Raw genomic sequence first — 142,117 nt, 5'->3', positions numbered from 1 at the left:
GTAGGTAAGGGCTGCTTGTGAGCTGCTGTTTGGCTGCCTCCACGTAAATGGGAGGGCACTGCTGAAGCAGGAGGGAGGAAAGTGTGTCGTGGGTCTGTGATGACTCCAAGTGGCACACAAGTGTAGCAGCTGAAAGGTGAATTTGAGAACATACACTTGGAGAAACCAAAGTTTGTGGTTGACTTGTAAAAATCTTTCTCCAAAGGAATTATCTTAGGAATGTTGTTGTTTTCTCTCTGTAGCTGATGTCAGTGGCCTTCCGCTGAAGCGCAGCCTCGTAGAAAGGCTGGGGAAGAAGATCGAGGTTGACAGAGCACCAAGGAGAGGTAAATGGTCATCGGTGTTTGCTGCACAGATTCTCTAGGCTTTCTGCTTATTCTTTCTCAGGAGCGTTGTTGTTGGGAACACGTATATTCTGTAATATTATGACAAATCTGGAAACTTGAGCTCTCGTTGTAATTTCTTGTAATCCTTATGCTTCTCCTTTCTTGATGATGACAGAGAAGGGTGCCAAGCCAGCAGGGGAGATCTGGAAGAAGAGACGACTGGAAGAAGAGAAGCAAAAAGTAGAAGAGGTTCATACTGAGAAGAGATCTAAGGATAAGCGCAAGAAGAAGAGAATTTTCCCTCCACCTGAGCCTGGTAACGTGAAACTGGAAGAGCCACCGCGTAAAATCAAGCGATTGGAAGAAATGCATATTAAAAGCTTAGAAGAAATCAAGCAGGAGAAAGCCCTGTGGATGCAGCAGATCGCAAAGCCAGCAGGTAACGAGGTGTTTCACTGTCTGCTCTGCTGAAGTGCTTCCCCTGTCAAGCAAATGGAGTTTGCTTAGAATTGCCTGGGCTGTTTCTTACCAAATGCAAAGGCAGGAAGTGCCAGGATGTCCATCCATGTGTTTTTCCATTGAATCCGTGGTGTCTGCCTGCTTCATTCTGGAGAATTCATTCGCTGTGAGGTTTTGTAATTCAGTTTCTCCTGTACTTTCTTTCTGCCATGTTTTTGGTGTGGCATGTTCTGTGTGTTGACGCCAAGGTTATCTTCATCTTTGGCGTGTTGCTTGTTTTAATATGTAAATGTGTTTGTAAAGCATGGATTGAGTTTTTAACATGGGGGCCAACCTCTGTCAGAAAGGTCAGGGGGGTGAGTTATTCATTGGGGAGGTGAGAGAGGCTTTGTGAAGAGACAGCATGTGAAGGAGGGAAGAGCTTGGATACTGTATGGACTGCGAGATGTCGCCTCTCTCGTGTTCTTTGTTATTGAATGTGAGGAAATAAGCACATGGAGGAAACGCTGGCACTCAGGTTTCTTTCTATGCTTGCTGTTGACCAAGTGATTTTCTTTTTCCTTGTTTTAAAGCACCTGGAAGAGAAGAGGAAAAGACTGTGGAATGGAGCAGGGCTGCTCCCAAAGCTGTCTCTGCACCCGCAGAGGTGAGTCCCTTCTGTAGATGGACACAGTGACACAATTTCTTCACATGTTCTCATGTCTCACTGCTCACCATGTGCCACCATCATGAGTGCATTCCTACCTTCCTGCCTTTGGTGAAGAGCTGCAGCCATGTTTCACAATCCTGGTACTTTCAATGGCTTTCCCAGACAGCTTTGCACTCCTCAAACTCAGAATTGATCTGATTGTATCTGGCAGTGAGGCAGTAACCCTGCTGGCACCAGGTACAACTTGTGAGGTTAAGGTGGGAGCACTGGATACAAAAAGGTCACGATGGCTTCGTGTTCAATGAAATCAGACTGTGGGTGGATGTTGTGTAGGGGAACAGGAATGACTTTCTGTTGCTCAAATAGAATGTGGTATGTAACAGCTCTAGCACTGTGCTGATTTAAACGAGCACTGAAGAAGAGGAGCCTCCAGCTAAAAAAGCAGCTTTGGTAAGGAGGGGAAGAAGTGTCAGTGCTGTCCTGGTCAGGCTGATACTGAGATACAACTCCTGTAGAAAGTGTGGAGAACTGAAATGTTCTGCAGGTTTCCTTTCAAAGCAGTCGCTTTGTGCAGGATGCTGGATGAATGGCAGTGTGTGCACAATGCTCTGCAGCCCTGTGATTCCTCTGTAGTGTGAAGGAATTTGTCCATTAATGCTGCATTGTTAAAAAGACCTGAGGTGCTCTGCAGCCTTCACGTGGTTGTTAACATCCTTCAGGAGCCCCTTAGCCCCCGTGTTGGGTTCAGGATCAGCAGTGCTGAAGGAGAAGCACTGCAGAGGAAGGATCTCCTGAGCAATCATTGACTTTGTCTTCCTTCTTCCCAGACTGCTGCTCCAGCCCTGCCGGAGGTCAGCCTGCTCACCAAGGCTGTAGAAGATGACACTGAAAAGTTCATCTCGGAAATCTCAGGAGGGGAAATGGAAGCAGAAATTGACTTGGACCTGGAGAAGGATGAGGATGATTTCCTTCGTGAACTTTCTGAGATGACTGACTGTTGAACTGCATAGTAGTTATTATAGTATGTTAAAAAAAAAAACAAAAAACACAAACAAACAAACAAAAAACCAAAAAAACAACAAAACAACAACAACAAAAAAAAAAACCTTTAATTTAATAAAAACCTTTTCTTTTTGGTTGGATGCCCCAGGGTGATACTTTACTAAAGGAGGCTTCACAATAATGAGTCATAAAGCACAGCTGAACTGGTAAAAGATTGGCAGACTGCATTCCATTGTCCTGAGTTTTCCTGCTGGTCAGAGTTGAGGCCCTGTGCATCCATTCCCTGATCCTGGTTGGCTCCTTTCAGCAGCAAGAGGACAAAGCAGTTCTGTGACAGCCCAGAAGGACGTCCATCTGTGTGCTGCAGTGCCTGGCAATTGATCTCCTGATTCAGTGACGCTCTGAAGGCTTCAACCTCAAGCTCCTTCCTTCCTCCTCCCTTGACCATGCTCAGCGTTGGGTGCAGCTGGAAGCTTCTTCGGTGCTCCCATTTCTCGGGCAGTCCCCATGTCTAGCCTGGAGTTCTGCCAGCTCTTGAGTATTTTTGGTGTATGCGTTTGTTTATGACTTGAATCCTTTAAGGCAACTTAATGACAATGTGGGGGTGGGAGGGAGCAGAATTATTCTTTTGTTTTGGACCAAATGTGCCACCAAGGCGGGGGGTGCTCCCTGCCTTCCAGTTATCAGCAGTGATGCATCAGCAGTGTGAGAAGCGGGAGCTGCATGCCACTGCTGCGTTATTCCCTCCTTTCCCTTTTGCTGGATTTCCAGTGCTGTTTGCTGGCAGAGCGCGATGCTGTGCTGATGATTTCTGGAAGCCAACACGTGTGCACTTCGCTTGTCTCAGTTCAGAGTGCAGCCATCCCAGCCCTGCTGTGGGCACAGTGCAGCCCTGGCCCTGCTGGAGGACGCCGTGGTGACTCTGTGCTTCAGCAGGGTATTGAGTGGTTTTCTGCTGACTCTGGGTGGGACTGTGCCCATGTCGTGTCTGCCACTGTTACTGTAAATATTTTATCTTTTCCTTTTGTATTTGCCTTCTATTTAAGATATTGTATGAACGTAGTCAGGCTCCTCTGTTTGTGCCGGCGGCTCTCAGCTGTGTTTTTAAATAAACCTGGCACAGGACAGCAGTGCTGTACGTCTGCCTGCAGCTCTTGGAGGGAGCAGGAGGGGAGCCAGGAGTGCTGCTCCAGCAACATCCTGGTGCTGCTGCCACCAGGGTTACTGCTGTGCTGCTGTTATGAGCTCCATGGAATAGATGAGCTCCAGCACGGCCTCCTCACACTTATTTGGCTCTGAAGCCTTCAGTTGCTATTGGCCGTGGCACATTCCATGCAGTGTGAATCTCTCTAACAGACATAACTGAATCAGTGGAATTGTGGGGGCTGGGAGGGAGGACACAGTGCTGCTGAGAGCAGGGCCAGGCAGCCCAGCATGCTCAGCACCACAGCCAGGTGAGGCTGGCAGTTCAGTTACAGGTGTGTGTGCAGCTGGTCACCACTCAGCCTCCCCCATTGCAGCTCCCCGTGTCCCACAGTTCCCCCATCCCCGTTCTCCCGCTGTCCCATTGTCACCCTGCCACACCACTGCTGTGTGCACTAAACCTTTATTGCCCCCCGAAGAGGTCCTCATTGTACACCACCTGCGCCCGCTTGTCGCGGTGTGAGCCCTTGGCACTGTTCTTTACGGCTGTTGGGGCACAGGATGGGGGCAGGGACTCAGCACTGCTGGCATCCCCACATCGTCCCTGTGCCCCCCCAGTGCCCCCCAGCTCACCCAGGGATCCCCAGAGCCTGGTCAGCTGATTCCATCTTCTTGTAGGTGACAAAGGCACAGCTGTGGGGGGGTGAGGTCAGCACAGCTTCCACCCCATTCAGCACCACCCCACAACAGATGCACCCATACATCACTGACTCACCCACAGCTTTGCCCACGCCCCCTGCCCCTCTGCCCATCCTGCTCTCGCCTCCCCCGCTCCTCAGGCTCCGGCTCCTGCTCCCAGTCCAAGCGGCTGTCGCGCTCTCCCCTCTCAGGGGGGTCCCCACGTCCCCCACCAGCTTCAGGGTCCCGCAGGTGCTTGCTGGTGCAGACGAAGCTGGTTTGAAAAAATTGCGGGGGCGGAGGGGAGGTGAGCAAAATAAACACAGAGTGAGGGCACAAATATGGGGGAGAGAACAAAATAAAGGGATAGGAACCACAAATAATGAGGTGGGGGCAATAAAGAACTGGGGGGGGGGGGGATGGCACTCACCTCTCATCGCGGTCGCATCCCGTTCTCTGCCATCCACGATGTTGTGGGAAGCTGTGGAGGAACTGCTCAAATGTATTCTCTCTAAGAGAGGGGAGCAGGTATCTCCTAAATGCATATGCGAGCTGGTAAAATGGGCTCATATGAATGACACCTTCAGGAGGTGGCACTGATGTTCACTGTAGCCGAATGTCGAGAAATAGTCGACCATATGTGGGACTTTGTTATCTCCAAAAATAAGGAATACAAAATAAATACACTGAAGAATATGCAAGCCGAGCGGCAGATTGCTGCTGCTGTGGTACAAGCTCTATCCGGACCTAGTGCTCAGTCAAGGTCAGAACTTGACTCCCTGTTACCAGGAGTTTCGTACTCCGTTTGCTCATCAGCCTCACAAGTCAGGGCTGCCGCAGAAGCCCCGAATAATCCCCCGTCCTCGACCTCTTCAACGTCTCTGGCAGATCCGGTTTTGGCTGGTGAGGAAGGTGCGGTGGGGGGGGGCTGAGGGGTGTGCAGAGCAGCAAGAAGCTCCTGAGAGTGAAAGCGACTCGGATAATGGTGGGAATGAGAAAGCATTGGAGGAACATAATAAAACATTAACTGAGGAGCTGCAGGACTTAGAACTGCGTACGAAGGAGGCATCAGTCTCTTCGAGCGTTTCACCGATGTCTTTACAGCCCCTGTCTATGCGATTCCCCCCCACACGTAGCGATCCTCCACCTTTGCGTTGGTCTGGAGTCATTAGAGACATGATATTGGAGGGACCGTGTCAAGCTGTGTTTCAGCTCGCTTGCCCGCTGATAGACGATCAGCAGGGAGCTGCTCGGTGGGAAGTGCATCATTGGAAATTGTTACAGCAGGCTGGTAAGACTGTGACTGATTATGGGAAACGATCTGAAGCTTCTAAGCAAATCATTCAATGGATTTTCACTGAGGATACTCATATGACACTAGACACTTCTAATCTTGTGCGGTTGTTACTAACACCACCAGAATACGTTGTTGGTCTCATCTCAAGGCAGAAAATAGCATCCAGCCTTTATAGTAACTGTGTTTGTGTGTTTCTTTCCTAGTGGAATTGCTTTGTAACTTGCGGTGTTATAAATAATATTAGTAATGGTTTGACATAGTGTGTGATTTTCAGTGTTACCAATGCAGTCTCAAGAATTAGAATTTTAGGCATTATCCATAGATCAAATGTGTGTTAAAGAAAGGATTTGATGTAATCAGTGCTGTAATCTATGGGAATAGCTCTTTTAGTATGTTAGTACTGCTCACTCATGATGTTATTAGCCTATTAATTAGCTTTTCTTAATTTGCAAAGACAAAACCTGGAAAGGAATCCCAGGCAAAGGGATGACCCTGTATCGTAGAATGGATACGTCTCTTACACCCAACTAATTGGGATTTTAAAAATATGACCATGCATCACTTGAGACAAAAGTGCATACTAATAGAACTAAATTTGATAGTTTATTCTGTTTTCCAGGCAGCTGTTCCACTTGGGCTCTGTATCACGCACTGGCCATGCGGATATGGTGTACAACTGGAAGAAATCCTTCAGACCCTGAATGCAGGAGAGAATCTGTGATGGGTGAGAGAGGAAAGGTGCACTTTGAAGCAGGGAAGGCCCTGCTGGCACAGCCTGTCGCAACCACCACCAACACGGTTTGCTGTTTCTCAAGGGTCAATAAGTAATAATGCCCCTAGTGATACTCCAGCACATTTGTCCTCTAAAACTGGTTCTATCTGACATGCAACTTCATAAAGTTCAATTATCAATTATTAGCTCAAAGGCATGGTTATGAGCATCCTAAAAGCATTTGTTGCACAATAGTTAGTGGCCATTAAAAATCAATATATCAGAGTATATGAAAGTTGAAGACTTTTCCTAACTAGTTACATGTGAACACAATGGGACCCTCATGGATTTATTTCCAGGTTGCAGAAACTTAGGTTGCAGAGCAAACGTGTTTGTTCTTTTTAGTAGGTTTAACAGTAATGTTGTTATGCTGTGTTTGACTTGTCTCTTTTTTCACATCTAGAGTATTGTCAATCGAGGCCTTGATTGAGTTATAATGGTTATGTTATTAATATAAGTAGTGTTGTTATTCTATAGGCAGTAGCTTGCTAATTAATAAAAAAGGGGGGGTCGCCGCGCTCCGACCCCGCAGAGCTCCACTCCATGCGGTACTTGGAAATAGGGATGACGGATTCCGGCCCCGAGCAGCCCTGGTTCTTTGAAGTGGGGTACGTGGATGGCGAAATCTTCGTGCACTACAACAGCTCTGGTCGGAGGTACGTGCCCTGCACCGAGTGGATGAAGGCACCTGGAGCTGTGGATCCCGAGTACTGGGACAGGAACACCCAGAGAGCACTGAGCAATGAGCAGAATAGCCGCGTGAGCCTGGTCAATGCGGCACGGCGCCACAACCAGAGCGGCGGTGAGCACAGCTGGCACCCCGGCTCCATGCTGTGGGATGGGGCTCCATGGTGCATTGCCGCCCGCACCCCCCAGGGCTGGTCCTGCCCGGCGGCACCGTCCCGGGGCTGCCCGTCACAGCCCCACCGAGCTCGACCCTGGGGGACCCCAACCCCATCCCCAGTACAGTGGGTCCCCTGGAGCTGGAGGGGCCCATCAACCCCTGCCTGGCTGTGTTTCAGGGTCTCACACATGGCAGCGGATGTTGGGCTGTGACATCCTCGAGGACGGCACCACCCGGGGCTATCATCAGTATGGCTATGATGGGAGAGACTTCATTGCCTTCGACAAAGACACGATGATGTTTACTGCAGCGGTTCCAGAGGCAGTTCCTACCAAGAGAGCGTGGGAGGAACCTGGTTATGCTGAGAGACGGAAACATTACCTGGAGCAAACCTGTGTGCAGTGGCTGCAGAGACATGTAGAGAATGGGAAGGCAGAGCTGGGGAGGACAGGTGAGGGGGGGCCTGAGGTGTGAGACTGCAGGTGGGGCGGGGGCTCAGCGTGGGGAGCTCAGCCCGGCCCTCACTGCCGCCCACCTTCAGAGCAACCCGAGGTGTGAGTGTGGGGGAAGAAGGCCGACGGGATCCTGACCTTGTCCTGCCACGCTCACGGCTTCTACCCACAGCCTATCGCCGTCAGTTGGATGAAGGACAGCATGGTGCTGGGCCAGGACACCCACTCAGGGGGCATCGTGCCCAACAGCTACGGCACCTACCACACCTTGGTCACCATCGACGCGGTGCCTGGGGACGGGGACAAGTACCAGTGCTGCGTGGAGCACGCCAGCCTGCCCCAACCCAGCCTCTACTCATAGGGTGAGTGAGGGGATGTGGGGCTGGGGGGCTCTGGGCTGCCCCTTCCCCTGCTGACCGCCCTGCCTTCCCCCAGAGCGGTCACAGTCCAGCCTGGTGCCCAACGTGGTGGGGGTGGTTGTCGCCGTTGTGGCCATTGCCATCATGGCTGGCGTTGGATTCATCATCTACAGACGCCATGCAGGTAAAAGTGGAGGGGTGTAGGAGGACAGTGGGGGCGGTGGGGGGATTTGAGGCTCCCTCAGGAGCCCTCAGCCTGGCTGTGATGTGAACCTGTGCTGATGCATCTCTCTGTCTGCAGGGAAGAAGGAGAAAGGCTACAACATGGCGCCCAGTGAGTGATGAGGGCAGCGCTGTCCCCCACCTCTGCCCAGTGCCAGGGCAGCATTGAGGTCCCCGATTTCTCCCAGGGTTCCCCTTCCTGGTGCTCAAAGCTGCTCCATGCCCCACAGCATGAACAGGGCTGGGGCTCATGGCTGTGAGAGTCCTTCCTTGTTTTCTGGCTCCAAGCTTGCTTCCTGAGGTGTTTCTTGTGAGAAGACTCTCAATGATTTATTGAAGTGGCAAGTAATGGGTGCTACCGTGTGACAATCAATATCACTTTTTGGGTATCTGAATATTTGAAAGCACCTTCCTTCAGAGCTGTTTGCCTCCAGAAGAGTGCTCAGGACTGTTTATGAGCGGAAGATCTGGCCCGGGACTAAATAGCTCCAGCTTGGTGTGGGAAATCTGGGTAATGAAGCCATCGTGCCCTGTGAAAAACAGGATGCGGATGGGTATCCCTGCTCCCTCTTATCTGCTGGCAAGGCTCAGAAGATGGGAACAAAGGAATTTCTGCTAAGATCCCAGAGCCAGAAGCTTCCATTCCAAGGAGTGCTGACTCAACTACTTTGGATTCGAGCTGTCACTCCAAAGAGAGCTGACTTGACCACTTTGGACATATAAATAAGTTGGTGCTACCATTGGAAATTGTCATCGTGGTCACCATTAACAGAACAACGCCTGACGACCCACCACGACTGAAGACCAATGACTGAACTACAAACCTCGATGGATCCATGGTGGTGAATATCTCCCTCTTGCTTCCTACAGAGACTCCTTGCTTCTATTTCATATTTTTACTGCATTCCCTTCCCCATCACCCTACACCATAATAGCGTCCGTCCTCCCCTTCCCCATCTCCCTGATAAAGTCTTGTAATAAACTGGTCGGACCAATGTTTGAACCGTTGTTTCTTAATCCCGCACCAGGTATACGTATATCAAAGAACCTTGCCTCCCTCCTACAAACTGGGCTGAGACAATGGCTCTTCTTACCTTACAGGCCAGGAAGGTGGAACCAGCAACTCGAGCACAGCTGCGGTGTGGGGCTGGGGGTTGGAAGGGGTCCCTGTGCTCCTTGTGCTCCTTGTGGTGCTGCACCCGGGCTGGGCTGGGACTCTGCAGGGAGCTGAGGGTTGGGATGTGAACGTGGCCCTATGGGACACCATCTCTTCTTCTTCACACAGGAAGTAACCAAACCGTCTGAGTGCTGTGCTTCAGCCTGCAAGGGGCCAACTGGCCACACGAGCATTTGGGGTCGGTGATGAACACAGCCCCATCCCCTCTACCTCTCACATCTCCCTCTGCTTCCTATGCTGTTATGCTTTTCCTGTGCTGCTTCTTGTGAAATAAAGTGTTGGGCTGTTCTGTGCTCAGCTTGCCTGCATTCTGCTCTGTGCCGTGCTCAGGGTTGGGGTGGATGAGGGGACCTCCCCTCATCCCTCCTCCCCCCACCCCACACTCTTTGCCCATTGCTCCATTTCACACTGCTGCTCTCCTCCTCCCCTTTGCACTCCCTGTGCTATCTGCACCGCTTTGGCATGAAGACATGACTGGAAAGTTCATCCAGTATTGGGCTGAGCTGTGCTTCCCCCCCATAACCCACAGTGCTGCCACAGCCACATTCTGAGGGCAGACACCCAGCTTCCATAACCAACCATGCACTGAGGCTGAGCTGCCCACACCCCACATCCCAACCTGCTCCTCTACAAAACATCTCCGCTTTATTCCATACAAATCCCAGAGCATCCCACTCTTCCCATCCTGCAGCGGGGAGCGGAGACAGCCACAGCTCCCCATGTCCCATCGCATCCCACTCCAGCTGCCCTGTGGTCCTCAGTGCTGCAGCAGCCGGCTGTAGGATCCACTGCGGGTCCTCAGTTCGGTGGGTGTCCCCATCTCAGCCATGGTGTCATGCTCCAGCACCACAACATGGTCTGCCTTCTCCAGCATCTGGGGTTGATGGCGGATGAGCAGCATTGACTGGTCCCCCCTGTTGGGTATTGGGTAGGTTTGTGGCGTGGCATTAAGCTGGTACATTCGGTGTTACACGCTGTGTGTGAGTCCCGTCTGATACCATGTGCGGAGGCACGGTACTTTCACACAGCAGCCTTGATTTGTCGCCGGATCGGGAGGCGACAGCCTTCATGTCAGAAATGTGGACAAATGCTTCTGTTGTCTGAACCGTCTCTTGGCCCTCAGCACAATGGTGCGCTGCCTTTCCAACCCTTCACAGCACTGCTAGGTGCCAAGTGCTGTGCTTTAAGTCTGTTGTACGATGAGTGGCAGCAGAGACTTTCCAAGTGAAATGCTTCATGCTGTAGATAAACAACAACAACAAATACAGCTGGGTTAATGTGGTTGTCTTCCTGTGGCATATTAGTTGAAGCAAAAAAGAAAATCCCCATCCCTTCTTGCTGGTGCTCTTGGCCACCCCCAGGAAGGGCTGAAAAGCTCTTCCAGGTCCTTTCCTTTGAGCCTTTGATGCAGAGGGTCCCCACAGATTCCATTCCAATATCTCCCTAAGCCTCCCTGTTTCCTACAGCTGTAGGCACTGATCCTAAAACAGCTGGGCTCTGTTTCCAGCCTGTGGGACCCCAGGAGTTCCTCACACCATTTTCTGCAAAGCCAGAGCTGCCCACAGTCCCCCACAGCCACTTTTCCCACTACATACGTCAGGGTGCGGATGCAGTGCGCTGAGTCCCGGATATCCCACACTTTGATGTACGACGTGGACACGGTGAACACCAACCCCGTGTGGCTGCATGACTTGATGGAAACAACATTATTTGGGTGACCCTTGAGGGAAGCAATTTCCTGACCCATCACCAAGTTCCACATCTTACAGCTCCGGTCTGTAGGAAGAAGAACGTGCCTGAGAGAGTTGGGCTGGGGAGTTCCTCCGTGGCGTGGAGGCACCGACTCCTTCCCAAGCGCTGCCTCCCACCACCCACAGCTCCACTCCAGGGCAATGGAGCCAGCCTGCTCCAGCACCTGGACATCAGAAGGCAGGGACAGGGGAGCAGCCCAGAAGGAGCCATCCCTGCCATGCACCCCAATTCCCCACGCCAGCCTGGGGAGATCTATGAGACTAGCGCATAAAAAGCCAGCAGCCCCCACACCTGTTCTGTCCAACAAATACCTTTTTAGGCAGTGAAAAGCAGTTCATCGGTGGCATCCAGGCAGAGCACAGGCTTGGTGTGTCCTTCTGCCACAGAGACGCACTGCAGTGGGGCTGTCCTGGAATTCTGCTGCCACCCACTGGATTAATGATGCCCCCTGCATGCGAAAGAAAGAAGGTGGGGTAGGTATGTGGAAAGGCACAGCACTGTAAGGTCCTACAGGCATGGGAAAGCACGAGCTGCCTCACCCCCAAGCATCTTCCACTTCCTGGTAGGGCAATGGGCCCCTCCATCTGAACTCAGGCATATCTGAGCAATCATCTTCATAGAAAACCTTGGCATCTCCCCACTAGCAGCCCCTGCCTAACGGCTCTGCCCAGGTGACACAGACTGTGAGACGTGATGCTCACGGCCTCTGCTCTGAGCCAGGAAACTCAGCTCATTGGACCTCAGCTCAGTTGAGGACAAACTGCACTTTCTCCATTCTGAAGCTCTGCCAGGAACGCTTCATTAGGCCAATTCCATGGCAGTTCCTTCAAGCTGCCAGCCAGCCTGTGGTTGGCAAAGTTTGGAAACGGAGCTGTACTCCTTTTAAAACCAACAGGATGACAGGGGGCAGCACTGGCATTTGCACCCAGCAGCCTGTCCCCGATGCTGGCTCAGAGGATCCATCCTCACCAAACCTTCTTCCAAGGGACGCCCTGCAGGCACCTCATCCCTCCGGCCACAGCATCTGCCAATCACTTCCACATCAGAGTGTTCAGAACACTGAGGTCCAGCAGCCCCACTGCTGCAGTCCTGAGCTATGTGGACACCAGCAGCTCTTTCCTGCTGGCATTCCAAGCGCTGCCTGGGGCTCTGAGCTATGCTAAATCTTTTCCTATGAGTAGGCAAAACAAGGCAGGAGGCTGGAGAAGGGCACGCCCAGGGTTGCATGAGGTCTGCATTAGTCAGGAGGGTGAAGGTAAGCTCATTAATTCGGGTTTCGAAGTCACCCGCGTGCGATCTCCTTCTCAATTAGCAGCTTTGCTCACACATTCAGCAGCTCTCCTCTGACCCCTAGTGTTGCTACTGGTCTCGAAGTGACACCAAGACCAAAGGGAAATCCCGGCTCCCCAGGGTGAGATGCGATCAGAGCAAACAGCTCAAGGTGACAAAGCACACACGCGTCTGGCGCCGTGTATCCAGTGGTTGCTGAGAGCAGAGCACCCATCAGCACCAGAGGTGCTCCTAAAGGGCAATGAGAAGGTTGTCCAAACTCAGGAGCACATTCACCCCAAGGCTGAGCTCTGCACAGCAGTGACTTGGCTTCTGGGGCAGAGAACTCTGCTCACACAGGACCCAGCACTGCAGAGATACAGCCAAGAGTGGGGAACGCCTGCACGTATTTCCCTGGAAGATGCTTGCAAGAAAAACACACTGACAGTGCCCAGTGTTGCTCACCCCAGCATTACAGTCCTGCTGGAGAGCCAGGGATGCGACAGGACATGCTGACAAGAAATGACACAGAGTGTGTGATGAGGACCTCAATCTGCTTATTATGTGGATGATGCGGAGAGGTCTGGCTGACGGAGCTTCTCACTGTGTGAGTCGGTCAGCATTAGAGAAAGCCAGCATGGAGTACTGTGAGCTTTTGCAGGGGACGAAGAGGCGCAGAAGCTGCTACCCACCTTTGGTGCTCTTAGAAAGTTAACTGAGAGAATTGGAAGCTGACCAAATGGACACCAATAGGTCAGGTCCTGATCAGACCCGACGGAGGGCCATGGCTCCCAGACCCTATGCCACTCCTTGTCAAGGGCAGGAAACACGTCTGTGTTGGGACCCCAAGTGGGCCCTGCTGGCTGCCGGCACGTTGGGTTAAGCCGGCACCAAACGACGAGCCATCCTGTGCACCGTGAGGATCCGAACATCTCAGCACCAGTTTTGGTCAACAACTCCTTGGTTATTGTCTCCAGTGCAGCCAGTGATTTGACGTCAGCACTGGGCAGCGGCTGCTGGTAACGGCACATGAGACTGCGTTGCTCCCAATGTGCCTGAAGGTCCGAACTGGGAATCCAGCCTTCATGCCGGACTGATAGTTCGTGAGCAGGGGAGACCTTGTTCCTGGATAGTCCCCCAGTGGTGGACATTCAGAACGATTCTGCACAGCCAATATGTTTTTGTCTTCTTATTTGGTTATGGAGTGTGACATTATAATGCACACTGGACAGAACTGGATTGCCACGAAGATTCTGTACAATAGTGTTACATTGAACTTGGAGAAGTTGTAACTCCATTGTGTACTGTGCTGTTATCTTGAACTTGAATGCACTGTTCTCTTCAAGTTCTCTTTAAGTGTTGCCATACAGCATTTCACAATTTTTAGGCAGATTGCTGTTGTGTGCTTTCAGGTTTGTAGTCACTGCAGCTGCATCTCTTTGGTATGTTATTATGACAGTTTCATTGTTTTTCGCATATGTTTAATGATTGATTCATTTGCGGAATAGCCTTAAATGTGCAAATCACCTTTGGGGTAACAGGGAGTATGCAGGGGAACCTTTACAGGGGCTGCAGATAATAAAGAGGGGGGAGATGTTGGGTATTGGGCAGGTGGTGCCTGCGTGCACCAGGGCTGGAGTCATGGAGGTCATGGGTATCTGATAGGGGTGGTCACCTGTACCTCTATATAGGGTTTGTGGTGCGGCATTAAACTGGTACTTTCAGCGTTACACACTGTGTGTTCTGGTTAGCATTTGGGCTGCTGTGCTAACAGATGTGTCTGGGGTTATCTTGTTTTAAAATGGAAGGGCTCGTAAGGAGCAGAGGGATGTGAGGTATTTCTAGTCCGCTTCATGCTCCCGATTCTAGAACCCTTCCAATTGTGAGGAAACAGAAGTGCTGAGCTGTGTGCGTGTTCCACTATGCAGAGTCCAGTGACAGTTGGTGCCTGGCGTCTGTGCTGAGCAGCACCGAGGTTGTTAGAAGCATAGGAATCTGCCAGAGAGGAATCTGATGTGAAGGTACTAAAGGTAAAAGGCAGCATTTCTATCAGTATTGGAGGAGGGTAGGAAACTTTGTCCTTAAGTGCTGTTTTTGTTCCCTTTGTCATGCAGTCAATCCAGCAACTAACTTGAGAACCCGACTTCTCCTCTCTTTAGTTTAGATTTGGGGAAATTCCCTGAAAAAAAATAAAATAAAAAAAAATTTCCTCGAAAATTCACTAGTGTCTGTGTGAGTAAAAGGTTCCAACCTTTATTGACTATCGGAAATGCTTAGCTCAGAAATGTGCAGCACTTTAATGAAAGAGTTCTGAATCACTTGAATTTGATCTTCTGTCTGGCCTGGTTGCAGGTTTTACTGCATTTGGTACCTTAAAAAAAAAAGCAACAAAACAAATCTAAAATACCAAAATATTTGATTTTTACATCAGAAAAGAAAAAAAAAAAAATGAACCAACCCAAACCCTTGTTGTGGCTGAGCAGATCGTGCTGCAGCTCCATGCAGTGCTGAGTTACAGTATACAGGCACATGTGTGTGGATTTGTGTATTGATACGCACTGTCATGCTTTTGCTGTACAGGTAATAAAGACGGAGGATGGTTTTTGTGGATTCTTCAAAGGTGAAGAATCCTTGAAGACCAGAAATTCCAACTTACAGAATTTGACATAGGCAAAGTGAGGAGGAAAATTCTTCCTAACCTGTTATAATTAATTAATTCACGGATTCAGTGTTGGTTCGGCCTACAGGAGAAGTGAACTGCAAAGCTTTGAAGATCACTGTATTTGCTGAGGTTGTCCAGGTGGTTGAGCTTGAAGACCTGCAGCGGTCAGACAAATGTGTTGGGGTTACTCACTGCTGTCACTCGTGGTGTTGAAGGAGGGGCTCCATTGGAGGGCTTGCAGCCGTGCAGCCCAGGGACTCCGTGCTGAGTCAGGGTGATGTTACTAGAGTTTGACCAGTGTTGAGGAGGGCAATGTTTTGAAACAACTGCTCCTGAGAGACTGATTGAATGAAGAGAACAAAGCTGGGAAGACGGGTGGGCATTCCTCATTCTTTTCTGCTTTTTGGTGTTTTGCTTAGGGTTCCTTTTCAAAAGATTTCACTGATCAAGACTGTAGAAGACTTTCAGTCCAAGAAAGCACGAGCCAGCTCTTTGAGAAGCACAGTAAGAGCTGCACAGAGATCCTCGAGACCAGAACTGCTTCTGTGCGCTCGTCCAGCATGTCAATTAAAGGAAATGATTGCTATTTCTACTTCTATTCCACTTGTAAAAAGGTCTGCTTGGGTTTTTTCCTTCATTTTTTCTTTCTTTCAGTTCTGAAGTTAAGAGGAATGGGTAGAATAAGTAGAAGTATTACTGGTCTTCAGCAAACTTCATAACTAATTGCATTGTACAATAGAGCAACTCGCTAAAAATGAGCTCAAAGCATGGCCAGTTCTCAGGCTGTACTATTTCATTTTCCTCTCTTGGTTTCCATTGGGTTACAGGGAGACAACTGTCCCTTCAGGCACTGTGAAGCCGCTTTGGGCAATGAAACCATCTGCACGCTGTGGAAGGAGGGCCGCTGCTTCAGGAATGTCTGCAGGTTCAGGCACATGGAGATCAGTGTGAGTGTTGGCTCCTCAGAGTTTATCACCAAACCCACTTCTCATTTCTTTAGGTGGGCTGAATGTGCTTTTGCAGATTAGGATCATTTGCTTTGAAATGATGATGGTTCCTACGGTTAAGAATAGGGGAGGAAGCAGAGGGAAGAGAGCTCAATGGCATTGGTATATCATAGCAGAATATTCTTGTAGTTGATACCAACAGTGTTCTATCAACAGATACTAAAGAACCACATCAATCAGACAAGCATTCTGCAAGGTGTGTTAGTTTAACCCCTTCTAAACTGGTGTCCTCACCCACAGAATGCTAGGAAAGCTCAGTGAGCCTGGTGCTCCCAGCCTGCGCACTCTTCAGAGTGGTGTTTGAGTGCTGCTTTGTGGCAGTCTGCTCACTGGCACCATCTGGAGCTCAGTCTCCCTTTGCAGATCTTAGGTCCACGTTACCATCAGCTCTTCTTCCTTTCTGTCTTCAGAAAAAACGCAGCATGATTTCCTGCTACTGGGAGAACCAGCCAGCAGGCTGCCAGAAATCCAACTGTGCCTTCCATCACACCAAGGGACGTTACCTCAATGGGGTTTTCTTTCCACCAAGCCAAAGTGAGTTTGTCTTTTTTAGGTACGAAAGATTAACTCTATTACTCACAGGTGGGTATAGTGTCATAAAGAATGCCAGGTAACGTTCACTTGTGAGCTGATAGATAGGTTCAGAGCTGAACTTTGTGTGCTTCTGATACCTCAGTTTTATCTTGCATGCTCAGCTTCTCTCTGCTCCTGTGGCCTTTGCCTTGCAGGTTGTTCTCCTGCATTTAAGCTTTTACTGGGTGTCAGGGAGATGAATGTTGTGTAGGGGGGGATTTCTTTGTTCACAGAGAAGCCATTTGGATGGGCAAGTGGAGACTCAGCATTTATCTGTGTGGGTTTTCAGCCTTGCCTGCCATCTTTGTGCAGTGGATAATCTGATTGAATTCCTACCGCATAACTGAAAAGACTGATTTTTTCTTTGCTTGTACAGACCAGCTTTCTAAGGAGGGAGAAGAAACAAAAACACCTGTCCAGCAACCAGCTGAAGAAAACCATCTTGGATTGCAGATAATTTCCACTACAAAATCTGATGCTGATACAAAACAAGGTATTCCAGGATTAATCAGAAGCACTTGCCAATTAACTCCAAAGCAATTTATTGTACAAACACAACAGAACATAGGGTTGCTGAATGGAATCAGCTTTTTCCATGATCTTGTTCCTACCTTGTAACTTCATGTGCCTTTCAGATTAGGAAGGTAAACTCCTTTGTTTACATCATTAGAGCAAGACGAGGCCACAGCATGGAGTTTAAGTGCCTGTATGTGCATCTTTTCAACCAGTGGTGAAAGCCACATTTGCTGATAGAGGAATCTAATGTCATATGGATGGGATAAAGTAAGGGATAAAGCCTACTTTTAATATCCAGAAGGATGAAAGGAGGGCAGCAGACAGACATCAGGTCCATGGTGCTCTTAGCTGTGGGGAGAGCTGACAGGGTTTGTTCTGCATGCTTCTGAGCAGGAGGCAGTTTGCAGAGCTGTGGTCCTCAGCGTGTGCCTCTGTCCCTCAGTCTCATTTACTGCTCTGTGTTCCCAGATGACAGTTTGAATGCTGGAATAAAAACACTTGGATCAGAAGGACCTTCAGGAGCTCCTGCTCATCGGCTCAAATCTCAGATTGTTCGTGTGCCTAAGAAGGAGAATGTGCGGACACTGGTCAGCACTGTGATGCTGCCTGCAAAGCAGGGTAATGATGAGTACCTTTGCTTCCATTTGGTGGCTCCTAAGTGGAATGGAGAAATTACAATTGGGACTTACCCTGAGTGCATTACAGTTGCAATATTATTTTGTGTCAGGGCTGTCAAAGTGGTGTCTTTTGGTTGTATTTGTTTTGGGTGGGAAATGGGCTCACAAGACAGTAATTCTGTTGGTTTCTGTCAAATAAGCACTTTGTTTTTCTTTGTTTTAGGGGAGGTGCCTGTCAGTCAACTGAATACTGCTGATAAACCTGGAAAACGGAAATCCTCTGTAGGTAAGGGCTGCTTGTGAGCTGCTGTTTGGCTGCCTCCACGTAAATGGGAGGGCACTGCTGAAGCAGGAGGGAGGAAAGTGTGTCGTGGGTCTGTGATGACTCCAAGTGGCACACAAGTGTAGCAGCTGAAAGGTGAATTTGAGAACATACACTTGGAGAAACCAAAGTTTGTGGTTGACTTGTAAAAATCTTTCTCCAAAGGAATTATCTTAGGAATGTTGTTGTTTTCTCTCTGTAGCTGATGTCAGTGGCCTTCCGCTGAAGCGCAGCCTCGTAGAAAGGCTGGGGAAGAAGATCGAGGTTGACAGAGCACCAAGGAGAGGTAAATGGTCATCGGTGTTTGCTGCACAGATTCTCTAGGCTTTCTGCTTATTCTTTCTCAGGAGCGTTGTTGTTGGGAACACGTATATTCTGTAATATTATGACAAATCTGGAAACTTGAGCTCTCGTTGGAATTTCTTGTAATCCTTATGCTTCTCCTTTCTTGATGATGACAGAGAAGGGTGCCAAGCCAGCAGGGGAGATCTGGAAGAAGAGACGACTGGAAGAAGAGAAGCAAAAAGTAGAAGAGGTTCTTACTGAGAAGAGATCTAAGGATAAGCGCAAGAAGAAGAGAATTTTCCCTCCACCTGAGCCTGGTAACGTGAAACTGGAAGAGCCACCGCGTAAAATCAAGCGATTGGAAGAAATGCATATTAAAAGCTTGGAAGAAATCAAGCAGGAGAAAGCCCTGCGGATGCAGCAGATCGCAAAGCCAGCAGGTAACGAGGTGTTTCACTGTCTGCTCTGCTGAAGTGATTCCCCTGTCAAGCAAATGGAGTTTGCTTAGAATTGCCTGGGCTGTTTCTTACCAAATGCAAAGGCAGGAAGTGCCAGGATGTCCATCCATGTGTTTTTCCATTGAATCCGTGGTGTCTGCCTGCTTCATTCTGGAGAATTCATTCGCTGTGAGGTTTTGTAATTCAGTTTCTCCTGTACTTTCTTTCTGCCATGTTTTTGGTGTGGCATGTTCTGTGTGTTGACGCCAAGGTTATCTTCATCTTTGGCGTGTTGCTTGTTTTAATATGTAAATGTGTTTGTAAAGCATGGATTGAGTTTTTAACATGGGGGCCAACCTCTGTCAGAAAGGTCAGGGGGGTGAGTTATTCATTGGGCAGGTGAGAGAGGCTTCGTGAAGAGACAGCATGTGAAGGAGGGAAGAGCTTGGATACTGTATGGACTGCGAGATGTCGCCTCTCTCGTGTTCTTTGTTATTGAATGTGAGGAAATAAGCACATGGAGGAAACGCTGGCACTCAGGTTTCTTTCTATGCTTGCTGTTGACCAAGTGATTTTCTTTTTCCTTGTTTTAAAGCACCTGGAAGAGAAGAGGAAAAGACTGTGGAATGGAGCAGGGCTGCTCCCAAAGCTGTCTCTGCACCCGCAGAGGTGAGTCCCTTCTGTAGATGGACACAGTGACACAATTTCTTCACATGTTCTCATGTCTCACTGCTCACCATGTGCCACCATCATGAGTGCATTCCTACCTTCCTGCCTTTGGTGAAGAGCTGCAGCCATGTTTCACAATCCTGATACTTTCAATGGCTTTCCCAGACAGCTTTGCACTCCTCAAACTCAGAATTGATCTGATTGTATCTGGCAGTGAGGCAGTAACCCTGCTGGCACCAGGTACAACTTGTGAGGTTAAGGTGGGAGCACTGGATACAAAAAGGTCACGATGGCTTCGTGTTCAATGAAACCAGACTGTGGGTGGATGTTGTGTAGGGGAACAGGAATGACTTTCTGTTGCTCAAATAGAATGTGGTATGTAACAGCTCTAGCACTGTGCTGATTTAAACGAGCACTGAAGAAGAGGAGCCTCCAGCTAAAAAAGCAGCTTTGGTAAGGAGGGGAAGAAGTGTCAGTGCTGTCCTGGTCAGGCTGATACTGAGATACAACTCCTGTAGAAAGTGTGGAGAACTGAAATGTTCTGCAGGTTTCCTTTCAAAGTAGTCACTGTGTGCAGGATGCTGGATGAATGACAGTGTGTGCACAATGCTCTGCAGCCCTGTGATTCCTCTGTAGTGTGAAGGAATTTGTCCATTAATGCTGCATTGTTAAAAAGACCTGAGGTGCTCTGCAGACTTCCCGTGGTTGTTAACATCCTTCAGGAGCCCCTTAGCCCCCGTGTTGGGTTCAGGATCAGCAGTGCTGAAGGAGAAGCACTGCAGAGGAAGGATCTCCTGAGCAATCATTGACTTTGTCTTCCTTCTTCCCAGACTGCTGCTCCAGCCCTGCCGGAGGTCAGCCTGCTCACCAAGGCTGTAGAAGATGACACTGAAAAGTTCATCTTGGAAATCTCAGGAGGGGAAATGGTAGCAGAAATTGACTTGGACCTGGAGAAGGATGAGGATGATCTCCTTCGTGAACTTTCTGAGATGATTGACAGTTGAACTGCATAGTAGTTATTATAGTATGTTTAAAAAAACAAAAAACAAAAAAAAAAAACAAAAAAAAACCCTTTAATTTAATAAAAACCTTTTCTTTTTGGTTGGATACCCCAGGGTGGTACTTTACTAAAAGAGTCTTTGCAATAATGAGTCATAAAGCACAGCTGAACTGGTAAAAGATTGGCAGACAGCATTCCATTGTCCTGAGTTTTCCTGCTGGTCAGAGTTGAGGTCCTGTCCCTGATCCTGGTTGGCTCCTTTCAGCAGCAAGAGAAGAAAGCAGTGGGGATCTGTGCCCTGGGATGTGCCCAAGCCTCCAGCCTGGCACCCACCTGCCTGGTGCTGCCCCTGGCACGTGTGGTGCTGGGATGAGGGGGGAGCCCAGCGGGTTCTCCCTGCTGCTCCCTTCAAACCAGTGTGCGAGGTATGACCCACTGACGCCATCACCCCGGAGTGGGGCACAACGCGGTGCCAGCATCATCATCTCTGCGGGCACTGCAGCGCAGTCAGCGCGGCTCGGGGGCGGGGGGGGGGCAGAAAGGAGTTGGGAGGGAGGGAGGAACCTCACAACATCCCGCAAACGGCCCCGGTGCCAACACCGCCCACCGCCCGCCGTCCCCGCACCGCAGCCCGCGCTGCCACCTGGCGGCTGTCCCCGCAGCGCTGCCGGGGGTTCCAGCAGCCGGGCCGCCCCCAGGATGGGACAAATGCGGGGGCAATTAAATTGGATGGAGGAGCCGGAAGGGACCGAGCGGGTCCTGAGCGCTTCAGGGCTGCCCTGAAGTTAAGCACCACATTCGGGGCATTGTCCAAACGCCACTCGGTCAGTGACGGGCTCGGGGCATCCACCACCCCCCAGAAGGGCCCGTGCCTGCGTTGGACCACCCCCACGGCAAAGACGCGTTTCTCAGCCCTCCCCCGCTTCCTTCATCAGTTACGGGCAGCTCTGTGCCATTCCCCTGCTTAGGAAGCCACAACGAGCAACGGGACGGATTCTCAGCCCCATCTCCTGCAGCTCGGACGAGCCGGGGGTCCTCAGCCTCTCCTACAGGATGAACCTCGTAGCCCTTACCAGCTTTGTCGCCTCCTTGCGATGCTTTCAAGGACCTTTTTGTAGGGTGGAGTGCCCCAAAATGCACTTTGCTCCCTGAGCTGGCTCACTGAGCCCAGGCAGCTGCTCAGGTACATCCCAGAGCCACGGGGACATCCCTGCAGTCCCTGAGGACCCTGTTCCCATGTGCTCACTTCCTCACAGCACCCACGGCACAGAAGGACAGGATGCACATCAGGACGGGCGGCTCCCAGCTCTGTTCTTCCCCATAACAGTCAGCACTGCTTTGTCTCTTCCTTTCAGTAACGCTTTATTTGTGAAGACAAAGAGGCGAGGAACAAACACATCCATCGGGAAACAATTCAAACCAACGTACATCATGAGAGCGAAATAAGTTACACTATTTACAGGAACACATCGAGGGATCAAATATTTGTACACACCTTGACAAACCCAGAGCGCAGTGCTGGGCTGCACCACCCAGCAGAGAAAAAAAGCCTTCACCAACAGGAGTTGGGCTCTGTACAACAGCTCTGAGCAAGAAAAGGCACCTGCTGCTGTGTGGGATGGGCTGATGGAGCAGGCAGTGCAGCACTGCAGAGCAGGGAGCAGAGTGCAGGGTGGTGGTGGGATGCAGAGCAGTGAGCAGCTAAAGGGGCAGAGCTGCTCCACTGCGAATGGGGACAAAGGCCCGGGGTGGCAGGAAGGTGAAGGGCAACGCTTTGCTGGAAAGGCCTGGGGGGGGAGTGGGACTGTGCTGGGATCCCTCACAGTTGGGGTGGGAGCAGCACGGGGAGAGAGGGGCAGCTGGTGGGAGCCCTGGGGAGGGTGATGCTGCCTGCAGGATGGAGCAAAGCAGGGGTGAGCACGCTGCAAGGCAAGGGGACAAGTGACAGGTGCTCTGTGGGATCGTACCTGGAGCCCATCCAGTGTGGGATGGGAGGGCATCCCTGGGAGCAGACTGCCCAGGCAGGGAGCCCAAAGCAGCTGTGCTTTTGGAGGCGCTGGGGAGGAACAACGCATCCTTGTGCTTCTCGCAGCTGGCCAGGCTGGGGACAGCCCTACAGCCTTGTCTTTTGTGCCGGGAGAGCTGCAGCTCCCTGGAGGGGCTCACAGTGGTTGGTTTGGGGGCCCAAACATTTGGACTTCTGGGTCAACTCCAGCCCTTGTGTGCAAAGCTCAGCTCCAGGCAGTGCAGTGCCCTTAGCAGAGCATGAAGCTGGCTCCTGTGTGCTGGGAGGAGGAGATCCAGGAGCAAGAGGCAGAAGCCAGGAAGAAGAAGTCCCCCAGCTCTCAGCAAAGGAAGGAGCTCCCTCCCTGGACAGCAGTTATTATCTCCATGCTTGACACCACCAAAGGCACCGAGAGAGAAGCAAAATTAGGTGCACAGAGGCTCAGAGACCACAAGAAAGCAGTGCAAGTCCTGAGCCCTAAAGGAGCACCCAGCACAGTGCGAAAGGACGGAGCCCATCTGCAGCCCAGCCCTGAACCTTCACCCTCTGTGGCCAAAGCCCTCAGCCCCAGCACGGGGCCTGCAGGCACCGTGCTCTGGGGCATGGAACAGATGGCAAAGCAGGCAAGTGCAGCCCCAGGGCCTCCTGCTGCCTGCCCACAGGCAGAGGCAGGGCAGCAAGGGAAGGATCTGAAGAAGCAGAGGCCAAGAAGCCACGCTCACTGGACTGCAGCTGAGTTGGGACTTTGTGCTTTAGCATTTGGGGGACCTGCCCCCCCAACCTGACAGCATGGCTCAGAGCTGCCCCCCCACAGCCCCCTGTGATGGGGAGCAGGGCAGAGCTCTGTGCCAGCTTCCTGGGGCTGTCCTCATCATGTTCAGTGCCTGGGACAGGATCTAGATTGAACTGCATTTTGGGGACAACAACTCTTAACAGCATTACGAGATTCAGTTTAACTCAGATTGCCTCGACCTCAGGCAGAGGCTGTTACAACACCAGAAACCCTTGAGCTCCCCAGCCCACCCCCAAAATGAAATCAATGACAACAGCACCCAGCTTGAACCGTGAGGTAGCTACACCAAATCAACACACACCCTCCATCTCCCCAGATCAACACCCCCCCACTCTTCCACATGGGAGATACCGACCCACACAGGTACTGAGACACCAGTACCTATGGTACACCCAGCTACAGCCACACGAACGCAGACATACACATCCCAATGGAAAAAAACAGGCTGAGAGGGCAGCGTTGCCCCCACCTCCCAGTGCTGTGCGTCACAGGGCAACCATGGGGCCTGTGATCCATCCTGCCCAGCCCCACAGCACAGGGCTCAGCTGTGACCCAGGAGCAGCCACCATCCTGTCCATGGCAGGGTGACCCTGTGCATGCTTACATCCAACTAATTGGGACCTGAAAATATAACCATGCATCATTTTAGAGGAAAGTGCACGCTAATAGAACTAAATTTGATAGTTTATTCTGTTTTCCAAGCAGGTGTTCCACTTGGGCTCTATATCATGCACTGGCCATGCGGATGTGGTGTACAACTGGAAGAAATCCTTCAGACCCTGAATGCAGGAGAGAATCTGTGATGGGTGAGAGAGGAAATGTGCACCTTGAAGCAGGGGACGCCCTGCTGGCACTACCTGTTACATCCAACACCAACATGGCTTGCTGTTTCTCAAGGGTCAGTAAGTAATAATGCCCCTAGTGATACTCTAGTACATTTTTCCTCTAAAATTGGTTCTATTTGACATGCTATTCCATTAAATTGCGCGATCATTAATCAATTATTAGCCCGGATAACTCAGTCAGTAGAGCATGGTTATGAGCATCTTAAAAGCATTTATTGCACAAATTTTAGTGGTCATTAAAAAATCAATGTATCAGAGTATATGAAAATTGAAGACTTTTCCAAATCAGGTACAGATTAACACAATGGGACCCTCACAGATTTATTTTCAGGTTGCAGAAACTTAGGTTGCAGTACAGACATATTTGTTCTTATTACTGGGTTTAACAGTAATGTTGTTATGTTGTATTTGACTTGTCTCTTTTTTCACTTTTAGAGTATTGTCAATCAAGGCCTTGATTGAGTTATCATAGTTATGTTATTAATATAAGTAGTGTTGTTATTCTATAGGCAGTATCTTGAAATTGTTGTAATACAAGAAGAATTTTATGGAGCAGCAGCCATGGATCAAGATAAGGAGTTCACAGAGCAGCAGCTACGGAGCAGGATAAAACTACATGAGAACTAATTGAACAAATGAACTGAATTGCTTGTTAAATATGGTTAGTCGGTCGGTAAACTGAGCCTTTTCAGCCTAAAAGAAAACGAGGGAAATGTAGAGAGTGTTTTTTACAGCTAGTTAGCTGAGAAGGGTCGTAAACACGGTGCAGTTAATCAAGCAGCCATAACACCTGCAAGGACAGTGAGAACAACAGGATGCCCTGGGATGGTGAGAAACTAGCCATGGTTCTGGGAACTCAGCAAGGGAGTAGCTTTCAGGATGATAACAAGAAGCTGCAAAGATACTTGGGGATGGTATGTAATTGGGAACCAATGATGAGCTCCACTTTTGCAATATGTATGAGCTAATTATCCGTATTATAAATGTACACGCAGCCAAGGAATAAACGAGATTAGCTGATCATATGTCAATGACAGGTGTGATCGTTTGCTTTTCTCCCGCCGTTCTGCAACAGGTGCTGTTCTTTAGAAAGCTCTGCCTGATTATGCACATCGCTCTGCATAGAGTTGGGCTTCTTTTGACAGAGGGCCCTATTACAATCTTGAAAAAAAACACAGAACATGATAACTGGAAAACGCACGTTGTAAAGCTAGATAACACCAATTTTTAACAAAGCTTGCAGCTGCACTTCCCCACAGAGAGCATGGCAAAGCTTTGATGACAGGGCTTAACAGACTTAGGAAAACTCACTGCAAGAGACTGAATGTGTCTCACTTTGTCCATTCTTCATAGGTGCCCTGCCCGCAGCAGGAGCAGAGCAAGAGGAAGACTGAATCTCCCCAGTACTCTGAGGTACTTTCTCTGAAGGATGTGCAGGGACCCCTGTTGGCTTGCTTACTTCTTGGCTTGCTTACTTCTAGGCTTGTCACCTCTGGACCCACCTCCCTCTGCTGCTGCCTCTGCCTTATGCTTCTGAACAATGAGACCTTGAAATACTTAAGCTCTAGGCCAGCTGTTCAAGGTACATAATGCTGCTAGCAGGCCTGGGTGCTTTTCACAAGCTGGAGGGGCAAAGCAGTGTGTTAGAAACAGCCTTCTAGTGGATACACAGAAACACTTTGCTCCCCCTGCAGGTTTCTGCACTGAAGCTGACATGAACCTAACAGTGGATGAGCAATGGGTATTTCTGAATTCTCCCCATCCCTGATTCTAGGAGGAGCCCAAGCTCCTGCCTTCAATGCCCAACTGTGAATTGGCCCTTTTGCTAAGCTTGTGCCACATGAAAGACTGCAGCCATATTGGGGATGTTTAATGTAAACAGGCACCAAATTACACGACAACACAAGCCATATACTCACATCAAAGCTCTGGACTCTGAGGTTTCTCCATGTCCGTCCTAAGTTTCCACGTAGTTCCCAGAGAGTGGTGCTCAGGTCTTTGCTGTAACAACCCAGAGTGGAGAGCTGATTCCTTCTCTGGGACATTTCTGTAGCTCAGGATGCTTCAGCGTGCACTCAGCTATGACAGTGACTGGGAAGGAATGGGGCTGCTGCATTCCATGTCTGCTCCTATGAGCAGCTTAAGGTTACAGTGGGGGCATGAGCTCAGGTTGCTGTAGCACACTGAGCATCGTTTCAGCAGGGTAGATTCAGTGATATGAAAGTTGGTTGCCTTGTTTTACTAACCTGTAATTAGGAGGGCTGCCAATCAAGAAGTTGCTTTTTCCATGCTGGGAGAATTGTGTGCATGTTCCTTTCAAAAAGCTATTTTTTGAATTCTAATAGAAGGGAATGCAATTAAGTAACGTGAGTTTTTGAAAGTAGAAGTTGTCAGTTTCCCTCCATAAAGACTGCTCTTTCAGAAGTTGTGCTCTTGTGAATGTCCACAGCAAGGCCTGTCTCTCTTTCAGGCTCAAGGCTGGAAGTGATAGACTGGAAACCACAGCTCAGCAACAAAGCAAAACGAATGAAGCCCCTCAGGACAACCTTCAAGCCTTTGCTTCAGTAAGCTAGTTAAAAACCTCTGTGGGTTTTGCAAGCTCCTGAGACTAGTTAAGTAATTCTGTGAGGAAAATGCATGATGACATTTTCCTGGAGGGCCTAGGAGAGCTGAATTCCCAAGCTGTGCTGACCATAGGCTACTCTGAAAATCCTGCCATTCGTTATTTCCCCACGTTTGTGGTTTTGAGACTTGCCACGATGCTATGGCAAGCCGTAGTTAACACTAGAGAAGGTAAGGGTTTACACTAACATGCTGGTGTAAGTATTTTCAGGTTTAGATCTGCTTTAGTTGTGGTATCGAAGACCTCAGGCTGCACGTTAGACATTCCTCCTGCATTAGAGGTATTTGCCAAGTTTGTAGAACTGCACAGCACTGCATTAAAGTGTCTCACTGTCCTTAACGTGGTTAGAGTTGTTATAAAATAGTATTTTCATCTGAGGCCTATGAGAAGCAAATGATTCATGGATTTGGTCTGGGGAGGTAGGGAGGTGACTGCAGGCCCTGTGCTGTACTGATACTGGCAAGAGTGGCAATAAGGTGTGAACTTCAGGAAGAAACACTGCATATACAAAATAACAAAACTTAATTTTTAGTCTTTATTATTAAAGCATGTAAAAAAGAGACCAAAAAACCCACAAAACTAGTGGGATATGTGATCTTGTTTCTGTGAAACAACCACATGAGGCTGCTTTAATGGCAGTGATTGCCATTCTCAGTGAGAACTCCAGGTTTTGATCACAGTTTTGATGAAATTTTACTCTTCCTGTGCTTCAGCCTTGAAAAACAGTCACTCACAAATGTATTTACTGCCAGAAGCGGTGACACAAGTAAGAAGGAGGATATTTCTCTCTGGTAAAATGAGACTTGTAGAGGTCTGGTAGAGAGACATGATCAAACTTTTAGTTGCAACTCCATATATTCCATTTGAAAATCTGCAAGTCATGTATTTATGTCAACTGAAAATGGAGTCATAAAGAAAGCAAATAAATGATATATTTTTTTTTTCAATCTTGAAACCTATTCTTAATTTTCATTGTTAAAATGGGAAGCATAGCTGCATCTTTTTCATTTAGAGTAAGCCAAAAGGAATTCTTTCAGCATTATCAATAGAAACTAGCTGTTAATCCAGCTGAGGATTAACAGACCATGTGCATGAGATACAGTGTGAGAGCTTCAGACTGGACCAGGAACAAGCAAAACTGTATTTAAGCATACACATTGGCTGCATAGGGAAGCAAGAGTGTAACATCAAAAGCACCACCTCAGCTCCAGCTCTCCAACCTAGACAGAGCTGGAGCTGCTATAGTCTCTACCTGCAACTGCCCAGTTCTCTTCAAAGCCCTGGAGCAAGCAATGCAGAAACATGCTATCTGCCCAGCCAGATTTCCCAGCTTGTAAACACATCAGCTGCAAATCAGGCGTAGTAAATCACCTGTGGATACTGATAGGACAAGGGGAATGGTTTGAAACTAAGGCAGGGGAGGTTTAGGTTAGATATTAGGAGGAAGTTTTTCACACAGAGGGTGGTAACTCACTGAAACAGGTTGCCCAAGGGGGTTGAGGATGCCCCATCCCTGGAGACATTCAAGGCCAGGCTGGATGTGGCTATATCCAGGGGGGTTGAAACTAGATGGTCATTGTGGGCCTTTTCAATCCAGGCCATTCCATTCTATGATTAAAAGATTCTATGACCAGACAACACGCAGCACACAAGCCTTTACTGCCATTGTTACTCTTCAATAAGCAAAATACACACAGTGATTTAATAGGGGAAAAATAAAGACTGCAAAAAGAGAGCTTCAGACTGCCATTTTGTACCTCAGAGCTGCAAGGATTGTGAGCTAAATTATCCAGCCGTATTGTTATGTCAAAGGAAAGGTGAGTCTTTAGCAGACTAACCCAAATGCCAATGCTTACGCAACACTTAAGCCACACTTAAGCCCTTACTTGAAAATCTTACTGTGCTACGTGGATCTAGTACTGGGTAAAAGAAGAGGAATCACCTCACGCAGACAGCAACAGGAATAGCAATTGCTCAATGGTTCTTAGAGAAAGCTCCAGATTACCAAAGAGAACACACTGAGAATATGAGGAACTGTGACAGGAAATACCAATTTCTGAAGAAAAATGAAAATTAAATGGAACTATTTGTTTTTAACAGGAATGAATTTAAAATATTATTCAAAATCACCCATATTAAAGATTTAATAAACAGTATGAACAAAGGTGGAGGGGGGGAGGGGAAGATGGGAAAACTGAAGACAGAAAGCTGACAACTGGTTTAGTAACAGGTTAAAAACGTGTGCTTTGAGATCCCTATTAAATAATACCCACAAGTAGGGCAAGAAATAACCCTGCAGACGGTTATCCCCGTGACTATTCCAAAGGCAACGGCCCCAGGACACACCGTTGCCAACCGCTTTCTGAGGCAGCCGAGCCTACAGACGCGCACACTCCTGCTCTCCGCGGGTGTGTATCCTCTTCATATCGCTTCATATCGCTTAGTATCGCTTAATATCGCACGTATAACGCATACGTGGGGCTCCCGGCTCCGGCTGGGAGCCTGAGGCTGCCCTGCAGCCTGTGGGTTGGGCCGCGGCTTCCTGAGCGTGCGCCGTGTTTCCACGTCCTGCTCGGGGCTCAGCCCGGCAGAGTTTTGAGACAATATGAAGAAGATGCTCAGCTTCGTAAAGAAGAAAAAACGGGATCCGCCGCCCGGCAGCGCCGCCTCGGCGTGCTCCGCCGGTGCGTACGAGATCCGCCGGAAGGAGCTGACCAAGCTGCACAGAGGGGCCGCCGCCGGAGACCTGGCCCTGGTGCAGCAAGGACTGAAGAAGCACGACATCGACGAGCGCGACAAGGCGCAGCGGTAAGGGCGGCGGGCCGGGCCGGGATCCCCGCTGCATGACCTGGGCACAGAGGGCTGCTGTTAACGGGGACCGCGCGTGGCTGGGACGGCCGGTAGAGGCCGCTCCGATGTGCCCTCCCGGCCTGGATCCCTCGTAGGGCTGCTCGGCATTCCTCCGAGCTGGGAGCTCTGTTGGGGGCTGGTGAGAAAAGGCAGCGATAAGGCTGCTGGCTTCATGAAGGCTTTCTTGCTTGCGAAGCTGATGGTGGTTCCTTTAGGTTGTCATATTCCCCAGTGCTTGGTAACGGCTGCTTTTGGGTGAGGAGGGGCTCCTGCACAAAGTTGTGTTTGTTACAGTTAAATTACTCATTCGAGCTCTTTGCGGTACACTGTGCTAAATAAATAATAAATACAGTGCTCAGATCAATATTGTCAGGCTTCTATTCGGAGGTGAAGGATCTTGTATACTTATTTGGGAATTTCTCAGTGGGGACAGTCACCCTCGAGTTGTTCCATGTCTGTGACAAGGCATGATGAGTTATTTGACGTTCTGCCTGTTATTTCGTCCTCATCTTCTCTGCCTTGGAGGAAGCTGGTCTTATGGAGGGTACTCATCAGCCTGCCCGTGATGGGAGCTGTTAGGACAAGAGGGAACAGCCTCAGCTTGCACCAGAGGAGGTTCACGTTGGATGCTAGGATAAGCCTCTCCAGAGAGTGGTTGTGCACTGGAATGGGCTGCCCAGGTTGGTGGTAAAGTCACCGTCCCTGGAGGTGTTCAAGAAACATGTAGATGTTGTACTAAGGGACATGGTTTGGTGCACGCTGGTAATGGAATAAGCTTGTTTTTATTTTATTTTGTTTATTTTGGGAGGTAATTGGGATAAAGAAATGCAATTTGCCCTGTTCATGTACCACAGAGTGAAAATATTTATTTAGCTGTCTGTTTCAATTTACACGTTTCACTTTTAGGACACCACTGCATCTTGCTTGTGCAAATGGACGTGAGGATGTCGTTACGTTTCTAGTAGAAAACAAGTGTAAGCTAAATCTTTTTGACAGTGATAACAGATCTCCACTGATGAAGGTAAGTAGAACATACTATGTTGCTGCAAGTAGGAATTATTGATTATGTATTAAATGATGTCTTTCCAGATTCTTTAAGTAAGTCTGTGTAGAAGCATGCATGCTGTAATCAGTGTGGCTTTGGCATGTGCTAGCTAATCTTGGCAGATGCTTTTATATTCCAGGAATGGGAAGTTGTAGTAGTAGTGACACAGTGAAATATGACTGCTGGAAATTTTACCTTTTTTTTTTTTTGTGTGTGTGTGTGTGTGTTGTTTCCAGGCAGTACAATGCCAGAAAGAAAGATGTGCAGTGATCCTGCTAGAGCATGGTGCTGATCCAAACCTGGCAGATGCTGGTGGCAACACTGCCCTTCACTTGGCTGCTGTAACTCCTAACACATTTCTAGCAGGGATGTTAATTGAGCACAGTGCCTGTATCAATGCTCAGAATAAGGTACATTTCGATATTCAATAGAGAAGTTCAAAAAGTTGCATTGATATTTTTATTGTAGATTTTTTGTTTGTTTCTTTTGATTTTTAACTTGAATTATTTCTGTTCTTTCAGGACGGATGTACTCCTCTTACTCTTGCTATCTCTGAAAATCACAAAGAAATGGTAGAGCTCCTTCTTAAAAAAGGAGCTGATGTTCACACTCGAGATCCGTGTGAAAGGTGAGGAGATGGTCTAAACTCTGCAGGTCACCTTAGTTGTCTTCAGGTTGGACTGATGGGAGGGATGGGAATGAGCATTGAAGTAGAAAGACACAGAGAAAGAGCTCGTTGAGTGACTGGCGAAAGCAGGTCTCAGCTTGGCAGGTGACATGCATTATTGCATGTTTTCTGCATTGAGAACTGCAAGAAAACATTGTTTCTGGTAGCCGCTGTGGCAGGAAAATTGCTATTGTGCCAGCAACATTGCTGTTATGCCAGAGAGAGTTTTTCAAATTGATGCCAAGTTTGTATGCAAGTGTTGTTAATATAGAAGCTTTTTTTTCTGTTCATAAAGTGATTTTCTTTGAGATTGAGCAAATGGGAATTAAAATAATTACAGTGTCTGACTAAGTTGTATGGTTTGTCTTGTATTTTGGATGCTGTAGAACCCCACTTATGACTGCAGCGGCCGGTGGGGAGCTTAAGTTGGTAGAAATGCTTCTTCGCTATGGTGCTGAAATTTTCCATAAAGACGTTAATGGATGGACAGCTGAGGACTATGCTATTATTCATGGAAATGCTAGGTAAACTTTTAAATTTATTGCTAGGTTTTTAGTTATCAGTGTTGAGTTTGAACCTTTTTGGTAACAGCACCAAGTTTAACGGTGCTATTTTGAAGATGTGTTCATTGACATCTTCTCACGTATACTGTTCATGTGTCTGGTGTTAATTTGAAAATTGAGAAAAGGGCTTCTGCTCAAAATTCTCTGTAAGATTTCAAGTGTTTGTTTCTAAGCTGATGTCTGCCTGCTATACACTATTAAAATGTGTCTGTAGCCCACAGACGCAGAAGTTCAACTTGAAAAACTGAAATGTTTGTAAATTCTTCTCAAAACAGAACCCTTGTTATTACTGTCTTCAGTTCCACTGACCAGGAACCACCTGTTTTGTTTCAGAGGAGATCTAGCTGTTATTTCTTTTGTTAAATTACTAAGCAGTTTAACTCCTCCTACACATAAGTATTTTACCCATGGGTGTTCATTCATAAGAGTGGTTGTATTTGTAAAAACTGGACTGCAAAGGGTACCGAGCAGAAGTAAATAACTTCATAGATCTGGATGTGCATCTATAAAATAGATGTGTCCATTATATTTGAGTATGTTACGGTTTGCAAAAAGTAGAGTATGTTACACTTACTGAATATGAAAATTGTTTTGGCTATGGTTATGTTTAGGATGGATAGTATAATGGTTATGTTTAGGATGGATAGTATAAGGCTCTTATTATCCCATTAAGTGTTTATGTAGCTATGGGATTATTTTTCCCAAATGCATTTCCTTTTTTGCTCTCCATAGTCTTAGTAAAACATTGGCAGAATATGCAGACCATGAGAACGCAGGGGAAGCTTCTGCAGGTGCTAAAGGAGGCATCCCTGTGCCAGTGACTCCTCACCAGGCAAGAGCTGCTGGCTTTACGTTGGGTGCAGCTGCTTCGAGCAGAGGAGGTAGGATACTTAACTGTGGTAGAGCTAATGGGCAGAATCGTGGTGGCCCCTTCTTTAGGTTGGTTTGCATCTTTTAAATTCACCGTGCTCAGTGTGGACTTCAGTGGAAGCATCAGGTGGACTGTAATAAGAAGTGTTATGAATGTGTTTGCTTGCTGCTAGTTTACACTGCATCTCCACAGGCTGTGGGGACAGTTGTGATTTGTGTGCACTACATCCATCTGCTCATACAGTTGTCACTTTCAGCACATCAAGTTGCCCATTTATTTAAATTGTCCCTTTAGCAAGGGGGAGGAGGGAAGAGAAGAAACAAAATAGGTTAAAGTAGCCTTGTTTTATGGGTGTGCAGTTTTTCTTAGAGATGCTCATTTAGATTGTTGTTCAGAAAATCCAATTGCAAAAGCTGTAGTTTCATCCCAAATAGTAGTTTTATCTTCTGTAGCAGCGAAGCAGCAGATGAATTGCAAGAAGATGCATCTTTTGTTGATTACCACTGGATTTCTGTCACTTTGTTTTAATTTTAATAGTTTCACCTGCATAAAGCTCCTTTTTTGGGAGACATAATTTCTCACCTTCAATTACAATTGCTTTTGTTTGTGTTGTGGAGACGTAACAAAAATTGTCTTGGAAAAATAACTTCATAAGCAACAACAGTACATTGTTTGTATACACCGTATCTTTTTGGACATGGTTTGATTTATAATCAAATAATGTTTTTTTCAATTACTTTTATTTAAAAAAGAAAAAAAAAACAAAACAACTGAGAAAGACTTTGTGATCCAGAAAAACTGTTACATTTTCTCATTGCCTTGTAAATAAAAGAAATACATTCCTTCAATGAATTTGTAAAATCCAGGCAGCGTTTATAAGCTCAAATTGCCCTAAATGAATCTTAGAAAGTTGCTATTTTAGTATGAATGAGATTGCCTTGCAGTTTACGTTTCAAGCCCCAACGTACGAGGTTTTATTTGTTCCTTATTTTTAAGGGTTTTGTGAGAATCATGTGTCAGATGGGCAGCAGACTGTTCAAACACAAGTCATTACTTTTTTATTATAAAGACTGAGAAATATGATCAAAGAATACATGGCATATTTTTTCTTCCTGGACTTATCCCAGATGGAAGTATAGATTTTAGACCCAAGTGATGTTGCCTTTGACTTAGGAGCAGTTACTTTGAACTAGAGAGTGGTTGAAAAAGTTTCTTCGTAGCTTGGTTTTGAAGTTTTGTTTGCTTGTTTTTCAGTGGGGCTCGATACAGTTGGTTTAATCATTGAAATACTTTTTTTTATCCAAATCCACTCAGTTGCTACCTTCCATGCACGTAGATAGTTGCTCTGGTACCCCATTGTAAGGACTAACAGGCCCGGGTTAATTTAAAATATGTGATTTGAGGGTTTCTTCTTCCAAGTAGAGGGTACATTTAGACTAGATATCAGGAAGAAATTCTTTACTGTGAGGGGGATGAGACACTGGAACAGGTTGCCCAGAGAGGTTGTAAATGCTCCCTCCCTGCAAGCATTCAAAGCCAAAGGTGGATGGGGCTTTGAGCAACCTGGTCTAGAGGGAGGTGTCCCTGCCTATAGCAGGGAGTTGGATTTAGATGATATTAAAGGTCTGTTCCAACTCAAACCATTCTGTGATTCTCCCTGTGCTCAGTCTCTTAAAGATGACACCAGCATGAGGAGTAGGAGGGAGCAGAGAGAAAGTTCAGTAGTGTAGTAGAAACAATATTGGAATTAATTCTGCAGTCTCTGATTGCATCCACACCCTGAATCATGAGAGTCCTTTTAATATGCCACAGTAACAGTCTTAAAAGTGTCCTTTAGAGAAGCCGGGATGTTGAGAGAGAGACCAGAGAAATACCCACTTTGGAATTCTTTTACTGTCTTTTGCTCTTCTGTTTTATTTTTCTGCTATCTAAAATTTTGACCTTATCCTTTCTGCTACTTTTGTACTTTCTAATTAGAAGAGGAGATTCTGAAGAATGTTGAACAGGTCAGCATTTTTCAACAAGTTTGCTCATGATTATTTGGATGTCAGAACATGAACCCTTTTATTAATCACGTACAGATTGGCTTCCAGAACGTATTGAATGACCGATCTCTTAGATTTTAAGTAACAATTTCTTTTTGAGGAAAACAGTAGTTGTGCTATTTCTGTTTCTAGTATGTTTGCAGTGACAGTATGTTTGGCCACTGCAGCACATACTAGTGTATTGTTCAGTGTTTCCCTGAGTCATTTGCAATTGGACTTGATAATCTTTTCCAACCTTAGTGTTTCTATGATTAGAGGAATTGTCTCAGCATTGTAAAACTCTTTACAAAAGTAAATTATCACTTCTGTGTGATTTTTATCTCCTGAGGTCAGATAAAACTTTTCCTGTATTCCCTCTTAAGGAAACAGAGAAAAGCCAGAAGGGATGAGAAATCATCTTGAGGTTCTTTTCAACCCAAGCCATCCTATGATTCTTTTAAACTTTCTCTTAAGTGTATGTTTCTGATAGTAGCTGTTTTTCCACAGCACTGCATGTGTATGTGATAAAATCCATGTAAGTAGGACAACCTTCTGCTCCAGAGAAAAGTAACAGATTTATTGTGAAAGAATTTGATGTCAAGGTAGTGTTCCACAGTTTCTCTTTTGACACACAGATGTACACATGCACACAAATGCATGTCATAGTCACAGCGCATTCTCCCAGTGCTGTAGCTTTGTGTGTGTGCTTTTTGTATTTTCCAAACTTGTGAGATTCCGCATTTATTCTGATGTCATTGTTGTCTGTCCTTTCCATGCCTTTCCCTTAATGGATATAGAAATGCAACGGTCCCCTGAGCAGACTCTGAGAACAGGAGAATCGAGTGAAGGTATTCATTCTGCACAGCAGTATTTTAAATACCACACATGTCTTGTGATACACAAATACTTATTCATCATAGGTGCTTATTATCTTGCAGATCTGTATCTTGATGATTTAAGATCTATGAGTTAGAGTGGATTTGGGGCAGCTTTTGTTTCTTTGCATGTTTTGCATGAGTCCCTTATTACTGAATTCAGCATTTGCTTTTATCACTTGTGATAGTGTTGGTTTTGGGGTTGTTTGTTTTGTAATCTGTTCTCCTCTTGCTCAGAAATGGTGATATAGGCTTCAGTTAAAGTGGAAACGGGTCCCTGGAGACTAGATCTCATTTCTGTGTCAGTGCATCATGGCTGTGGTTTTGGTCTAGCTGAAAGCTATCTCATCAAATTCCTGTCTCACCTAAAGGATAGCAGGATCATTGGCAGTATTTATATGTTGAAAGCAAAAGTGTAGGTAATTTAATGAGCTGTTTTCCTTACTTCTAGTGGTACTCATTGAAGATGTAACTGAAGTCGTTCGTCCAGAGTTTAACTGTTCCACACAGCAGCAATTTTCTGTTCTGCGTGGAAAGTTAGCAGATAGAGTCATAGTACTGAGTTAGTTATTTAGCTTTACATACAGCAGGATTCCATTAGCATTTAAGAATATTCTGTGTTTTCTGTAGTGGAAAACATCAAAAATCAGATTGTTAGCATTTGAACCATTTAAGATGCCCTCAGATGGGAAGTTTCAGCCTCTAGCTTTTATCTACATGAGATTTCTTTGAACATTTATACTGTACTGCATCTCAGAAAGCTGTGTTCAGATAAGGGAATATTCTCGCATACTGTGTTTAGGAAAGGCAAAATTTGTACACTCATTTGTAGGTTGTTAGTAGTAACCCTTCTTTTTGTTATAATATTTAACAGTTCAGAAACTTCAGGAATTATGATTTCTATGTGGAGATCAGATATGTCTGTTTTCCCTTCTGTGCTGGGAATCAGAAAGTCCTTCTATTATGTTTTAGTTGTTAAGAGGTGTTAGCGCTTCAAAAATTGTGTTCCTAGACTGCAGTTTTCATTAGAACGGTGACCTGAAGGATTTACTGCAGGGCGCTCTCATCAGGGTTGCTAATGATCTGAAGTAAGAGCGATTGTTGGATATGCTTCAGCACAGAGCTGGCATTCAGAGGGACTTCAATGAGCCAGGGCAATAGACTGGCAGGCATCTTAAGAAATCCATCGGGGGCAAATACCAAGACCCATTTGGGGTGAAAAAGCCCCTTCCTACAAAACATGATGGGACTGCACGGCAGGGGAGCAGCTCTGCTGAGAAAGGACACAGACCTGTCAGAAGGCAAGCTGAGCATGAGGCAGCAGGGTGCTCTGGCAGCTAAGGGCTGCAGCTTGCACTGTGCTAAGAGTAGCAAAGCCAGGAGACTGAGAGAAGCGATTGTCAGCCCCTGTTTAGCACTCACTTGACTGTGCCTTGGCTGTAATTTTGAGTTCCTTCTACGTGAGAGGTCGATGGATCAATAGCAAGCTAATTCTCTAGGGAGCCATCATATTTGTGAAGGAGTATTTGCCCTGTGAGAGAGGGCTGAGAAAGTGGACTTACTCAGCCTGAAGAAGAGGCAGCTTTGAAGGGCCCTAACTGCAGCGTCCAATGCAGATGAGAAGACAAAGCCAGATGCTTCCCTGTGATACTTGACAGGAAGCGAAGATGGCAAGAGGTATAAATGGAAGCAAGATGGTTTCTAGCTGGAGATGAAAAGTGTTGCCGTGATAAGGATGGCAAAATAGAGAAGTTGTGAACCTTCTCTTGGAGGTGTTCAAGACTAGACTGAATAAAACCCTGACCAACTTTTCCTGACCTCAAAGCTGAGCTGGCTTTAAGTAGTTGGCTGAGAGACTTCCAGAGATCCCTTTTGACCTGACCTATCCTATAGTCTTAGGTGTGAGTTACTACCTTCACTGAACTGATAAAAACTTGGGGGTGTAGTATAGCATGCCCTGCTAATGCTCCTTTTGTCTCAAGTATATCATTTTTTGATTCACTGTAGAGAAATGCTGGTGATTCTTCTAGCTAGGGATAACCTATAGCTCCTGAGTATGCTTTTTGATTTTCTTTGTATTTATAAATATACTTTATATTTATTTATAATCCATAGCAAGGTACGGCAGCAAAAAATGGTAGATATTGTAGATATGTCTGATTTGTTTTTCAGTATAATTTGAAAAAGCATTTGTTTTGTAAATACTTTCCTTCATGCTGTTCTTATTGAATTGGCCACTTCAGCTTCTGTACTCTTATGAGCTGTTTTCATGTTAAATGTCTGTATTGGTTAATTTTTAGTATGCAAAATCTAATCTCAACATGTCGATTTATATTTGAACAGCAATGGATGACTTTTTCGAAGGATACTCAACAAGGTGAGTCTTATAAAAATACCAAATTGTTATTTGAGGAATTATTTGAGAGGACCAGTACTTACTTTTCGTTGTTTTTGAAGTTCTGAAAAAGAGGGCAGTAATGGCACCTGGAATAATTCTGAGGAAGAAGAACTGGATTTTACAGCCAAGGTATGGTGCCTTTATGGGAAAATAGTTGTGTAAAATAAGTGATTTGAAGGCAATTTTCTATGAGATAGAAGGAAACTCTTTTTCCAGTCAATTCTTTTTTTTTTTTTTTTTTTTTTTTCCTCCTTAAGAAGAGTCTCTCATCTGCCAACCTTTCTTCTGCTGTAAGTTTTTCCTAAAAATTGTTGCTTTGGCAGAACATGCAGTAGATTTGTGGTTTGAGGCAAAAGAGCAGATATTAAGATAAACTACCACATTGTATTAGTTGTTCATTGAGTGAGATTTGCCAACCCTAGGAATTGATAAGTTAATAAATAACCTGTTCTGTTCTCTTTCAAACTTCACAATTGTTTCCCCTAATTTACATGATAGGATGATTAATGAAAAAGAACACGATAATGAAAAAGAACATTTATTTATCAAAATCTAGTGAAATTGTTCATCACCTGGTTCTCTTTCCTTCCTCACTAGGTTCCTCAAGTGTTCGATACTTGAGTTGCTCAAATAATTATTCTTTCTTTTTTCCTTCTGTGGGATGACATTCCGTGCTTGTATATAATCTCACACTGCATGACTATCTTCATTTTTTTAATATTTGGATTTTTCTCTTTATAAGCTCCATGTGCTTATCCTGCTGTTTTTATGAATGTTCCAAAGGATTACCAGTTTTTTCAATGGCATCTGGAGTATTTAGTCTGTTGCACTGGGATTCTGCAGTGATTAGGAACTTTAGTTTGTTAGTTCAGCACACTCTGTAATGCTGGAGATGTAAGCATGTGTACTTTAAAATTTTTTCTATTTTCTTACATTGATTTTAGGGGAAGTGATTCAAATTTCTAGCATTATTTTGAAATTTACAGATATTTCACTAAGTGGAGTTATATTAACTAACTTATTCTTCAAGCTTCAGGAACTTTAATTGATACTTGAGTTGTGCATACTTACAAGTAAGTAATCGCGAGTGTAGTTGTATTTTACCAATAGATTAAAATACCTTTTTAGAATTGTTACGCATTTACAGATAGTTTTGAATAGTCACTGACTTGTACACAAGAGGAGAGGAATGTTTGTGTAATTAAAGTTGAAGGATCTAGCAAGTATCTGAGTCCTTTCAAAAGGGGACAGCCTGGTTGTATTTACTGTTCAAGATTTGATGTAAGTAAAGGATTTGCTTTAAAACAAAAAAGCAAACAAAAACAGATCAAATAATTCTTTTAAAATGTGTTTTTATTTGCAGAAGCCACAGAAGCCAAACTTGACATCGTTAATGAATGTTCCCCAAAAGTTCAGAAATACTGGTAAGTTATTTGGAAAGTACTTCATAATACAATGACATACAAAAGTAAACTTACTAAGTAATTTCATTTCGGTTTTTGTTGTTGTTGTTTTCACTTGGCTGTAGTAATTGAGGAAAGTAGTGTTATAAGAACAGAACAGATGGTCATGTCAGAATAAAATAAGTAAGATAATGGAAATGACCATACTGAGTCCCCTCCTAAGCCTTTGTGTCTGATGTGTCCTTCTCCCATCCTGCCCTTACCTGGCTTCTTTTCCATACAGTCCCAGATGACTACTTTCCTGTGTTTTTAATGGGTAAAATGCCTGCTGCTATTTATATAACCCATTTGATTCATATTCCTCTTTCCCTTTCTCATGCTTTAAGGTGGTGGTGATAGTTCTAGAATTGAAATTCCTAAGTCACAGAAGAAAAGCCTCAAACAAAAAAAACCAACAGGTGCAAATCTGAGCAGAGGAGAATGTGGAGAGTTGTTGAAACAAGATGTCTCAGATTCAGGCAACCTTGAGGAAGATGAATTGGTGGAAGAGGAAGAAGGGCAGTGCAAAGAGGTACATGATAAATTCCATGAAACACTAAAACAAGAAAGTGAAAACCTGGGCCTAAATAGATATGAGGAAAATCTATGGGCAGCATTTCCCTCAAGCACAAAAGTAAGTGTACAGGGATGATTCAATTGGAAGAGTTTGTTAAGGGTAATACAGGTAAGCGACAGTAAACTATTTTCCTGTTAATACTCAATCACGTATTTGTATTCAATCATTGTATTTTGATACTGAAAACATCTTGTTCATAGCCAAACTCAGACATTATTTTCAATATTTTTATTATGAGATTGGAGAGTTTTGGAAGGAGAAAGACAGGAAACTTCATTCTTTCTGGAATCTGTGCACTTTCTGTTATGTAAAACTGAGGGAATCGATAATATCCATTAGAAGTTGTAGCCATTTAGTAGAATTCATGAGGTAATGACTAGAAATGAAGAAACAAAAGGAAGTTTTGAATGAAATTGAGGGCAGGAAACTAGTGAAATTGTGAGATATGTAGGCAGAAAGAAGACTTTCTGAATAATATCAATGAAACTGTATTTAGATTGACACAAGGAAGTGCTTCTCAGAGGTTTTGCATAGCCAGAGATGAAGTTTACAACATGAGGCACTGCAGTTTAATTGTGCAGATTCCCACTAAAAATTGTAGGCCTTTAGAAACCATGTTGCACTTTGCTTCATTTAAGTCTTACCCAAGAAAACCGTTTTCCAAGTTGTTAATGGGTGGTGAAGTAGATATTGATTTCTGTGCTTTTCAGCTGTTTTGGTCAATCTGTTTTAGAAGGAGTCACCTAAATGGAAAGAAGAACAGGAGAAGGAAGATACTAGAAGGAAGCTGCAAACGACAGTTTTGGGGGATGTGAAACATTCTGTTTCTAGTAATAAACATCAAGTCCGTAAAGTTTCAGAAGACAATCTTGCTTTTGCAACGTAGTGATGCACTCACTCAACATTGTGGGACATGTGCCCCAGCAATGTAGGCTGATATTTGAATGCCAGGTGCAAATTTGATGCCAATGTTCAATCAACACAGAGCTGCAGCTTCTTGTTCACAATCAACATCTTGATTTCCTGTGTTAATTTCTTGTGTGGCTCTGTGATTTGCCAGCCTTAATCAACATTATGGAATAGTTTAGATGAATTGTGAGGATTTTTTTGCCCTTTTATTTGAAATGCAAAAGCCTTTGTTAGATTTTATTTTAAAAAAATTGTTTTGTACAAATTCTTACGCGTATGTACTGTACTGTACAGCCGTGTTCTGAAGGTTCGAGGAAAGCATCTCCTCCTGTGTTTCTCCCACCTGCAGTTGAACATGGAGTACGCTTGCAGAGTGTTTCAGGGGAGCACAACAAGGGTAACTATCTCATAGTTTGGATTTGTCTGTGTTTATAGACAAGTGAAATTTTTCTTTTGTTTTCCTTGTTAGTCCTGTTGTTCAGTGAGTATGTGCTGTAGCAATGAAGTGCTTGGCTGATGTTAATTAACAGCAGTGAACACTGAACTTGCTGGCCTGCTTGATTAGTCCAGGCGGTTCTTGCGTTCATTATGTATACTTTTTGGATATGTATTTGTTCGGGTGTTTTTCTTTGCTTTAAGTGGTTGCTTAAATTGGTGGGAGTGGTATCTGGCTTAAGATTTAGCTGTGAACCCTAGCCTGCTGTGGTGGAGAAGGTCTGCAGCTTTTGTTGCTTTTCGTTCTTTCCTAAAGGTCACAAATGGTGGTGCTGGGTTCCTAATGCTTATGTATGATGCAAGTTTCTTTATTAATTTTGTTGCTGTGTTCTCCTTGATCTGCACAAAACAAGTAGGTAGTCTAGTGTGTCTTGTGTGTGACACTATTGATTCCCTTTCTAATGGGTACTATCAGATTGAAAAGCTGTGGTTTTTCAGGGCTTCAGCCAAGAGCTGACCTGATTCAAAGTCAGAGAAGACTCTTCCAGTGCCTCACCTTGTTCAGTTGTAAAATGTAGGAGATCTCTCCTGTGCTACTCGTTTGTATGCTTGAGAGCATGACCTCAGAGAGAGGTGGGTGCTTAGGTACTCACCCCAGGGTCTCAGAGCAGAAGATAGTATGTCCGTCTCCAGAGGATATCTTGTTGCTGTAGATGTTTTCAGAGCTCGTGTAGCTATTGGTCAGTTGCTGCTCAGAAGGTGTGGAAGCAGCACTCACGGTGCATTCACTTTTCTCTTAGTGCATTTTATGTGCAAAGAGTTTATTTTGGAAAAGCGTGAATAGTCAGCACTCAGGCTGGAATCAGCAGTTATGGTTTTCCAGAGTGGACGCCATTGCTCCTGTCTGGCTCATTCCTGTAAATTTTCCTTGCGTTTCTGTGTGAGTCAATCCTGAGTTTGTTTTACATAATGGAGTAGCTTAGAAGAGAGAACTGACTGTGGTCTGCTCTAGATGGGAGTTTGGTGGTCAGAAGATACTAGACTTTGAAGTGATAAGATTTAAAATGCTTGCAGTGTTCTGGACTGTATTGGAGCTGTGAGCTTCTGTTTCATTCCTAAATGTCAGTCCTTATGTATGTACCTGGTCAGAAGTTGCAGGATTATGAATCATGGTCAGGTGAGGTATCCCTTGATAGCACTAAGCAAGGAGCCGTGTGTGTTGGCAGCTTCCTCTTAGTGTGAGGTTGTTTTGTATCGTGCTTTTGTGGTATGTCCTGTAGAGTGGAATGTGATAGTAAGTGCCAGATGATGGAGGTGTAGGCAAGAGGGAAGATGACTCAGGGTGTCCATATGCTGAGACTGAAGCATGCTGGAGTTTCTTCCTTAACGTTGTCCCAACACGAGGGACATTGTCATGTCAGCCACCATTCTTATGCATCTTTTGCTGGAAAAGAAATGAAGAAGAGAAAACAGAATACTGTGATGTGACTGGGTGTAAAGCTACCGTTGAGTGTAACTCATTTCTTGGTTTGTCCTTTGCTGTAGTACTGTTACTCGTCTTTCAGATCCTTTGTTTGACTGATGGGGTATAAAAGTGGAGTGCAGTAAATTCTCAGTGTCTCTCTTTGTCCATTTTTTTGTAGGTGCTCTGCCAGCAGTAGGAACAGAGAAAAAGGAAGAGTCTGATTCTCCCTGGGATTCTGAGGTACTTTCTGTGATATGTGCATCTCCCCGGTCTGTGGGAGAGCCAGATGAGAACTACGTGAGAGCTTGCCTTTGAGTTGAGCCCCGCCCCTGGTGAGGCTTATTAACCCATGTTGCTGCTGCTCGATGTCCTGTATCTGAGGGTCATTGAAATACCTGTAGCGTAGGTTCTCTGTTGAGATAGTACTGGGACAAAGTTATGTCACACTACTTACGTTGGCCTCCTGGCTGCAGGCTTTGGAGTTGATTTTCTAGCACAGTTTTAATACAGCAGTTTATTGCTGCTTTTAAACTTATGAACTTCTCAGGCATATTTTTGTGATGATTTTTTTTTTTTTCCTACTATTCAGATCTATTCTGCTGATCCAGTCAGAGTTTAACGGATGCCAATACAGTGAGCAACCCAGACATTTAGATTTTTCTGTATAGAACCTCTGTCTTCTCTAGATAGACTTAATCCGATTTTGAAAATCGTGTTCAGCAGACACCAAGTGTGCTGGCTGTGTTTATCCTTTCTGTCTGATAATTCTCAAGATGAGAGTGAGCAGGGTCTGTAGCTACTTCCCCTCTAGCCTTTGTTGTTGGGAAAAAAACTAATTCCCCACTCCTTTCTTAAAAATACAAGACTTTCTAGATAGCTTAATCGCTATCAGCTTTGCCTTTTTGGCCTTTAAGCAAATCAAATCTTGCTTTTGCAACGTAGTGATGCACTCACTCAACATTGTGGGACATGTGCCCCAGCAATGTAGGCTGATATTTGAATGCCAGGTGCAAATTTGATGCCAATGTTCAATCAACACAGAGCTGCAGCTTCTTGTTCACAATCAACATCTTGATTTCCTGTGTTAATTTCTTGTGTGGCTCTGTGATTTGCCAGCCTTAATCAACATTATGGAATAGTTTAGATGAATTGTGAGGATTTTTTTGCCCTTTTATTTGAAATGCAAAAGCCTTTGTTAGATTTTATTTTAAAAAAATTGTTTTGTACAAATTCTTACGCGTATGTACTGTACTGTACAGCCGTGTTCTGAAGGTTCGAGGAAAGCATCTCCTCCTGTGTTTCTCCCACCTGCAGTTGAACATGGAGTACGCTTGCAGAGTGTTTCAGGGGAGCACAACAAGGGTAACTATCTCATAGTTTGGATTTGTCTGTGTTTATAGACAAGTGAAATTTTTCTTTTGTTTTCCTTGTTAGTCCTGTTGTTCAGTGAGTATGTGCTGTAGCAATGAAGTGCTTGGCTGATGTTAATTAACAGCAGTGAACACTGAACTTGCTGGCCTGCTTGATTAGTCCAGGCGGTTCTTGCGTTCAATATGTATACTTTTTGGATATGTATTTGTTCGGGTGTTTTTCTTTGCTTTAAGTGGTTGCTTAAAGTGGTGGGAGTGGTATCTGGTTTAAGATTTATCTGTCTGAGGATTTGGATATTTCTGGATAATCAGCAGACGAAATATATCATTTGGTTAATCTTTTTGTTTGTTTATTTAATTTTTTTTAGTTTCCTGTTTTTCCTTAGGAACTAAAATATGTGGGCAAATTCTTGTTATGTTTCTGCGGGTTTCCACCTGCAGCTCATGGCAGTTCCTTAATGCCATCCTGATTGATCATAAGTGTGCTGGAAAATTTTGCTATTGGAATAAATCTTTTATCTTTTTGAGAGTGCTTTGGCAATATGGCTTATAATATGGATTCAATGACATAGCCTAATAGGCAAGTCCAATTTTATTTTTGTAAGCAGACACTAAATCTTAGCAAGCTTCTGGAATCCATAAATCAACTTACCAATTGTCTTTAATGTCTGCTTCATATGATTCTGCTAAGCTTGAAAACAGTGTGGGAGGGGGGAAGAGGTGACTGTGGTAGTCTTTCTAATGTATTTCCATGTTACTTGACCACCTAGTGTTCGAAAATCAAGTTTTGATGATTTGTTTTTAGTATTTATTTAAATCTAAAAATTATTTTGTGGAACAATTCGTAGAAGCATTTTGTATGCTTGTTTCATGAATGGAGTCGTAAAGTATAAGATGACTGCAGCACAGGGCAGTAGGTTGTGTGAGTTAGGAAATAAGATTTGACACTAAACTTGAAAAAGATTTGGAATAACGCACATGTTGTGCATTACAACCAAGCAATGTTTGTATCATTTATTTCCTTGCAAACTGATCCAGAGAGGTCAGTTGAGAACCAGATTGTTTTTACCTCATTGAATGATGTTTGTATGAGGTTGCTGTGTCTGTACCCTTGCTCTCCATAAGCTGTTAATGAGAAAGTAGCCTCAACATTATGCACTGCTAGAATAGAAGTAGTCATAGTTCTGCTGGGTTCTTTCTTGATTGGTCATTAAGAAGCCAAAGCTATCTGCTCTAATTAATTTTTCCAGAAAGCAGAATTCAGCTTCCAAAAGGAACAAAATATTTTAATCTTGTTCTCTTAATAGACATGACTTAATGCTTCACATGAATTGTTGTCATTCTGTGATTTGATTCTTTTTTTTTTTTTTTAATAAAAGTTGGATGATGGGAATTACTCTGTATTTCTTATATACTACTACAAGTTCTCTGTGATAAGATAATTGGATATTAGCTATTTCACTCTCAATGAAGTAATTTGTGCAAGAAACAATTACAGAGCCTACTAATGTTGTAAAGAATAAAAGATATCTTCAATTAAATAAAATAACGCTTTCATTTTTCATCTCCAGGCTTTTCAGAGAAACCCAGTAATTTGCAGGTAAATGCTTTTCATTGAAATCTACTTGTCCTGCTCATTAATGAATATGTAGTTACTTTGAATGTATGGGTGTTTATTTTTCATTGGTTTGTCTTTCATAGTTAAAGGTTTCTGCAGTTTTAGAGATGAATGAAACATCTTCAAAAACAGAAAAGCAAAAATCAGGTAATGTTGTCTTTTATATTCTGATTTTAGCTTCAAAATCTTTCTGATAAGCATATTTAATTAAGCATTTGATTCATTTGTTTTGCAGATCCACAGGAGAAATTGAGTGTAGATGATATTGAAAGTATTTATAAATAGTTGTTGGTTTTTTTTTTGTCATGTCCCTTTGTGGGCAGATACATTGTAGTTGTAAATTCTTCATATTAAATTAATGTTTTGCTAGCAAGATGTTATTTCAGCAGCAGATTTAATGAAATATGGCTCTATCTTTGGGTGTTTTCTCCACTACAGCTCCATTCAACATTTCTAAACATCCTTCTACAGTGTAAGGTTCCTCCAGCATACCTGCTATCATCACCCCTTGTCAGGCAGTCCACATTTACTCATTTCCTTCTCATTGCCAAATATACCAATCTGCAGAGGAGCAATAGGGGTCATGTCCTGTGTCTGATTCCTGGCTAGGGTCTGCAGATGGAGCTGTCCAGGAGCTGCAGGTGGGACAGAATGGGTGATTCACAGGCTTATGCTTCATAAGCATGATTGATTATTTACCTGGCTTTTTCTTTGCCTCTCTGGCAGTTGTATGAAAACATGTATTACATATGCTCTTCCAAAGCCATCCTCTCATGTTTTGTTTAAACTGGCCACTGAGTTTAGAGATAGTGGAAGGACATGGGAAAGAGAGTGTAGGTGGGAGGTAGTGAGTGGAAGTATGTTGGCAGGTATTCCTTTTGGTTGGGAAAGATAAATAAAAGTGAAGCAGCTAGATCATTTGTTATACATGGGAGAGAGTATATCTAACCTCAATGGGTTCTTAGTTTCTTAATTCTGATATATGTGAATTTAATTATTTGTTAGCGAGATACAAAACAGTTCCCTATTAAGGTCTTAGAATTTCTACAACAAGCCCTGAAAATTACAAATCAGGTGAAAACCTATATAAGCAAGCATATGAAGTAGATGATTAGATAAGAGTTCAGAAAACTATTGCAACTTCTAAGTATGGAATGGAAATTGCTCCAAGCTGTTTGACATCCATGTCTTGGGAAAAAAAGGTACTGTTTCTTTTGATGACAATAGAGGTTAAACTTCTTTCTAGAAAAAAAATGTACGTGTGTTTGCATAAAGAAAAGGAGATTCTCTACTGCAGTGATATTGTTTTTGTAAGATGCACAAAAGGTGGTTAGAATCATTGAATTATAGAATTGGGCTGGAAAGGACCTTTAAAAATCACCTAATTGAAACTTCCCAGCTGTGGGTAACCTGTTGCAGTGCCTCATCACCCTCATCAAGAATTTATTCCTTATATCTAATCCGAACGATCTTTTAGTTTAAAACTGTTACCCTTTGCTCTGTCACTACAGGCCATAGTTAAAAGTCTTTCGTGTAAGCCCCCATTAATTATTGAAAGGCCATCATATGGTCTCTGCAAACTCTTATATTCCCCAACTCTGTCAGCTTTCCTCATAGGAAAAGTGTTCCAGTCCTCAAATTGTTTTTTGAGACCCTTCCCTGGACCTGCTCTAGCCAGAGATTTTTTGTGCTGGGGGCCCCGGAGATGAACTCGGTGCTCCTGGTAGGGTTTTGAAAGAGTGGAGTAGAAGGGGACGCCACCTCTCTTGGCCTGCTGGCCATGCAGTGCTTCTTTTTTTGTGGCCCAGGATGCAATTGGATTTTTGGACTGCAAGCATGCATTCTCAGCTTATATGTAATTCTTCATCCAGCATTATCCCCAAGTCCTTTTCCACAGGACTGCTCTCAGTCTGTTCATTGTCCAGCCTGTGCTGAAGCTGATGACTTCCCAACCCAGGTGCAGGATCTTGCGCTTGGCCTTGCTGAACATCATAAGACCTGCTTCTGTAGGCTGTCAGTATCTGTCTGAATGCGATCTCTTTTCACTAACATATCAGATACACCACTTGGCAGCACTTCCCTGTCTACCAAAGAATCCATCCATGATATTTCTCCAATTTAGAGAGATGAGCTCTCTAGGTAGCTAACATCAGTTGCTATTTCTTTATCCTCCACTCTAGTCACTCCATAATAGAAGGTTGTCTGGGCCTTGGAAAGTACCTCCTTTCTTAAACTCTTTAAAAACAAGTGTGATGTTTCCCTTTCTCCTGTCACTAAGGGTTTTACCTGACTGCCACAACTCTTTAAATATGGTGGATAGTGACTTAGCAACCTAATTTACCCATGATCTTGGAGGTCTTTTCCATCCTTTGTGTTTCTGTGATTCTGTGAGTTCTTGTTTTGTCTGTTTTATGTAGTCATGTGAAATGTAGTCCAGTGATGGTGTGGGACGTGGCAAAGTTAGATAGGAAAAACAGTCGTTTCATAGATCATTTTATGTCATCATTTCATGTATTTTCTGTTCATCCTTCCTCGTGTCTGTTTTTTTTCTATAATCCATGTATTTGCTCAAAGATCAGGTATTAAGAAATATATGTGAAAGTTTGTCTCAAACTCCTATGTTTGGGTTTCAGCAAGCTGTATTTCTTCTGCAGAGTGTTATAATTCCTATGGTACAAGTATTTCTAACTCTAAAAGGGTTAAACGAGACCCTTTGTGGCACAAAACAAGGAGAAATGAAAGTAGCTAGAGGAATCTAGCCGATTGCTGTCTAGCATACAGTGTGTCATGTATGTATAAATATAGTTCTACATGTAAACCATTTGAGATTCTTAAAGGTGTATTTCTGACTGATTTTCATCAAATTTCCCTTAGGAATGAAAGGGAAAATGCCCTGAGAGGGATTAGTTCGCACAGAGGCATCTTCAAACTGTTTTGTAATATTATGTTCAAATCGTAAATAATCATACGCTTGAGAGGCTGTGTTAGTTTGTGCTATTTTCTCACAAATGCAATGATTCAGGATGTACTCTAGGTATAATTAATTTGTAATAAGTCATGTTCGTTATAAAGATGTAATTTTTTCACTGTAGGTGAGCGCTCAGAATCTACCGTTCATGTGTCGTCATCAGCTAAAAAAGAGATGGTCAAGGATGCCACTGAAAACTTTGGGAGGCAGGTATGTGAAACCAAATATTGTGTTTTTCCTTGCGTGCAATTCTGAGAAACAGTGCAGTCATGTGGTGGGTTTTTTGTTTTTTCCTATGCAAAATACATACTCATTTGGGAGCAAAATTTTATATCATGTGATTATTTCTTTGACAAAACACGCCAGATCTTCCTCTGTGTATTAGAAAGATTAAGTAAAAACCTGAAATATGATCTGTCAGTGCTTTCTCTGCCTCTGCAAAATATCTCCTTATCTGATCAAGTTAGTAAGTGTTCGAAAATATTTTTTGAAGGTCATTATGGAGGAATATAGGCTAGGCGTCCTGTTTGTATTGAGCATACAGGACTGGGTAGGGATCTTCATTGAGTGTCTGGAGTCTTCTGTAATACCTCAAGGGAAGTGGAGGAAGTAATATCATCATACATCCAAGGCACTGTGGAAGAGGGATGTGATTCATTTCAGCAGGTAGAGAGCGGAACTCAAGTATTGGAAGGTGGTAGCAGATGTGCAAAGTGAATGGAGCTTGGAAATGAAGTGGCTGAGACAGGTGGTGACTGAGATGCTCTCCATTGTGAAAGATTTTTGTGGAGTTACGATGTGGAAGGAGAAAAGGGCCTCTATAACCAGAGTAAGAAGGACAATAGTTGTGGTTCCTTGGGATGCCAAGGCTGCAGACCTTGTTCAGAAGGGAACACAAGCCAAGGGCAACTTTGCAGGGACTGTGAAGTCAGAGACAGTAAGAAGGCTGGAGAGAGGAGCTGGTCAGTGAGCTTGAGGCATGGTACCGTTTGGATAGATGTCTCAGTTCTTGATTTTGGGCTGAGGGCAGGAATGAACAGGTATTCCTTGTAAATATTTGTCTTGGGAGCTTGGAATAGAATTTAATAATTCTGACTCTGAGGAGCATAAGTGATTGTAATGTAGCCAGTCCCTTGTGGTGGTTAGTAAAAAAGCTTGTTATGATCACTCACGCTTGTTATGAACGCTCACCAGCAGGGGGTTTAAAGGGACAGTCAGTAGAAAGTAATGGAGTATGGGAAAATTTGGGCAGTTGTGTTTTCTGTTGTTACTGATTGGTTTTGATCTGTTTGATTGGTTTATGTTTCTAAACTAGATCCTTCTGTTTTGAGGAAAAAATAAATAAGGTATCTTTGTTTTGTTGTTGTATGATGGGATGAGTTTGCAATGTAAATTATATGGCTTAACGGTAATTTCATTTTTCTTGGTAATTTTTCTGTCTTTACCTGCTTACTTAAGGATAAATATGTTTTAGAAACTACCAACTTGATAGAAAATACAGCACATGAAAAGCAGACTGACAAAGCAGAAATTTCTCATCAGGAAGCCCTAGCAGAAAATGAGGAATCCCACAGTGCTGACAAGCAGTTAAGTCTAAAGCTGTGGGAAGAAAGATACAAAAAATGTGGATTGAAAAAGAGAAAAGGGAGTTGAAAAGAAATTTTACAAACATTACAGCAGAGCTGAAGCAGCTGTTTGGTGAAATTAATGAATCTGAGAAAGCTCCATCCCTTGTGGCAGAAGTGTCAGAAGATGACCTCATTGAAGAATTGAAGAGTCTTTGTGTTTCGTCTTGTGTGACAGAATCAAGTGATAAGTTAGAAAGTAAAGGTGAATTTGGAGATGTGAAGCTTAATGTAGACCTAAAAGAACCCAAACCTGAAATAGTTATTCTGAGTCTCTGTGTCCTTCCTGATCACAATAACTTAAATGCGAGCATGGAAAATACCTGGAGAATACCAGATGAAGAAGGCTGCACTAATTACACAGATAATACAAAAGTACATCTATCAAAAGCAGAGGAAATGGAAGAGAATGAGAATGGGATTAGTAGAGATGTAGAGGGAAGTCCTGAGTATTCCCTGAGACATTGTTTAAAAACAAATATTTGGGATGACATTTCTAATAATCTTCCTAATATAAGACCTGTTTCCACAAATGGTGAAAGTACACTTGGCTTTATAAGTGAGAAGAAAATTGGCAAGGACATCTGTCTTAGTGACAGTGTTCCCAGAGACTGCCTTATCAAAAACAAGGAAATAGGAGAAACAGAAATCGAAAATCTTTTCCCGCATGCTCAGCAACCTTGTGGCATGCTGAAAAGGAATCTGGATGAAGAACTAAAACAAGATGTGGAAAGATTTAAGAGTAAGGTAGGAATGCTGCAAATGGTATTCCTGGCTTTGGAAAAAGAGAAGGTAGAGCTACAAAAAGAGGTAGAAGTTCACCTGCTTTTCCTTATTCTTTAGTCTTTCTCAGTATCGGTGGTCCTGTTCATGTTAGCTATTGATCATTAAAAGAAGGTGCTTTGTGCAAATTGGTTTTTTTGTCTTAAGAGAAGAACGTTACTCATAAATAAGGAAAGCAGTGGAGAACTGTGCTTTTCCCCATAATGTAATCAGAAGGTTTTGAGAAAGCAAAGTGTATTGTTTCAGTTTGACAATAGGTGGCAGTCATTTCCAGTGTAAGTAGTTATCACCTCATTACCATAAAAAGAAATTCATACAAGTACACCAGTTTTGATTGTCGATCAAGGAATGAAAATAGCTTCTGAACAGGGTCTTGATTTATCTCTTCATTTGCTGTGGTTTGTGCATGGTGTGCCTTCATTGCCTCTCACTAAAATTCCTGATTGCTGTGAAGCTGTTTCTGCTTTTGAGTTCAGTTTGCTTTTGTCCTCATCATTAAGGAAGTACGACATCATACATCCACTCATACTTTGTGTTTCTACAGCTACTGTTGTGTAGTCCATCTGATTTCTTATCCATCAGTAACGCTTCTATTGTTTGTTTCCTTAGGGCTGCTTTGCTTTTTTGTTTTTGTTTGATTGTTATACTTCAAATCAAGAGTGAATTCAGAGTATATTTCTTGACTTGGTACATTTTGTAGAGTAATTTTTGGGGAAAATCTTTTTTATTTTACATTATTTTAAAAGTCAAGCTTAGATTATTTGGTCTTGGATCTCCTTTAGAATCAGAAAAATATATGAAGCTTAATTTTCTCTTCATAGATTGAGAAGGAAAAAAGGAAGCAGAAACATTTCAAAATGCAAGCAGTGGAGAAACAGGAAAGTCTTGATAAATCAAATACACCAGTGGGCAATGTTACCCATCAACCAGTAAAAGAAAAGCTTGCTCTAAGGAAGAATGAAAAAATGATAGAAGAAAAACACACAAAGAATTCTTCATCTGAGGAGAGACCAAAATTACTTGAAATGCCAGTAAAAGGGTAAGCTAATAAAATAATCCGTAGAATTAGATTGTTTTAAATCTTGTAATTGAAGCACTTTCCTCGGTATTGAAAGCTATGCTGAGTAGTCCCCTGCTCCCCAAACTGTTTTAAAAGTATATTTTTCAAAGAACTAAATGCACAGTGGAGGTTCAGATTAATTTTGCTGGAAGTGATAGAGGTCTTAATCACAGAATCATAGAATGGCCCAGGTTCAAAAGGACCACAATGATCATCTAGTTTCAACCCCCCTGCTATGTGCAGGGTCACCAACCACCAGACCAGGCTTCCCAGAGAATTTCTTCCTTAACACTGACTCTAATCGTGTCTTTAGAATCTTACCTCCTATGCCTAATAAATTAATCAAGAACGAATTCAAAGCCCTTGCACGTGGGATGGAGGAACCCCTTGTGTACACAGTGAAATGCTCTGGCTGGTGAGCTGATTCGCTGAGAAGCCTCTGGGGGCTTTGGCAGAGATTAAGTGCAACATGAGTCAGAATGATCTTGCAGCTGAGAAGGCCAGCAGCATCCTGGGTTGCAGAGTCAAGAAGCTGAAGGGAGGAGTCCATCCCTACTTAGCATCTAGTTGGTCTGTGTCTGGAGCACTGGGTCCAACTTTTGGCCTCCAAGTACTTGTGTGCATTTCTTTTTATGGCCTTCAAGAGATCGTAGTCAACATGTGTGAGTTCAGTAGAGGCTTTCCAGGCTGATCACAGAGCATGAAACTCTGTGAGAATAAGCTGAGGGAAATAAACTTCAGGATGTGCCAACAGTCTCCCAGTACGTGGAAGGGGATTGTAAGTAAGACAAAGCCATTCCTGATTTGGCCTGGATTTGATTCTAAACATTTTTCAGAATTCCCAAACATCTGTAAATAGAAGGAATTAATTTTTTCTTCTATGTAAAATCTCAAAACAGTATTAGCTATACATGAGTAAAAGCTGTACTTTTTGGGAAGCTAAAGACTACATGTAAATCTTTCTCCTTTAGAATAAGCTGCTTCAATACTGATGTTACAGCCAATGTTTTGAACTACTTGTTAGTGGTTGCTGATATTCAAATCTTTTTTTGAACACTATCCTTATCCTTTAATTTATTAAAAGAAATGAAAAGGTTCATCCGCACATGGTAAGCAGTTGTTATAGTCTTAGGGAAGGCTTCTTAAAAGTTTTTGAATTGTCTTAGATAAGTGATGTGATGTTTTATCGGTATTACTTGCAGTCATTATGAATCTGTACTATGTAGGTGATGATCAACTTATTAAAAACAGTGTATTTTTGTTAGTAAAAGTTCATGGTTTACTGTTCATGTTTACCTATGTCGACATGGAAATACATGATGAATTTTGTACATCACTTAAGGGCTTATTTGTCAGTCTTGTGCAGCTCATGTATAAGGTGTCTTCCACCACTAATGGAATGAAATTAGAGTGATGTTAAAAGTTTAAAATTGCAGAAAAACTTCTATATTTGAAAAGGTGTGACATTTCTACAGTTTTAAGTTGTTTCTCCTGGTTCATGATGTGGCATATTTACTTTTTTGTCAGTGCTTTAATTCCTCAAATACTCTCTTTTAAATCCCAGATTTTCTGTGAAACAAGGAGAGGAAAAGAGACATAGAGCTGAAATGCGATATGAAAAAACAAGAAAGCAACTAAAGAGGGAAGAGGATCAATATTCTAGAGAGACAGAGGAAAAACAACAACTTGAGTTTCGTGTAAGGAATTTAGAAACAGAGTTAATAACGCTGAAACGGCTCAAGAAACAGGTATATTAAATATATATCTTCTGTTTTTCTGTTTCTTTCAAACTGATATTTTATGCTAGTATGTTCAACTTGTTGGTGAAAGAGACATTAGGTAATTATCTTGGTGCATTTTGAGGACCATTGTCATGAAACCAGCGTGAACAAACAAGTTCATGATACCTTTTCACATTTTTCAGAATTATAGTTTGGTTTGTGCTTCAGGCAAAGCTTCTCTTTGAGTTATTTTTCCTAATTACTACAGAACTCTGTGCGCGTGTGTGTATATGTATGTCTATATATCTATCTATATATTATATGTGTATATATATATATATAAAATGTTTTTATTATTATTGTTTTTTTTCTTCAGAAGGAAATTACAGTTACTGTTTGTAGTATTCTTTCAATTATACTTACATGAATTTAAATTTAGGCCTAAATGTTACTGTTTACCTGATAATCTGTAAATTGCCTCAGTTGCTTACAATCAAGACTGAATCCAGAAAAACTCTCACCTTTATTTTTATTACAAGTTTAGTGGCTTATTTAATGCAATTGAGATGATGATGTTCTCACTGTACACAACCTGCATGAATTCTTCAGTTCTTACATACAGTTTTGAGGGTCTTTTCACTGGCCTTTACCTACTTTTCAGCATTCCTGTCATGGTTCTACGCAGTTTGAAATATACCTCGGAAATTCGGTCTGTTGTGTTGTATTTTTCCCCATAAATAGTAAGCCTCAAATTTTCAGAACTTGTATTTGCAAACATATTAAGAACATGTGAAAGTGGTCATTAAGGATCCTCAGTGGCCACGTTGCTCTGGCAGAAGCAGTAAGTAGTTAGCATCACCTCTTTCAGTCTGCCTGGATTTAACAGGGACATCATTGGCATTAGTTTACCTCCTGGTCTGCTGTTCAGCTGGTCAGTCCTCTTCTGTGTCTCACTTCATTAATAGCCTTTGGAAATCTCATACAACTCAATTTATCCAGCAGTATTGCTAGATTTTGGTAAACTGAAAATGGATTGGCACATTTTCTGAAGCATTTCTAAATATTAGTAGAAGAGATGTAGACTTAAGACCTTGCAGTGGGGTCAAGTAAGTGTAGTTATTGTGCTTTTGGAAATCTTAGTCATTTGTTTTGTGCAGTTCTTAGTGTTAGTGCTCATATTGATGAATAGATGTTTTTAAATCTTTGACTGTAAGCATATGAGTGTCCATCTCTGGTTTTAGTATGTATATATAGTTTGTTAGAAAGATAACTTGGGTTTCTACTTAAACTCTGTATGTTTCCAAGAATAGTAGTTCTAGTTTGTTTGTTTTTTTCTTGTGTTATAGAGGGAGATTCATTAAGTATAAAACTTCTATGATGCTGATTTGTGCAAAGGACTCACACTATCCTTATAACTTTCAATTCAGATAAATCTAAAGATGTTTGTTTGCAAACATGGAAAATTGATATGCAGGTCATTCTATGATTTTATGATAAATGACTCTTAATAGAATTAATAGAATGTAAGAATAAAAAGAATGAAATAAGAAGGTATTGCTAATTCTGATTTTGTTCAAGATTCACAAGTTCAACTATATTACTGTAGGTTGAAGAAGAGCGTGATGAAACACAGAGACAGCTCTCTAATGAAAGGAGTGCTAGAGCTCTGCAAGAAGGAATTTTGAGCAACCACCTGTGGAGACAGAAGGAGCTGGAAGAAGAGACAAGAAAAACTATTGGGAAAAATTCAGAGGTAAGCAGTTCCATTCCTAATTAATTTGGTTATACTTCACTGTGCTCATTCTAAAACCTTAAGAAAAATAACCTTTTGTGCCTTTTCGTGGATTATCTACAGTTTATCAATATAACCAAATTTTGTTACTGTTGTCTAAAAACTCTGAATAGCATCATCAATCCCACATAGACCTGAATTGCATGTGGAAGTAGGAAGCCACTGGAAAATAAGACATTGTGTTCCCAGTCTCTTAAACTGCCTGCTGTTCTTCACTGTATAGTTGTTACAATCATTTCTAAGGTTTCTACCCGTGAAATGTCCAGATATCTGGAGATTAACTAGGAAAGAAGCTGGCTGAGGCTGTTTGTGATCCTATTACTTGGCTTTTGAATTCGTTATTATGCTGTCATCACTTTCTTGTTTCCATGTCCTTCATCTTTTTGCTTAATAAATTATTTTTATCACAGCCCATGAGTTCTGTTTTGTTTCCTGTTCTCTCCCTCATCCCACTTAGTGATGAGAGTGTGGTGCCTAGCTGCCTGATGGGTTAAACCTGAATTTATTTCCCAACTAACTATTCATTATTGTCCTTTATCACACAGAAATCTGACACTAATGACAGAGAAAAGGATCTGCTACACAGAAATCAGTTACTGCAAGAAGAGATTGCTATGCTAAGACTAGAACTCGATCAAGTAAAACTTAAGCACCAGGAGGATGAAGGAAAATACTTAGAGGAAAATGAGTCTTTGAAAGAAAAGAATGATTCTCTTCAGAAGGAACTTAAACTGAGTGAGGAAACCTTAACTCAGACAGTATTTCAGTACAATGGACAGCTGAATTTACTCAAGACGGAATCTGCAATGCTAACTTCCAAGCTTGAACAGAAAAAAGAAAGCAAAGACAGACTGGAAACAGAGATTGAATCATTCTGTTCCCGCTTGAATGCAGTGGTTCAAGATCTCGAACGTCATCAGTCATTGAAAAGTGATGCCGAACGAACATTTCAGAGAGAACGTGATGAATGGCTTCGTTTACAAGACAAGCTCCATCGTGAGCTCTCTGAGGTGCGAGAGAGCAACAAGAGCTTGTCTCAGCAGCTGAGTAAAACGGAAAGCAAAGTTAATAGTCTAGAAAACGAGCTTCACCAGTTGGAACAAACACTTCGAGAAAAAACACTGCTTTTAGAAATGACACAAAAAGACTTAAATCAAGCCCAGTGTCAAGCAAAAGAAAATGAGCATGCGTGGCAACTTGAGAAAGATCAAGTCAGTAAATTTATGATAAAGCATGAATCTATGCAGGAACGATTGGCCCAGCTCCAAAGTGAAAACCTTGTGCTCCGTCAGCAGCTGGAAGATTTGCAGAACAAGGAGATCATCAAAGAAAAGGTTGTGAATGATGTCCAGGACAGATTTCATGATATGTTCAACAAACTCAGAGCTGACAGTGAAAAGCAGGTTTATCTCATGGAAGAGAGAAACAAGGAATTAAATACCAAGTGTACTGATTTAAAGGAACAAGTCTTTAAATATGAGACTGACAAAGTAGAAAGAGAGGTAAGCTATACAATTAGAATAAATTAAAATGTTTCAATTCATAAAATGATTTTGTATTTCTAAAATGCATCAGGTGTAAGTTTTACACATAGGACCAAATTGTGTTGTTTTGTTGTGGTTCATTGTTTTTTCTCTTAGAATTAAGGAGGACCGGTAAATGACTGAACTGTATAATATAGTCAGTTTAAAGGAGTAAAGTCAAGTTTCATGTTTTTCCTCATGTTTATCTGTTTCCTTAGGGTTTGGTCAGACAGCTGCAGCAGGAGCTTGCTGATGCTCTTAAAAAGCAGTCTATGTCAGAAGCTTCCCTTGTAGTTACTACATGCTACCGCAGTGACCTTGAGGAAGACAAATTGCACTTGCAGAAGGAACTGGACAGGATTAAAGCTAAGGTACAGAGAGGCTGTAACTTACACATAAAATCTGAGGGTGATTTTTCCCTGTTTCTGGTGAAGAAGAGAAAAATAATGTTCTGAGAGCAAGTACCAGAGAGAGCTAAGGAGGTTAGCAGTGATACCCTGTCATAATTCATGAAGCTGGTGAAATCTTTGCCAGCTGGCCTCCTCCTCTGTAGTGAAAGATAAGTGTTACTAGAATCATCAAAAAGCCAACTAGTTTCTTTTGCAAGTAGGAGCCGTTCTTCAGCCCCACAGCTAAAGTTCTTCTTGTGGCTCCAGGGTGTTGTAGCAGTGTTCTTTCTTTTCCCAACTTACTTCCCTCTCCTGGTGTCAAACACAATTAAGAATTTATTTGTGGATGGGATGTGTACAAACTACCAACTATCTGAAGCAACATTACACAGGTGCTCTGAATTTACAAATTGTTTTTCTGTGTCTTATAAGGTTGGTTGTAAACACTATAAGGTGGTCTTTATCCCCTTAGTCTTCTCAACTTGCCCCTTGTCATCTGTGATCACAGTCATGCCTGTGCCAAATCAGAGCAGAGAGTTCAAAGTATAAGCAAATGTCCTCCTATCCTAGAAATAAATTCAGGGGTATAGATTTAAAGACAAGTATATGAACTGCATTGTTCTGTGCACTTGGTGTCCATGACTGGGTGGTCTTCGACACGAAGTCATTATGTCTTTAACTGGAGAAGATCTGTATTTGATAAGCTGCTTTGCAAAATGACCTGGTGTCTCAGCAGGTTATCGCTTTTGGTTTGGCCAAGTTTGGTGTCTGATTTCTGAGAAAAAGTAGAAATACTGGACAGCTGAATTTGAGTTTTTCTTTTTTGCTCTCTGTGAGAGTTGTGGGTTTTTTCTGAAACATCTACCATAATAACGTACTAATGAGCTGTGAAATCACTTTAGGAAAAGGATGAGGTTTTTTGGTTAATATTTTCGATAGAATAGCAAACAAGTAATTTCAGGATGTCACAAGTCACTGAGAAGGTAGGATTGGCAGTGTCAATGCTCATAATGGTGTTATAGAAAATCCTTTGTACAGATGGGAGAGGCCAGTGTCACAGATGATGAAATATCATCTGTTATTGTTTATTTGCTAAGAGGAATGAAGGCTTGAATGAATTGGAAACGATTCCAGTACTTTGGGTAGGGGGTGTATGTAGATACATGCAATATCCAAATTCTTCAGTGCTCACTGAGCTCTCTATACTGAACCTAACCGGGCTGCTGAGGATTCTCATTGCTACTTTACAGTTACATGACTCTGAACAACAGCGTATTCAATATGAGCGTTGCATTCAAGATTTGAAGACTGACCTAGATAATAAGGAAAGACAAATATCAGCTTCTAACCAAAAAATGAAAGACCTTCTGTTAGCAGCTTCCAGAAGCAGTTCTACAATAAAGCAGCTGGAAGAACATGTCCAACGGTAAGAAAATAACAGAGTGAAGCAAGGTTTTGCTTTCTGGGATTCTCTGAAAACATCAGAATTGCCTTGTTGCATCATCAGGGTAAAACATGATTTTAAAAGAAGCTCTTGCTTTAAATAGCATTCTTTCACACCATTCTTTTGCAGTGTGCGCTATTATGGATTTGTCTAATAAGATCTGTGCTTCTCTTTAAGGCTTGAAATGGAAAATGCCAGAGTGGAAGCTGCGCAACACCAGGACAAGAGAACTGAAGCCTCAGTAAGCCAGTCATAAACTTCCCTTTTATTTATTTATTTTTTATTTTTTTATGTGAGCTTCTGAGCCTATTTAGATATTTTTCGTGGGGAAGTTATGTGGTTTTCCTGGGGATCATAGGGGAGCTGAGTCATCTGAGCTGTGGTGTGACTGTAGGGTACTCTGAAAATCCTGATGGTCTATTCTCCAGTTTTGAGAGTTTTCCCATAAGGTAAAGGTTGTAAATCTCCACCTTTCACTGCTGCCATTTCTGTCTTTGCAGTAGTATGAAAATGTTTGTGTTAATCAGCATGATTCTTTTGATGGATAGGACGGACAGTGTCAGCAGGAGGGAGATGTGTGGTTGAGATCTGGGAGGGGAAACCTGGATGTGAGAAATCTATTTTATCTTCAGAGCTTTGTCATAGTTTCCACCTGAGCTCATTAGGTTCTTTTTCCATTTGTGAATATGTGTTGGTACTTTACTGCCCCGCAGGGGGCTGAGGTAAGGAAAGAACAACTAGGTGAAGTAATGCTGTGCAGTCAGTGGCAGGCAGCTGGGAAGTAGCTGGTGCGCATGCATGGCTTAGCATCTTGTGTAACCTTGGAATATTCTTTAATTAGTTTGCTGTTGGAAAATTAAGCTGCTATAGGGAGAATAAGAAGGATCTAGTGGAAGGGAAAAGCTGTTGATTATCTGCACCAGAAAAGTCTGAGTTCTTTTCCAGGTTCCTTTCCTGCCATCTTCTTTTGGTGATATACCAATTAGAAGGTTTTTAGCATTTTTAACACTTCTGTATTTTACCCATACATTGTCACATAGGGAGAACCGACATTTAACATATCCTGTAAAGACACATGAGGAAGTTTTATGAGTTTGTCATATAAGCCTTTAAGCTCAGGTTTTTATGTCCTTCTGTACGTCAGGGATGTCTCTCTTTTTCTTAAAATGTGCTATTCAAAGCATGTAGGCAACTTTCATCCTTTACAAAGGGAACTGAATAAGCAAACTTGTTTACACACAAATGCATCTGTGATGCAAATCTTTGCTCCTTTGTGTAAAAGGATAAGTAACATTGCTGTTCTGAAAACATTTTCTTGCTCTGAGGAGATCTGCAGTTATTTCACAGTCAGTAAGTGTAGGGAATATTAAGTGGTGGGCACAATTATAAATGCAGTCATTTTTGTATCATTATGAAATCTGGAGAATTTTATGAAGAAAACTGTGAGTTAATGTTGTATGTGTGTCTTCTTATCTCCAAATGATGTAACCTCATTTTATCGCATAGAGAGCATTCACTTTTTCCACTAGCATTAAGTGCTATTCTTGACGGTGCTTCTCAAGCCATCTTTTATAAACTCAGTGTAACATTCACTATAGATCCTTAGTGGTGAGAGCTTAGCCCTGCCTCCATTTGAGTTAATAGTTTATAATGCAGTTCATGTGCAGTGTTGTCTCTCTGGTTATCTTGGCATTCCCTTTGTCATTGTTGTTTCCATAGATACAAAATCAGAATATGTTGGCTATGACATCCAGAGGCTCATGCATGATGTGCGAGGAAGATCGAAAGTCGAGAGCCCACCTTGAAGACCATATTGCTAAACTGAGTAGGGAAAATGCTGAGCTTTTAGAAGAAGTGAGCCCAGAAAACAGTCCCTAACACCTAGCCAATACCCAGAGCAATGCTGACATTTTCTTGAGTTCTTACATACTCTGATTTTATATCCCTGCTACTCAGGCCCTGAGTACTATTGTGATTTGGGTGTCATGAAGGAATTGAATAAAAGCCAAGAGAATATCTCGGAGTTGTGCTATCAGAAAGACGGTGTGGTTTGATACCAGTTGAGCACATGGAGCAAGGCAGCAGTTCCTGTGTTCTTTATTTGATTTCCTTCTGGTTATTGTCTGACCCCTTGATTTCCAAGCAGGATTAAATCACCCCTTATTTTCAGTGCAGTGTACGGAGGAACTGCTGCATGTTTTCAGAATAACAGGAGCTTAAAAACCTTGCAGAATAAATAAGGTGCAAATGCAAACTACAGAACTAGTTGCCAGTTCTCCTGTAGTTTGTCTGAAAAAACACCATGAGGAACAGCAACTAAATTAGTAAACACCCACAAATAAGATATGGAAGTAATGACTGAGAAGACACTGGTGAATTCCAGAAAAGCAGACTCTTCCACAAGAGCCTGCTGGTCATTGGAATGAATGCTGTAGAGTGTGCAGTGTTCTCCAGGGCTGTGGCTACCTGTGCAAGCTGACCTATTAGCAGAGGAACTGCGGAAGCTGTTCTCTAGCATCTTTTTTCCAGCTTTTTGGGACGAAGCCCAATAAGGGGGCAGAGGAGCATTTGCTTCAGCAGGGGCGTTAATTGGTATCCCTAGGTCTTGGCCCGCTTGTGTGAAGCCTGAAGTGATTTAAATGTTTACAAGAATCCTGTGCCTCAGTGTTCTGCTGAATGTGGCAAAGGGATGGATATGTGCTATCTGCAGTTGCTATGTGTACTGTCCTGTGCTGAGTGTATCATGTATTTTTGTTTGTTTGTTTTTTGAAAGTGTGAGAATGAAAGAAAGAATGTGAAGAAGCCGATAGAATTGAAACGACCACTTGAAGCATGTCTTGACCAGGAAAGGGAAAGAAATACTGAACTGCAGAAGGAATGTGACAGGTATGGTTCACTAGTACTTGAAAGAGAGCTCATGTAGGTTAGAAGTCAGGCTTTAAGGAACTTGCATGTAAAAGTAGGTGTGTTTAACTCTGAACAAATTCAGATCTCACATCAGTTCTTGCAAGACAGTTCTGGTACATGAGCCTATGATTTTCTGTAGCTGCCATAAGAAGAGCAAATGTAGGCTGCCTTGCACTTCTGGGAGGGAAGTCTTTTTTTCCTCTGTTGAGGTGAAATGTGGACCCTCCAGGTGATCTATTGCATTGAAATGCTGGTTTTTCTTATTAACTTTTGGCCTGTTGAGCATGTTAAAAATGAAGCAAGCCATAGCTATGCTTTTCTTGTACAAGCGTGACAAATAGATACCTAGTTCCTTTGCTTATTTTCTTGACTGATTTGTTGTGCAGGTTCAAGAGCCTTTTGAAGAAAGCTGTGAAAAAACTAAAGATGCATGAAGCCAAAGAAAGAGACTCCCAGTTTAATTTCCAGGGAGAAATGAAGAACAGGTATTCTGAAATGGTGAATGAAGTTGAAAAATCAAGAACAAAGGCAAGTTCTTGTTGTTTCTTTTTGGGTTTTTTGGTGTTTTTTTGTTTGTTTGTTTGTTTGTTTGTTTGTTTGTTGTTGTTGTTGGTTGTTTGTTGTTGTTGTTTGTTTGTTTGTTGTTGTTGTTTTGTTTGGGTCATGTTAATTTCTAGAGACTTGTAATATTCTTTTCAGTAGGTATGGAAAAGTTATATTTCTGGGAGAGAAAATTGGCTTCACAGTTGACCTTGGAAACTACTGAAACATCTCATATTTTGTACATATTCTTGCAACCAGACACTGGATTTGACCTAGAGAGAAAATACCTTCCTTTACCACTGCTGTGGAAGCTGCTTTTTGAAGCACTGTTTACAAAGCTTTCAAGAGCAATGGCAGGAGGAGTACTTGTTTCCTGTGCCTAGTTAACTCTGTACTGGAATATTCCCCCTGAAGCATGATAGGCATTCTTTCTGCTGTCTGGGTAGAGTGGTTTGATTTCCATCGAGCAGTAGAGCAGTGCACAAAAGAATGGCCCTAGTGCCTTTCAGCACACTCCCGTAAGTGAAATTCTGCTAGTTTGCTACTTGTTGATCTTTTACTTGCTGCAGAACTGAGGAAGGTTGTAAGTCAAGGAACCCTATTGGCAAGAACTTAAAAGTTGTTCTTCCCTTAAAAGATGATCTTGTCTTTCCTTTGACTCGGGTACTGAGTCAGCAGATGACAGTTACAGACTTGATGGTCTTCCCCTTCATAAATTTTCAGAGAATAATTTTACACCCCTCTAAGTTCATTTTATTACTGTCTGTAGGTTACTGAACTTTCTCATCAGCTGGATTTAGAGTGTAAAAAATGCGTCCAACTACAAGGACAAAACCATTATTTGCAAGAACTGCTGGCTCTAAACATGAAAAAACATGAAAAACTAGAGAAGACCAGATGCCAGCTGAAAGAAGAGGTGGCAAACCTGAGACAACATCTGGAGGCTGTCCACAATGTGCACATGATGACTTACAACCAAATCGAACGATACAAGAAAGAAGTGGAAGAGCGAGCTGCACAAGAAATAAATCAAAAACTTCAAGAAGTCAATTTGTTTTTGCAGGTAAGTGAATTTGTTGTGTATGTCTGTAGTTTTTATTATGTAACTTCTTTTTGCCATTTCTTGTTCGTACTTTGGTTTTTTGTGTTAGTGCCATACTTCTATATTTCCTGAAGGGAAGTGGAAGAATGGAAAATTGTTTGGCGAAAGTGCTTTTGTGTGTGTAGTTTGCCTGCAGGTCCCCAAGCTAATAGCCGTCCCTTGACAGACTTCTGTTTTGCAGTTCTTAGAAGAAGCTATGGCCATCTGGTCATCTTGTTATTGCTGTTCATCACATGAATGCTATAACTTAGAGATGGCTTGGCCATACGTACAGGTTATGTTTTATCATTGTACAGGATAAAATGCTCAGGGAAGAAGTCACTGAAGTTACCGTGGGGCAGAAAGAGTGGGGATGGGATTCTCATAATTTCTTTGTAGAATCCTTTTTGTGTGCCCTGTCCTTCAGCCATAGCATTCTTTTAGTAGCTGCTCCCATAAGTAATATTGCTAAGAGCAGATCTGTCTGGATGAAAACAGTTATTTAACGTGTTGGTTCCAGGGTTTTGCCTTGATTGCTGATAGTAGTGAAAAGGTCCAGTTGACTCAGTTGAGTAAAACTGGGCCCTTTAAATTGGTTATGGGCAACCGTATAGGGAGATGCAGTTCACTTTTTCTTTGCAATGGTTGAAATTGTATTATCTGCTTCAGGTCCAGGCAGCCTCACAAGACAAGATAGAACAAATCAGAGAAAATCATCATGCCTCGCTGAGAGACCAGCTGAAGTGCAGAATAAAAGAGGTTGAATGTGAGTTGGACAAAATAAAAAATACCAAAGACAATATTTTTCAAAACGAATCTATGCTTGCGGAACTGGGAAAATACAAAGAGCTGCATCGTGAAGAAATGAAAATGAGAATAAGGCTAGCAAATAAGCTGGAAAGGTAAGTGCGTGCTTTTTTGGAGTGGTAACAAGACGTGAAGTAGCAGTAGCTTGCATGAAAAACCTTGTACTGTTTCCTCCTAAAATCCTTTTTCTGTGTCTTGTCAGCACTATGGATGTAAGCGTAACCCTCTAAAACCTTTCCCCTTTATTTTTGGAACCACCATCATTTCACTTCAGTGTTCTAGCAGTCACACCACTAGTTATGGCATCACTGGCCCATGTTTGAAGTTGATAGCATTTTAACACATGGCCTTTGGGCCCCTCTCATTTTGGACTTCTAATGCCTTCTCTTTTCAAAAGCTGAATAGTAGTCAAAGACCTGGAAGAAGTGACTCTGCAAAAATATTATCAAAGATAATTCTTTGTGTGTTTTTAAATATTTCAGAACAACCAAGAGACTTGCAGAAGCCAATTGTAAGCTCTTTGAGGAACGCCAAAGAAACAAATCTTTAATTGCGAGCAGCACTGTCAGTGGAGGTCCTCCTGCAAGTCCAGGAAAATATTCAGCTGAACTGGGAAATCTCAGAAACAATTCCGCACTAAACAGAAGCTCCAGCCAAGAGGAATGCTTCCTAGATGCTGCTGGGATTGCATTATTGGCAAGAAAAAAAGTTGAAGTGTACATGGATAAGGTAAGCATTGTGAAATACTCTTCAGTGATGAAGACTTTAGGTCATTAAGATTGTACAGAATTCCTAGAGTGCTCAGACACCAAAAATACTGACATCTAAATGATGAACTATCTAACTGTATATACACATAACTATGTACTTATGTAAGGTTTTTGTATTGTTTTTTTTTTCTTTTTTTTCAACTAGAGAAAATTTAATAAGCAGCTGCTGTGGCATTGGAAGTTCCCAGCTAAGCTATTTATTAAACTTTACTGTATAGACTGTGCATAAGTGTATGACATACTTGAAATGGATAACTTTGACATCTTTGCTCAGCCCATCAGACATCTCTGGTCAAGCCACGTTGTTTTTTTCCTTACTGATCTTCATTTTTAGTTTCTTTTAGTACATTAATACTAACAAAGACATCCTTTAAAACTAGGATGATGTGAGTATGATTGCTTTGCTTCTTCCTATACAGTCTGCTGTGGGATGCATGCTGTGCCTAGTAAACATTTCTTTTTGTGCTTCCTGCTATGTATTATTACCTGAGAAAACAACAACCTACTCTTCAAGTCTTCACAGCTTTATAATATTTTGCAGCAATTTATACATGATTGCAACTTCTGCAATAGCTTTGAAGTACTTTGCCAGTTGTGCTGCTTAGTACTTGGCCTGTTCACCAGGCTACTTAAAAAGACAAGAGTTTACCTGACTCTGAGCCTTGTCTTTGCTTCAGTTATACCTCAGATTTTTCCAGTAATCTGTTTCCTTCTATTGGGAAAAAAAAAAACAACAACAAAAAAAAACACCTCTGTATTGCCATTAAATTCAAACTAAGTGCTGCCTTCTTGGATGGAGGAGATTACAAGTTCTCCTGACAGTAAAGTTCATAATAACTGGAAACTAAGGAACTTAAATTGGAGTTTGCCTCGTGTAGTCATCTTGCACTTTTGTTTTTATTTAAAGCTCTCAGTGCACATTTGGTGTTTTTCAAAGAAAGGGAGGTTATCTGAAGTAGAGTGTGAGCATCTCCTGGGATGAGGAAGCTCGTGTAGATTTTGGCTTTGATTTTGCAAAAGCTTTGATAAAGCTTCAGGGATAAGAAGCTGAAAATACTTTACGCTGCCGTTATTCAAAATGCTGGTATCAATTACTTTGTCCATGCAACTGTTTGAAGAAACAAATTGCACTGATTACAAACAAGAGAAAGAAATGCAGCTCTGAAAAGTGGGTTCAGGAAATAATAGTGACTTCTGCTAGCTGCAACCAGCGTGAGTGCATGGATTCATGAAACCAGTTTTCCTACTGGTAGCATAAGAAAGGGAACACCTACTTCCCATTCCGTCTCTCAGTTTCTGTTTCCTTTCTGATTTTATTTCCTGTCTGCACTCCTGATTTTTAGCAGTCTTATAAATTTCCACTCTTTTGACTTCTGCCTGTTCCTCTTGTTCTTTTACTTGGCACCACCGAGAAATTTCTTGCTCTGTCCTCTTTATGCTGCATCCCACAGTCAGATAATTACACCTGTAGGTGAGACCACAAGCCTTCTGTTCTCCAGGCTTAACAGTCCTGATGCTCTCAGCCTCTCCACGTAAGCCACATGCTCCAAGCACTTAACTGTATTTGCTAATTACATGAGTCTGGAAGCTATATGCTGTCTGTTTTGACAATTACTTCTATGCGTTAAAGACCTGATGGAAAATAACACAGGAGTCGCAAATATCTTCAAATGTAAATGATCGCATACGGTGTTTGGACTGTGGCCCTTTAAAAGGTCTAATTTCTCCTTATGAAAACTTTGCATTCAGAGTAAATGACAGTAAATAAACATCTCCTGGGAGAGCGAGGGGCAAATGCTCCTTTCTAGCGATCCAAGCTGGTTTCTGTTACTTAATAAAATGTGCAGTGTTATTTATAATGCATGTGTTATTTATAATTCTAGGTACAGAAGGATTTGGAGGAAAAAATCAATAAGGAACTTCAGCAAGGTAATATGCTACTCTGATATCAGTGTTTTTAAGGAAGGTGATGACTGTTCGTAACTTCTATGTAATTATTTTCAAAAGTTGTCAAGATTTGTGCTGTTTGAAGCACAGTGTGGGGCTGTTTTTAACTCTAACTTAGAGAGTTTTAATGGAAAACTTCCTGCTAACCAATATACTCTTCAGAATGTTCTGCAGCTACTTTTGAGAAAAAGCATGGAGAGCAAACCATCTCCCCCGCACAGATACACTTGGCTTAAGTTCAAGTCACCTTTCATCCTCAGGCACAAACATCAAATGTAAAAAAAAAAAAAAAAAGCCCAGAAATAAGATTTTTATGGACTTCTGTCACTACTTCTCTTTCTGCATACATTCATTGCATTCAGCACTTCAAATATACCATATACATTTTCTGGTGTTCTTAATTTTTGCTCGCTCTTTTTCATTGCTTTTTTTTGTACCTGACATGTTGTCATACTTGTCTTTGGATAAAGAAGAATCAGTGGAAAAGATAGCCTTTCTTTAGGTAAAAATCATTCAGCAATATATAGGCAAACACAGCATGAACTGATTGCTTTTAATATGCAGTGTAAAGCCTGTTCTATAATAAAAGGCCAGGTCTTCAGAGAAGAATTCATACTGTTTCACAATTAGCATTCTGCCAGAGTCACTGCTGCTGTTCCTAGAGTTATTTTGAAGCAGGGAGCCCTTGAGAATCCAGCTGTTGCTTCACAGCTCTTCCAATTTCCCTGAATAGACAGAAACCCATTGCCATGTGCCCATTTGCATATTCAAACATAATTACATGTGTAGTAGGAGCCGTAGTATTTGCTTGGTCTGGGGATCTTGTCTGGAAAAGGCTGATGGATGGAAGTACTGAAAATCCTTTTCTGCTTCCATCGAAGATGTGTTTCCATGAACGAAAGAGGGTTTAGCCAGGGAAAGTTAAGACATCCCTGGCAGTTAAAGTTAAGGCTGAAACTTTCATATATATATATGGGCATGTAATAACAGGATGCGGAGAAATGGCTGTAAACTTGAAAGTAGGTAGATTTAGACTAGATATTAGGAAGAAACTCTTTACTTCCTAATGTAAGGGTGGTGAGACTCTGGAACAGGTTGCTTAGAGATGTTGTGCATAGCCCCCATCTTGCAGGCATTCAGAGCCAGTCCGGATGGGGCTCTGAGGAACCTGGTCTAGAGGGAGCTGTCCCTGCCTATAGAAGGGAGATTGGAACTGGGTGATCTTAAAAGGTCCCTTCCAGCCCAAACCATTCTGTGTTTCTAAAACCTGGAATTTCTTTAACTAGCTTTAAAAATTGTATTGGCTGATCATTGAATGTGAAAAAATGTTTCTTCCTTTATGCCTTCCTTTTTGATTTGTGTTTTCCTTGGAAGTTTTTAAATATCTCTGTAGAGCGTAGCCTGATCAGTTATCAGTAATGTTTTTACAGTGACTGATTTGACTCAATCTACTGTAAAAGTAACATCGTCAATCTTGTTTCTTTTCTTTCCAGCCACCGCTGAGCTTGAAACTGCTAGAGCTTCTCCAATGAAATCTACTTATGGATCTTCAAAAAATCTCAATGTTGACCAGGATCCCCTTTGCAGAGCGGTACAGGAGTACCGGGATGTTTTAAACCAAAATTACCTGATCTAAATATATTTTTATTTAAAATGTAAAGGGAAAAGTACTGGAGATCATTTGTTTACATAGGAGGTCTGTGACTTCCCATCCTGCAGCTTAGTGTGGAAACATCTTTACTGCGGTTTGAATATAAATTTTAAATATATTAAATAGGTTGACACTCTGCACTTACCTGTTGGTCACCGAGGGGTAGTCAGTTTATTTTGCACTCAGGATAAGAACCATATCTATTTTTAATTACTGTCAGACTGAGTAAGGTTGGTTCTTGAACTTGACGGAACTGTCAAAATGTTTTTGACACATTATTTTGCTCCATGTTTTTTGTTAAAGGTTTTACCAGAAGCATTCCTTTGGTTCTAGTTAACCCTTCCACTGTTTGTGGTAGAGTCTCCAGTGTTATTTTAACGCATAGGAGATTTTGATTGGATTCCTGCCAGCTGTTTCCGTCCTGATGCTGTGAATATTTCTGCTGGTTAAGTGGAAGTTTTAGCAGTGATTAAGCTGGAGAAGAATGCACTTTACATTGCTGTCACTTTCACGCACCTAGGGTTTAAAAATACTGTGCGTGTGTAGCAGTGCCAAGAAAGCTTTAATGTGACCTTTTTGATATTTCTGACTTGATATCCTTGTTGGATTTTGCATTAGAATTTGACTCATCTTAAGACATTCACAGTTGGTAGATGAACACATGATGAACCTGAAGCGGTTCATAGTGGTAAGAAGGAAAATTAATGTTTCAACCTTCTGTCCAATTGGTACTGCACCTTTTTATATGAATGTATTTTGTGACACTAATATGCTATATTTAATTCCAGATATTTATGTTCCAACTTGGTATTTAATAAACTTTCATATCTGGTACATCTTTGTTTTATTCTGTTGGCCTTCTTGACTTGCTTTCCACCTCATTCCTTGCCTCTATGACTTGCTACAGTCCTCCTCTGCTCACTTCCATCTCTCCTTCTGGTGCCTTCAGTCTGCCCTGAGATCAGACAAGTGGCCAGCATGTTGTGTTCTTTTCCTCCTGGGTACTTGAAACAGTGGGGCAAACAGCTACTATATGTCATAAGGTTTGTCATCATAGAAATTAAGGGGTATATGCTTGAAACAAGTGTGGAGGGTTGTGATTTTAATGGGTGTGCTGAACCACTTTCAGGTCTTCGGTGGTGATTCATTAACAGGAAGCCAAGGGTAAAGTCTCTGTTGTAAACCTGGCCATGCTTGGGAGGGGGATCTTTGGAGCCTTTTCTGCAGGTTGGACATTCCTTTATGAGATAACTTCTGGTGGCCCTTTGTGCTCTCTCCAGCTGGTACAAGCCAGGAGCCAGGTGGAAGAATATCTCCAGCAGAATCCAGACAGCAAAGCACTCATAGAGTACCTTGCGCTTCTCCATGTTGGTTAAAGCCAGTTCTCCCTCCTCATTTATCAGAGGGAGTGCACTCTCCCAGGTCTGTCACTTCTGCCCAGTGCACCTGTAGGCTCCCTTCTGGTTATTTTTACATCCCTCGCCAAGTTCAGTTCCATCTGTGCCTCAGCCTTCCTGATCCCATGCATGTCCAGACGGCATCCCTGGCCCCTTCCCAGCTACCTGTCCCTGCTTCCACTGCATACAACAAGCATGCAGGGCAGGGCCAACCAAGGAGTCCTATTAAAACTAGTGCCACCAAAAACAGCTGACGAGCCTTGGTAATTGGGACTCCTTGCTGGGAGGCACTGAGGCCTCGAATTTGTCACCAAAAATAACCTCTCCAGAGCAGTTTGCTGTTATCTGGGGGCACATGTCACAGATGTTAAGAAGACTCTACTGCCTCTGATAAAATAGAAGGCTACTACCCACTCAAGGTCTCATTCAAGTAGGGTCCCAGGAGGCTGCAAAAAGGAAATTACAGAACATTAAAAGGGACTTTGAATCCCTTGGGAAGATGTTAAAGGGAGCAGGAACACAAGTAGTCTTCTCTGTACTGCTGACTGGGGGCTGAGAAATGAAGGGGGAGAATGGGCCAGGTAAATTACTGGCTCAGGTAATGGTGTCAGATCAAGGTTTTGGTTACTGTGATCTTGGGCAGGCCTTTGAGAGACCAGGTATGTGGACATCAGACAGAATGTGACAGAGCAGGTGCGGCAAAAGCATGCTGGGGAGCAAGCTGGTTGGATTGATTACCAGCACTTTAAACTAGATTCAGTGCAGGGAGTGGATAGTTCCTTGTGATAGAGAAGGGACAGGGAATGCTGTCATTTAAGGAAACTGCAGGGGAAATCCTCAATTTGTGAGGAGTCTTGTATTTCGATATCATATTTAGTAAAATAAGTTTTTCCTCCTTAGATTGCCGCTGTTTTTATCCCATTCCCCTTTTTCCCCCTCCTTTCTGGGCCCCAGGGGGGGCCCACGGGGTGCCTTCCCCTGTCACGGGCATAGGTAAATCTAAGTAACCCATGACAGATTTTTTAAAGACTAGTCAAATGCAGCAGTGGGTGTGGAGAAAGAACAAAGAAATCTGTAACGGACTGTGATCAATTATTATAATTTCCATTGCCATCGGACTAGCAGCTGCGCCGAGCCCGGGACCGGACCGAGTTAGAGTTGGGCTGCCGGAGCAGTGAGGCAGAGCGTGTGCGGCCCCTTGGGGTTCGGTGCCTGCGGATATGATATCGAAATACAAGATAACACAATATAATATAATTGAGGCTAACAAATCGAACAAACAGAGAGAGAGAGAGTCCCCGAAAACAGAGAGGCCTACTGTGAACTCTATGCGACACGGCTGGAACGCTTCCCACTCTCCGAGAAGTCCGAGAGAAGGAGGAGGGCACTCCAGCCTGGGAACAAGATTATACAGCGTCCTGGTCCCGTGACTTCTCGTTATCCCTGTTTTTCTCTGGGATATGTAGTCTTCTTCTGTGGACTGCACATTCAATAGAAGTATCCATACTTTACATGATGTTATGATGTGGAATACTGATAGCAAAATTACAAAATTACAAAACCATGACACAATGATGACAATGAGGTGTGGGGAACAACCACTACTGATGTTTCAGAGAACAAAAATCGTACAGGGACTGCCCTCCTCCTGCCCTCGTGTCCCCAGGAGAAACCAACACCGTTTATATAACAGTGCAAGTGGAGGAGTTCATTGTGGAGTGACATTTCTTGGCACCCATTCAGGGCCAGCGTTACTGATGTCAGACTAACAGCAGCAACACATTGTTCAGCACAAGTCCCTGAGTTCCTGGAACGTGCTGCAAGGTCCAGGAAGGAAGATATTACTGCCTGGATAAGGTCAGGATCACAGTGCAGGCAAGTGGCTCTTGGCAGGAGTCTGACTGCTATTGTTTTCACCTTTGATTTCTACCTTCGTCAGCAGAGCTTTTATTTTCTTCAGGGAAGATTCTACTACTGGAAGAAATGTCACAGTTTCTGTAATTGCTGTAAAAATTACTGTAAATAAATAAATAAATAAATAAATAAATCCTTAAAAGAGTATTAGAGGCAAGTGTGGGATTTTCAAGGCAAACACCTGACTCATTACCTTCTGCCACATGTAGTTAAACTAAACCTGGTACAAGTTTCCCCTCATTGACTGGACAGCAACTGAGACTGAAGAACCCTCTTCCACTCAAAGAAAACTCATGGACTTTCATGGTTCTAATCACTAAGCAGAACACACAGCTGGAAGGTAGGAATGAAAATACAATTACTAAAAATTAGCCAAGTTGCATACAGTGCTGCCAGACATGAAGGCAGAGCTGCTATGTCTGGCTCCATGGCTCACACTTCCTTTGGTTGTCACTGTCACTCCTTAAACCCACAGCCTGAAGGATGCGAAAGAGGCAGATGTGTTCACAAATACTATAGACCAAATAAACCTTGCAAGCATAAACCATGTAGTTACAGTGGCATTACTCCCATTTGGAGTTTGAGTCTCTTCTGAGAGGCTTTCATTGTGCTGAGAAGTGCCTTCAAGGTCATTCAGTTCCTAAAGGAACATGACCAAATACCAAGCCATGAACTGTCAGCCATGGAATCAACTAAATCACCTCTCAGCAAGGCATTGAGAACACCAGCCAGGTATTTAGGATCATTTTACCTGCAGAGTAAAATTCTCAGTGGAGCACAGCTTCACCCATCGGAAGCTAATAGGTGGAAAAGCATCTATTCACACATACAGAACTGGTATGTTTGTTGGGAAGGTAGTATACTGATGGAATCGTACTAGATACATCACACTACCTGATGAGTCTCCAGATCTAGCTCAGCATGTTTGATACTCACCAAGTCCAAGGCCTAAGGATAACAGGCTGTAGCTGATAGCAAGGGATGAGCTGGACAGAAAGCCTCCCTTATCAGACTAAGTCCTCAAAACAGAATCACATTCCTTCAACCTATGGGTTGACCAACTAATGTTTGAAGAATTTTGCAGACGTGTGGACACGGAGGCTCTGCACACGGATTGCAATTAAGGAACTTGCTCTTTGACTACAAAGATGGCTTTTGTTTTGCTTCAAGCACACCAAATGAATTCAACACATCTTTTTATAAGCCAGCTCAGTCCTTTCACTGGAGACATCCTTTTCCAGTGTTAGCCAAGATTTGTCCCTTAACTCCAAGATGTCTTTTAAATAAACAAAAGGAGGAAGCGACCAACATCAGGCAACACAGGAAACGTAGTGGATTATGACGATTACCTCCAATTCAGTGTTACTTCCTTTTGTCCTCAACATCATCTTTCTCTTCCCTGCTCATTTTTGTAAAATCAGTTTGCTAATTTGCAAGGACACATTGAATTTTACTCAGTTTCTTGTTATTTATCATACTCGATTTTGGCTCTTGGCAGGAAAAGCCGCTTTTCAAGAACACTGTGAACTGACACCTTATATGTATTTCAGTAGGACTCTCCATGTACTGAGGAACCATCTGTCAGTCTTAAGACCAGCAGTCCGTACTGAGAGTACCTTCAAGCCTGAGAATTGTTCTTCTTTGTTGAGTACTTTTTTCTTTCCTTCAGTGAGAGAAAGGACTTCTTTTGCAGAAATTACCACTTATCTCCTAGAAAACACTTTCTTTTCTACATCCGTACAGAGTGGGAAACCACAGGAATCTTAGCAGCCAGCCAAATGGCACACAGCAACTGGCACAGCCCTGTCCAAAACAATAACGGCTTGTGGTTCCCTTTTTCCTCTCCCAGACTTCTTCCAACATCTGAGAATGAAACTTCTCTCAAAATTAAGCTCTAATTAAGACCTAACAATCCACTGTAGAGTGTAACTTTATTAGGCTATGATTTCACCTTTGTAGTTTTTAGAAGGGTAGTGGGCCTTCTGTTTGATTTAAAGAACCCCTTTGTTACCAGTTCTTCTCTCTCCGATTTCTTCACCAGTGTAACCAGCACAGTCTTTGGTCAAATCCAGACCAAAACCAATGGCATCAAAACTGAAATAAAATCTGCTGTTGAAACAGAAAATTTGAATGCAATCCAAAAGTAAAAAATAATCTTAACATTGCTGCTGTCTACATGTGTAGGTAACCAAACTTCACAGCTGACAGTTTAAGCTGTCACACAGAACTTTGCTTCTGAGTAGTCTCCCTCCTGGCAGCACTGAATTGCAGTCTGAAATTCTAACCAGACCCGTGAGCAGACCATCCTTTGCCTACCTTATTGAAGAAGAGTCAGTTCAACAATGCACAGCCTATCAACCTAATGGGGCTTTGTGCTGCCAGTTTTTGTCAGCAGTCTTTTCTGAAAGAGTCTGAAATCACCTTTCTCAGCTTCTCCAAGAATGCTCTAGCACCTACATCTTTGTCAGCCTGTGAATAGAGATGCATTACCTTCTTTGAACTCTATACCAGAGCCCCCTGTCCTGATATTGCTTGAGTTTCCCATTATTCATAGTGAAATTACACAGCATGAAATGTCTAAAGTAAATCCAACAAAAACATACTTAGTAAAATGTAGAAACTTTAATTTACAAGCGAAACTACAACATATTCATAATAAAAAAAAAAAACAACTGGTGACTAGACAAGTTACGTACAATTTCTAAAAACTGTTGAACATTGTTAAATAGGTCTGTACAACCAAAGATTTACAAAGTCCTTGTGCATTCTCTTCTTTTCAATGCACAACTGAACTTAAGGGTTCTGCTCGAATATTCCCTAAGTCAAGAGCTGAATCTGTCTCTTCATCGATCTCACCAATGACAGCACTGTAATAAAAAACAAGTTACCAATTGTTAAAATCCTCTGATGCAAACCTAGAAAGTGAAGACTTAGTTTTGTTTTTATTGCTTAAATTTAACTGTAGAGCTCTATCACTTAAATGCCAAATTCTCGTGGTATTCTCCCACCTCATTGTACCATTTCATCAATCAGCTGACTCTACAGCTGTGCCTTTTCCACACTGAGAAGCCTTTGTCTATTCAGGTTTTCCTTGACATATAACATTTCATACCTCTTGTTATTCTAACTTCTGCTCATTGTGAATTTTCCTACTGCAACCCTCTGAAATTCAAGGCATACCAGGTATTTACGCAATGACAAAATGATGCCTGCTGTTCTATTGTTCTTCCTAGTAATCCCTAGTATTTCTCCTTCCTGATGCATCAGTATTTACGAAGAACTAGACAGAAACAGGACAGGACTGAGTTCAAAAGTAAGACATCTCCACAAGGGTAGCAAGATTCCCATGATGATGAGCAGATCAGAATGCCAAGCGGCTTTCTCAGTTAACAGTGGATTACCCCACCCATGTCCCCCCATAGACCCCATACCCCCCCATACCAACCCATGACCACCCCCAACTCCCCCGCATTACCCCTCCCGTCCCCCTATCCCCCCCATCCCCTCCCCATGACTCCCATCCCCCCATAACCCACCCATTAACCCTCATACCCCCATGTCACCCCCCATAACCCACGCATCTCCCCCCATGTCCCAGCCGTGTCCCCCATCGACCCTATAACCCCCCGATAACCCCCCCATAACCCACCCATGTCCCGCCATAACCCCCATAACCCCCCCATCCCCCCCCATAACCCACCCATGACCCCCATGGACCCTATAACAGCCCCATCCCCCCCCATAAGCCACCCATGTCCCCCCATCCCACCCATAACCCCCATCTCCCCCCCATATCCCACTAATGACCCCCCATCGTCCCCCATAAACCCCCTATAATCCCCAATAACCCCCTCATCCCCCCCATAAACCCCCAATGACTCCCTATAACCCCCCATCCCCCCCATTCCCCCCAATAACCCCCCTAGTAACCCCCCATCCCCCCCATAAACCCTCTATAACCCCCTATGACCCCCCATCCCCCCCATAACCCCCACATCCCCCCAATAACCCCCTATAACCCCTATAACCCCCCCATCCCCCTCCATGACCCCCCATCCCCCCATAACACCCCCATAACCCCCTATAACCCCCCTTCCCCCCACACACCCAATAACCCCCTATAACCCCCCATCCCCCCTATCCCCCCCAATAACCCTCTATAACCCCCCCATTCCCCCCCACACCCCCCAATAACCTCCTATAGCCCCCCCATAAACCCCCTATAACCCCCCCATAACCCTCCATACCCCACAATAACCCCCATAACCCCCCATCTCCCACCATAAACCCCCTATAACCCCCCATTCCCCCCATAAACCCCCTATAACCCCCCATAAACCTCCATACCCCACAATAACCCCCATAACCCCCCATCTCCCACCATAAACCCCCTATAACCCCCCCATCCCCCCCATAAACCCCCTATAAGCCCCCATCCCACCCATAACCCCCCCATAACCCCCTATAACGCCCCATCCCACCCCTTTCCCCCCAATAGCCCCCTAATAACCCCCCATCCCCCCCATAAGCCCCCTATAACCCCCTATAACCCCCCATAACCCCCACATCCCCCCCAATAACCCCCTATAACCCCCCATCCCCCCCAAATAACCCCCCATGTCCCTATCACGGGTTACTTAGATTTACCTATGCCCATGACAGGGGAAGCCAACCCGTGGGCCCCCACCCTGGGGCCCGGAAAGGAGGGGGAAAAAGGGAGTGGGATAAAACAGCGACAATCTAAGGAGGAAAAACTTATTTTACTAAATATCGAAATACAAGATAACACAATATAATATAATTGAGGCTAACAAATCGAACGAAACAGAGAGAGAGAGTCTCCGAAAACCGAGAGGCCTACTGTGAACTCTAGGCGACACGGCTGGAACGCTTCCCACTCCCCAAGAAGTTCAAGAGAAGAAGAAGGGCACTCCAGCCTGGGAACGAGATTATATAGAGTCCTGGTCCCGTGACTTATTATTACCCCTGTTGTTCTCTGGGATATGTAGTCTTCTTCTGTGGACTGCACATTCAATAGAAGTATCCATACTTTACATGATGTTATGATGTGGAATACTGATAGCAAAATTACAAAATTACAAAACCATGACATTCCACCCCTTATTCTACATTATTACATCATGGTAAATATATATATACATATATATACACGTATGTAAAATTATGATAGCTAAACAGTAGAATTGCATGTAACATAACTAAATGTACAACTATAATAACTAAAATACACTACACATGCAAACATATATATATAAATACATAAAATTATTGACTGCACTCCCCCAGCATCAAATTCCCTTGTGGCACACATTGAACATCCCCATCCTTCTGCATTACCCACCAAGTGCACCCAGGTCCCTGGGCAAAGACAGTTCCACGGATAGGTTTGCCCCTTCCAGAAGCTGGAAGGACCCAAACAGCTTTTCCCAACATGTTCTTTACATGTATAACAGGGACCTTATCTCCTTCTACAGTGTGTAGGGGGCTAGATTGACTAGGACCATCACGATTGACAGATCCTCTAGTATTCACCAACCAAGTGGCTTCTGCCAGATTCTTCTCCCAGTGCTTAAATGTTCCACCACCCATTGCTTTCAACATAGTTTTCAACAACCCATTATATCGTTCAATTTTACCAGAAGCTGGTGCATGGTAGGGAATATGATAAATCCACTCAATGCCATGATCTTTGGCCCAAGTATTTATAAGGGAATTTTTGAAATGTGTCCCATTATCAGATTCAATTCTTTCTGGGGTACCATGTTGCCACAGGACTTGTTTCTCAAGACCTAATATGGTGTTTCGAGCAGTAGCATGGGGTACTGCGTATGTTTCAAGCCAACCAGTGGTTGCCTCTACCATGGTGAGTACATAACACCACTGCGAGATCGTGGCAAGGTGATATAATCAACCTGCCACGCCTCCCCATATTTATACTTTTGCCATCGCCCTTCCTCCCAGAGAGGTTTCATCCTTCTGGCTTACCGCTGTAACCACCCCCATAAGGCATTTACCACCATCCATGAGTCAGTGTAAAGATACAGCATTGGCCACCTCTCCCGTTCCGCAACATCTAAGGCCAGCTGGACAGCTTTTACCTCTGCAAACTGACTTGATTCTCCCTTACCTTCAGTGGCCTCTGCAACCTGTCGTGTGGGGCTCCACACAGCAGCTTTCCATTTGCGATGCTTCCCTACAATGCGACATGATCCGTCTGTGAATAGGGCATATTTCTTTTCATTTTCTGGTAATTCGTTGTATGGTGGGGCCTCTTTAGCACGTGATACCTCTTCTGCTGGTGATGTTCCAAACTTTTTATCTTCAGGCCACTCCATGATTACCTCTAGGATTCCTGGACGATTGAGGTTTCCCATTCGTGCTCGCTGTGTAATCAGCGTAATCCACTTGCTCCAGGTGACATCAGTAGCATGAGTGGAGGGAACCTGTCCTTTGAACATCCAGTTCAGCACTGGCAGTCGAGGTGCCAAAAGGAGCTGTGTTTCAGTCCCGACTACTTCGGAAGCAGCCCGAACCCCCTCATACGCGGCTAAGATCTCCTTCTCAGTTGGAGTGTAGCACTCTTCAGACCCCTTATATGATCGATTCCAGAATCCCAGGGGTCAGCCTCGGGTCTCTCCTGAGGCTCTTTGCCACAAACTCCAAGTGGGGCCTTTCTCTCCAGCAGCAGTATAGAGGATGTTCTTTACATCCTGTCCAGTCCGTACTGGCCCCAGGGCTACAGCACGGGCTATCTCTTGTTTAATCTGTTCAAAAGCCTGCTGCTGCTCAGGGCCCCATGCAAAATCGTTCTTCTTCCGCATCACCTGATAAAGGGGGCTTACAATGAGGCTGTAGTTTGGAATGTGCATCCTCCAAAAGCCTACTGCACCCAGGAAAGATTGTGTCTCTTTCTTGCTAGTTGGTGGAGACATGGCAGTGATTTTGTCGATCACATCTGTTGGGATGTGACGACGTCCATCCTGCCACTTTATACCTAAGAACTGAATTTCCTGGGCAGGTCCTTTTACTTTGCTTCACTTAATAGCAAAGCCGGCTTGTAGAAGAATTTGGATGATCTGCTCTCCTTTTGTGAAAACCTCTTCTGCTGTATCACCCCACACAACAATGTCATCAATGTACTGCAGGTGTTCAGGAGCACCACCCTGTTCCAGTACAGTTTGGACCAACCCATGGCAAATGGTTGGGCTGTGTTTCCACCCCTGGGGCAAACGGTTCCAAGTATATTGAATGCCCCTCCAGGTGAAGGCAAACTGTGGCTTACATTCTGCAGCCAAAGGAATAGAGAAGAAGGCATTGGCAATGTCAATGGTGGCATACCATTTGGCTGCTTTTGACTCCAGCTCGTACTGGAGTTCCAACATGTCCGGCACAGCAGCGCTCAATGGGGGTGTGACCTCATTCAGGCCACGGTAGTCTACTGTCAGCCTCCATTCTCCACTGGCTTTACGCACTGGCCATATGGGACTGTTAAAAGGTGAGTGAGTTTTACTGATCACTCCCTGATTCTCCAACTGGCGAATCAAATCATGAATGGGGAGCAAGGAATCCCTGTTGCTGCGATACTGCCGTCTGTGCACTGTCTTTGTAGCAATCGGTACCTGCTGCTCTTTTACTCATAGCAGCCCCACAATAGACGGGTCCTCTGACAGGCCAGGCAAAACAGACAGCTGCTTAATGTTGTCCATATCTACAGCAGCTATCCCAAAGGCCCATCGATACCCCTTAGGATCCTTGAAATGCCCCCTTCTGAGGTAATCAATACCCAGTATACATGGAGCCCCTGGGCCAGTCACAATAGGATGTTTTTGCCAGTCTTTGCCAGCGAGGCTTATTTCAGCCTCCAGCACAGTCAATTCTTGAGAGCCCCCAGTCACTCCAGAAATATGGATTGATTCTGTCCCTTCATGACTGGAGGGCATTAGGGTGCACTGTGCACCGGTATCCACCAGCGCCTTATATTCCTGTGGTTCTGATGTGCCAGGCCATCGAATCCACACAGTCCAATAAACTCTATTATCCCTTTCCCTCCCCTGACTGAGGGCAGGGCCCCTCTATTGGTTACCTGTGATGACTGGAGCAACTCCACTGGTGGTTGGTATGTCTAGTAGTTCTTTCACCCGTGCTCGTAGTGCAGAAGTAGGCTGATCATGCCACTTCCTCATGTCTTCTCCACGGTCACGTAGGTAGCGCCACATGGAAACACGCGGTGCAATCGTACTGTTGTTCTTTGCTCGAGCTGGGAAGCGTGTGCGTTTAACAGCTGAGACTTTTGGTGATGCAGGTGAGGAGTAGGACTGGAATACTTTGATCAGATCCTTCATTAGACCTAGTGGCCCGTACGAGGATTGACCTTCATCAGTTGTTTCTGATACTATTACGGGATCATTACGATTAGTTGATGGAAACAATTTCTTGCACATTTCATCCACTCGGTCTTCTAGCCGTGAGATGGCAGAAACTGCGGCATGCAGTTGAGGGAGCTGCTGATCGGTGGTTTGAAGCATTATAATCAGCTCAACAACTCGGGGCCATCTGTCCTCGAACCCTTTAGAACCTGTTACCAATGACTGTGCAATTCTCTCTGGTGCTGTACTTGTGATTTTCTGCCACATGTCAGGATCGGCCCTCACTCTCTCAGGGTCAAGTTCGCTTGGATCAGGGCTGTACAACATTTTCGCCATGGCCAATTCCCTCAGGCGCTGAATACCTTTTTGGACTGTATTCCAACTATCAAATTTAGGCTTCCAAGCATCCTTATAGGAGTACCTTTCTCTCACGGCTTCTAACAGCCGCAACCAGAGAGTGGCAGCTCCATCCGAACATCTGCTAATCCCTCTGTCGATACCTGCATCTTGGGCAATGCTTCCTAGTTGGCGAGCTTCATTACCATCTAGAGACAAGCTGTTGGCCCCGTTGTCCCAGCAGCGAAGCAACCAAGCAAGGATACCTTCATCTTGACGCCATGTGAACTCCTTTCTTGAGCCTTGGATTTCAGTCAGCTTCAGAGGCTGACAATAGGTGATTTCCTCCTCATCATCAGTCTCTTCTTCATGCCTCTTGGTTTTTGCCTTTGCTTTTTTCGGTACTGCTCCATGCCCAGCACCTGGTTCTTCTGCTGCCCCCCCCTGTGCTTCTCCTAGACACATGGACACCCGTTTCCAATTCTTGCCTTCCACAGGGGCAACTGATATTGCTACTGATGCCTCCTGTGACTGATCAGAATTAATTTGGGCTTGAATCTCAGATCGGAAACTCTCTCTCTCCAGAATAGTATGATACAAAGCACGGTATGCATAAGCCAAACCCCACATAAGGTTTACCTCCTTAGATCTCTGACCCAAATACTCACTTAATTTCTTAGGGTCCCTTAGGTGTTCAAGAGTGAAATCCCATGACACTGAGGGTCCCCATGCTTCTAAGACTTTTCCTAAACCTTTCCATATTCCCTGCCAGTCATCATTCTCTGGTTCTGGAGGAGACTTCCGCATAGAATGAATGCATAGGAACATATATATACTTTACATGATGTTATGATGTGGAATACTGATAGCAAAATTACAAAATTACAAAACCATGATACACGGTGAACACCAACCCCGTGTGGCTGCAGTACTTGATGGAAACAACATTATTTGGGTGACCCTTGAGGGAAGCAATTTCCTGACCCGTCACCAAGTTCCACATCTTACAGCTCCGGTCTGTAGGAAGAAGAACGTGCCTGAGAGAGTTGGGCTGGGGAGTTCATCCGTGGCGTGGAGGCACCGACTCCTTCCCAAGCACTGCCTCCCACCACCCACAGCTCCACTCCAGGGCAATGGAGCCAGCCTGCTCCAGCACCTGGACATCAGAAGGCAGGGACAGGGGAGCAGCCCAGAAGGAGCCATCCCTGCCATGCACCACAATTCCCCACGCCAGCCTGGGGAGATCTATGAGACTAGCGCATAAAAAGCCAGCAGCCCCCACATCTGTTCTGTCCAACATATGCCTTTTTAGGCAGTGAAAAGCAGTTCATCAGTGGCATCCAGGCACAGCGACGCACTGCAGTGGGGCTGTCCGGGCATTCTTGGTGCCACCCACTGGATTAATGATGCCCCCTGCATGGGAAAGAAAGAAGGTGGGGTAGGTATGTGGAAAGGCACAGCACTGTAAGGTCCTACAGGCATGGGAAAGCACGAGCTGCCTCACCCCCAAGCATCTTCCACTGTTTGGAAGGGCAATGGGCCCCTCCATCTGAACTCAGGCATATCTGAGCAATCATCTTCATGGAAAACCTTGGCATCTCCCCACTAGCAGCCCCTGCCTAATGGCTCTGCCCAGGTGACACAGACTGTGAGACGTGATGCTCACGGCCTCTGCTCTGAGCCAGGAAACTCAGCTCATTGGACCCCAGCTCAGTTGAGGACAAACTGCAATTTCTCCATCCTGAAGCTCTGCCAGGAACGTTTCATTAGACCTATTTCATGGCAGTTCCTTCAAGCTGCCAGCCAGCCTGTGGTTGGCAACGTTTGGAAACGGAGCTGTACTCCTTTTAAAACCAAAAGGATGACAGAGGGCAGCACTGGCATTTGCACCCAGCACCCTGTGCCCGATGCTGGCTCAGAGGATCCATCCTCACCAAACCTTCTTCCAAGGGACGCCCTGCAGGCACCTCATCCCTCCGGCCACAGCATCTGCCAATCACTTCCACATCAGAGTGTTCAGAACACTGAGGTCCAGCAGCCCCACTGCTGCAGTCCTGAGCTATGTGGACACCAGCAGCTCTTTCCTGCTGGCATTCCAAGCGCCGCCTGGGGCTCTGAGCTGTGCTAAATCTTTTCCTATGAGTAGGCAAAACAAGGCAGGAGGCTGGAGAAGGGCAGGCCCAGGGCTGCATGAGGTCTGCATTAGTCAGGAGGGTGAAGGTAAGCTCATTAATTCGGGTTTCGAAGTCACACGAGTGCGACCTCCTTCTCAATTAGAAGCTGTGCTCACACATTCAGCAGCTCTCCTCTGACCCCTAGTGTTGCTACTGGTCTCGAAGTGACACCGAGACCAAAGGGAAATCCCGGCTCCCCAGGGTGAGATGCGATCAGAGCAAACAGCTCAAGGTGACAAAGCACACACGCGCCTGGAGCCGTGTATCCAGTGGTTGCTGAGAGCAGAGCACCCATCATCACCAGAGGTGCTCCTAAAGGGCAATGAGAAGGTTGTCCTTGCACTGGGACAATCTCAGGAGCACATTCAGCCCGAGGCTGAGCTCTGCACAGCAGTGACTTGGCTTCTGGGGCAGAGAGCTCTGCTCACACAGGACCCAGCACTGCAGAGATACGGCCAGGAGTGGGGAACGCCTGCACGTGTTGCCCTGGAAGATGCTTGCAAGAAAAACACACTGACAGTGCCCAGTGTTGCTCACCCCAGCATTACAGTCCTGCTGGAGAGCCAGGGATGGGACAGGACATGCTGACAAGAGATGGCACAGAGTGTGTGATGAGGACCTCAACTGCTTATTAAGCGGATGATGCGGAGAGGTCTGGCGGATGAAGCTTCTCACTGTGTCAGTCGGTCAGCATTAGAGAAAGCCAGCAAGGAGCTCTGTGAGCTTGTGCGGGGGACAAAGAGGCGCAGAAGCTGCTACCCGCCCTTGGTGCTCTTAGAAAGTTAACTGAATTGGCCAAGGAGGAGCGGGAGTTATGGCTAACCTGTTTCCTGCAGGGGTGAACCCCAGAGGTTTGAGACCAAATGAGGTTTGGCAGATGGATGTCACAGACTTCCCAGAGTTTGGGTGTTTCCATCACTTGCATGTCACAACTGACACATGCAGTGGTTTTCTCTGGGCTGTGGCACAATCTGGACAGACCGCCATGCATTACATAAAAGCATTGTGCATGGCCATCGCTGTCATGGGTGCACCTCATGAGTTAAAGACTGACAATGGCCCAGGACATAGAAGTGCATGTTTTGGACGCTGGTGCACAGCTTGGGGCATTAAGCATATCTTCAGCATTCCCGGCAGCAGCACCTGTCAGGATATTATGGAGTGTGCACATCAGACCTTGAAGGGGCGTCTTTGTGCGCTTAAAGAGGGGGGAGGGCTGAAGGGGCCTGAGCTGTGCCCACACGCTCTCCTCCTGCGTAAGAGAATCGGATGGGAGACCATCAGCTGACCGAATGGACACCAATAGGTCAGGTCCTGATCAGACCCGACGGAGGGCCATGGCTCCCAGACCCTATGCCACTCCTTGTCAAGGGCAGGAAACACGTCTGTGTCGGGACCCCAAGTGGGCCCTGCTGGCTGCCGGAGCGTTGGGTTAAGCCGGCACCAAATGACGAGCCATCCTGTGCACCGTGAGGATCTGAACATCTCAGCACCGGTTTTGGTCAACAACTCCTTGGTTAATGTCTCCAGTGCAGCCAGTGATTTGACGTCAGCACTGGGCAGCGGCTGCTGGTAACGGCACATGAGACAGCGTTGCTCCCAATGTGCCTGAAGGTCCGAACTGGGAATCCAGCCTTCATGCCGGACTGATAGTTCGTGAGCGGGGGAGACCTTGTTCCTGGATAGTCCCCCAGTGGTGGACATTCAGAACGATTCTGCACAGCCAATATGTTTTTGTCTTCTTATTTGGTTATGGAGTGTGACATTATAATGCACACTGGACAGAACTGGATTGCCACGAAGATTCTGTACAATAGTGTTACATTGAACTTGGAGAAGTTGTAACTCCATTGTGTACTGTGCTGTTATCTTGAACTTGAATGCACCGTTCTCTACAAGTTGACTAAGTTTGCCATACAGCATTTCACAATTTTTAGGCAGATTGCTGTTGTGTGCTTTCAGGTTTGTAGTCACTGCAGCTGCATCTCTTTGGTATGTTATTATGACAGTTTCATTGTTTTTCGCATATGTTTAATGATTGATTCATTTGCGGAATAGCCTTAAATGTGCAAATCACCTTTGGGGTAACAGGGAGTACGTGGGGGAACCTTTACAGGGGCTGGAGATGATAAAGAGGGGGTAGATGTTGGGTATTGGGCAGGTGGTGCTTGCGTGCACCAGGGCTGGAGTCATGGAGGTCACGGGTATCTGATAGGGGCGGTCACCTGCACCATTAAATAGGGTTTGTGGCATGGCATTAAACTGGTACTTTCAGCGTTACACACTGTGTGTTCTGGTTAGCATTTGGGCTGCTGTGCTAACAGATGTGTCTGGGGTTATCTTGTTTTAAAATGGAAGGGCTCGTAAGGAGCAGAGGGATGTGAGGTATTTCTAGTCCACTTCATGCTCCCGATTCCAGAACCCTTCCAATTGTGAGGAAACAGAAGTGCTGAGCTGTGTGCGTGTTCCACGGTGCAGAGTCCAGTGACAGTTGGTGCCCCGAGTCTGTGCTGAGCAGCATTGAGGTCTTTAGGAACGTAGGAATCTGCCAATCCGTTGTGAAGATACTAAAGGTAAAAAGGCAGCATTTCTATCAGTATTGGAGGAGGGAAGGGAACTTTGTCCTTAAGTGCTGTTTTCGTTCCCTTTGTCATGCAGCCAATCCAGCAACTAACTTGAGAACCCGACTTCTCCTCTCTTTAGTTTAGATTTGGGGAAATTCCCTGAAAAAAAATTAAAAAAAAAAAAAAAAAAATTCCTCGAAAATTCACTAGTGTCTGTGTGAGTAAAAGGTTCCAACCTTTATTGACTATCGGAAATGCTTAGCTCAGAAATGTGCAGCACTTTAATGAAAGAGTTCTGAATCACTTGAATTTGATCTTCTGTCTGTCCTGGTTGCAGGTTTTACTGCATTTGGTACCTTAAAAAATACAACAACAAAACAAATCTAAAATATCAAAATATTTGATTTTTACATCAGAAAAGAAAAAAAAAAATGAACCAACCCAAACCCTTGTTGTGGCTGAGCAGATCGTGCTGCAGCTCCATGCAGTGCTGAGTTACAGTATACAGGCACATGTGTGTGGATTTGTGTATTGATACACACTGGCATGCTTTTGCTGTACAGGTAATAAAGACGGAGGATGGTTTTTGTGGATTCTTCAAAGGTGAAGAATCCTTGAAGACCAGAAATTCCAACTTACAGAATTTGACATAGGCAAAGTGAGGAGGAAAATTCTTCCTAACCTGTTATAATTAATTAATTCACGGATTCAGTGTTGGTTCGGCCTACAGAGAAGTGAACTGCAAAGCTTTGAAGATCACTGTATTTGCTGAGGTTGTCCAGGTGGTTGAGCTTGAAGACCTGCAGCGGTCAGACAAATGTGTTGGGGTTACTCACTGCTGTCACTCGTGGTGTTGAAGGAGGGGCTCCATTGGAGGGCTTGCAGCCGTGCAGCCCAGGGACTCCGTGCTGAGTCAGGGTGATGTTACTAGAGTTTGACCAGTGTTGAGGAGGGCAATGTTTTGAAACAACTGCTCCTGAGAGACTGATTGAATGAAGAGAACAAAGCTGGGAAGACGGGTGGGCATTCCTCATTCTTTTCTGCTTTTTGGTGTTTTGCTTAGGGTTCCTTTTCAAAAGAAGATTTCACTTATCAAGACTGTAGAAGACTTTCAGTCCAAGGAAGCACGAGCCAGCTCTTTGAGAAGCACAGGAAGAGCTGCACAGAGATCCCCGAGACCAGAACTGCTTCTGTGCGCTCGTCCAGCATGTCGATTAAAGGAAATGATTGCTATTTCTACTTCTATTCCACTTGTAAAAAGGTCTGCTTGGGTTTTTTCCTTCATTTTTTCTTTCTTTCAGTTCTGAAGTTAAGAGGAATGGGTAGAATAAGTAGAAGTATTACTGGTCTTCAGCAAACTTCATAACTAATTGCATTGTACAATAGAGCAACTCGCTAAAAATGAGCTCAAAGCATGGCCAGTTCTCAGGCTGTACTATTTCATTTTCCTCTCTTGGTTTCCATTGGGTTACAGGGAGACAACTGTCCCTTCAGGCACTGTGAAGCCGCTTTGGGCAATGAAACCATCTGCACGCTGTGGAAGGAGGGCCGCTGCTTCAGGAATGTCTGCAGGTTCAGGCACATGGAGATCACTGTGAGTGTTGGCTCCTCAGAGTTTATCACCAAACCCACTTCTCATTTCTTTAGGTGGGCTGAATGTGCTTTTGCAGATTAGGTTCATTTGCTTTGAAATGATGATGGTTCCTACGGTTAAGAATAGGGGAGGAAGCAGAGAGAAGAGAGCTCAATGGCATTGGTATATCATAGCAGAATATTCTTGTAGTTGATACCAACAGTGTTCTATCAACAGATACTAAAGAACCACATCAATCAGACAAGCATTCTGCAAGGTGTGTTAGTTTAACCCCTTCTAAACTGGTGTCCTCACCCACAGAATGCTAGGAAAGCTCAGTGAGCCTGGTGCTCCCAGCCTGCGCACTCTTCAGAGTGGTGTTTGAGTGCTGCTTTGTGGCAGTCTGCTCACTGGCACCATCTGGAGCTCAGTCTCCCTTTGCAGATCTTAGGTCCACGTTACCATCAGCTCTTCTTCCTTTCTGTCTTCAGAAAAAACGCAGCATGATTTCCTGCTACTGGGAGAACCAGCCAGGAGGCTGCCAGAAATCCAACTGTGCCTTCCATCACACCAAGGGACGTTACCTCAATGGGGTTTTCTTTCCACCAAGCCAAAGTGAGTTTGTCTTTTTTAGGTACGAAAGATTAACTCTATTACTCACAGGTGGGTATAGTGTCATAAAGAATGCCAGGTAACGTTCACTTGTGAGCTGATAGATAGGTTCAGAGCTGAACTTTGTGCACTTCTGATACCTCAGTTTTATCTTGCATGCTCAGCTTCTCTCTGCTCCTGTGGCCTTTGCCTTGCAGGTTGTTCTCCTGCATTTAAGCTTTTTCTGGGTGTCAGGGAGATGAATGTTGTGTAGGGGGGGATTTCTTTGTTCACAGAGAAGCCATTTGGATGGGCAAGTGGAGACTCAGCATTTATCTGTGTGGGTTTTCAGCCTTGCCTGCCATCTTTGTGCAGTGGATAATCTGATTGAATTCCTACCGCATAACTGAAGAGACTGATTTTTTCTTTGCTTGTACAGACCAGCTTTCTAAGGAGGGAGAAGAAACAAAAACACCTGTCCAGCAATCAGCTGAAGAAAACCATCATGGATTGCAGATAATTTCCACTCCAAAATCTGATGCTGATACAAAACAAGGTATTCCAGGATTAATCAGAAGCACTTGCCAATTAACTCCAAAGCAATTCATTGTACAAACACAACAGAACATAGGGTTGCTGAATGGAATCAGCTATTTCCATGATCTTGTTCCTACCTTGTAACTTCATGTGCCTTTCAGATTAGGAAGGTAAACTCCTTTGTTTACATCATTAGAGCAAGACGAGGCCACAGCATGGAGTTTAAGTGCCTGTATGTGCATCTTTTCAACCAGTGGTGAAAGCCACATTTGCTGATAGAGGAATCTAATGTCATATGGATGGGATAAAGTAAGGGATAAAGCCTACTTTTAATATCCAGAAGGTTGAAAGGAGGGCAGCAGACAGACATCAGGTCCATGGTGCTCTTAGCTGTGGGGAGAGCTGACAGGGTTTGTTCTGCATGCTTCTGAGCAGGAGGCAGTTTGCAGAGCTGTGTTGCTTCCATTTGGTGGCTCCTAAGTGGAATGGAGAAATTACAATTGGGACTTACCCTGAGTGCATTACAGTTGCAATATAATTTTTTGTCAGGGCTGTCAAAGTGGAGTCTTTTGGTTGTATTTGTTTTGGGTGGGAAATGGGCTCACAAGACAGTAATTCTGTTGGTTTCTGTCAAATAAGCACTTTGTTTTTCTTTGTTTTAGGGGAGGTGCCTGTGATTCAACTGAATACTGCTGATAAACCTGGAAAACAGGAATCCTCTGTAGGTAAGGGCTGCTTGTGAGCTGCTGTTTGGCTGCCTCCACGTAAATGGGAGGGCACTGCTGAATCAGGAGGGAGGAAAGTGTGTCGTGGGTCTGTGATGACTCCAAGTGGCACACAAGTGTAGCAGCTGAAAGGTGAATTTGAGAACATACACTTGGAGAAACCAAAGTTTGTGGTTGACTTGTAAAAATCTTTCTCCAAAGGAATTATCTTAGGAATGTTGTTGTTTTCTCTCTGTAGCTGATGTCAGTGGCCTTCCACTGAAGCGCAGCCTCGTAGAAAGGCTGGGGAAGAAGATCGAGGTTGACAGAGCACCAAGGAGAGGTAAATGGTCATCGGTGTTTGCTGCACAGATTCTCTAGGCTTTCTGCTTATTCTTTCTCAGGAGCGTTGTTGTTGGGAACACGTATATTCTGTAATATTATGACAAATCTGGAAACTTGAGCTCTCGTTGTAATTTCTTGTAATCCTTATGCTTCTCCTTTCTTGATGATGACAGAGAAGGGTGCCAAGCCAGCAGGGGAGATCTGGAAGAAGAGACGACTGGAAGAAGAGAAGCAAAAAGTAGAAGAGGTTCTTACTGAGAAGAGATCTAAGGATAAGCGCAAGAAGAAGAGAATTTTCCCTCCACCTGAGCCTGGTAACGTGAAACTGGAAGAGCCACCGCGTAAAATCAAGCGATTGGAAGAAATGCATATTAAAAGCTTGGAAGAAATCAAGCAGGAGAAAGCCCTGCGGATGCAGCAGATCGCAAAGCCAGCAGGTAACGAGGTGTTTCACTGCCTGCTCTGCTGAAGTGCTTCCCCTGTCAAGCAAATGGAGTTTGCTTAGAATTGCCTTGGCTGTTTCTTACCAAATGCAAAGGCAGGAAGTGCCAGGATGTCCATCCATGTGTTTTTCCATTGAATCCGTGGTGTCTGCCTGCTTCATTCTGGAGAATTCATTCGCTGTGAGGTTTTGTAATTCAGTTTCTCCTGTACTTTCTTTCTGCCATGTTTTTGGTGTGGCATGTTCTGTGTGTTGACGCCAAGGTTATCTTCATCTTTGGCGTGTTGCTTGTTTTAATATGTAAATGTGTTTGTAAAGCATGGATTGAGTCCTTAACATGGGGGCCAACCTCTGTCAGAAAGGTCAGGGGGGTGAGTTATTCATTGGGCAGGTGAGAGAGGCTTCGTGAAGAGACAGCATGTGAAGGAGGGAAGAGCTTGGATACTGTATGGACTGCGAGATGTCGCCTCTCTCGTGTTCTTTGTTATTGAATGTGAGGAAATAAGCACATGGAGGAAACGCTGGCACTCAGGTTTCTTTCTATGCTTGCTGTTGACCAAGTGATTTTCTTTTTCCTTGTTTTAAAGCACCTGGAAGAAAAGAGGAAAAGACTGTGGAATGGAGCAGGGCTGCTCCCAAAGCTGTCTCTGCACCCGCAGAGGTGAGTCCCTTCTGTAGATGGACACAGTGACACAATTTCTTCACATGTTCTCATGTCTCACTGCTCACCATGTGCCACCATCATGAGTGCATTCCTATCTTCCTGCCTTTGGTGAAGAGCTGCAGCCATGTTTCACAATCCTGGTACTTTCAATGGCTTTCCCAGACAGCTTTGCACTCCTCAAACTCAGAATTGATCTGATTGTATCTGGCAGTGAGGCAGTAACCCTGCTGGCACCAGGTACAACTTGTGAGGTTAACGTGGGAGCACTGGATACAAAAAGGTCACGATGGCTTCGTGTTCAATGAAATCAGACTGTGGGTGGATGTTGTGTAGGGGAACAGGAATGACTTTCTGTTGCTCAAATAGAATGTGGTATGTAACAGCTCTAGCACTGTGCTGATTTAAACGAGCACTGAAGAAGAGGAGCCTCCAGCTAAAAAAGCAGCTTTGGTAAGGAGGGGAAGAAGTGTCAGTGCTGTCCTGGTCAGGCTGATACTGAGATACAACTCCTGTAGAAAGTGTGGAGAACTGAAATGTTCTGCAGGTTTCCTTTCAAAGTAGTCACTGTGTGCAGGATGCTGGATGAATGACAGTGTGTGCACAATGCTCTGCAGCCCTGTGATTCCTCTGTAGTGTGAAGGAATTTGTCCATTAATGCTGCATTGTTAAAAAGACCTGAGGTGCTCTGCAGACTTCCCGTGGTTGTTAACATCCTTCAGGAGCCCCTTAGCCCCCGTGTTGGGTTCAGGATCAGCAGTGCTGAAGGAGAAGCACTGCAGAGGAAGGATCTCCTGAGCAATCATTGACTTTGTCTTCCTTCTTCCCAGACTGCTGCTCCAGCCCTGCCGGAGGTCAGCCTGCTCACCAAGGCTGTAGAAGATGACACTGAAAAGTTCATCTCGGAAATCTCAGGAGGGGAAATGGTAGCAGAAATTGACTTGGACCTGGAGAAGGATGAGGATGATCTCCTTCGTGAACTTTCTGAGATGATTGACAGTTGAACTGCATAGTAGTTATTATAGTATGTTTAAAAAAACAAAAAACAAAAAAAAACAAAAAAAAACCCCTTTAATTTAATAAAAACCTTTTCTTTTTGGTTGGATACCCCAGGGTGGTACTTTACTAAAAGAGTCTTTGCAATAATGAGTCATAAAGCACAGCTGAACTGGTAAAAGATTGGCAGACAGCATTCCATTGTCCTGAGTTTTCCTGCTGGTCAGAGTTGAGGTCCTGTCCCTGATCCTGGTTGGCTCCTTTCAGCAGCAAGAGAAGAAAGCAGTGGGGATCTGTGCCCTGGGATGTGCCCAAGCCTCCAGCCTGGCACCCACCTGCCTGGTGCTGCCCCTGGCACGTGTGGTGCTGGGATGAGGGGGGAGCCCAGCGGGTTCTCCCTGCTGCTCCCTTCAAACCAGTGTGCGAGGTATGACCCACTGACGCCATCACCCCGGAGTGGGGCACAACGCGGTGCCAGCATCATCATCTCTGCGGGCACTGCAGCGCAGTCAGCGCGGCTCGGGGGCGGGGGGGGGCAGAAAGGAGTTGGGAGGGAGGGAGGAACCTCACAACATCCCGCAAACGGCCCCGGTGCCAACACCGCCCACCGCCCGCCGTCCCCGCACCGCAGCCCGCGCTGCCACCTGGCGGCTGTCCCCGCAGCGCTGCCGGGGGTTCCAGCAGACGGGCCGCCCCCAGGATGGGACAAATGCGGGGGCAATTAAATTGGATGGAGGAGCCGGAAGGGACCGAGCGGGTCCTGAGCGCTTCAGGGCTGCCCTGAAGTTAAGCACCACATTCGGGGCATTGTCCAAACGCCACTCGGTCAGTGACGGGCTCGGGGCATCCACCACCCCCCAGAAGGGCCCGTGCCTGCGTTGGACCACCCCCACGGCAAAGACGCGTTTCTCAGCCCTCCCCCGCTTCCTTCATCAGTTACGGGCAGCTCTGTGCCATTCCCCTGCTTAGGAAGCCACAACGAGCAACGGGACGGATTCTCAGCCCCATCTCCTGCAGCTCGGACGAGCCGGGGGTCCTCAGCCTCTCCTACAGGATGAACCTCGTAGCCCTTACCAGCTTTGTCGCCTCCTTGCGATGCTTTCAAGGACCTTTTTGTAGGGTGGAGTGCCCCAAAATGCACTTTGCTCCCTGAGCTGGCTCACTGAGCCCAGGCAGCTGCTCAGGTACATCCCAGAGCCACGGGGACATCCCTGCAGTCCCTGAGGACCCTGTTCCCATGTGCTCACTTCCTCACAGCACCCACGGCACAGAAGGACAGAATGCACATCAGGACGGGCGGCTCCCAGCTCTGTTCTTCCCCATAACAGTCAGCACTGCTTTGTCTCTTCCTTTCAGTAACGCTTTATTTGTGAAGACAAAGAGGCGAGGAACAAACACATCCATCGGGAAACAATTCAAACCAACGTACATCATGAGAGCGAAATAAGTTACACTATTTACAGGAACACATCGAGGGATCAAATATTTGTACACACCTTGACAAACCCAGAGCGCAGTGCTGGGCTGCACCACCCAGCAGAGAAAAAAAGCCTTCACCAACAGGAGTTGGGCTCTGTACAACAGCTCTGAGCAAGAAAAGGCACCTGCTGCTGTGTGGGATGGGCTGATGGAGCAGGCAGTGCAGCACTGCAGAGCAGGGAGCAGAGTGCAGGGTGGTGGTGGGATGCAGAGCAGTGAGCAGCTAAAGGGGCAGAGCTGCTCCACTGGGAATGGGGACAAAGGCCCGGGGTGGCAGGAAGGTGAAGGGCAACGCTTTGCTGGAAAGGCCTGGGGGGTAGTGGGACTGTGCTGGGATCAGTGAACCTGGTACATACATACTGTGCGTGCATCCCAGGGTCCTGAAGGAGCTGGCTGAGGTGGTTGCTGAGCCGCTCTCCATCATATTTGAGAAGTCGTGGCTGTCAGGTGAGGTCCCGGATGATTGGAGGAAGGGTCACGTCACTCCCATTTACAAGAAGGGGAGCAGGGACGACCCGGGTAACTACAGGCCGGTGAGTCTCACCTCTGTGCCTGGGAAGATTATGGAACAGATCCTCCTGGACAACATGCTTGATCACATAAAGAACAAGCATGTGATCCGAGACAGCCAGCATGGCTTCACCAGGGGAAGGTCATGCTTAACTAATCTTGTGGCCTTCTATGATGGAGTGACGGCGTTGGTGGATGAAGGGAAGGCGACCGATGTCATTTACCTGGACCTGAGCAAGGCCTTTGACATGGTCCCCCATCACATCCTCATCTCCAAATTGGAGGGAGGTGGATTTGATGGGTGGACAACTAGATGGATAAGCAATTGGTTGAAAGGCCGCAGACAGAGGGTGGTGGTCAATGGCTCTATGTCCAGGTGGAGGCCGGTAACGAGCGGCGTCCCTCAAGGGTCTGTCTTGGGACCGGTGCTCTTTAACATCTTTATTAATGACATCGATGAGGGAATGGAGTGCACCCTCAGCAAGTTTGCTGATGACACCAAGCTGAGTGGTGCAGTCGATACGGTGGAGGGAACAGATGCCATTCAGAGGGACCTTGACAGGCTGGAAAGCTGGGCTCGGGTGAACCTAATGAGGTTCAACACGGCAAAGTGCAAGGTTTTGCACTTGGGCCGGAAGAACCCCAGGCACCTGTACAGGCTGGGAGGAGTTGTCCTTGAGAGCAGCTCGGCAGAAAAAGACCTAGGGGTCCTGATAGATGAGAAACTTAACATGAGCCAGCAGTGCGCTCTGGCAGCCCAGAAAGCAAATGGGATCCTGGGCTCCATCAGGAGAGGGGTGGTCAGCAGGGATAGGGAGGTGATCGTCCCTCTCTACTCTGCTCTTGTGAGGCCCCATCTGGAGTACTGTGTCCAGGTGTGGAGCCCTCAGTACAAAAAAGATATGGAGATTTTGGAAAGGGTCCAGAGGAGGGCCACAAAGATGATCAGGGGGCTGGAGCACCTCCCCTATGAGGACAGGCTGAGGGAGTTGGGTTTGTTCAGCCTGGAGAAGAGAAGGTTGTGGGGTGACCTCATTGCAGCCTTTCAGTACCTGAAGGGAACTTACTCCCAGGAAGGGAGTAAACTCTTCGAAAGGGCTGATAATAGCAGGACTAGGGGAAATGGTTTTAAGTTGAAGGAGGGAAGATTTAGGTTGGATGTAAGGGGAAAGTTCTTTACTAGAAGAGTGGTTAGGTCCTGGAACAGGCTGCCCAGTGAGGTTGTGGATGCCCCGTCCTTGGAGGTGTTCAAGGCCAGGTTGGACGGGGCCCTGGGCAACCTGATCTAGTAAAGGTGTATGTTTGGTGGCCCTGCTAGGCAGGGGGGTTGGAACTACATGATCCTTGAGGTCCCTTCCAACCCGGGTAATTCTGTGATTCTGTGATTCTGTGAAACATCATCAGCAACCTTGATGAGGGGATAGTGACCACCCTCAGCAAGTCTGCTGATGACACGAAGTTGGGAGGATTGGCTGACATGCCTGAAGGCTGTGCTGCCATTCAGCGAGACCTGGACAGGCTGGAGAGCTGGGCAGTAAGAAACCGGATGAGGTTTAGCAAAAGCAAGTGTAGAGTCTTGCACCTAGGGAGGAATAATTACATGCACCGGTACAGGCTGGTGGAAGACCTGCTGGAGAGGAGCTCTGCTGAGAGGGACCTGGGCGTCCTGGTGGACAACAGATTGGCCATGAGCCAGCAGTGTGCCCTTGTAGCCAAGAAGGCCAATGACATCCTGGGGTGCATTAAAAAGAGCGTGTCCAGCAGGTCGAAGGAGGTGATCCTCCCCCTCTACTCTGCCCTATTAATGCCTCATCTGGAATATTGTGTCCAGTTCTGGGCTCCCCAGTACAAAAAAGACAGGGATCTCTTGGAGAGAGTCCAGCGGAGGGCCACGAAGATGGTGAAGGGCCTGGAGCATCTCCCCTATTAAGAAAGGAAATGCCTTGTCCAGAAGCAAGCAGTGGGCTGGAGAGGGCACCAAAACCAAACCCTGCTTGCACCTTTCCCTCTCCTCATTCCACATGCTGACATTTATTTTAAGAGCAAAAACAAGACTACAGTGAAGAAAGCTCCAGAACAACTCAGCTACTTTATTCACCCCCTTCTCTTTCCACTACAGAAGATTCTCAGAAAACCTCCAAGAGCCACCTTACTGCTCTGCTGACCCTTCTCTGGGATGCATCAGTGCGCCCAGAAATGACTGAGAGCAACACATGCACACAGACACACAGCAGATCCCTACACAACCACTTCTCCACTAGGAAACAGCATCAAAAAGCAGCTGGTGGGAAGAGTAGAAGTGGAAAGCGGGCATGGTGAGAGAAGTGCTTTGGGCAGCAAGGAAAGGCCATCTGAAGCTCCTGGGTTAAGTCCCTTCTGCAGAGGGTGTCGGTGATGCCGTCTCCTTTGCAAACTCTTCCTGCATGGAGAGAAGCATTGGTCTCCCTCATCCCCGGGCTCTCCAGCATTTTGAGGGTCTCTCCTGCTGGGGGTTTTCCCATGAGAAATGAGGCACCAGCCCTGAGAGAAACTCTTCCTGCAGGAGATGCAGTCCTAGTAGCTACCTGTCCTGTGGACTGCAATGTTTAATGAGGACTGAGCTTTGCATGAAGTTCTTCTGGGAGTGTGAGGAGCTCTCTGCTAGGCACAAAGCCCTTCTCACACTCAAGGCTTCCTGCCATTTCAGCTCACTGGTGCAGACATTCTGGTAACACAGCAGATGGGATTCTCTGAGGGAGAGAAAAGACAAGTTCCCAGGCATCTCCCTGCATGCAGGCCTGGCCAAAATGTTCTAAAATGTCCGACAGAAGCTATGGTCTCTCTCCTGTGTGCATATGCTGGTGCAGCTTCAATTCAGAACTCCCTTTGAAGCTCTTACCACACTCAGGACACTCACAGGGTCTCTTTTTCCTGATGGATGCTCTGATGCAGTGTCAGCTCAGAACACCTTTTAAAGCTCTTCCCACACTCAGGACACTTATAGGGTCTCTCTCCTGTGTGCATGCACTGGTGCATCTTCAATTCAGAACGCCTTTTGAAGCTCTTCCCACACTCAGGACACTTATAGGGTCTCTCTCCTGTATGGATGCGCTGGTGGTGCTTCAAATCAGAACTGCTTATGAAGCTCTTCTCACACTCAGAGCACTTATATGGTCTCTCTCCTGTGTGGACACGCTGGTGCACCTTCAGTTCAGAGATGCTTTTGAAGCTCTTCCCACACTCAGGACACTGAAAGGGTTTCTCTCCTGTATGGATGCGCTGGTGGAGCTTCAAATCAGAACTGCTTATGAAGCTATTCCCACAATCAGAGCACTTATATGGTCTCTCTCCTGTGTGGATGCGCTGGTGGCGCTTCAAATCAGAACTGCTTATGAAGCTCTTCTCACACTCAGAGCACTTATATGGTCTCTCTCCTGTGTGGACACGCTGGTGCATCTTCAATTCAGCACGCCTTTTGAAGCTCTTCCCACACTCAGGACATTTATATGGTCTCTCTCCTGTGTGGATGCGCTGGTGGAGCTTCAAATCAGAACTGCTTATGAAGCTCTTCCCACAATCAGAGCACTTGCAGGGTCTCTCTCCTGTGTGGATGCGCTGGTGGCGCTTCAAATAAGAACTGCTTATGAAGCTCTTCTCACACTCAGAGCACTTATATGGTCTCTCTCCTGTGTGGATGCGCTTGTGGAGCTTCAAATTAGAACTGTTTATGAAGCTCTTCTCACACTCAGAGCACTTGCAGGGTCTCTCTCCTGTGTGGATGCGCTGGTGGATGGTGAGGCTGGAACTGTTTTTGAAGCTCTTCCCACACTCAAGGCACTTATACGGTCGCTCTCCTGTGTGGACACGCTGGTGCACCTTCAGTTCAGAGCTGTTTTTGAAGTTCTTCCCACACTCAGAGCACTTGCAGGGTCTCTCTCCTGTGTGAATGTGATGGTGGATGGTGAGGCTGGAACTGTTTTTGAAGCTCTTCCCACACTCAAGGCACTTATACGGTCGCTCTCCTGTGTGGACACGTTGGTGTATTTTGAGTTTAGAAATACCTTTCAAGCTCTTCCCACACTCAAGGCACTTGTACAGTCTCTCTCTTCTGTGGATACACTGGTGGGAAGTGAGGCTCCCACTGTCCGTAAAAGTCTTTCCACAGTCAGAGCACTCAAAGGCTCTCTCTCCTGTGTACATGCACTGCTGGCCAGTGGGGTGGAGTCTCCATTTCATGCTCTCTGCAGAATCACAGATCTCATAATGCCTCTTTGCTGAGTGCGTGCACTGGTGGCTAGTGATGCTGGAATCCAGTTTAAAGCTTTTCTCACACTCAGTGCATGGATTCTGCTTTTTCATCTGGCACACATCCTTGCTCCTGGTTTCCTCAGGCTGCTTTGGACCTATGTTGGAGTCCACTGGGTTCCTCAGTGTCATTCCCAGACGCTTTCCCAGGGGCTTCTTGATGTGCTCACCCTGACCTTGCTGCAGGACTTCCTGGACATCCCTTCTGATTTCTTCCACAGAGATGCGATTCTGCTGCATTTCCACTACACAATTTCTCTGCGGAACCTCCTTTGTATTTTTGATCCCATCAGCTGCTGGATGACAAAGGAAATGCAGCAATAGCACACGGTGCCCAAAATAAAACACAGGCAGAGAAGGCTCTTACAGCCCCAACATTCCCCTTCCCTCCACCACCTCACCTGGGCTGAGGTCTCCTGGCATGGCCTCAGGGCTACGCACATCTGGGATCCAGGGGTCTTCCCCTCGTTCAAGCAGGGAGATCACCATGGGCTTGGGGGCTGGAAGTGGAGCTTCAGGGAGAGAAACAGGGAACAAGAGAGCATTTCCCTCATGCTGGCACAGTGCCTGTTCAACAGTTCCACTCTGTGCCCCTCCCCAAGGAGAAACCACCATTTAGGTCTAAATGACACTGTGCCTACAGCTTCCCTTGGAGCAAAGAATGTTTTGACATCTCTGAACATTGAGAAGGGATATTTTTTCTTTCAAATTAACTTTACAACAGCTTATTTGTTTTCTTACAGTCTACCAGAGGTCAAGGCATCAAAATGTTGATGGCAATTGCATGGAAAATCCTCAATTCCATAGCAGTAACCAGGGATTCATCTGTGAGCTGGAGCTGGTGGCACCAAGCAACACACAACACAAGGGCTGGTTTTCTCCCTCCTGGCTGATGCCTGCTTGCCAGCACTGACTCTGTGGCTTAGATCAGAGTGCCGTGCATACTAATCCCTTCTGAAACTCATGCTTTTCAGTATCTCCTTTCTTGCTGGCACTGTGGTGTGAGTCAATATGTAGCTGCATGGTGTTTATTCAAGGCCCGGCTTGCAGAGGCTCATTCTGCACAGCCAAAGGTGCCCTAACGAGGAGGAAAGGCAGACAAGCTCTCACCCAGCGAGGCCACACACTGGTATGTCTCCAACATCACGTCCCGGTAGAGCTCTCGTTGCACAGGGTCCAGCAGCGCCCACTCCTCCCTGCTGAAATACACGGCCACCTCCTCAAAGCTCACGGGCTCCTGCAAGCAAAGAGGCTTCTTGCTGGGAACAGCCAAGGCCCAGGCAAGCAGCTCGCACAGGACAGAACCTCACACCCCAGCTGCTTTTCTGTCCCCAGCACACACACGCTGGCTGAGGACACCTCCCTCTTCCCCTGCATTCACATCCCTGGCCCCTTGGCCTCTCCTGCCTGCTTCCCCAACCCCTACCTCAACAGGATGTGCTGCGGCCATTTGCTGCTCTCCTGCAGGCTGGGATGATCACGGCTGGAAGGCAGAAGTTGAACTGGAGCCTGCAGAGAGAAGAGAAATGGCAGGGGAGCTGTGAGGGAATGCAGCAGTCCCAGTTCCAGCTCAGCCCTTCTGCAGGGCACTGCCCAGCCTTGCAGAGGAAGACAATGAGCTGCAGCACAGGAAACAGTCTGGCTCAAAGAGATGAACCGTCACAAAGCTGTCTCAGACTGGGAGGCTGAAACAACTGGTAGCTGACACTTAGTTCAACAGCTGAGACTGAGAGGGGACTTAAGACAAAGCACGGCAAGGAGGCAGTCATCTTACCCCAAAAGAGGGAGCAGCCCAAGTGCCCCTCCAGCTCTGCTGCACAGCAGCGGGCTGCACCACAGGACCTGCCCTCGAGCAGGGCTGTTTCTGCAGCTCACACCTGCACAGAGATCCCTTGCAGCTTGACATCAAGACTCCTTCTCAATACAGATCTTCTGTAAGACACCCATGGTTACTTTGGAGCTTTCATGTATTCTCTAAGGTTCTGTCTTAGAGGGACTGTGCATGTATGATTCCTTCCACACAAAGCCTTGACCAAGCTTGGGACTAGGAGAGGATCCAGCCACATCCTAGCTCCTTACCTCTGTGGTCTGAAGACATGAGAAAAAAAGGGGAACTACTCTGAGCCTCGTGACTCAATGGGAGGGCCTCCTGTAGGTGTGTGCGTAACCCTACCCTCCATGCAGTAAATAACCAAGTGTATCCAGCCACCTCCGATCCTGCTGTGTCACTGTTAAATCACTACAGCATATCCCTATTATATCAACAAATATAGTCCTGCTTCTCCCTTAGGAGTGTATGCTGTGTTTGGATCCACTTGTGACCAATGGGCAAAGTCTGCAGGATGGCAAGAAGGGAAACAAATCGATGACAAGAGACATGAAGCACGTCCCAAATTCTTCTGTGAATGTTCTCGTGGCGACTGCTGTAGTTGAGCAGAAAGCAGAGGTCACTGGGGGCAGTAATAGGATGCAAAATGGGAAAGGTGTTATCAGCATCGTGTCGGGTTTGGAAGTGACATATGAAGCAAAAGAGAACTGCACCGGTCCTCCCAGAATCAAAAGCGACTGATATTCCACAATATTTCTGCTGCACTACGTGGTGCAAGTTGTGCAGGTAATGCTTATTCACACAATAAACGAAGACCTCCCCGAGTCGCCTACAATCCTTTAGGCCACACATCCTCCACCTGTAGGGTTTGGCTCCAAACAGATGCAAAACTGCACCCATAGCACTAATTAAAGGCACTGCCTCTACACAGTTAAGGCAAACAGAGGCAGCAGAATGACGGCTTATTGCCTGCCCTAACAGAAAACTGTTAGAAAATGGTATGGCCATCCAACCATCCAGCAGGAGGTGCAGAAAAGCACCTGGTTCATGGAAGAACACCGTGAATGCAGCCCCCAACACTCAAACACAGCAAGCCTGCTGGAGCACCACCTCCACAGATCCGTGAGGGAACACCTGGTGGCAAATGGATTAAATCCTCTGGCAGATGTCCGTACATCCTCTCAGGAGTGGAAGTAGCCCTGGGCTTGCTGAAATCAAGCAAGCCCTCAGAAAAGGGTTGGGAAAAGTACTCTGTAAAGGTGACTGATGTAGTTCTCAAAACCACCTACTGCTGATGTTACCTAAAAGTGGTGATGGCTCACATTCCTCGGGTAAGGAAGTGCAAAACGGCGAGGAGTCAACTGGATGGTTCACACTTCTCAAATAAATAGGATGGCTTACTTAAACACAACAATAAATCAACAAAACATCCAACCACATGGAGATTATTTTTCCATCTCCTGAGAAGAGAGAGTATCTGACAGCACTGCAGCCAAACCAGCCTGTGACGGTCACAGCCACCACCAGCCGATGCTGTGCTGGGAATTTTAACTGAACCGTGAAGGCAACTTATCGAATAGCAGCAGTGCTAAACAGAACAATTAAGGCAATAAACAACCACGTGGTTACAACAGCCTTGTTAAGCAGTTGTTAGAGCACTCCAGGACACCTGCATGATATCAATAAATTCATTCCTCCCTCCCTCTTCAGCCGAGCACGCAGACTGCGCTCACTGCCAGGGGACGCTCTCAGCAACGCGTGCCCTTTGCAGAAGGCACCTGGGCTGTGCTTTACTGACCTGCTGCTGCTCGGCCGTGTTCTCAACGCGTGCTCCAGTCAGCCCACAGGCTGCCAGCTTCTCATCGTCTGTTCCAGAGCCCAGTGCCGGAGCTGCTGCAGATGCTGAACGTGCTCAGGGCCCGCAGCTGTGTGCTCAAGGCATCTGCAGCTGCCGGGACAGCCTGAACAAAAGCCATGCCAGGGCTTTGCACAACCCCAGCTGAGCCATCAGGCAAGCGCTCAGCAAAAAAGGTAACGCCATTTCAAGGGTCGCCAGAGGCACGTGTTGCCCGCAGGGTCCCCGAAGAGAAGCTGGGGGCTGCCGGGGAGGAGGAGCAGGGCGAGTGCAAATTTCCACTTGGAGGCTTCACATTAAGACACTCCAAAGGAGGCATCGGGGGGTTTAAAGCTTCCGTCAATCCACGCGTGCACAGCTGCAGAGCGAGGCCGTCTCGTGTCTCCCGTGGCCCAGAGGAAGAACTGCAGCCCCAGCTGCGCTGTGTTACAGAGATCCAACCGGGCAGCAGAGCACGCTGACCTCCTCTGCTCCCTTCCTCACTGTCCCAGCTCCCAGCCCGTTCCCGTGCCCCTCGGAGCCCAGCCCGGGCTGCATGAACTGCCGCCCTGGTTGCAGCCCGTCTGGGCCAGCAAACCTGCTGCGCTGAGCGGGAGCTGGAGCCGGGACCAGGGTCCCGCCTGGGGTACGGCAGTGCGGGTTCCGCCCCGTCCGGGGCCGCTCCCCGCTCCTCTCCCGGTGCTGCTGGCAGGGGGCAGGAAGCGTGCGCTCCTCTGCACGAGCCACGAAGGGCACCTACCTTGGGTGCGGAGCAGGCTGCTCCCAGCTCTGGTGCAGGTAGCCGGGCTCCTCGGAGTCGCGTAGAGCAGAGGATGCCGAGTGCCCTCAGCCCGGAGCTGGCCGCAGGACGGCCTTGGTGCACCTCCTGCCACCGCGGTGCTGCCCGGATGGCTTCCAGCCAGGCTCTCGCCTCTTCCGCACAGGCTCAGGAAGGCAGGAATTCCCACAACGATCACGCCCAGAGCTCGTTTTCATGGCACATCTGCCCCCGGGGGATGGCGAAGGGAAGGGGTGCGGGGGAGGAGGGAGGGAGGAATGGGGGCTGTGTTTTGTTACGCTAATGAAGCATCGCTTTCTGCCGGCTCTCTTTGCTTCCTTCGGTGGGGACATTCGCACACCCTTGTCATCAGGCATCCCTCCCTTGCTGTCCTGGCGTTCCTTTCACTCCTCTCCCCCACGAGTATGTCCCAGCAAGAGGCAATCTCCAGTACAGCACCAGAGGACATTCTGTGTTGAACAGAACTCTTGCAATGGAACCGAGCTGTGGGAAGGAGCTTTACCCAGAAGCTGCTGTAAGAATACGACTTTCCCCAGATCCTTGTCTAAGGGTCCTAATAAGTCTTCCGTGCAGCGATACCTTGCGGTTCTGTGTGGGTTTGTGGTCCGTATGGCTGGCCATACCTACCCTTGAGTTGCACCGGGCAGTGTACTTGGGAGTGACCTCACTGGAAGGAAAGCAGTGTGCAAACTGCAGTGGGAAATTGCATTTAGGAAAGCAGGATATTGAGGTTCATTTTCTGGTGGATATGGGTGCTTCTTACTACCCATAGATGGTTTTGTAACAGTAGTAGATGCTACTGCCCAACGAGAAAAGGTTTCCTTTTTTTGGATTAATTAAACATAAGCTAAGAAAACAAGCAGGAATACAGAAATTCTTGTACCTGCCAGGTTACTCTGGCAAGAAATTGAATAAAACTGGAGCTAAGAGTGCAACGATATTGACTGATTAAAAACTGTAACTCTGGCTTTAACACAAACTGGGCAAAACAATGTTGTACCCCCAGGAGTTACAGCAATCTCAAATATGATACACTTAGTGGTGTGGGCATCAGGGCCAAAAATGAAGCCCTAAATAGAAGTTAAAAGCAAGAGCTTGCCTAGTCAGGGTAAAGCGGTGCCCTTTGAGGCTATGGGACTGTAGGAGGATAAAAGAAATAATAGGTAACTTTTTGGAGTTTGGATTCCAATTTTGATAGCAAGTGCTGTAGTTTGGTACAAGACTTGAGGGCAAGTACTAGAATAGTTGAATGGATACACTCAGTGGTGGCAAATCCGTGCACTTTATTAACCAAGTTAAGGAACGAAAAGATGGAGTTTACCTTCTGGATTTCAGGGATGTCTCTTCTGCCTGGTTTGGCCAAAGGAAGCCCAAGGTGATTTGCCTTTGAATAGGAAAGCCCTGATATGGGGAGAAGAGTCTCAGTTAACCTGGACAGTGTTACCCAGGGTTGTGAGAACAGCTGAATGATGGTCAACTCATGAGCCTGAGATCTGGGATCCTCCATCCTAGGGTGGAACTTTACTGCAGCACGTGGCTGCCACAGCAACAAAAGGACTGTGTACAATAGACTGAGAGTTTGCTGAGTTTCTTGGTTTACAGAAAGCACAAATAACTCAACAGGAAGTGACATATTTGGGAAATGAGATTACAGCTGGACTTTGAACCTTAAGGACTGCCAGGAAAAAAGTCATCTGCCAAACCCCTGAGCTGCAAATTGCCAAGGAAGTGAGTAAGGGATGGCCAGGGTGCCTGAGGGCGGTGGCTGCACTGGTACTTGTGGGAATACAAGAAAAGCTGTTCAGAGCAGCAGCTGTGGAGCAAGATAAACAGCATGAGAACCAAGGACACCTCTGCAAGGAGAAGAAGGGTCTCACAGCTCTGATTGGATACGTGCCTGCATGGACAGTTGAAAAGGGTTCTGTAGAATGCTCTGTTGACATGTAAAGGTGGTTGGGAAAGTTGTAAGGGCGGACGGGAAAGTTAGAAAATAACAACTTGTGAAGGTCTATAAGGGATGTGAGAACTTGTAATAAATGATTTGGATCGTTCACATCTGAGTCCGTGCCTCAAACGCTGCAAATGTGGTGCTGATAGGTTGATGGTTGGACTTGTTCTTAGAGGTATTTCCAACCGTAATGATTTTTTTATTCTATGAGGGTTAAGGACTCCAGGACAGTATCAGTGAATACTTCATTCATGGCTTGAAAGCTGAAGCTTGAAGCTGCTGAGGTTGAATGAGGAAGAGTATGTCCTTTGATCTGAAAAACTGATTGAAAACTGATCTTGAACAGACTTTCTCAACAGGATACTCTTTGGTTGGGACAAATACAGAGGAGTGTATTTGTGATTTTTCTTGCGCAGGGTCAGTGATCAGTGTCTGCACAACAGTTTTAGGAAACAAGAAAAGAGAAACAAAAAAAACTGCACGGGACCTAAGTAAAATGAATTCTTAATGACTGACTGTGCTAGTGAAACATATTGAGTAGCTTGAAGCTTAAGACAAAGGAGCTAATTGCTTTGTTGTATGTGACTATATGAAGGGTTGCTGTAAAGAAGAATAGTAAACTTGTTATATGGCAAACAGGCTATGAACTAGTGGTTGTATCAGTTAGGAAGATTCGTGTTAGTTACTGCCTTTGAGTAGTAAAGCTTGTAGAGCTTGGGAAGAATAGGTTGGAAAAGCTACAGAATTTTCATCAGTAACAGCTTAGACATATATTGGGGTTAGTCTAGTTATGGATTTTATTGCTGTAAGACATGAGGGACGGGCAAAATGACTCGAAATATGACAGAAATATGACTCGTTTCTGTAGTGTGAAAGATGATGTCTTTTAATGTTTGCTTTATGCATCTGCCCTTGCCCGAGACCGTAATTAGGGTATCTTTGATTCCAGAAGGTCCTTATGCATATTTGCTTGGAGCTGCATACTTACAGCAGATAGTGTACTTCTTTCTTAGCTTGGATAGGATAGTGTACCTGTATATTTAGTCTTTTGTGCCTGCAGCCTGCGATCTTGAAGATAAGGAGAAACAGAATTGAGTACCTAATATTTGCAGTTGAATTCTCCTCTACCAGTCTTCTGTCTGTGTATACTACTGGTGAAGTTGGGAGTTGACAGGACACGTATTCCAAGCTGATCTGTAAATATGCCTCATCTGAACCATCACAATTAATATCAAATGTAGGAGCTCATAATTTGAGTGCAAAACAGGAGGATTTTTTCTTCCTTTTCTGGTGTTGAAGTTAACTGTTGCATCATGAGGCTATGCATGTAAACATGCAAGGTCATATAAACCACTTGAATTTGTAACCCACAACTTGTAGTGGACCATATTCTTAACCATCTAGGCAGGTGGTTTATCTTAGCATGCTGGAATTGCTCTGAAGAAGTTAGTTTTTGGATTTTGCTGTATGCTATGAAAATTGTTCTGCATATTGTCAGAAAGCATGAAAACCAGAATAGCTTCTGGCTATGTTACTGTGCTTTCCTGACAAAATTCTTCATAGGCTAGTAGTATAGATTATAACTTTCTCTCTGTGCTGGTATTCTGTTTTGGTTTTGTTGGTGGTTTTTTTTTGTTTTTTTTTTTGGTTTTTTTTTTGGCCTTCAATGTAAGGGGGAGGAAGGAGAAGGAAGTAGGGGAGATCTTCCCATGACCAGACCTTGCCCTGTAGTTTCAGCCAGTTTAGAGAATTGATACGAAGTTTCAGAAGAGTTACTTATTAGTTACTTTGCATGGTATCTTTTGTAACAGTTCACAAGGTTATATTGCTTTGTCTTAAATAAATAAGTGAAAAAAAAGACAAGAAAAATTAAACTGAACCACTTGATTTATTCTTGATTCAGTTTAGCTTATCAGAAAGAAGGAAAATAGAAAAGGATGCTTGAATACAGTTACAGTTTCAAATAATATTGATTTATTAGCTTCATTCTGTAAATATACCGAATAAAATTGTTTTACAATTTTCCCAACAAAATGAACGTTATAATTAAATTTTTATATAGGGAAATGAATTACAAACAATTCAATTTATGCTTAACAGGAAGTACAGTGCAGCAAGATACAAGAAGGCCAAGTTTCACTGGAGTGTGATGTGTTATGCAAGGAAATGAAACGGAAGGTGTCTGAGGTGGTGTATCCATTTTAGTTATGTTATCTTCATTGCCTTGAGAAAAGTTGGAAAAAACAGGTAGATCACTATTTTTTCAAGACAGTAATAGCAAGAAATGCAGTGTAACTCAGCGTACAGTTTAATTGCACATTTAATTTTTGGACTATTGAATCTGGCTTATTGCTGAGAATTGCACTACTTGTAGATAGTGTCAACTCACTTGATGAAACACTGTGTTAAGGTAATGCTCTATTACCTCTTTATTTTTAATGTACATTGGAACTGGAGATTTCCTCTTCAGCCAAGAAGTGCTAATCAATGATAATAAAATCATTACTGCTAGTGAGAGCTATAGAAGCACTTCATTTAGGCCTTACTTTTACTTTGAAGGTTAGCAAAGTGTTATCTTGTGTGTTCCTGTCACACAGTATTAGGTGACTGCCACAATTACAGAGAGCTTTCAGCAACTGCATGTGCTTTTCAGCCCATTGTAAACATGGATGCTCTCAAATAATTTTGTTTGAAGTAAAGAAACTGCTGCATAATCTCACCTAAAGAGACAGAGTATCCACATTGTTTTTCTAGGCCTTTTATGGAAACATGAGGAAGTGGTGCATGAGCTGGTTAACTTTTATCAACTTAGTAGTATATGTAATATACTGATATATATAATTTAAATATTCAACCCAAAACCTCATTCTGTAAAAGCTACATCTGTCTGTTTCTGCTCAGAATTTCAGGATTGTCAGGCAAGTTCTAAGACGTACTCTGTAAATCAAATTCTACACCTTTGCAATCAGCTTGAACACCAAGACTCTTGGAATATACTTCTAGAAAAACCAGCAGTAACAAATCATTCTAGTGAAGTGTGGAAGTGAGTTTATTGGGCGTGGAGTGCATTGAAGGGGGGTGAATTCATAGAAGTCTGCATCAACAAAGGAGCACATTTCAGTGGGGTGCAGCATCAGCTGCAGTTTCACTTCAGCAGATAATATTTCCTATTTTTTATCTGTACCATTGAATTCAACTGGGAAAATATTCTAATGCATCAAGCAAATGACTACAGGTTCCTGTGAGCATAGGAAGTTCCGCACAAACGTGTGCAGGAATCTTACACAAATATGACAACAGCAGCGTACAAAAGAAGCTACATTCTGTGTTCACGGGCTGATTTCTCTTTTGGAACTGATGTTCTGCCATTAGATGGCAGTGAAATACCAGGAGGGATAGGGCTGCAGTTTTTGCAAACCAAACTTTCCTATTTCAGGTATTCATGACTAAAAAGACCTTTGTGTGTTTTTCTGATGAGACACTCTGACATTGTCTAGGTGAAATGAAATTGTTAGTGATATTTCATATATGGTTTAACAATTTAAAAAAAAAATAATCTGAAAATCCACAAATGTAACTGCTTGCACAGAGCACGCTCTTTGAGCTGCGGTGTTCTTAAGCACGAGCTGGTGTGCCTTCTGCTTAGTCTTCGACAGCTCTTAAGTTGTAGACTGATTGGAACAAATTCCATCTGTGCATACCTTACTTAGTTAATTACCATTTTTACTGTGCAAAATGTGATACTTAAATATATATATGTACATATATAGACTGATTATTGAGATCAAGATGGTTTTTAACTTCAAGTTGTCAATCATATCATTACATCTTAGGGCATTCTATTACTCTGAGATCTAATTTTACTAAGGTAGTGTTAAGTGGCTGCAGAGTTGGAGGTCCAAGAAACATGTACAAGCAGCAGATACGCATACACTGACCCAGCACACTGGTACTGCCGTCACTGTAGTGATGCCTGACTGAGGGAATTTCAGAGATAGAGCTGGTGTCTTAATGTTTGATGGCTTTGCTGCATCTATATGCCTTTTTGTGTAATGAAAAATACTATTTGGCACTTTCACTGTCTTCAGGATTTTGTGTCCTATCAATCACCTGCTTTTTACCTGATGAATCCAAGTTAAACTTATCTCTTAGCAGCTTCCCCTGGGAAACCGACTTTAAGGGCAGGGGTATAGAACAGAGCTGGCAGCTCTTTAAGGACACCCTTCTGAAAGCACAGTGGCTCTCCATCCCCCTGCAGAAGAAGTCAAGCAGGGAAGGCAGGCAGCTATCATGGATGTGCAAGGACCTGCAGCTTAAACTTTAGGGAAAAGAGGGAAATGTTCAGAAAGTGGAAGCAGTGTTGTATAGCCTGGGAGGAATACAGAGCTGTTGTCCATGTGTGAAGAGACAGGATTAGGAAAGTCAAGGCACAGATGGAGCTGAACTTGGCAAGGGGAGTGAAAGATAACAAGAAGGGCTTCTGCAGGTACATAGGCTGTTCAGTGGATTAGGAATCAGTTGGCTGGATGCAGCCAAAAGGTTATGATCAACGGTTCTGTGTCTGGGTGGAGGCTGGTCGCAAGTGATGTCCCTTAGGGGTTGGTCTTGAGACAGGTTCTCTTCAACATCTTCATCAATGACAGACAGTGGCATCGAGTGCACCCTCAGCAAGTTTGCAGATGTCACCAAACTGAGTGGTGCTGTCGATACATTGGAAGGAAGGGAAGCCATCCAGAGGGACCTGGACAGGCTGGAGAAGTGGGCCCATGGAAACCTAATGAGGTTCAATAAGGCCAAGTACAGGGTGCTGCACTCGGGTTGGGGCGATCCCAGATATTTGTACAAACTGGGGGAAGATCTCCTTGAGAGATGACCTGTGGAGAGGGACTTGAGGGTCCTGGTGAACAAGAAGCTGGACATGAGCCAGCAGTGTGTGCTTGCAGCACAGAAGGCCAACTGTGTTCTGGGCTGCATTTAAAAAGGGGTGGCCAGCAAGGAGAGCGAGATGCCCTCTACTTGGCTCTTGTGAGGCCCCATCTGGAGTACTGCATCCAGGCCTGGGGCCACCAGCACAAGAAGGGGGGGTTAGGATAGATATTAGAAGGAAGTTTTTTACACAGAGGGTGCTGATGTGCTGGAACAGGTTGCCCAGAGAGGTTGTGGTTATTCCATTCCTGGAGGCATTCAAGGCCAGGCTGGATGTGGCTCTGGGCAGCCTGGTCTGGTGGTTGGCGACCCCGCATACAGCAGTGGGGTTGAAACTCCATGGTCATTGTGGTCCTTTTCAACCCAGGCCATTCTGTGATTCAGGACCCAGTCCATCCCATTGTTCTTTATGTATGTTAGGTGTTGCATTCTTTTGTTATTGTAGGATGAAAATAATGCAGGAACTGTGATTCAGATGCATTGTATGTTTATGTTTTAATATTTTCTCTGCCATTCTTTTTCCTTTAAGTTTCTGGCATTTAATTCGCTGTCTTGAATGCTATGTAACAGTTCTGTAGAGTGATCAGTTGTAGTTCCAGGTTTTATTTTTCATAAAACTTTCTGATGGTGAAGCAAATGTAATTGCATTGACAGTTTCCATTACAACAAGAGCAGTAGAACAATATGAGTATGCATTATCCAATATGTCATTTGGTACAAAAGTGGAGATTTCCTTTTGCTCTAGCAGTCAGGGCATATTTAACTACTTGGAATGAAGTGTGTGAGTGTAAATTACATACATATATAAGGATTTACCCGTCAGTGTACAGTGTGCTGAATTGAGGACTGAGTTACTGAAAGCTTAGAGTGACTTTATTAAGGAATTTTCCCTGGTATTAATGAATATATATACTTATATTTTCCCCAGGTTTTATATTTGTCATTTGAATTTTCCAGTTAGTCAGAAGTTTAGTTTTATAACATGGTAGCGTCTCTTATGTTCCATGTTTTTCAAACATGAATTGATAGAGGTTTTTCACAGAATGTTTTAGAATCTGAATAAGCTCACAGCTCACTTGGTGAAGGTTTTGCTCGCTTTTCTGAGAACTGTTCTATAAATTATGGCTCTGTAAGATAATAGTTTTACCTGCTTTTACAACAGTTACTTATCACTTTGTATGTCTGGACAGATAAAAGAGGCAGAAGCCAAAGCTGTTATTGAAGAGGAGAAACGAAGACAACAGGTATCAAACTTAATTCTTCTTCCCCCCCAACCTCGTTGTGTTAATAAATCACTTGACGCACGTGCAGCCCAATCTGTATACTTTGTATAGTGTTTCTCCCAGTTACTGCTTTCAGCTGTTATGTTGTCCTTAGGTATGTGCCATGGGTGATCTACAGTGGTTAAAAGCAAGTATATTTTCTCTTAACAGTTTCATAGTTTCATAGTTTCGTGCGAGTTGGAAGGGACCTTAGAGATCATCGAGTCCAGCCCCCGGGATTCGAGCCTCTGTGTAGCAGAGCGGCACTTCTACCACTTGCGCCACAGGGGGGTTTCGAACTCCGGGCCCCAGTGTTGCAAGGCGGCGTCTTTAACCACTGCGCTACCGGGGCACACAGTTCTCACATCTGTGGGCAAAATAGTAATCATTTGATGTCGCATTAGAATAATTGTATAATGTATACATATATTTAAATACAAAATACTTCTGATTTTTATCCATCATTTTATAATTCCTTAAATTCACAGAATTACTAAGTAGCCTCTGTAAGGTTGAATTACTGAGTGAAACTTCTTACTTACTCCCCTTCGTGAGAGTGAAGAAACCTAAATTGGTCTCTGTCCTTCAAGTTCTGGTGGGAGTGGGAAATTTTTTTGTCATTGCTGGCTCTGGTGAATGTGTGTTGTCAGCACTGTAATCCAAGAAGCTTCTGTGCCAGCTGCCTGGAAATACTATCACTAATCTTGTTTCAGAAATTAACCGTAAGCTTGGTTGCTGGTGACAGCTAACTCAGGTTTATCATTTGGGCGCTGCAGCCTCAATGCACTCCTTCCAACAGGCTTGTATGCCTGAGACAGAGCACAGACCCCCCCGGTTGTACACCCCCCATCGGACCCCCCCCCACATTAGATCCCCCCCCATTGTATCCCCCCCCCCATTGAATCCCCCCGCCCTCTATTGGATCCCCCCGTTGTACCCCCCCCCCCTCCCCCACTGAACCCCCCCCATCGGACCCCCACCCCATTAGATCCCCCCCATTGGACCCCCCCGGTCTATCCCCCCCCTATTGGACCCCGCCGTTCGATCCCCCCCCCCCATCGGACCCCCCCGGTCCCGGTCCGTCCCCACTCACCGCTTCCTCCTACGGGGCTGCCAACACCTCCGCACTTTACGGCGACGCTGTCGCAAAAGCGCCGCACCCCGCTGCGCTTTACGGCGCGCCGCGAACTGCAATTCCCAGTGTCCCCCGCGCTGCGCCGTGTTACGTCTCTCCGGGGACTGCAACTCCCAGCGTCCCCCGCGCGGCGCAGGCGCAGAGCGCGCGGTGTGAAAAAGGCGGGAAGGCGTCGGGCGGGAGCTGAGGTGAAGCAAAATGGCGGCGGGGCCGGGAAGGGCCTTGGGGCGGGATGGGCGCCATTGGGCTTCGTTATAGCGGGATAACGGTGTTATTCTGGGACGTGGAGTGAGAGAGACCGGGCGGTCAGGGGGGATTTGAGGGGAAATAGTGAGGAAATAATGCTCAATGGGCGTGTGTTCCCCTCAGGTGAGCGGCGCCATAGGCAAAAGGAGGAGCAGCCAGGTGACAGGTAATGACTTAAAATGGCCTCAAAATGGCCAAAAAATGGCCTTAAAATGGTCTCAAAATGTCCTCCAATGGGCCTCCAAGCGGTCTCAAAATGGCCACCAAATGGCCTCCAAGCAGCCGCAAAATGGCCTCAAAATGGCCACCAAATGGTCACAAAATGGTTTCCAAAGGGCCTCAAAATGGCCACAAAATGGCGTCCAAGCAGCTGCTGTTCCTCTTGCAGGTGTTGACCACCATGATGGCCCCAATGTCAAAGTCAGGGCAGGACTGAGGGGAGACAACAAGGGGGGGGATGACTATAGTGGGGACAACAATATGGTGGACAGCAAGGGGGGGGACATCAATGGAGGGGGCACAAATGGAGGGGACACTAATAGAGGGGACAGCAATATGGTGGGCAGCAATATGGTGGACAGCAATATGGAGGACACTAATGGGGGGGACACTAATATGGGGGACAGCAAGGGGGGGGACATCAATGGAGGGGGCACAAATGGAGGGGACACTAATAGAGGGGACACCAATATGGGGGACAGCAATATGGTGGGCAGCAATATGGTGGACAGCAATATGGAGGACACTAATGGGGGGGACACTAATATGGGGGACAGCAAGGGGGGGGACATCAATGGAGGGTACACTAATAGAGGGGACACCAATGAGGGGGGAAACAATGGAGGGGACACCAATATGGCGGACAGCAAGGGGGGGGACATGATTGGATGGGGCACCAATGGGGAGGACAACAATAGAGGGGACACCAAGGGGGGGGACACCAATATGGCAAACACCAATATGGCGGACACCAATATGGTGGACACCAATGGAGGGGACAAAAATGGAGGGGACAGGGACACCAAGGGGAGGGACAGCAAGGGAGGGGACACCAGTATGGTGGACACCAATATGGCAGACACTAATGGAGTGGATACCAAGGGGGAGGACATCAATAGAGGGGACACCAAGGGGGGGGATACTAATATGGGGGGCACCGAGGAAGAGGAAACCAATGGAGGGGGCAGCAATATGGGGGACACCAATGAGGGGGACATCAATGGAGGGGACATCAAGGAGAGGGACAGAAATGGGGGGGACACCAATAGAGGGGGCAGCAATGAGGGGTATGTAAGTGGAGGGGACACTAATATGGGGGACACCATGGGGGGAGACAGCAATATGGGGGACAGCAATGGGGGAGATATAAATGGGGGGGACACCAATATGGAGGACATCAGTATGGGGGCCATGATTGGAGGCGACGCTCTGGACAATGGCGGAGGGATGGACTCAGTGCATGGAGATGGAACAGAGAGGTAATGGGGGGAAATGGGAGGGTGGGGGGCAGAGGGGGGGCTGGAGGTGGAAATGGGGGCAGAAATGGGGCTTGGAGGTAGGAATGGGGCCTGGGGCCAGCAATGGGTCCTGGTGCCCCCCAGCTGATGGGGTTTGGGGTCTGTTTGGTTCCCAGCCGCTCTGATAACGGAGGCCCAGCAGCCACCCCACAGCTCAGCGTGATGGAGGAGCTCAGCCCCACAGCGGCCCCATTGGCACAGGTAGGACAGGGCCTCTGCCCCCCCAGCGTCACCCCACAGCTCCCCATGGCTATGGGGCAGGGAGCACACAGGTTATGGGGGGGTTTGTTCCAGGATGGGATGGATGGCTGCGAGCAGCAGGAGGACCAGAACAGCCCTGATATGGGGGACCTACAGCCCCATAGCACCCCACAGCCCCATAGTGACACCGATGGGGGCACAGAATGCATTGAGGCCACCAAAGAGCCATTGGAGGGGGAGTGGGCAGCCAAAGCGGAGCCCACTTGTGGGGCAGAGCATGAGGAGCGCTATGGGGCTGGCACTGTGGGGCTGCCCCACATCTCAGCACCGGAGCACAGTGGGGTGCCAGGGGGGGACACCGAGCTGCTGCAGGTAATGCCAGAGTACTATGAGAACCCATAGGGAACAGCCCCATAGCACCCCACTGCACCCCACATTGTCCCACTTCACCCCATAGAGCTCCAGTTCACCCCAGTTTACCCCCCATTCCACTCTAGATTGTCCCAATTTACCCCAGTTCACCCCAAATCACTCCAACTTACCCCAGTTCACCCCAGTTCTCCGCCATTCACCCCCAAATCACCCAAATTCATCCCAGTTCCCCCTCAGGTCACTCTCATATCCCCCAGTCCCCCTCAATTTGCCCCCATTCACCCCAGATCATCTCAGTTCCCCCCCAAGTCACCCTCAGATCCCCCCAGTTCACCCCATTTCATCCCAGTTCCCCCCAGTTCAGCCCTTGGTGCCCCAGTTCACCCCAGTTCCCCCCCATTCACCCCCAAATCATCCCAAGTCACACCAATTCCCCCCCAAGTCACTCTTAGATCCCCCCAATCCCCCCCAATTCACCCCAGTTCACCCCAGTCCCCCCCCAAGTCACCCTCAGTTCCCCCAATCCCCCCCAATTTGTCCCCATTCACCCCAGTTCATCCCAGTTCCCCCCCGTCACTCTCAGACCCCCCCAATCCCCCCAATTCTCCCCCATTCACCCCAATTCACCCCACATCACCCCAGTCCCCCCAAGTCACTCTCATATCCCCCAATCCCCCCCCATTCACCCTCATTCACCCCAGTTCATCCCAGTTCCCCCCAGTTCATCCCCTGTTGCCCCAGTTGCCCCCATTTCACCCCATTTCCCCCCCAGCCCCCCACCCCCTCCCAGCCTGCAGCCCCTCTGTGCCCTGTGGACGCCGATGGGGACCCGGCCTCACCCAGCTGCACCCCCAGGTTGGACCCCCCTCCCCCCACCAGAACCCAGAGCTCATTTTGGGCTTAAAAAGCCCTGGATTGGTGCTATTTTCACCCCCTTTGACCCCCAGGAATGAGGTGGCACCACGTGAGGATGCGTCTGCGGTGCTGGGGGGGCTGATCCTCGAGCTGTCCAACCTCAAGTGAGTGCTGGGGGGGGGTTAGGGTTAGGGTCCCATTGGCACTTATGGGGTCTCACTGTCCCCTGTGTGGTCTCACTGTCCCCTGTGGGATCTCACTATCCCCTATGGGCTCTCATTATCCCCTATGGGGTCTCATTGGTCTCTATGGGGTCTCACTGTCCCCTATGGGGTCTCATTGTCCCTGCAGCCGCCGTGTGATGAGCGCCCATCGTGCCCTATAGGGGTCTCACTATCCCCTATGGGGTCTCACTGTCCCTTATGGGGACTCTCATTGCCCCCTATGGGGTCTCATTGGTCTCTGTGGGGTCTCATTGTTCCCTATGGGGTCTCAATGGTCTCTATGGGGTCTCATTATCCCCTATGGGGTCCCATTATCCTACAGCCGCCGTGTGATGAGCGCCCATCGTGCCCTGGAGTCGCTGCTGCGGCTGCGTCGTGAGCGGAGCCGGGGGGTGAACAACAGCAGGAGGAGGAGGAGGAAGACGGAGGCGGATGAGCCAGGATGAAGCTGCAGCTGTGAGTGGGGCTTTATTGGGGGAAAAAAGCCCATAATGGTGCAATAAACACACGAGTGTGAGCAGGGCTGGAACAACACAACTACACAATAACACAACAACACAACAGGGAACAGCTGCTGAGCTCTGCTCCTGGTGCAGAGTGGGGGTGTAAAGTGGGGGTGTAAAGCTGATGGTGCACAAGTGATGGTGCAAAGTGGTGGTGCACAACTGAAGGTGCAAAGGGATGCTGCAAAGTGATGGTGCACAAGTGATGTTGTACAAATGATGGTACAAAGTAGTGGTGCAAAGTGATGGTGCAAAGGTATGGTGCACAAGTGATGATGCACAACTGAAGGTGTAAAGTGATGGTGTAAAGATGATGGTGCACGAGCGGTGGTGCAAAGCTGATGGTGTACAAATGATGGTCACAAGTGATAGTGCACTAATGATGGTGCACAGTTGGTGCCCAGCTGCTGCCTTCTGTCCCACATTGCGCTCAGCACAGCCTGGGGATGACACAGAGTGCGTTATTAGTAATAGTAATTAGTAATTACGGCCTTAATTAACATCATCACCACCACAACTGCCCCGACACACACAGTACAATATGTGGGGGCCAACCCCATAACCCCTATAGCCCATAACCCCTTATAACCCCCATAACCCCACAACCCCAAACCCCAATAACCCCATACCCCCATAACCCCATAAATAACCCCATAACCCCATAAATAACCCCATAACCCCATAACCCACAACCCCATCACCTAATAGCCCCTATAACCCCATACCCCATTACCTGCTATCAGTCACCGCCGTCCCCGTGTCCCCGTGCTCTCGGTGCATACACAGAGCGATATGACGCCGGGGTGAGCGGGCAGAACCTCCTGGTGTGCGCGTTGTCCCGCGTGGCGCCGCACTGCGGACACACGTAGCGCCGCAGGATGGGGCACAGCACGCGGCCACGCGCGTCCTTCAGAGCGTGGCTGCTCCACACCGCGCGGGACTCCCCGTTACGGCGGCAGAACGGGCAGAACGGGGACGGGAAACGGGGGCGGGCTGATAAGGGGGGGCGGGCCGACAGGGGGCGCTGTGGTGGTGCGATAGTGGGTCGTGATAGTGAGAAGGAGGGCCTTGGTGGTGATAGGGGGGGACATGGTGATAAGGGGGGATGGGGGCATGGGGGGGGTCCTGCTGATAAGGGAGGTCCTGCTGATGCTGTGCTGAGCCGTGGTGACACCGACACACCTGGGGACACACACAGACATGGTGGAACATGGCAAATGGCGACCAGGGATGGGGACACCCCCCCCAATATGGTGACCCCAGTGGCAATGACCCCAGTTGACCCCCATTATGTTGACCCCCCCATTATGGCGACCCCCCCCCCCCCATGACAGTGACCCCAGTAATGGTGGCCCCAGGTGACCCCCCCAATACGGTGACACCCCCATGATGGCGACCCTAGTGACACTGACCCCAGGTGACCCCCCGGTCACATTGCCCCCCCCTGCCGTTGCCCCCCCCCCCATTCCCATACCTGCCGTCCCGGTTTGGTCCGCTCGGTTCTGTCCCGTCCCGGCTCGGTCCGTTTCGTTCTGTCCTGTCCCAGTTTGGTCCGTTCCGTTCAGTCCAGTCCTATGGTTCCGTTCCCGCAGCAGAGCCCTCAGCAGGGCCGGCAGCCCCATGGAGTCGCACCACGGCTCCCATATAGGGCCGTGATCCCTTATAGGGCCCTGATCCCATAGGGGGCCCTGATCCCATATAGGGCCATGCTTCCATAGCCGTCCATGCTCCCCTATAGGGCCGTGCTCCCGTTGCCGTCCGTGCTCCATTCCCCCCCCAGCCCTGTCCCCCACCTCCTTTATCCCCCGACCCCCCCTTTATCGCCCCCCATTGGACCCTCCTCGTCTGCCCTGTGGGGCGGCGGCGTCTGGGGCTGCTGCCGTGTGGGGTCGGTGGTGCTGCTGTGGGGTGGGGCTGGCACCGGGGGAGCGTTGGGTGGGGGGCACCTCATGGGGGCACGGGGGGGCCCGGCGGGGGCTGATGGGCCCCTTTGGGGTCCCATTGTAAGAAGTTTGTAAACGTTTGTTCATTGTGTGGGGTGTCACAGTTTGTAAACGTTTGTTCATTGTGTGGGGTGTCACAGTTTGTAAACGTTTGGGGGGATGTTGCTAGGGGTGGGGGCTGTGCGGGACCGGGGTCGAGCGGGCTGCCGGGTTTTGTAACCGCCCCTCGGCTCCCGCTTTCTCGCTTTTTTTTTCGCGGCTCCTGCCCTCCCCGCTCCTGGTTACGCCGCTCCGCCCCCACCGGCTCCGGATTGGACGAGCTCGGGACGGGGAACGAAGGCACCTGGCGACGGGGAAACTGCTCCTCAAACCCTTCACCGACGAACCTAAAATAAGGGCACAAGCAAACCGGTTAACCCCTAGTAATCTTTGTGCACGAAGGCCGAACGAAGACCCACGGGGTGGGTAAGTATAGGCCGGTGAAGCCGTTCGGTTGGGTTGGGTTCCCCGGGGCACAACGACTGAGACGTCCAATTGCGGGCGAAGCGAGTGCGGACCCGTCGGTAGTGCGGTTCCCACATCCCGCGAGGGACCGGGCCACGAAAAGGGGGAAGCGTGTGTGTGCGTGTGTGTGTGCGTGTGTGTGTGCGTGTGTGTGTGCGTGTGTGTGTGCGTGTGTGTGCGTGTGTGTGAGCGTGTGTGTGTGTGTGCGTGTGTGTGTGTGTGCGTGTGCGTGTGTGTGTGCGTGTGTGTGTGCGTGTGTGTGTGCGTGTGCGTGTGTGTGCGTGTGTGTGTGCGCGCGCGTGTGTGCGTGTGTGTGGCAGGAAGATGGGACAGAAGAAGAGTAAGCCTTCTGGTCCCATGGGTGGGGGAACTAGTGGTGAGGTTATAGGTATACCCTGTATTCCCCAGACAGTCCATTGGGACTCATGATTAAGAATTGGAATGATTCCCCTTCTAGGCGGGGAAAAAGTAAAGTTAAAATGATTCATTATTGTGTAGAAGTATGGGGCAATAAGGCCATAAAAGGGGAGAGTGTATGTTGGCCCCTTTTTGGCTCCTCTAAGGACTGGGTATGTCAGGCCCTTATCCTCTGTGTAAATGCTAAGGAGTCTTTTAGTTCAGAGGAAAGTGAGTCTGCCCACCTCTGGATAGCCTCAGAGCCGAGGAGGCATTTATATCACCTAAAAGAAAAAGGAGGGCGGGAGGAGAAGGGATTTAGAAGTCCCAGTGTCACCACCGCCCTACATAACCCCACCTGAACCCACGGCCCCGTCTGCCAGGGGGCCGGGAGCACAGACCCGACCTTCCCCTCTCTCCTTTACCCGCACTCTCCCCGCGGCGCCGGTCCGCCGCCGGTCCGGTCCGGTCCGCTTCCGGGTCCAGGCCGTCCTGATGGGTCGCCGGGCGGCTTGGGTCCCGTGCGGGCGGGGCGGTCCGAGCTGCTTTTATTCTCCCGAGCACAGCGGCCACCAGGCGCCGTGTTACGAAGGGAAACCCCAAAATCAGTAGCTATGAGGGTGTTACGGAGGTTCCACGTTACATTGGGGTACTCAGGCCTTAGTGGATCAGTTTGCCAATAATTCTATGTGTACAGGGGTATATAACATAGCAAAGGGGATTGTTAATGGACATATGACTTGCTGGAGGGTGAATGCAAAGAATATGAGAAAAAGAATCCCAGGAGGGCGAGAATTGGCTTATCGACCCTTCGCAAGGATCCAGTTGGACTTTACTGAACTCCCTAAAACTGGGAGATATAAATATTTATTAGTGATTGTAGACCATCTTACAAACTATGTTGAGGCATTCCCTACGGCAAGGGCTACAGCACAAACAGTAGTGAAGGTAGTATTAGAAAATATAATTCCTCGATATGGAATTAGAGAAGCAATAGATTCTGACAGGGGAGCTCATTTTGTGTCAAAGGTTACACGTGACACAATGAAAATTCTAAGGATTAAATGGGAATATCATACTCCTTGGCACCCTCAGAGCTCTGGTAAAGTAGAACGAATGAATGGGGAAATTAAAAAACAACTTAGAAAATTAATGATAGGAACTAAGACATCTTGGATAAAATGCTTGCTGTTAGCTCTGTTAAATATATGTGTGAAGCCCAGAACTGATCTGGGAATTTCACCTTTTGAAATGCTGTATGGTATGCCCTATAATCTTGAAATACCTCTTGGTCACCCCCATTTACAAGATGATCAATTAAAATCTTATACAATTAATGAGTGGGTGCAAGGAACTACAAGAAGGATCTGATTGCACAGCAGTCCCCATTGGAGATAGCAATCCATAGGATACAGCCGGGGGATGGGGTCCTAATAAAAACTTGGAAAGAAGCTACACTAACACCACAAGGGGAAGGTCCCTATGTTGTTTTATTTACTGCAGAAACAGCTATTCGAACCGCAGAGAGAGGATGGACTCATGCCAGCCGTGTTAAAGGACCCATCGGTGACGAGAAGTGGGAGGTAGCTCCCGGGAGTGACGACCTGAAACTCACAATGCGACAAGCCCAATGGGTATTCCAGGTAAAGGCTTCCCCTGAAGAACACTTACTGCTGCTGAGAAGAACTAAAAAAACCCCTCGTAGCTGGTTGCAACCCAGTTGACGAGTGAGGCAGAGGAGTGAATTGTGGGGAAAGATGGGCCTTAGGGGTATCCATTGGTACTTGGGGATTCTCACAGTGATCACATTTTGTATAGCAGCACAACGCCACCCACACCAAGCTTCCTTACATCCCTGTGTGACCTGGTACCTATACAGCCCAGTCTAAACCAAAAGGGTTACTATTTTTGCCTAAGCTCAAACCTAGGGAGGGGATACTGTAACCACCCAGGCTCATATTACTGTGCCTATTAGGGATGTGCAACTATTGCCTCAAATTGGGCACCTGGGGCTGGGCAGGATAAATATCTACAAGTAGGGCATGGACCCTATGGGTGCATACCTCCTAACCGAAACCCACAGTTGGGAAGATGGGCTGTGTGGGGATTAAAGACAGAGAGAGAGAGAGAAACATCTGCCAGCAACAATGGATAAATGTAACGAATCCAGATAACCCAGTGTGGCTGTTAGGGAAAATATGGGGTGTAAGTGACTTGCGGAATCAAACTCTATAACACATAGATGGGTTATAAAGCAGGTATGTTTATTCCAGTGCTGGGTGCAAGGGGGATAGCTCCACCAAACTTGCACATGGACTTGTAAAATCGTGACACAGATATAGGTACATCTCATACATAGTCAATGATTTCTCGGAATTCTGATACATATTCAATAGTTGTTTAGCATGCAGATCCCCTCTTGTTCTTATCAGGGGGATGCAACTCCTCTTCTGGTATTTACAACATCTATTCTCCTCCTTGCCTGATGACTTCCGTGAGGTCTCACTCCTTATCTGCATCCTTCCTGCTCTCCCAGGCCCCTTGTTTCCCTGTGCGGAAGGGAGAGAATAGTGTTGTGAAGGAATCCCTGGCTTTAATTGCATCCTGCGACCTTGTGGCTGAAGGGATGCTCAGTAGCAGTTGCTTTGTCCTGTGTTCATTTGCAGATTTGACTAGAGGAGTTGATCCAGCTTCCTCTCTGAGATCTGGAACTGAAACTCTGTCGGATCACGCAGGTACATCATAGCTTTGAAATTCTTTAGAGAGCTTTTGCTGCCCGTTTCAGTGCCATTTCATGGCACAGTCCCCTGTACGCTCTGCTACTCAGTTGATGCTGTAGTGTGTGACTGAAACTTTTCATGGGTCTTTGGTTGCAGAAGTGCCCCCAGTGTGGGCCCTGCCCGGTCATCGGTTTCCTCCTGTGCTGGAGCCCAGCTGGAATCCCAGCAGTGAGTACTCTGTCTTCACTGACTTGGCTGACTCGCCGCTGATCTTCAAAACTTCATGCACGTGATATTTAACTTCATACATTCTGTTAAGGTCCGGAAAGAGAAGAGGATGAATACAAACGAGGAAAATACTCTCAGGGCTCATCCCGTCTCCTGAAGCGACTGCTGAAGGAAATGGAGAAGGCAGAGCGTGGTGGGTATACTTCAGTCTGTTCACTGTGGGACCTGGGAAGCTGAGGTGTGATATGCAGGTGTGGGCAGGCTGTAGCCTGCACAGCAGGAAGGGATGGGTCAGAGCCGTGCTGCAGCCGTGTTCCATGTATCACCTTGCAGGTGCTGTCAAGCACCAGAGCTGGTCTGCTGCCAGATGGTCTGCATCCAGCCAAGACCCAGAGGCAGCTGCTCCCCCAGCACAACCATTACTTGTCAGAGCTGCTTTGTGCAGTCGTTGGCACCCAGATGGCAGCAAGTGGCAAGCGCTGTGCTTCTGTTCATCCAAAGCCCTCCGTGCAGCTGAGCAAGTTCAAGGCAGGAGAAGCATCCCGAGCAGGGTTGGCTGTCTTTGCTAATGCTGGAAATGAGGTGGAGATGCTAATTCTGAAGTCTTGGACTGTGTGTTAGAGCTTGGATTTCAGCCTGCAGCTACCTGGCTGTGATGGGCTGGTGACAGCACAGAATGTGAGGGCCTTGCACAGGAGCTGATTCCTCAAGAGGTGTGAGGGAGTCAGCATTGTCCAATAGCTGGGAGGGCCCAAATGCCTTTGGGTAACAGAGGGGCTCACAGTGTACTTGGGGGTGGGGGGCCTGGACTTTACCTGAGCTCGGGATTGGAGAAGCTCAGTTTTTGATGAGGGCACGTGACATCCCACTCCTACTGCCCTGCTTTCTTTCTAAAGGAACGGACCAACAAAGTGAGCGGGATGCACTCCAGGAAGGTGGATATCCCACACTGCCGGTCCCGGATGCACTCCAGGAAGGTGGATATCCCACACTGCCCATCCCGGACAGAGGAATGCAGGCAGCACCAACCAGCATGCCAGGTAATTTCTGTCCCATGATCATACGGTGTCACAAACCAGAGTCACTGCGTGCCTGCAGGCTCTTGCTGCCAGCTCTTGCACACCAGGTCAGCAGCCAGACCTGAGCGTGTGAGCATAGAGCACATGTAAAAGAAGCAGGAGTGTTTCTCCCCTGGGCTGGCTCTGGCTGTGCCCTGTGCTGGCTGAAGCCTGACCTTCAGCCTGGGGGGCGTCCCACAGGAGAGCTCAGGACACGCATGCCGGGAAAAGCATGAGGGATTCTGCTCTGTAGCTCTCCCCACAGACCAAGCCCAGACCCCAGAGTACAGCCCCAGCTCTCGGCCCAGAGGAGGACACGGGTAGTGCCTGTGCAGCCTCTTCGTACCCAACGAGAGGTGGAAGCAATCCTTCTTGTCCTCCGGTGCTTCGGCACCAGAGACGGAGGCACCCACTGACAAAATGACCTCTTGGGTCCATGAAGCACACTGAGAGATTATCTGTAGCGCAGCTGAAGGTAACGTGGGACATTGTCTCATTTCTTCCAAGGATGAACACAGGCAAAAGCACAGAGGCTGCTGCTCACAGATCTGTGTGGAAGCGCCGCATTCCGGTGACGGTCTCAGCGATGCTGCTGCCTGCGCTGGTGCTGGCCGTTGGTACTGTGATATGGGTGCTCAAAGACTACCTGTGAGTTGGCCTTTCCCCAGAACACCTTATTGCTGCATTTGGCAATGAAGCATTTGTGGTGCCAGGATCCTGGACGGCCAAATCAGCCGCTAGCAGTACACTGCCAGGACTCAGGTTGCAAAGTCTTTCAAGTTTCCCCTTATTTCCTGTCAGTGAGTAGTGCTTTCTGAAACTCATTCTCACAGAGCGCGCAAGAGGGAAAAGAGAGCAGCAGAAGCAGCAGATGGAGCTGGGGAAGGCAACGAGACAGACTCTGACCCAGTCAAACAAGAGTCTCCGTAATAGCTCCAGTCCGTTCCATTCTGCCATTGAAGAGGCCAGAAGTCTTCAAGGTCATCTGGAAGACCTGGAGCTTGAACTCAAAGCCATGAAAGAGATCCTTGGGAACAGTCCTGAGTGCTGCCTTCTGTCAGAGGATGGCCCTGAATGTGAGAGCAGAGCTTTTGTCCTTCATCCTGCATTCTCCAGGACAGGTATCACCAGCAGTTTGAAGATTCTTAGCTCGACACAGCTACATTCCTGTTGAGGGTCCTAATGAGGACCCAGAAAACGAGCTTCCTCTGACTGCCGGACAATGCGTAATGTCTTTGGAGATGTGGGTGAGAATGGCTGGTTTCAGGGAGAGCTGACAGATGGCACAAGAGGACTGGTCCCTTCCAATTTGGTTGCGGAGCTTTCAGATGATGAACTGGATACACCTGGAGATCCTGTCAGAATTCCTGCATTGCTCCATCTGCAAGACTACCATTGTTCCACTCAATGGAACAACTCGATGTTGAGCAGAATGTGGTTGAGCTCCTTCGGGAACTCTCTGAGGCGACTGACAGCGGAACTGCATAGCTTTATTGTATATGAAAAACAACCAAACAACTGTCCCCTCCCTCTCCCTTCCCCTCGCACCCCCCCAACCCCCCCCAAAAAAAAGACAAAAAAAACCCCAAAAAACCCTAAAAAAACAACAAAAAACAACCCACCCTCAATAAAACAAAAAACCAAAACCAATTAAAATCTCAACGCTGTTCTTTTTCTGGGATACACTGAGGTGACGCTTCTTCTAGCTTAGACTTTGCAATGAGTTTGTGTCACGGAGTTCTCTCTAGAGCTCACTCGGTGACAGCGGGAACAAACCCAGGGAGAGAAGGAACAAAGAACCTCCCCTCTCTAACAGCGCGGTGCGGGGGCAATAAAGAACTGGGGGGGGGGTTGGCACTCACCTCTCATCGGGGTACCATCCCGTTCTCTGCAAGCCACGATGTTGTGGGAAGCTGTAGAGGAACTGCTCAAATGTATTCTCTCTAAGAGAGGGGAGCAGGTATCTCCTAAATGCATATCCGAGCTGGTAAAATGGGCTCATATGAATGGACATCTTCAGGAGGTGGCACTGATGTTCACTGTAGCCGAATGGCGAGAAATAGTCGACCACCTGTGGGAATTTGTTATCTCCAAAAATAAGGAATACAAAATAAATACATTGAAGAATATGCAAGCCGAGTGGGAGATTGCTGCTGCTGTGGTACAAGCTCTATCCGGACCTAGTGCTCAGTCAAGGTCAGAACTTGACTCCCTGTTACCAGGAGTTTCGTACTCCGTTCGCTCATCAGCCTCACAAGTCAGGGCTGCCGCAGAAGCCCCGAATAATCCCCCGTCCTCGACCTCTTCAACGTCTCTGGCAGATCCGGTTTTGGCTGGTGAGGAAGGTGCGGTGGGGGGGGGCTGAGGGGTGTGCAGAGCAGCAAGAAGCTCCTGAGAGTGAAAGCGACTCGGATAATGGTGGGAATGAGAAAGCGTTGGAGGAACATAATACAACATTAACTGAGGAGCTGCAGGACTTAGAACTGCGTACGAAGGAGGCATCAGTCTCTTTGAGCGTTTCACCGATGTCTTTACAGCCCCTGTCTATGCGATTCCCCCCCACATGTAGCGATCCTCCACCTTTGCGTTGGTCTGGAGTCATTAGAGACATGATATTGGAGGGACCGTGTCAAGGTGTGTTTCAGCTCGCTTGCCCGCTGATAGACGATCAGCAGGGAGCTGCTTGGTGGGAAGTGCATCATTGGAAATTGTTACAGCAGGCTGGTAAGACTGTGACTGACTATGGGATACGATCTGAAGCTTCTAAGCAAATCATTCAATGGATTTTCACTGAGGATACTCATATGACACTAGACACTTCTAATCTTGTGCGGTTGTTACTAACACCACCAGAATACGTTGTTGCTCTCATCTCAAGGCAGAAAATAGCATCCAGCCTTTATAGTAACTGTGTTTGTGTGTTTCTTTCCTAGTGGAATTGCTTTGTAACTTGCGGTGTTATAAATAATATTAGTAATGGTTTGACATAGTGTGTGATTTTCAGTGTTACCAATGCAGTCTCAAGAATTAGAATTTTAGGCATTATCCATAGATCAAATGTGTGTTAAAGAAAGGATTTGATGTAATCAGTGCTGTAATCTATGGGAATAGCTCTTTTAGTATGTTAGTACTGCTCACTCATGATGTTATTAGCCTATTAATTAGCTTTTCTTAATTTGCAAAGACAAAACCTGGAAAGGAATCCCAGGCAAAGGGATGACCCTGTATCGTAGAATGGATACGTCTCTTACACCCAACTAATTGGGATTTTAAAAATATGACCATGCATCACTTGAGACAAAAGTGCATACTAATAGAACTAAATTTGATAGTTTATTCTGTTTTCCAGGCAGCTGTTCCACTTGGGCTCTGTATCACGCACTGGCCATGCGGATATGGTGTACAACTGGAAGAAATCCTTCAGACCCTGAATGCAGGAGAGAATCTGTGATGGGTGAGAGAGGAAAGGTGCACTTTGAAGCAGGGAAGGCCCTGCTGGCACCGCCTGTCGCAACCACCACCAACACGGTTTGCTGTTTCTCAAGGGTCAATAAGTAATAATGCCCCTAGTGATACTCCAGCACATTTGTCCTCTAAAACTGGTTCTATCTGACATGCAACTTCATAAAGTTCAATTATCAATTATTAGCTCAAAGGCATGGTTATGAGCATCCTAAAAGCATTTGTTGCACAATAGTTAGTGGCCATTAAAAATCAATATATCAGAGTATATGAAAGTTGAAGACTTTTCCTAACTAGTGACATGTGAACACAATGGGACCCTCATGGATTTATTTCCAGGTTGCAGAAACTTAGGTTGCAGAGCAAACGAGTTTGTTCTTTTTAGTAGGTTTAACAGTAATGTTGTTATGCTGTGTTTGACTTGTCTCTTTTTTCACTTCTAGAGGATTGTCAATCGAGGTCTTGATTGAGTTATAATGGTTATGTTATTAATATAAGTAGTGTTGTTATTCTATAGGCAGTAGCTTGCTAATTAATAAAAAAGGGGGGGTCGCCGCGCTCCAACCCCGCAGAGCTCCACTCCATGCGGTACTTTGAAATAGGGATGACGGAATCCGGCCCCGAGCAGCCCTGGTTCTTTGAAGTGGGGTACGTGGATGGCGAAATCTTCGTGCACTACAACAGCTCTGGTCGGAGGTACGTGCCCCGCACGGGGACAAGTACCAGTGCTGCGTGGAGCACGCCAGCCTGCCCCAGCCCAGCCTCTACTCATGAGGTGAGTGAGGGGATGTGGGGCTGGGGGGCTCTGGGCTGCCCCTTCCGCTGCTGACAGCCCTGCCTTCCCCCAGAGCAGTCACAGTCCAGCGTGGTGCCCAATGTGGTGGGGGTGGTTGTCGCCGTTGTGGCCATTGCCATCATGGCTGGCGTTGGATTCATCATCTACAGACGCCATGCAGGTAAAAGTGGAGGGGTGTAGGAGGACAGTGGGGGCTGTGGGGGGATTTGAGGCTCCCTCAGGAGCCCTCAGCCTGGCTGTGATGTGAACCTGTGCTGATGCATCTCTCTGTCTGCAGGGAAGAAGGAGAAAGGCTACAACACGGCGCCCAGTGAGTGATGAGGGCAGCGCTGTCCCCCACCTCTGCCCAGTGCCAGGGCAGCATTGGGGTCCCCGATTTCTCCCAGGGTTCCCCTTCCTGGTGCTCAAAGCTGCTCCATGCCCCACAGCAAGAACAGGGCTGGGGGTCATGGCTGTGAGAGTCCTTCCTTGTTTTCTGGCTCCAAGCTTGCTTCCTGAGGTGTTTCTTGTGAGAAGACTCTCAATGATTTATTGAAGTGGCAAGTAATGGGTGCTACCGTGTGACAATCAATATCACTTTTTGGGTATTTGAATATTTGAAAGCACCTTCCTTCAGAGCTGTTTGCCTCCAGAAGAGTGCTCAGGACTGTTTATGAGTGGAAGATCTGGCCCGGGACTAAATAGCTCCAGCTTGGTGTGGGAAAACTGGGTAATGAAGCCATCGTGCCCTGTGAAAAACAGGATGCGGATGGGTATCCCTGCTCCCTCTTATCTGCTGGCAAGGCTCAGAAGATGGGAACAAAGGAATTTCTGCTAAGATCCCAGAGCCAGAAGCTTCCATTCCAAGGAGTGCTGACTCAACTACTTTGGATTCGAGCTGTCACTCCAAAGTGAGCTGACTTGACCACTTTGGACATATAAATAAGTTGGTGCTACCATTGGAAATTGTCATCGTGGTCACCATTAACAGAACAACACCTGACGACCCACCACGACTGAAGACCAATGACTGAACTACAAACCTCGATGGATCCATGGTGGTGAATATCTCCCTCTTGCTTCCTACAGAGACTCCTTGCTTCTATTTCATATTTTTACTGCATTCCCTTCCCCATCACCCTACACCATAATAGCGTCCGTCCTCCCCTTCCCCATCTCCCTGATAAAGTCTTGTAATAAACTGGTCGGACCAATGTTTGAACCATCGTTTCTTAATCCCGCACCAGGTATATGTATATCAAAGAACCTTGCCTCCCTCCTACAAACTGGGCTGAGACAATGGCTCTTCTTACCTTACAGGCCAGGAAGGTGGAACCAGCAACTCGAGCACAGCTGCGGTGTGGGGCTGGGGGTTGGAAGGGGTCCCTGTGCTCCTTGTGCTCCTTGTGGTGCTGCACCAGGGCTGGGCCGGGACTCTGCAGGGAGCTGAGGGTTGGGATGTGAACGTGGCCCTATGGGACACCATCTCTTCTTCTTCACACAGGAAGTAACCAAACCGTCTGAGTGCTGTGCTTCAGCCTGCAAGGGGCCAACTGGCCACACGAGCATTTGGGGTCGGTGATGAACACAGCCCCATCCCCTCTACCTCTCACATCTCCCTCTGCTTCCTATGCTGTTATGCTTTTCCTGTGCTGCTTCTTGTGAAATAAAGTGTTGGGCTGTTCTGTGCTCAGCCTGCCTGCATTCTGCTCTGTGCCGTGCTCAGGGTTGGGGTGGATGAGGGGACCTCTCCTCATCCCTCCTCCCCCCACCCCACACTCTTTGCCCATTGCTCCATTTCACACTGCTGCTCTCCTCCTCCCCTTTGCACTCCCTGTGCTATCTGCAACGCTTTGGCATGAAGACGTGACTGGAAAGTTCATCCAGTATTGGGCTGAGCTGTGCTTCCCCCCCATAACCCACAGTGCTGCCACAGCCACATTCTGAGGGCAGACACCCAGCTTCCATAACCAACCATGCACTGAGGCTGAGCTGCCCACACCCCACATCCCAACCTGCTCCTCTACAAAACATCTCCGCTTTATTCCATACAAATCCCAGAGCATCCCACTCTTCCCATCCTGCAGCGGGGAGCGGAGACAGCCACAGCTCCCCATGTCCCATCGCATCCCACTCCAGCTGCACTGTGGTCCTCAGTGCTGCAGCAGCCGGCTGTAGGATCCACCGCGGGTCCTCAGTTCGGTGGGTGTCCCCATCTCAGCCATGGTGTAATGCTCTGGCACCACAACATGGTCTGCCTTCTCCAGCATCCGGGGTTGATGGCTGATGAGCAGCATTGACTGGTCCCCCCTGTTGGGCATTGGGTAGGTTTGTGGCGTGGCATTAAGCTGGTACATTCGGTGTTACACACTGTGTGTGAGTCCTGTCTGATCCCATGTGCGGAGGCACGGTACTTTCACACAGCAGCCTTGATTTGTCGCCGGATCGTGAGGCGAATGCCTTCATGTCAGAAATGTGGACAAATGCTTCTGTTGTCTGAACCGTCTCTTGGCCCTCAGCACAATGATGCGCTGCCTTTCCAACCCTTCACAGCACTGCTAGGTGCCAAGTGCTGTGCTTTAAGTCTGTTGTACGATGAGTGGCAGCAGAGACTTTCCAAGTGAAATGCTTCATGCTGTAGATAAACAACAACAACAAATACAGCTGGGTTAATGTGGTTGTCTTCCTGTGGTATATTAGTTGAACCAAAAAAGAAAATCCCCATCCCTTCTTGCTGGTGCTCTTGGCCACCCCCAGGAAGGGCTGAAAAGCTCTTCCAGGTCCTTTCCTTAGAGCCTTTGCTGCAGAGGGTCCCCACAGATTCCATTCCAAGATCTCCCTAAGCCTCCCTGTTTTCTACAGCTGTAGGCACTGATCCTAAAACAGCTGGGCTCTGTTTCCAGCCTGTGGGACCACAGGAGTTCCTCACACCATCTTCTGCAAAGCCAGAGCTGCCCACAGTCCCCCACAGCCACTCTTCCCACTACATACGTCAGGGTGCGGATGCAGTGCGCTGAGTCCCAGATGTCCCCGTACTTTGATGTACGACGTTGACACAGTGAACACCAACCCCGTGTGGCTGCAGTACTTGATGGAAACAACATTATTTGGGTGACCCTTGAGGGAAGCAATTTCCTGACCCGTCACCAAGTTCCACATCTTACAGCTCCGGTCTGTAGGAAGAAGAACGTGCCTGAGAGAGTTGGGCTGGGGAGTTCCTCCGTGGCGTGGAGGCACCGACTCCTTCCCAAGCGCTGCCTCCCACCACCCACAGCTCCACTCCAGGGCAATGGAGCCAGCCTGCTCCAGCACCTGGACATCAGAAGGCAGGGACAGGGGAGCAGCCCAGAAGGAGCCATCCCTGCCATGCACCCCAATTCCCCACGCCAGCCTGGGGAGATCTATGAGACTAGCGCATAAAAAGCCAGCAGCCCCCACACCTGTTCTGTCCAACATATACCTTTTTAGGCAGTGAAAAGCAGTTCATCGGTGGCATCCAGGCAGAGCACAGGCTTGGTGTGTCCTTCTGCCACAGAGACGCACTGCAGTGGGGCTGTCCGGGCATTCTTGGTGCCACCCACTGGATTAATGATGACCCCTGCATGGGAAAGAAAGAAGGTGGGGTAGGTATGTGGAAAGGCACAGCACTGTAAGGTCCTACAGGCATGGGAAAGCACGAGCTGCCTCACCCCCAAGCATCTTCCACTTCCTGGTAGGGCAATGGGCCCCTCCATCTGAACTCAGGCATATCTGAGCAATCATCTTCATGGAAAACCTTGGCATCTCCCCACTAGCAGCCCCTGCCTAACGGCTCTGCCCAGGTGACACAGACTGTGAGACGTGATGCTCACGGCCTCTGCTCTGAGCCAGGAAATTCAGCTCATTGGACCTCAGCTCAGTTGAGGACAAACTGCACTTTCTCCATCCTGAAGCTCTGCCAGGAACGTTTCATTAGACCAATTTCATGGCAGTTCCTTCAAGCTGCCAGCCAGCCTGTGGTTGGCAAAGTTTGGAAACGGAGCTGTACTCCTTTTAAAACCAAAAGGATGACAGGGGGCAGCACTGGCATTTGCACCCAGCACCCTGTGCCCGATGCTGGCTCAGAGGATCCATCCTCACCAAACCTTCTTCCAAGGGACGCCCTGCAGGCACCTCATCCCTCCGGCCACAGCATCTGCCAATCACTTCCACATCAGAGTGTTCAGAACACTGAGGTCCAGCAGCCCCACTGCTGCAGTCCTGAGCTATGTGGACACCAGCAGCTCTTTCCTGCTGGCATTCCAAGCGCTGCCTGGGGCTCTGAGCTATGCTAAATCTTTTCCTATGAGTAGGCAAAACAAGGCAGGAGGCTGGAGAAGGGCAGGCCCAGGGTTGCATGAGGTCTGCATTAGTCAGGAGGGTGAAGGTAAGCTCATTAATTCGGGTTTAGAAGTCACACGCGTGCGATCTCCCTCTCAATTAGCAGCTTTGCTCACACATTCAGCAGCTCTCCTCTGACCCCTAGTGTTGCTACTGGTCTCGAAGTGACACCGAGACCAAAGGGAAATCCCGGCTCCCCAGGGTGAGATGCGATCAGAGCAAACAGCTCAAGGTGACAAAGCACACACGCGCCTGGAGCCGTGTATCCAGTGGTTGCTGAGAGCAGAGCACCCATCATCACCAGAGGTGCTCCTAAAGGGCAATGAGAAGGTTGTCCTTGCACTGGGACAATCTCAGGAGCACATTCAGCCCGAGGCTGAGCTCTGCACAGCAGTGACTTGGCTTCTGGGGCAGAGAGCTCTGCTCACACAGGACCCAGCACTGCAGAGATACGGCCAGGAGTGGGGAACGCCTGCACGTGTTGCCCTGGAAGATGCTTGCAAGAAAAACACACTGACAGTGCCCAGTGTTGCTCACCCCAGCATTACAGTCCTGCTGGAGAGCCAGGGATGGGACAGGACATGCTGACAAGAGATGGCACAGAGTGTGTGATGAGGACCTCAATTGCTTATTAAGCGGATGATGCGGAGAGGTCTGGCGGATGAAGCTTCTCACTGTGTGAGTCGGTCAGCATTAGAGAAAGCCAGCAAGGAGCTCTGTGAGTTTGTGCGGGGGACAAAGAGGCGCAGAAGCTGCTACCCGCCCTTGGTGCTCTTAGAAAGTTAACTGAATCGGCCAAGGAGGAGCGGGAGTTATGGCTAACCTGTTTCCTGCAGGGGTGAACCCCAGAGGTTTGAGACCAAATGAGGTTTGGCAGATGGATGTCACAGACTTCCCAGAGTTTGGGTGTTTCCGTCACTTGCATGTCACAACTGACACATGCAGTGGTTTTCTCTGGGCTGTGGCACAATCTGGACAGACCGCCATGCATTACATGAAAGCGTTGTGCATGGCCATCGCTGTCATGGGTGCACCTCATGAGTTAAAGACTGACAATGACCCAGGATATAGAAGTGCATGTTTTGGACACTAGTGCACAGTTTGGGGCATTAAGCATATCTTCAGCATTCCTGGCAGCAGCACCGGCCAGGTTATTGTGGAGTGTGCACATCAGACCTTGAAGGGGCGTCTTTGTGCACTTAAAGAGGGGGGAGAGCTGGAGGGGCCTGAGCTGTGCCCACACGCTCTCCTCCTGCGTGAGAGAATCGGATGGGAGACCATCAGCTGACCGAATGGACACCAATAGGTCAGGTCCTGATCAGACCCGACGGAGGGCCATGGCTCCCAGACCCTATGCCACTCCTCGTCATGGGCAGGAAACACGTCTGTGTCGGGACCCCAAGTGGGCCCTGCTGGCTGCCGGCACGTTGGGTTAAGCCGGCACCAAATGACGAGCCATCCTGAGCACCGTGAGGATCTGAACATCTCAGCACCGGTTTTGGTCAACAACTCCTTGGTTAATGTCTCCAGTGCAGCCAGTGATTTGACGTCAGCACTGGGCAGCGGCTGCTGGTAACGGCACATGAGACTGCGTTGCTCCCAATGTGCCTGAAGGTCCGAACTGGGAATCCAGCCTTCATGCCGGACTGATAGTTCGTGAGCAGGGGAGACCTTGTTCCTGGATAGTCCCCCAGTGGTGGACATTCAGAAGGATTCTGCACAGCCAATATGTTTTTGTCTTGTTATTTGGTTATGGAGTGTGACATTATAATGCACACTGGACAGAACTGGACTGCCACAAAGATTCTGTACAATAGTGTTACATTGAACTTGGAAAAGTTGTAACTCCATTGTGTACTGTGCTGTTATCTTGAACTTGAATGCACCGTTCTCTACAAGTTGACTAAGTGTTGCCATACAGCATTTCACAATTTTTAGGCAGATTGCTGTTGTGTGCTTTCAGGATTGTAGGCACTATAGCTGCATCACTTTGGTATGTTATTATGACAGCTTAATTGTTTTTCGCATATGTTTAATGTTTGAATCATTTGCGGAATAGCCTTAAATGTGCGAATCACCTTTGGAGTAACAGGGAGTACGCGGGGGAACCTTTACAGGGGCTGGAGATGATAAAGAGGGGGGAGATGTTGGGTATTGGGCAGGTGGTGCCTGCGTGCACCAGGGCTGGAGTCAGGGAGGTCACAAGTATCTGATGAGGCGGTTCTAGATTCTAGAACCCTTCCAATTGTGAGAACAGAAGTGCTGAGCTGTGTGCGTGTTCCACGGTGCAGAGTCCAGAGTCATTTGGTGCCCGGTGTCTGTGCTGAGCAGCATTGAGGTCTTTAGGATCATAGGAATCTGCCAGAGAGGAATCTGTTGTGTAGGTACTAAAGGTAAAAAGGCAGCATTTCTATCAGTATTGTAGGAGGGAAGGAAACTTTATCCTTAACTGCTGTTTTTGTTCCCTTTGTCATGCAGTCAGTCCAGCAACTAACTTGAGAACCCGACTTCTCCTCTCTTTAGTTTAGATTTGGGAAATTCCCTGAAAAAAAAAATTATTTTTTGGAAAATTCACTAGTGTCTGTGTGAGTAAAAGGTTCCAGCCTTTCCTTACTGACTGTAGGAAATGCTTAGCACAGAAAAGTGCAGCACTTTAATGATAGAGTTCCGAATCACTTGAATTTGATCTTCTGTCTGTCCTGGTTGTAGGTTTTACTGCATTTGATACCTTAAAAAAAAAAAGCAACCAACAAAACAAATCTAAAATACCAAAATATTTGATTTTTACATCAGAAAAGAAAAAAAACCGACCCAAACCCTTGTTGTGGCTGAGCAGAACGTGCTGCAGCTCCATGCAGTGCTGAGTTACAGTATTCAGGCACATGTGTGTGGATTTGTGTATTGATACGCACTGGCATGCTTTTGCTGTACAAGTAACAAAGACAGGGGAAGGTTTTAGTGTTTTCTTCGTAGGTGAAGAAACCTTGAAGACCAGAAATTCCAACTTACAGAATTTGACATTGGCAAAGTGAGGAGGAAAATTCTTCCTACCCCATTATTCTTAATTGACGGATTCAGTGTTGGTTCAGCCTACAGGAGAAGTGAACTGCAAGGCTTGGAAGATCGCTGTCTTTGCTGAGGTTGTCCAGGTGGTTGAGCTTGAAGACCTGCAGCGGTCAGACAAATGTGTTGGGGTTACTCACTGCTGTCACTCGTGGTGTTGAAGGAGGGGCTCCATTGGAGGGCTTGCAGCCGTGCAGCCCAGGGGCTCTGTGCTGAGTCAGGGTGATGTTACTAGAGTTTGACCAGTGTTGAGGAGGGCAATGTTTTGAAACAACTGCTCCTGAGAGACTGATTGAATGAACAGAAGAAAGCTGGGAAGATGATAGATAGGAGCACAGCTCAACTTTATGTGCTTCTGATATTTCAGTTTTTTCTTGCATGCTCAGCTTCTTTCTGCTCCTGTGGCCTTTGCCTTGTAGGTTGTTTTCCTGAATTTAAGCTTTTACTGGGTGAATGTTGTGTAGGGGGGAATTTCTTTGTTCGCCCAGTAGCCAGTTGGATGGGCAACTGGAGACTCAGCATTTATCTGTGCGGGTTTTCAGCCTTGCCTGCCATCTTTGTGCAGTGGTTGTAAGGTTAGGATCAAAGTTTTAAATTGATCCTTTTCTTCCTGTAGCTACTCTGCTGAGTCCACCAGAGTCTGCAGGTGACGATCCGAGGGCAGCTCAGATAACAGTGCAGCAGAGCAAGCTTTCTGTGCACTCCGATCGCTTTCCACAGTCATTGGAAGTGATGGAAGTGGAAAAATCAGAGACTGTCCCAAGCCCGACACATCCTCCCGTTGTCATCAATTCTGCACATGGTGACAAATGTGATGGTGAGTGTGGTTGATTTCCTGGTTCTCTAGTAGTTAATCTATTCACATAGGCTGCTTCTATGGGTTTACCAGGTAAGTGTAGCTGTTTAAATAAAGAACCCATCTGTAGTCACTTACATTTGTACTTAAGAATATTAACTGTGGGCTGAAGTGTCATTGTATGAGCTACATAAATATGGGAAATCTGATTGAATTCCTACCGCGTAACTGAAGAGACTGATTTTTTCTTTCCTTGTACAGACCAGCTTTCTAAGGAGGGAGAAGGAATAAAAACACCTGTCCAGCAACCAGCTAAAGAAAACCATCATGGATCGCGGATCATTTCCATCAGGAAATCTAATGCTGATACCAAACAAGGTATTCCAGGATTAATCAGAAGCACTTGCCAATTAACTCCAAAGCAATTTATTGAACAAACACAACAGAACATAGGGTTGCTGAATGGAATCAGCTATTTCCATGATCTTGTTCGTATCTTCATGTGCCTTTCAGATTAGGAAGGTAAACTCCTTTGTTTACAGCATTAGAGCACGACGAGGCCACAGCATGGAGTTTAAGTGCCTGTATGTGCATCTTTCCAACCAGTGGTGAAAGCCACATTTGCTGATAGAGGAATCTAATGTCGTGTGGATGGGATAAAGTAAGGGATAAAGCCTACTTTTAATATCCAGAAGGATGAAAGGAGGGCAGCAGACAGACATCAGGTCCATGGTGCTCTTAGCTATGGGGAGAGCCGACAGGGTTTGTTCTGCATGCTTCTGAGCAGGAGGCAGTTTGCAGAGCTGTGGTCCTCAGCGTGTGCCTCTGTCCTTCAGTCTCATTCACTGCTCTGTGTTCCCAGATGACAGTCTGAATTTTGGAATAAAAACACTTGAAGAAATCAGACTGAAGAAACAAAAGGATAAAACCAAACAACAAAGTGGTGAGTTCATATGCCCTACTTTGTTATCCTTCTGATAATACTCAGATAGCTGGCACTGTGTTGGGGAATAGAGCCTTGCAGTGGTTGTTGCACATTGGACAGTAGTGAGTAACAAATGTGCTTTGGTCTTTGTGACGGTTCTGTCAGGTTTGTTTTTGTTGTTGGCAGTGGCTTTTCTTTTTCCTGTTGTAAACACTGTCTGTTTGTTCACTTGGATCAGAAGGGCCTTCAGGAGCTCCTGCTCATCAGCTCCAATCTCAAACTGTTCCTGTGCCGAAGAAGGAGAATGTGCGGACACTGGTCAGAACTGTGACGCTGTCTGCAAAGCAGGGTAATGATGAGTACCTTTGCTTCCATTTGGTGGCTCCTAAGTGGAATGGATAAATTACAATTGGGACTTACCCTGAGTGCATTACAGTTGCAATATTATTTTGTGTCAGGGCTGTCAAAGTGGTGTCTTTGTTTTGGGTGGGAAATGAGCTCACAGGTCAGTAATTCTGTTGGTTTCTGTCAAATAAGCACTTTGTTTTTCTTTGTTTTAGGGGAGGTGCCTGTGATTCAACTGAATATTGCTGATAAACCTGGAAAACAGGAATCCTCTGTAGGTAAGGGCTGCTTGTGAGCTGCTGTTTGGCTGCCTCCACGTAAATGGGAGGGCACTGCTGAAGCAGGAGGGAGGAAAGTGTGTCGTGGGTCTGTGATGACTCCAAGTGGCACACAAGTGTAGCAGCTGAAAGGTGAATTTGAGAACATACACTTGGAGAAACCAAAGTTTGTGGTTGACTTGTAAAAATCTTTCTCCAAAGGAATTATCTTAGGAATGTTGTTGTTTTCTCTCTGTAGCTGATGTCAGTGGCCTTCCGCTGAAGCGCAGCCTCGCAGAAAGGCTGGGGAAGAAGATCAAGATTGACAGAGCACCAAGGAGAGGTAAATTGGTGTTTGCTGCACAGATTCTCTAGGCTTTCTGCTTATTCTTTCTCAGGAGTGTTGTTGTTGGGAACACGTATATTCTGTAATATTATGACAAATCTGGAAACTTAAGCTCTCGTTGGACTCTCATTTAATCATTATGCTTCTCCTTTCTTGATGATGACAGAGAAGGGTGCCAAGCCAGCAGGGGAGATCCATGTCAAGACTCTGGAAGAGATCCGTCTTGAAAGAGCGAATCAGCGAGGAGAAACCCCAGCTGCCCCCCAGGCAGAAGGGTGCTGTAAGGTGGAGGATCCCAGCTCCGGGGTGAGGCCTTCCCCTGCAGTTCACATTAAAACCTACTCGGAAGCCCTGGCTGAAAGGAAACACAAAGGACTGGAGGATGAGAAGCAAAATGTAGAAGAGCTTCTTACTGAGAAGAGAATTGAGGGTAAATGCAAGAACGAGAGAATTATCCCTCCACCTGGGCCGGGTAACGTGAAACTGGAAGAGCCACGGCGTAAAATCAAGAGATTGGAAGAAATTCATATTAAAACTTTGGAAGAAATCAAGCAGGAGAAAGCCCTGCGGATGCAGCAGGTCGCAAAGCCAGCAGGTAAGGAGGTGCTTCACTGTCTGCTCTGCCAAAGTGCTTCCCCTGTCAAGCAAATGGAGTTTGCTTAGAATTGCCTGGGCTGTTTCTTACAACATGCAAAGGCAGGAAGTGCCAGGATGTCCATCCATGTGTTTTTCCATTGAATCCGTGGTGTCTGTCTGCTTTATTCTGGAAAATTCATTCGCTGTGAGGTTTTGTAATTCAGTTTCTCTTGTACATTTTTTTTTCTGCCATGTTTTTGGTGTAGCATGTCCTGTGTGTTGATGCCAAGGTTGCCTTCATCTTTGGCGTGTGTTGCTTAGTTTGATATGTAAATGTATTTGAAAAGCAGGGATTGACTCCTCAACATGGGGGCCAACCTATGTCAGAAAGGTCAGGGGGGTGAATTATTCATTGGGGAGGTGAGAGAGGCTTTGTGATGAGACAGCATGTGAAGGAGGGAAGAGCTTGGATACTGTATGGACTGCGAGATGTCGCCTCTGTGCTTTGTTATTGAATGTGAGGAAATAAGCACATGGAGGAAACACTGGCACTCAGGTTTCTTTCTATGCTTGCTGTTGACCAAGTGATTTTCTTTTTCCTTGTTTTAAAGCACCTGGAAGAGAAGAGAAAAAGACTGTGGAATGGAGCAGGGCTGCTCCCAAAGCTGTCTCTTCACCCGCAGAGGTGAGTCCCTTCTGTAGATGGACACAGTGACACAATTTCTTCACATGTTCTCATGTCTCACTGCTCACCATGTGCCACCATCATGAGTGCATTCCTACCTTCCTGCCTTTGGTGAAGAGCTGCAGCCATGTTTCACAATCCTGATACTTTCAATGGCTTTCCCAGACAGCTTTGCACTCCTCAAACTCAGAATTGATCTGATTGTATCTGGCAGTGAGGCAGTAACCCTGCTGGCACCAGGTACAACATGTGAGGTTAACGTGGGGGGCACTGGATACAAAAAGGCCACGATGGCTTCGTGTTCAATGAAATCAGACTGTGGGTGGATGTTGTGTAGGGGAACAGGAATGACTTTCTGTTGCTCAGATAGAATGTGGTAGGTAACAACTCCAGTACTGCGCTGATTTAAATGAGCTTGCTTTGTTAATTGCACACGTTTGAAACAGTGTTTTCACAGCAAAGCATGGATCTTGTTATATGCAGGCATTTATGAAAGGGTCAGTGACCCAAGTGACAGGAATGTACTGTTCCAGGTGCAGCCGTTTTTGCAATATCTCCAATCTGATTTCCTTCATACACTTCCCCTGGTGTTTGTTCTTATTTTGCACTTACTTTATTTCTTTTTAGCCCTGGGATCAGAGTACACCAAATTCTAGAGCTCAAGCAAAGAGCCTTGAGGGGGCAATAAAGGAGAAGCTGCAGCTGAGACAACCGGAGAAGCTGAAGAAGGAAGTGGCTGCTGTGCCGGCTGCAGCTAAAGAAACAGTCAAAGGTAAAAGTGCAGAGCTTAGCAGTCCTGAATCCACCCTTCATGTTCAGCTTATCAGCTTGCAAAGGCCTAAGTGAAATCTCAGCACGGTGGGCAACAGCATTGCCAGGGAAACCATCAGCCCAACCTCAGGAGCAGAGAACTATGAATGAGTGTTGAGTGTGAGGTGGTCCTCGGAAGTAAAGGGACCTGAGTGCTCATGGTGGGTGCATGCCTTTGCTTAGTGCTAGAAAGGGAAATGCTTATTTTCTTAGTTCACTTGTGTTCCTTCCAGCCAGACTTCAGCTTGAGAACGAGGGACAGACAGTGGCACTGAGCTGCAGACTTACCTGTGTGATAAACCCCTGGATGTATTTTGTGGGTCTGTTGTGGCTTGCACAGCGTCTGGTTGCACACTCTTGTCTGTAGCTCCTGCTTTTTCCTTTCTCTAGAGGGACCATGTATTGCTTTCTCCTGCTGTATGGCTGTTTCCCTTGTCTGGGTTATAATATGGTGTAGCTGTGCAGTTTCTTTGTTCCTTTGGTGGGACTGTTGGTATGCAGCACTTACTGTGGAAGATACTGCTGAGATTTGTGGAAAGAGCAATGTAATTTTGCTGGCCGGATGTATTTAACTGTGGAGAAGAGCTGTGGGAATGACAGGACAACCTGGACTCCTCTCAAGGCACAATTGTACCAGCTCTCTCTTCTTCCTGTAGCCAAGGGCAACATGTGTGAGAAGCCTTGGGATGGCAAAGCCAGCAGCCCCACGAAGCGAGCAAGGAAGAGGAAGGCTGCTGAGATCTCTCCCTCTGCTGTGGCAGCTGTGAATCGTCAGAGAAGCACTGAAGAAGAGGAGCCTCCAGCTAAAAAAGCTAAAATAGCAGCTTTGGTAAGGAGAGGAGGAAGCATGAGTGCTGCCCTGGTCAGGCTTACAGATAAGGTCCTTCAGGAGCCCCTTGGCCCCCGTGTTGGGTTAAGGCTCAGCAGTGCTGAAGGAGAAGTGCTGCAGAGGAAGGATCTCCTGAGCAATCATTGACTTTGTCTTCCTTCTTTCCAGACTGCTGCTCCAGCCCTGCCAGAGGTCAGCCTGCTCACCAAGGCTGTAGAAGAAAATGACTTTGAAAAGTTCATCTCAGAAATCTTAGCAGGGGAACTGGAAGCCAAGTGCAACGTGTGTGAGAAGCCTTGGGATGGCAAAGCCAGCAGCCCCATAAAGAGAGCAAGGAAGCGGAAGGCTGCTGAGATCTCTCCTTCTGCTGTGGCAGCTGTGAATCCTCAGAGAAGCACTGAAGAAGAGGAGCCTCCAGCTAAAAAAGCTAAAATAGCAGCTTTGGTAAGGAGGGGAGGAAGCGTCAGTGCTGTCCTGGTCAGGCTTACTGTTAATGTCCTTCAGGAGCCCCTTGGCCCCATGTTGGGTTAAGGCTCAGCAGTGCTGAAGGAGAAGTGCTGCAGAGGAAGGATCTCCTGAGCAATCATTGACTTTGTCTTCCTTCTTCCCAGACTGCTGCTCCAGCCCTGCCGGAGGTCAGCCTGCTCACCAAGGCTGTAGAAGAAGATGACCTCGAAAAGTTCATCTCGGAATTCTTAGAGGAAATGGAAGGACAATATGACTTGGAGCTGGAGAAGGACGTGGATGAACTCCATCTTGAACTTTCTAAGATGATTGATAGTATATCTGAGTAGTCTTGTAGTATATATATATAAAAATAAATATTTTAAAAGGCTTCACAATGAGTCTTAAAGCACAGCTGAACTGGTAAAAGATTGGCAGACTGCATTCCATTGTCCAGAGTTTTCTTGCTGGTCAGAGTTGAGGTCCTGTGCATCCATTCCCTGATCCTGGTTGGCTCCTTTCAGCAGCAAGAGGACAAAGCAGTTCTGTGACAGCCCAGAAGGACGTCCATCTGTGTGCTGCAGTGCCTGGCAATTGATCTCCTGATCCAGTGATGCTCTGAAGGCTTCAACCTCAAGCTCCTTCCTTCCTCCTCCCTTGGCCATGCTCAGCGTTGGGTGCAGCTGGAAGCTTCTTTGGGGCTCCCATTTCTTGGGTAGTCCCTATGTCTAGCTTGGAGTTCTGCCAGCTCTTGAGTTTTGTTGGTGTATGCTTTTGTTTTTGACTTGAATCCTTTAAGGCAACTTAATGACAATGTGGGGGTGGGAGGGAGCAGAATTATTCTTTTGTTTTGGACCAAATGTGCCTCCAAGAATGGGGGGTGCTCCCTGCCTTCCAGTTATCAGCAGTGATGCAGCAGCAGTGTGAGAAGCGGGAGCTGCACGCCACAGCTGCGTTATTCCCCCCTTTCCCTTTTTCTGGACTTAATAAGCCTCCCTGCTTATTAAGTGGATAATGCAGAGAGGTCTGGCTGATGAAGCTTCTCACTGTGTCAGTCGGTCAGCATTAGAGAAAGCCAGCATGGAGCTCTGTGAGCTTGTGCAGGGGATGAAGAGCCGCAGAAGCTGCTACCCGCCCTTGGTGCTCTTAGAAAGTTAACTGAATCGGCCAAGGAGGAGCGGGAGTTATGGCTAACCTGTTTCCTGCAGGGGTGAACCCCAGAGGTTTGAGACCAAATGAGGTTTGGCAGATGGATGTCACAGACTTCCCAGAGTTTGGGTGTTTCCGTCACTTGCATGTCACAACTGACACATGCAGTGGTTTTCTCTGGGCTGTGGCACAATCTGGACAGACCGCCATGCATTACATGAAAGCGTTGTGCATGGCCATCGCTGTCATGGGTGCACCTCATGAGTTAAAGACTGACAATGACCCAGGATATAGAAGTGCATGTTTTGGACACTAGTGCACAGTTTGGGGCATTAAGCATATCTTCAGCATTCCTGGCAGCAGCACCGGCCAGGTTATTGTGGAGTGTGCACATCAGACCTTGAAGGGGCGTCTTTGTGCACTTAAAGAGGGGGGAGAGCTGGAGGGGCCTGAGCTGTGCCCACACGCTCTCCTCCTGCGTGAGAGAATCGGATGGGAGACCATCAGCTGACCGAATGGACACCAATAGGTCAGGTCCTGATCAGACCCGACGGAGGGCCATGGCTCCCAGACCCTATGGCACTCCTCGTCATGGGCAGGAAACACGTCTGTGTCGGGACCCCAAGTGGGCCCTGCTGGCTGCCGGCACGTTGGGTTAAGCCGGCACCAAATGACGAGCCATCCTGTGCACCGTGAGGATCCGAACATCTCAGCACCGGTTTTGGTCAATGTCTCCTTGGTTAATGTCTCCAGTGCAGCCAGTGATTTGACGTCAGCACTGGGCAGCGGCTGCTGGTAACGGCACATGAGACTGCGTTGCTCCCAATGTGCCTGAAGGTCCGAACTGGGAATCCAGCCTTCATGCCGGACTGATAGTTCGTGAGCAGGGGAGACCTTGTTCCTGGATAATCCCCCAGTGGAGGACATTCAGAAGGATTCTGCACAGCCAATATGTTTTTGTCTTGTTATTTGGTTATGGAGTGTGACATTATAATGCACACTGGACAGAACTGGACTGCCACAAAGAT

General features: G+C 46.3%; 3 protein-coding genes, 1 long non-coding RNA gene and 2 pseudogenes across 6 annotated transcripts; 4 read left to right on the top strand and 2 right to left on the bottom strand.

Annotated features, from left to right (window-relative positions):
• Nucleotides 1-4,329: 4,329 nt before the first annotated feature.
• On the top strand, nucleotides 4,330-7,644 carry LOC146757058 (class I histocompatibility antigen, F10 alpha chain-like). Its single transcript, XM_085523314.1, has 4 exons — nucleotides 4,330-4,564; nucleotides 6,931-7,128; nucleotides 7,203-7,289; nucleotides 7,349-7,644. Exons 1-4 carry the CDS (start codon nucleotides 4,330-4,332, stop codon nucleotides 7,642-7,644), a joined length of 816 nt encoding a protein of 271 aa, XP_085379440.1.
• Nucleotides 7,645-29,360: 21,716 nt separating this feature from the next.
• On the top strand, nucleotides 29,361-69,709 carry LOC146757057 (uncharacterized; annotated as a pseudogene). The gene is made up of 33 exons (XR_014936945.1): nucleotides 29,361-29,563; nucleotides 30,512-30,626; nucleotides 31,172-31,222; nucleotides 31,305-31,324; nucleotides 31,704-31,841; nucleotides 32,613-32,761; nucleotides 35,573-35,623; nucleotides 37,994-38,027; nucleotides 38,108-38,206; nucleotides 39,323-39,329; nucleotides 39,412-39,472; nucleotides 39,838-40,022; nucleotides 40,801-40,915; nucleotides 45,818-45,846; nucleotides 45,948-46,011; nucleotides 48,957-49,042; nucleotides 50,291-51,299; nucleotides 51,823-51,835; nucleotides 52,062-52,279; nucleotides 53,865-54,048; nucleotides 55,628-55,774; nucleotides 56,359-57,315; nucleotides 57,555-57,707; nucleotides 58,976-59,151; nucleotides 59,347-59,410; nucleotides 60,889-61,023; nucleotides 61,943-62,055; nucleotides 62,463-62,604; nucleotides 63,389-63,682; nucleotides 64,370-64,602; nucleotides 64,990-65,236; nucleotides 67,161-67,206; nucleotides 68,718-69,709. The product of XR_014936945.1 is annotated as an uncharacterized LOC146757057 (transcript).
• Nucleotides 69,537-91,951, top strand: LOC146757056 (zinc finger CCCH domain-containing protein 11A-like). Its single transcript, XM_085523313.1, has 4 exons — nucleotides 69,537-69,563; nucleotides 70,030-70,102; nucleotides 90,427-90,500; nucleotides 91,331-91,951. Exons 1-4 carry the CDS (start codon nucleotides 69,537-69,539, stop codon nucleotides 91,502-91,504), a joined length of 348 nt encoding a protein of 115 aa, XP_085379439.1. The 3' UTR covers nucleotides 91,505-91,951.
• A 3,604-nt stretch (nucleotides 91,952-95,555) lies between these two features.
• Nucleotides 95,556-105,739, bottom strand: LOC146757055 (uncharacterized; annotated as a pseudogene). The gene is made up of 4 exons (XR_014936944.1): nucleotides 105,714-105,739; nucleotides 98,880-99,028; nucleotides 98,171-98,281; nucleotides 95,556-98,065 (listed from the first exon to the last, which is right to left on the bottom strand). The product of XR_014936944.1 is annotated as an uncharacterized LOC146757055 (transcript).
• Nucleotides 105,740-106,129: 390 nt separating this feature from the next.
• LOC146757054 (uncharacterized) lies at nucleotides 106,130-111,203 on the bottom strand. The gene is made up of 2 exons (XR_014936992.1): nucleotides 110,909-111,203; nucleotides 106,130-106,401 (listed from the first exon to the last, which is right to left on the bottom strand). It is a non-coding gene; the product is annotated as an uncharacterized LOC146757054 (long non-coding RNA).
• A 5,645-nt stretch (nucleotides 111,204-116,848) lies between these two features.
• On the top strand, nucleotides 116,849-123,918 carry LOC146757053 (uncharacterized). Its single transcript, XM_085523399.1, has 8 exons — nucleotides 116,849-117,827; nucleotides 119,766-119,905; nucleotides 120,929-120,997; nucleotides 121,139-121,210; nucleotides 121,302-121,403; nucleotides 122,107-122,250; nucleotides 122,776-122,916; nucleotides 123,102-123,918. Exons 2-7 carry the CDS (start codon nucleotides 119,893-119,895, stop codon nucleotides 122,778-122,780), a joined length of 405 nt encoding a protein of 134 aa, XP_085379525.1. The 5' UTR covers nucleotides 116,849-117,827; nucleotides 119,766-119,892; the 3' UTR covers nucleotides 122,781-122,916; nucleotides 123,102-123,918.
• The last annotated feature ends 18,199 nt before the right edge of the window (nucleotides 123,919-142,117 follow it).

This window comes from Coturnix japonica, chromosome 24 (genome assembly GCF_054131305.1).
Source record: "Coturnix japonica strain WE chromosome 24, WE-NBRP24, whole genome shotgun sequence".
In the NCBI taxonomy this organism is placed as follows: domain Eukaryota; kingdom Metazoa; phylum Chordata; class Aves; order Galliformes; family Phasianidae; genus Coturnix; species Coturnix japonica.
The sequence above is the reverse complement of the archived record's forward strand: the minus strand, read 5'-3'. Positions and strand labels throughout refer to the sequence as shown.

Coding starts and splice junctions, on each gene's coding strand:
- LOC146757053 (XM_085523399.1), top strand. Junction 120,998..121,138: donor AACTCTGTCGGATCACGCAG/GTACATCATAGC, acceptor CTTTGGTTGCAG/AAGTGCCCCCAGTGTGGGCC. Junction 121,211..121,301: donor GCCCAGCTGGAATCCCAGCA/GTGAGTACTCTG, acceptor CATTCTGTTAAG/GTCCGGAAAGAGAAGAGGAT.
- LOC146757056 (XM_085523313.1), top strand. CDS start 69,537: ATGATGAACCTGAAGCGGTTCATAGTG. Junction 69,564..70,029: donor ACCTGAAGCGGTTCATAGTG/GTAAGAAGGAAA, acceptor ATTCATTAACAG/GAAGCCAAGGGTAAAGTCTC. Junction 90,501..91,330: donor CTGTCTCTGCACCCGCAGAG/GTGAGTCCCTTC, acceptor CCTTCTTCCCAG/ACTGCTGCTCCAGCCCTGCC.
- LOC146757058 (XM_085523314.1), top strand. CDS start 4,330: ATGCACCCATACATCACTGACTCACCCACAGCTTTGCCCACGCCCCCT. Junction 4,565..6,930: donor ATTGCGGGGGCGGAGGGGAG/GTGAGCAAAATA, acceptor GGTTCTTTGAAG/TGGGGTACGTGGATGGCGAA. Junction 7,290..7,348: donor GGACCCCAACCCCATCCCCA/GTACAGTGGGTC, acceptor GCTGTGTTTCAG/GGTCTCACACATGGCAGCGG.